This window comes from Cnephaeus nilssonii (assembly GCF_951640355.1).
Source record: "Cnephaeus nilssonii genome assembly, chromosome: 1".
Lineage (NCBI taxonomy): Eukaryota > Metazoa > Chordata > Mammalia > Chiroptera > Vespertilionidae > Cnephaeus > Cnephaeus nilssonii.
The window spans coordinates 95,453,737-95,575,632 of NC_137072.1; the positions used below are offsets into that span (position 1 = coordinate 95,453,737).

General features: G+C 44.6%; 1 protein-coding gene across 1 annotated transcript; it reads left to right on the plus strand.

The window, feature by feature from the left end:
• Positions 1–54,784: 54,784 nt before the first annotated feature.
• RELL1 (RELT like 1) lies at positions 54,785–121,608 on the plus strand. The gene is made up of 7 exons (XM_079763836.1): positions 54,785–54,986; positions 91,289–91,513; positions 93,273–93,344; positions 98,202–98,259; positions 100,563–100,799; positions 103,611–103,749; positions 119,624–121,608. The coding sequence occupies exons 1-6, from the start codon at positions 54,899–54,901 to the stop codon at positions 103,744–103,746; spliced, it is 816 nt and encodes a 271-aa protein (XP_079619962.1). The 5' UTR covers positions 54,785–54,898; the 3' UTR covers positions 103,747–103,749; positions 119,624–121,608.
• Positions 121,609–121,896: the final 288 nt, after the last annotated feature.

Here is a 121,896-nt window from a genome sequence, read left to right on the forward strand (position 1 = left end):
GTGGATGAGCAAGATGTGGGGAGCATGTCAGTTGACTGAGTCCCACGGATGGACCTTTTCTGTCTGGAGAGAGCAAGCCCAATGGCTCAGCCTTTGCCGGGTAGTGCTCTGTGGTCCCATGGAGTCCACGCTGTGATGGATACCCATCGCTATGGAGAATTACCTCGTGGATACTGGCAATGCCGTCCTCTTCTCAGTCTTTAGGGCTGTAAGCACTGCTATCCTTTTAAGAGGATATTTTTATATGAACATCTGGCACCTGAATTCCTTTTGGGGAGAGCGCTGACTTTATTGGGAAAAGACTATTTGGTGAATACTTGGAATGGGGGGAGCGATGTCTCAGTTACATTTATGTGAAAAAACTCCTCCTGATTACAAATGCTTTATGTGAGAGAAAGGGACAATTCCTTTGGGGGAGATGGCGAGATGAAGGAAAGAAAGGGAAGAGAAACAGAATGAGGGATAAGCAAGAGGGCAAAAGGTTGTATAATTTTCACCTTTTGGGCCCCCCAAAATATCACAGCAAAATCTTCTTTATCTATTAGGGACACAGTAGGCGGCAAGTAATAGAATACAAGACTCCTAGTGGCTTCGATAGAAGGGATTTTATTTAAAATCTGAGTTACATAGCTGTTGGCATGAATTTAACTGCTCAATGATGTCATCAGGGACCCAGGCACGTTCTATGTTTCCACTTTACTGTCCTTATTCTGTTGACCTTCGTGTTCATGCCTGCCACATTATGGTCTCCGGTTGGTGCTGTGGGCTCATATGTAAGTCCAAATTCAAGACAGGAAGCCCGGCCGGTGTGGCTCAGTGGTTGAACATCAATCTATGAACCAGGAGGTCAAGGTTTGATTCCCAGTCAGGGCATATGCCCGGGGTTGGGGGGGCGGGGGTTAGTCCCCAGAGGGGGTGTGCAGGAGGCGGCCAATCAGTGATTCTCTCTCATCATTGATGTTTCTATCTCTCTCTCCCTCTCCTTTCCTCTCTGAAATCAATAAAAATACATTAAAAAAAAAAAAAAGACAGGAAGAAGAGGGAAAAGCTACCAGTGATAGCCATGTTCTTTTAACAAAGTAAAATCCTTCCCAGAAACACTCCCAGCAAGTTTCTAATTATATCACGTGGCCTCCCTGAACTCCAGGAGGATATAATTAGCTTTTATATCCTCTTTAATAGAGGCAGGTAAGGGAGAAAGCACGGTGCCACGTCAGCCGGCCTCCACGACCCGCTACATCTCCTGAACTCGTAGGTGTTGATTGACTGTGTGAGCTAGTTTGGGAAATGAAAGAGGGTGATGCGTTTCATGTTGGGAACGGATCTGGCCTGAGTGCAAGCAGTCCATGGGAAAGTCAGAGGTCAGAGAGCAGGGGAGGCCAGGACATTGCAGCCTCCAGAATGAGCAGAAGTTGAGGCCAGGCTTTGGGCCTCCCCAGGCTGTGGATTTGAGGGGCGGGGCAATCACAACAATTTGATCTCATGGTTGATATCTGGGTGATGTTCACCTCTAGCTAGTCATCAATTCCTACTAATCTTCTTCTCCGTGGTCTTCAAATTTGCCACTTTTACACAGTCCCCTTGTCTCTCACTTCACTGCTAACACCTTCCGTGCCATTCCTGAAATGTCCATCGTCGCCTTGTTTCACTGCCTTCAGCTTTTTTCTTCTAGACCCGCCTCCTACAGTTTGCTGGCGTCTAGCTGCTGCCCCTTACCGAACAAGCTGCAAAATTGCTTTTAGGGAGAAATAGCAGAATGAATAAATGGCTAGAAAACAGAATGTCTTGGATGCTGATAGGAAATTAACAACAGAAGTGCTCATCCTAACCCTGGGGTTGAAATGTCCCCCTTTTGCCCCTGAGCGCTCCCTCCTCAAACACAGAAGTCCTTCGGCCTCAGGTCCGCAGTCCGGCTGTAGCAATGCGGAGGGCCTCTGATTCCAGGTACAAAGAAGGTCCACACTAATAATTTGTAGTGACAATTATTTGTAGAATTCGAAGAGATATGTTACCTTTCTCCGTAACAAGCAACGGAAATATTTTAAAACAAACTTTGAGCAATAACCATAAATAGAAAATGGGAGAACCCCTTTCACATCCTGCGTGGTTCAAGGTTCAGGTTCAGCATTCAGGTTCTGGAGGAGGCCGCACACAAATGAAAGAGACTAGAAAAGTATTAATTTGGGAATATTGGGGGCCAGGCGGGAGCCCACCTCTAGGGGGAGGACTACACCCCGCTCCGGCCTTGCTGTCCCTTTTATTAAGACTTTGGGATCCACCCATAGAGGCAGGCAATTCCAATAATAGCCAATCAGCAAGGATTTACATAAGATTGACAGGTGGAAGTTGCTTCAGCTATCATTGTCTCAATTAGACAGTGAGTGATTGGCTCTGGCCTTTCAGAGCTTCTAAGGTTCCTTATCCACATCTCTCTGCTAGTGAAAGCAATGGGCGGTTTCCGACTAGAAAATGTGTTTCAGCATGTTTGATTATCTTGGGAAAATGCTAAAAATATCTGGCTAAATGGAAGACATGGGCTCCAAAAGAGCACGTTTGATCTGAGTTTATTTTACACACACACACACACACACACACTGCATCATTTGGGTACCTTAGGCACCAAGTATAAAATGTAATCTCCAGTCAATTGTTTCATTCTCATGTTTAATCTACACAATAAGTCAATCTATTAATATGTATCAAGGTCACAGTTGCTTAAGATGAAAGCGTAACAAGAGTAGATACTGCCAGCAGGCAGGCCTACATTAGAAAGCCCCACCCTCCTCGCTGGGTTATTTTAAGATATTGTTGTTGTTTCTCCTTTTACTGTAGCCAAGCAGCTCTCAGGCTGCTCAGAAGCACAAGAAGCAGGTCAGGGGCTGGGCACAGAAAGCCACGCCGCCTGCACCTTAGGCGTGATTTGAGCACAGCTCTGGGAGCGTTTGCAAGTCATTTCACCTTGCTCCCTTACTCGCTAACTTGAGAATGAAAGCTTGAATCACTTGCTACTTTGCCACATCTACATTATGTATGTATGTATGTATGTATGTATGTATGTATTTATTTATTTATTTATTATCACCCTAGTGGCCCCATATTTTTACATTTTTAAAAAAGGTTCAAATGGATGTGATGTATATGAGGAAGTTGATAGTATTTATTTTTTTATAATGGGATTGTGAGAAAACTTTTACTTTATTCTCGTCTACAGTTTCTACAATGAAGCCATAGTCCTTTTCTAACCAGGAAAAGTTATTTAAAAATAATCAAACGGTAAAAGCTCATCAACAACGTTCCTTTCACATTTCTCCCCAAAAGTCTCAGCAGTTTGAAGGTAGACGTTGTTACAAAAGCTGACAGGTGGGTTCTGGACGCTGACCCCACCCTGCGTCAGCTCCAGAGCCCACAGATCTGCCGTCTTTCACTTCCCATGGTTAATTCCAATAGGGAGACAGGATTGGGGATAAGTCAATTCAGCCATGTTCGGGGACAAACCGATCAACCCACTACCCCACATGGGTTACAGCAGTGCTAGATTATAAACTCCCACACCACCTTTGCTCCGTGGATTATCAGTTCTGCGATTCCTTTATTGTGTACAGTCCTAGTATTTGCTAACCACGTGGTATGGTTTCTGTCACAGAGGTAAGAATTCCAAATTCTCCCATGTTTAGTAATGGATTCTTAAGAGAAGTACTTTGCACAATATGAGAATTTGGTTTAGATTTATCATGCTGAGAATCTCACAGGACAAATTAGTAATGCTGTCTTTTAAAAAATATGTAGAAACTCAGCCAGCTCAGCCACTCTGTGCTGTTCAGCTAGTATGCAAATGTGTTTTGCGTTCTCAGATTTTTTTTCAGAGTCCACTTCCCGGACCTTCCGGGTGCAGAGCCGGGATGCCCTTGCCCTGTGCTTGCAAAGCCCTTTCATCTTGGTGCATAGGCTCAGAAACTGCAGGCCATGTTTTTAAAAGGAGAGAGAAATATATTCAGGGCATCCTCCCAAACACACCTTCGCTGGGCTAAGTTTTATTTGAGGCTGAGAAGTCTGTTTGTCCAGCAGGAAATAATGAAGATCGATGGGCCACCTAGGGCCACTCTCTCCCCCGGAAATTGCTGTGGTTTTCAGCCCAGCCCCTTTCTGCTCTTGACCTGTGGCTCAGTTTAGACAGCTTTGAACGTCTAGAAGCAGCCACAAAAGGACCTATGCAGGAAGTTTGCAGAGTCCACTGAGAAAGGGGACAGAGTAAAAAGCAGGTCGTTTATTTTTGTATCCTTCTTTGCCTTTGCCTTTTTTCCCTGGCTCTTTCTCCCCAGGAGCAATTTTGTGGGGAGGAGGAAAAGCTCATCACCTTAAGATCCATCTAGATACGAAAGGGGGGAGGGATTGAGGTTACCACTGTTCCCTTTCAGAGGAAAATAGAAGCAAACTGGACGATTCAGGTATGGAAGGGATGGTAGACACTTGGAAGAGACCACAAAGCTGTAGAGTTGGTTTCAGTGTCTACATATCTGAGCGTCAGTGCAAGGTTTGGTTTGGTTTTCGTCCACCTGATGAATTGTCTGCCCTTCGTAAGTGAAATCCCATTTGCAGAGTGCAGACTTTTTCTCTGAGCTAGAGCTTGCTGCTCCATTTTCGTAAAAGCGTCCACCAAGGACAGAGCAGTTCTTGTGGACCCAGTAGATGATATAGGTAACATACTTTAGGAGGTTACAAGTGAAGGTCACGAAGGACCGCACATCCTGCCATGGCGCGAAACAACCCCCCTCCCATACCTGAATCCCTAACCAGGTATCTATGAGGCTTTCCTCCGTCATTAAGCTTCTGGGAATATACTTGAAGGGAAGGTGGAACAGAAGGTCTTCTCAGGGCAGCCTTTCCTTTTCTGGCAATGGTAATTGTTTAGTTTACTTTTTTTTTAAATTATGCTTTTTAAATTTATATTTTAGAGAGACAGGAAGGGAGAGGGTGAGAGAGAAACATTGATGTGAGAGAGAAACATTGATTAGCTGCCTCCTATACACACTCCATCAAGGATTGAGCCCACAACCTGGGCATTTTCGTTGACCAGGAATCGAACCAGCAATCCTTCAGTGCATGGGGCGATGCTAAACCAACTGAGCTGCACTGGCCAGGGCTAGTTCATTTTTAAAAATATATATATTTTATTGAGTTTAGAGAGGAAGGGAGAGGAAGAGAGAGATAGAAACATCAATGATGAGAGAGAATCATTGACTGGCTGTCTCCTGCACACCCCCTACTGGGGATCGAGCCCGCAACCCAGGCATGTGCCATTGGCTGGAATCAAACCTGGGACCCTTCAGTCCGCAGGCTGACGCTCTATCCATTGAGCCAAACCAGATAGGGCCATTCTTTAGAATTGTTGTATTCATTCAGGTTCATGGACAAATTTTTGTTGTTGTTATTCTCTCTCTCTTTTTTTCTTTTTCTTTTAATCTTTATTGTTGAAAGTATTACATAGGTCCTCCTCCCCCTCCCACCCCCCTTAACCCTTCCTAGACAAGACACATTTTAAATGGAATTCATAATTTTCTTTATAAACATTATATTTCACTATAATTCTTGCTTTTTGCCACTGAGACTAGAGAGTGATTTAAAATTGCTAGTGTGAGCCTGTGCTTTCCTGTTTTGGCAGAGCCCATCAACACTGCTGTCTACAGGCAGGATGGCAACCCAGATTGTTGAAACCCTGTTGGATGGGTCAGTGAACCTCCATCCTGGGCTGAGGCACTTCTGAAGGACACAACTGCAGGAAGCAATCAATTACAGTGCAGCCAACCACTCTATGCACATTTACCATTGAGCCCAGCATGGTGCTTGTCATTATGGGAGCAAAGAGGTGCTGGCATGCTGTGCGTATATACTCAGGGGAAGGAGGGGGAGGAATGAATATTTAATAAGTGCTCACCATTTTCTGGGTCTGGTGCCAGCCACTATAGACCTACACAAAGAGATAGAGGGCATGGCTGCTGCCCCCAGGAGCATGCAAGTGAATAGGAGGGTAAAATGCATACATACACACATACACACATACACACTCTGCACCTTATGTTCTTACATCCTATTGGAGCAAACAAAGCTCATCCTCACAACCTGATGAGACGGGTGCTATTGCCTCCATTGTACAGCCATGGAAAGGGAGGAAGAGAGGAAGGCAGATAAGCAGTACAGCTGGGATCCTCTGTGTTCACCTGACTCTATTTCCTTTTCATCCAGGGCATAGAGGCAGACTACACTTCCCAGACTTGCCCTTGTGTACCGTGCATGGTCTGGTAACTACCCTCCCACACAATCCATTCTTAGGTTTCTCCTTTTCTGGGAAGTTGAAAATGCCTTAGGGGTTGGTGGAGAGACAAGGTTGAAGGAGCCTGGGTCCTGAGTCATTGTTTGGAAGAGAGCCACCCAGGTGGGCTGCCTGACCAGGAGCATCCACATTGGCTTATTTCATGAGTGAAAGTCAACTTTTTGCGTCAAGCACTAACATGCTGGGACTACTTGTTATAGCAGTTAGCCTCCCCTGACTGGTACGGGTGGAGTTCTCACTGTCCATGGCCACAGAGCTCATCCTAATTGTGCTTCCTAATTGATGCTTAGATAAGTATCAGTAATCTATTTATTACTGTTACTTTTGAAAAATATATATTTTTATTTATTTCAGAGAGGAAGGGGTAAAGAGAGAGAAATAGAAACATCAATGATGAGAGAGAATCATTGGTCAGCTGCTTCCTGTATGGTCCCTACTGGGGATCGAGCCCATAGCCCCGAGCATGTGCCCTGACTGGGAATCAAACTTTTGATCTCCAGGTGCATGGGTCAATGCTCAAAAACTGAGCCACGCTGGCCAGGCTACTTTTGTTAGTTTTCCTTATTGTTTTAAGCAAAAAGCATAATATATGTCCTATGACTACTAGAACACAAAAGGTATAAGAAGGTATTTATTATATTGAGGGGTATTGAAAAGTATTCTTTTTACTACATACATCATTGAAGTTTTAGGACATGTCTACATAGATCTACTTGTAACAGAAAAGTAATTTAAAATTTCTCTTATTAAAAAAATTTCTCTTAGTTAAATGTCTTGAAATTAGTAAGCTCAAAATCTAATTGATTTCCCCTTACTAATCTAATATAATTAACTTAGGTAAACACTAGAGGCCTGATGCACGAAATTCGTGCAAGGTGCTTGGCCCTCGCAGCCCCGGCTTCATCCGGAAGGTCGTCCGGATGGTTGTTCTGCTATTCAGTCTAATTAGCATATCAGCTCTTTATTATATAGGATTGTCCTAGCTAAAGCCCAAGTATATTGAGAGGCTACCTGGTAAGAACCAGGCGATGAAGTTGCAGCTTATCAGTTGGCTGCTATGCTTTCCCGTTCACCTTTCTCCCTGTGAACAGTGGTGTTGGTACTTAGACTCTGTTTCCAGGAAACCGCTGTGTGAGTCCAGTGACCTTACTGTATGGCATTTTGTATTGCACGTGGAACTCAAAAAGAGTCAGTACTACAACTCAAGTTTATTTAATAAAATGACTTGATATTTAATACACAAGCATACTTTGGAAACTTAAAATACCATTTTTATTATTTCATGGGGTTTATTGATTGATTGAAATCTAGACAGACTAACTCAGACAAAGAATATTTATACTTCTGCAGGAATGAGTTGTTGAAAAAAAAGATGAGGTAGGAAAAAAATAATATAAACAGTGAATAGAACAGAAAAGCAATGCTTGTATTATGGTAATTTAGATATGAAATAAGGGTGATTGCATGCAAGAAATAAACATGAGGGAAATCAAATAAGGGATATATGAGCTGGAAAAAAATCAATACAGATAGACGCATTTTATAAATTATAGGCTTAAAAAAGAAAAAGGGAGACTAAAATAAAAAGTTCCCTCAAATTAAAGAGAGAAGAAATACTTTTAACTGGAGAATGTTAATAAGAAAAGAAGAAATATAAAGTGTACTAAATATTTAAGAAAAAGCCTGGCCAGTGTGGCTCAGTGGTTGAACATCAACCCAGGAACCAGGAGGTCACAGTTCGATTCCTAGTCAGGGCACATGCCCAGGTTGTGGGCTCAATCCCCAGTAGGGGGCTTGCTCCTAGGAGGCAGCTGATCAATGATTCTCTGTCATCATTGATGTTTCTAGCCCTCTCTCTTTCTCCCTTCCTCTCTCTTAAATCAATTATAATAATAATAAAAAACATGAAAAAAAAGAAAAAGAAGGAAATTCTGTCATTTGTGACAAAATAGATGAACCTGGAGAACATTATGCTAAGTGAAATAAATCAGATACAGAAAGACAAATACTGTATGGCCTCACTTATGTGGGGGGTGGGCAGGGAGAAAACACATGTCAAACTCATAGAAACAGAGAGTGAAAAGTGGTTGCCTGGGGCTGAGATGGAGGAAAATAGGGAGAGGCTGGTAAAAGGATACAAACTTTCAGTTATAAGATGAATAAGTTCTGAGGAACTGATGTACAACATGATGACTATAGTGATAACAATTTATTGTATAATTGAAATTTCCTAATAGAGTAGAACTTATATGTTCTCACCAAGAAAACAAAACGGTAAATATGTGAGGTGATGGATGTGTTAGTTAATTCAATGGATGGGATATTTTCACAATATATACATATATCAAATTATTTTGTTGTACACTTTAAATATTTTGACAAATGAATAGTGCAATTCTATTTGCCAAGTATACCTCAATAAAGCTGGGAGGGAAAAGAGGCCCTGGCTGGGTAACTCAGTTGGTTAGAGCATTGTCCCGCTGTGCCAAGGTCGTAGTTTGCATCTCGGGTCGGGGCACATACAAAAAGCAACTACTGAATGCATAAATAAGTGAAACAACAAATTTCTCTCTCTCTCTCTCTCTCTCTCTCTCTCTCTCTCTCTCTCTCTCTCTCTTCCTTCCTCTCACTCTTTAAAAATCAATTTTAAAAAATTAAAAATAAAAGAAGGAAAAGAAGCTTTCAAATCCAGTAACCCTAACTTCAAATTTCAGTTCCACTTTCAATGGGCTGTGACCTTGGACTGATTAATTAGTTTACCACTCGGAGTTCAAGTGTTCCTGACCGTTAAGTACAAACAAGACCTCATAAGATGCCTGCAAGGCTGTATTTCTCAAGCTTTTCCGGGCTATGGTACTCTTTCCCCAAAATCAGTTCTTTCTCCTTTCATGTAATTAAATGCTAGCTGGATATGTGACTGCTCAGTCACTCTATTTTCCAGCCTGAAAGCAGGTAAGTATGGTCATGTGACTAGGTCCTCACCAATAGAATACGAGTGAACACCAAATGGGCCACTCTAGGCTAAGGGCTAAGAGCCCCCTGCAGTGTGCCCCCTCTATGCCTCTACCCTGGCTAGAACCAGCGGAGGCCCAGCCTTGAGCACGTGGGTGAGACCAAGGCCGCAGGGCCCTGAATGAGTGTATGGAACAAAGCTTCTAACAGCCTTGACTCCTCACCTCACACTATTCCATGGGAAAACAATCCACTTCTATTGTCTTTACTCCCCTGGTTAATTGTTGTTCTTTTTTGTTACAACATCCTAGTCCTACCCTAGTGAATACAGCTCCATTCAGACAAACATGGAGGTCTCTCTCTTCCCCCTCACAGATTCCCTCTAACTCTGGTGGAAAACCACTGCAGATTCTGGATGTTTCCACCCGCCAGGAAAATGAAGTCAGGTTTTACTCTATTTGGAGTTCCAGAACAATTGGGTATTTTTACCAAATGTGAAGTGATATTATTCATTTTTTTCCATACAGCTTTCCCCTGGGGAAAACAATCTGATACCTTCCTAATACTTTAAACTACAATGTATTTGTAGGAAATTCGAGGTATGATAAGGCCAACACATCAGGAGTTGATAGCCATTGAAAAGAGAGTTCATTACTCACAGTTCCCAAGAGGAGAGGGCATGCCATGCCACGGGGGCGGGGCCACCAAGGTCGGTCAGCAGGCAGAGGGGGTGCGGGAACTGTGAGCAGAGTCTTTACTGTGGTTTCTGCAGGAGCAAATAAGTGGGGAGGAATAAGCCGTCTTAGGAATTAGCTAGTTTGAGGGATTTCATGGGACTCTGGGGAATAGGGGCTGTCTGTAGTTGTCTGGTACCTGGATTTGGGATGATTAGGCCAGGTGGATAGTGGTCCAGAGGATGAGAGAAGGAGGTGGTTGAGGTTGAAGAATGAGTAGGATTTTAGTAAAGAGAGATAAAGGCAGAGGGTCATGGCTCCAGAAATTAGGCTCCAGGAGACCATGTCTGGCTTGTCCATGACTGTTACCACCAGCACCCAGCATGGTCCCTGGTACACGATGGGCAGTCTGTAAATATTGGTGAAATGAAAATGAATTCTGCCTCTGAAAGGGGGGGGTAGATGCATGATTGTGGGACTCTAATAAGGCCAATTTGCATAATGAAGAAATGTGTTTGGAAAGGTAGGCCAGAGCCTTATGTTAATTTGAGTCCTCCAAGAAGCAGACACCAAGACTGAATTAAATGTGCAAGGATTTTATCAAGGGAAGCACCTGAGACAAATTGGAGAGGGATCCGGGAAAGGTAGGAGAGTCATCAGACCATGAGTAAAGGAGAGAGAAAAGCAGAAAAGCAGGGTTGGGAGAAGTACCCTAAAATGCCAGGCAGTCTATGAAAAGTCAGCAGGGAACTCTTGGGTCACAGTCGGCTGTCAGATGTTTGGGAAATTGGCCAACTGTCAGAACCAGGACTAGAACCCAAATCTCCTTTATTCTCAGGTCAGCACTCTTTTTTTTTTTTTTTTTTTTTTTACATGAGCAAATGGCTTTCCCAGAATTGAAGGATAATTTTTGTTCCACCTAATCTGAAATTAGAGCATAAAACTTCCTGGAAAATCATGTAAAAAGATAACCTGTTTGCCGTAGCTCACTAGGAACAGGTCCACGCTGGTATCTAGAAACCACCTGAAGGATGCCAGAGCCAAATTCCTGCCTTGTACTTGCAGCTCCCCTTCAGCAAGGAGAAGCCACTGGGTAAGGTCATTAATCAGATGAGCAACCTCCCTGAGTACAGTTTCCTCGTGGATAAAATGAGAAATTTGGACTCGATGTATGCAAAAGCCCACCCAACCCTATGTGTGAGGATTCAGGCCCTTCCTGTGAGCATCGTGGCTTCAGGAAAGGTACCCCTTCCTGTGAGCATCGTGGCTTCAGGAATGGAGGACAAGGAAACTGACTACTTCTGTGGGTGAGGGTGGGGTGGCGCCAGGGGTGGCTTCCTTTAGAGTTGTACTAAAGGTGTGATGAGAGCATTGCTTTTTGTTCAAATACTTGTCCTGTGCCCAGCTCCGTACTAGGCTTTGGGAATAAAATGACAAGTAAGACATGGTGCACTGGCCGGTGTGGCTCAGTTGGTTGAGCATTGTCCCATGCACTCAAAGTTTGCTGGTTGGATTCCTGGTCAGGGCACATGCCCAGGTTTGGATCCCCAGTAGGTGGCATGCAGGAAGCAGCCAATCGAGGCTTTGCTCTCGCATCGATGTGTCTCTCTCCTCCTCTTCCTTCCTCTCACTCTAAAAAACTCAATAAAAATATTTTTAAAAAAGGAGGAACTTATGGTTTAGTTAGAAGATTTGTTAAGCAGTAGGGTGGGATGGGGAAAGGAAGATGGCTTTGGGGGTGTCCTGTGGAATCTTGGGTAAACCACATAACTTCTGAATTGGTTTCTTCAAACGAAATACCTACTTCTCAGGGTTGTTGGGAAAATTAGAAATAGCATCGATAAGCTGACCTGAAGAGCTTCTGGAACAAAAGTGGTACTCACAGGGTGGCTGTCTGTCATTACTGATGTGACCGGGTGTACGATTATGAGTGGAAATGCCTCCAGGGTGTCCCTCCACACCCCACCCCACCCCTTTCCTGCTCTAGATGAGGAGACTGCTTTCTTGGGCTCCTTGCCAGTGGCTTCAGGTGTGAAACACTCTCTGAGGTGAAGCAAAAGATGGTGATGCAGGAATAAAAGTAGCTGATAAGAGGAGGTGAAAGACTTGGAGGAGAGGCTAAGTAGATCTAATAAGGGGGAATTCAGAGAGAGAGGAGATAAGAAGTGAAAGAAACTATGACTCTTGAGGCTTGGAAGAAGGAGGAATAGGAGGGTGGTGATGAGTGAGAGGCTCTGGAGCTATGGGGTAAGAATTGGGGAGAAGGGAGGAGGGGGTATACAAACGTAACTGGATATTTTGAATTGGACCCTCTCCCTCCTTTATTTTTGAGAGATAAGTTAAAGAATAAAGGTTTCCTTTTTGGGTGTCTTTGGCTGCCTGTGCGTCTATAATCATGACCTCATAGCCAGACTGAACCACAAGGGTTTGGCATGCTTAAGGCTCACATTACATCCACACATAACTGGAGTGCGTTGTGGTGACAGTGGTATTTACAAAGTGGTATGGGGCTCGAGGGAAGAGCGATTCTTTCTCATGAATGGGTCAGGGGGAATGAAACAGTTGATCTCTTTGAGGGCTGGCTTCGCATCGAATGAACGCTTACTGAATGAACGATCACAGTAAAATCACTTAAAGTCTTTGAGCCTCGACCTCCTCATCTATAAATGAAGAACAATTTTAAAAATACCCCCCTTAAAGGCTCCCCATAAGGATCAAATGAGATATTGAGTGTATACTATGAAGAAGTAGTTGAGAGTTTCGGTTGAGAGTGTGGGTTGTGAGGTTAGACATACGTGGGTTGAATCTTGGCTCAGTGAGTCCATAGACAAGCAATAGGATATTTGTGGGAACCAATGGCCAATACATGCAGATAAAAATAAAGGATACAGATGAACAAACAGATGAGGAGGCACATAGGGTGAGGTCCGGAAGGATCCTGAGCACAAGAGCTTCTGTCCCTGTGGAGTTGGGGTGCCCCACCCTCCCAGCACATAGATGTGGTTACCAACTCAGAAGCTCCCTGAATCCCATAGATTTTAATGGAGGCTCCATCCCACAGGCATGATTGATTTATTAACCCAGTCTCCAGCCTCTCTCCCCTCCCTGGAGGTTAGTGGGTGGAACTGAAAATTCTAAGCTTTTAATCATGGCTTGGTCTTTTTGATGACCATCCTGAAGCTATTGAGTCCACCAAAAATCACCTCATTAGACAAAAGAAAGGAAATTTAAAGAGATTTAGGAGCTCTGTGTAAGATATTCCCATCACATCCATTGCTCAAGAAATTACAAAGAATTTAGGAGCTCTGTGTCAAGAACCAGGGTCAAGCCCAGCCGGTTGGTTCAGTGGTTGAGCGTCGACCTATGAACCAGGGAGGTTACAGTACAATTCCCGGTCAGGGCACATGCCCAGGTTGCAGGCTTGATCCCCAGGAGGGGAGGTACAGAAGGCAGCCGGTCAATGATTCTCTCTCATCATTGATGTTTCTATCTCTTTCTCCCTCTCCTTTGTTCCCCCTGAAATCAATACAAAAATATATATATATTTAAAAAGAGCCAGAGTCAAACCCCTAATATTAGAACAAAAGATGCCTCTAGTAACCCCACCACTCCGGTGCTAAAAACTCCGTGTCAGGAACCAGGGCCAGAGGCTAAATATATATTTGTTATTAGGTCACAGGTGGGCACGGTGAGATCCAGAGAGCGGGGGCCGTTTACCAAGTCCATGCAGTAGGAGGTGACTGAGCTGTGGCTCCGGTCTGTGTCTTCTGACTCCACACCTGCCTGTGGCATTGAACCACAGTGCACTTCATTGTTGGTAGATTAAAATTCTAATTTCTTGCTACTTATTTTCAAAAGTAAAACAGAACATTTTCTTTCTTTCTCCCTTCCTTCCTTCCTTCCTCCCTCCCTCCCTCCCTCCCTCCCTCCCTCCCTCCCTCCCTCCCTTCCTCCCTCCCTCCCTTCCCTCCCTCCCTCCCTCCCTCCCTCCCTCCCTCCCTCCCTCCCTCCCTCCCTCCCTCCCTCCCTCCCTTCCTCCCTCCCTTCTTCCTTCCTTTCTTCCTTCCTTCTTTCTTTCCTTCCTTCCTTCCTTCCTTTCTTCCTTCCTTCCTCCCTCCCTCCCTCCCTCCCTCCCTCCCTCCCTCCCTCCCTCCCTCCCTTCCTCCCTTCCTTCCTTCCTTCCTTCCTTCCTTCCTTCCTTCCTTCCTTCCTTCCTTCCCACAACCATTTGCAAGGAGCCGCCCTGTTCCTGCCACATCCAGCGTAACAGGCGACACCAAGTTCTGCTCTTCCTGCCCAGAGGGGCTGGTGGGTGGTCCGCCCACAGCGCTGAGCTTGCTTGCTGTAGTTCGTTTCTGCTGTACAATGACAGGCGGTGCACCGGTGGCTGCCAGGCTGTCCCTCACCTATAGGACAATAGAAAAAAAGTGTCCTCTCTGGACAGATGCAACCTTGGCCATCAGAAGTCTCTTTGAGCCAATTAGAAAAAGGTACCCCTTCCTGTGCATAGGCATGTTCCATGCCAGGGCAGAAATGCTTGCATTTCAATCCCCGCCTGCCCCTGGACCTTGGCACCAGGGCAGGATGGGTGAGGTCATAGCATCTGGGTTTGGACCATAGGTCCACCACTTAACTGCTGTGTGACCTTAGGAAACTGACTTACCCTCTCTGTGACTTGGGTTCATTATCTACAAATTGGAAAAAATAACTATCCCCATTTCAAATGTTCTCATAAAGATGTAATAATTTATTTTTTAAATATATTTTTATTGATTTCAAAGAGGAAGGGAGAGGGAGAGAGAGATAGAAACATCAATGATGAGAGAGAATTATTGATCAGCTGCCTCCTGCACACCCATGGGGATTGAGCCCGCAACCCGAGCATGTGCCCTTGACTGGAATCGAACCCGGGACCCTTCAGTCTGAAGACCGACGCTCTATCCACTGAGCCGAACCAGCGAGGGCAAGATGCAATAATTTATCACACATACAAGTGAGAATGGTTCCTAGACATAGTATGAGTGTGAATTAGTGTTATTATTACTAGAGCTGGACACCCAGTCACCTGGAAGAAACAGGGTCCCTAGTTCTCTCTTTCTCTCCTTCTAATCCCAGGCCCTGGGGCCTCTTATTACCCCCACCCCTTCCCTCTGCCATTCTAGAAATACCTTCTCTGACACGTCACCCTCATTGATGCCCTGATGACACCAGAGAATCCATCTGGGCACCAAGTTTGCCTGCATGCGTGCTTCACACATATTTGATGAAGATCTTAATCTGTCTTGCTGAGTGTATTTGTTAAGATAAAAGCTAAGCTGTGAAAACAAAGAAACCTAACACTGTAGTGGTTTGAAGAAGATAGACGTTTACACTTGAGAATGACCACCAGTCACTGTTTTGGAAGAGATGAGTGGAATCTCCGCTCTCAGACTATCTTCCCACTACGGTAGCCTGTGCCATTTCTTGTTAAGTAGTCAGGAGCCAGGCACTTAATCATGCACAGGAAATGGGTAATGTTTAGACATAGTCTGGGCTCTAAGGAATCTAGAGCCCACAAACAGTTCTCGCTGGTATATCCCACCTGCTTTGGCTTCACGTTCCGCTTCATCGTAACAGTATATTCTTCCTAGAAACCCACCACTTCGATATTTTTCTTGCAGTGGTTCAATCAAAGTGCTTACACACACACACACACACACACACACACACACACACACACACACACACAGACTATCTTTATTCCGAGGCCTGCCTTGGTAGCTCTCTGCAACAGTTTTCTGAGTTGACAATAAATGCTCAGGCGGTAGGAGGTGGCAGTGAAGAGAATGTCAATAATTGTGATTGTTGATTGTTATTAGCTGTAAACGGAGCTGGCAAATGAGCTCATTATCTATAAAAAGTGGCACAAATGTTGATCGCGCACACAAAAAGTGTCATGTGCATAGAGAAAGCATAGACTTCACATTTGTAGAGAGTCTTTATTTTGCCATCTGTTCTTTCATTTTTCACTCAAAAATCTCTGACAATGAGCATTTCTGCTTGGGGTGGGGGGCTGGTGATGCTGTTGTGTTCTTCCCCCAGAGCACCTGGAGGTCAGAGCGCCTGCCCCGGTGCCTCCGCGGCTCCCCGGCAGCTGCATGATGCCGAGGTGGGCCCGTCTCCCGCTCTGCAACGTGTGACTTGGTGACCTTCTTCGGGCTGGAGCTGTTTGAGACACACTGTCCCAGAAAGAAAGAAAACAGAATAACACAGAATGCTGCATTATTCTAGACGTATGAGGAAATGCGTGTACTCTTTTTAAAAAATTTATTATTATTTTTTATATATTTCTTTATTGATTTCAGAGAGGAAGGGAGAGGGAGATAGAAACATCAAAGATGAGAGAGAATCATTGATCGGCTGCCTCTTGCATGCCCCCTACTGGGAATCGAGCCCGCAACCCAGGCACGTGCCCTTGGCTGGAATCGAACCTGGGACCCTTCAGTCCGCAGGCTGATGCTCTATCCACTGAGCCAAACCGTCTAGGGCTACGTGTGCTCTTTTGCACTTCACTCACGCATGCATTCATTTATTCAGTAAATGTTGATTGTCTACTTACTGTCTTACTTGGTGTATTTACCAGGATTAAGGGTAAGCAGCTATAACAAAGACAGGAAATGCAGTGGCTTAAGAAAGAAGCTTTTGCTCATCATGGTCACAGTCAGGTAGCCAGGTTGACAGGACAGTGAGGCTGCAGATGGTCACTCAGCGACCTTGTTGCACCTCCGTCCCCCAGACTCTGTCCCCACCATGTGTGTGGTTTGTGTATATAAATATTTAAAAGGCTGCCTCACTCACCCTTTCTACGAAAGGGGACCTGTTTTGACAGTGCTTATACCCCACTTTGACAAATTATAAACATGTTGAAATGAAGAGATGTCATAATAATGTTTATATAAAATTTGTTATTGCATGTAGTTTTTGGGGGGAAGAGTTTATAAAACAAAGGAAAACATGTTTATGCCTCCAAAGCAAGCAGTGTAAACTAGTTGTTTCATTGGACAGAAAGCCTATGGGGGCACTGGGGAGTATTGAAGCTTATATTCCTCGGGCTCTAACCTCCAATCTCCTAGCTCAGTGGTTGGCAAACTCATTAGTCAACAGAGCCAAATATCAACAGTACAGCGATTGAAATTTCTTTTGAGAGCCAAATTTTAAAAAATTGAACTATATAGGTAGGTACATTGTTATTAACTTAATTAGGGTCCTCTTAAGCTGGCCTTTGCTAAAAACTCAAGGGGCCAAAGAGCCGCATGTGGCTCTCGAGCCACAGTTTGCTGACCACTGTCCTAGTGGAAGGTTTTCACATAAAAGCCCAGCCTGCCTGACCCACATTGAACACTGAGCATCCATTTCATGCATCTCTTTGGAGAATGCTGAACTGGGTTTCATAGACTGTGGCATGCAGTTTGGAAGAGTTTCTGACCTCATCCTGTAGACAAGAGAAAGAAATCTTGCTAGCCAAGGTCACAAGGTCACTGATGCACCACTTGGGGGTCAGCAGTAGAGGAGGCAGGGAGAGACTGATCAGACTGGAGAAGTTGCGCATGCCTATCACCCACCCCAACTAACCCTCTCCCTGCTTGCCTTGTTGAAGTAAATAAATGTAAATGTGGCATTATCTCTCTCTCTCTCTCTCTCTCTCTCTCTCTCTCTCTCTCTCTCTCTGTGTGTGTGTGTGTGTGTGTGTGTGTGTGTGTGTGTGTGAGAGAGAGAGAGAGAGAGACCAGTCGTTTTTCTTTGATATTGTCTATTCTTCTACATCCCAAACTTCTGGGTTTTACCTTAGGAGGGGCATGCTTTTTCTAAATTAATAGAGTAAATCAGCCCACTTCTGAAGCTGAGTCAAGAGAAGTTTCAGCTTCCAGAAAGGGAAAAGAAATAGTCCAAGACAGTAATTTCTTCTAAAAGAAAAAATACGTGGATTATATGTATTCACCCTGCATTGATGAGAACATGATCACATGGCCATACCAAGCTGCAAAGGATGCTGGGAAATGTAGTCTAACTGGCAGCCCTAGGTTGGAGCTGAAACTTTATTACATGATTTGAGAACGTGAGAAAAGATTTTGGTGGAGCAGTTACTCACTATGGCGTGGAATTTTAGTGCGCCACCAAACTCCTTTCTCATTTTCCCCACTCTTTAGGGATATAGTTGTTTTAAAGTTTCCTTTAAGCACAGTGAGACGGTCTACTCAGAGCAGAATCTCCATGCTTCCCCCTCACCCAAAAGGGGAGGGTGCCCCACTACTTACAGAGCAAGTCCAATCCTGTCATTAATTCCTGTCTTCTATGGCGCACTGATTCATTGTTGCCAAGAATCAAACATCGTTGCTATGGGTTTCAAACATGCTGGTTGGCCGCAGGCTCAGCATATTCTAGCACATGTTGAAAATGAGCCCAACATTGAATGATTACAGCCATAATTTTAGCACACATATCACTCAGATCCCATTTGGTTTTCCAGACCTCTGTGTTAATCCAGGAAGGAGTTAATATCAAGGTAATAATGATGACGAACATGTATCATCGGTGCCAACTTTGATCGGGGATTGGGGATTTGTGCTCTACATACATTTTCTTTAATCTCTTAAACTGTGTTTCTAAGCAGTTTCTGGGATCACTTCCCCAAATTCTTTTCCTTACTCTGGAAGGCACCCAAACTATAATAGTCATCTTAGATTAATCATTATCTTTCCCTGGGGCTGGGGAGAGACCCGTATGACATATGAGTGCTCAACATCACAGACCTTCAGGGCTCCCATAGCTGGGAAAAGGGGAGTCCTTGTTGGGTGGGCAGCTAGCAGTGACCACCCAGGTGGCTTTAGCCAAGTCTGGTTTTCTATGTTCAGATTAACGAGTAGCTAGCTGTTCCCACACTCTTTCGTTGTTGTTGTTAATCCTCACCGGAGGTTATTTTCTCCATTGGTTTTTTAGAGAGAGTGGAAGGGAAGGGGAGAGACACATTGATTGGTTGCCTCCCGCACGTGCCCCACCAGGGCTTAGGGATTGAGCCTGCAATCCAGGCACGTGCCCTTGATGGAATTGAACCCAGGACCCTTCAGTCCACAGGCTGGTGCTCTATCCACTGAGCCAAACCGGCTAGGGTTGTTCCCATCCCCTTGAATACATCTTGCCTACATTTTACAGTTGTCTTAGAACATCGATGATGCTTCTGTTAGGCAGAGACTGGGTCTGCTTGTCTGAGAGGGAATCAAAAGGACTTGTTTGCTTTGGCTGTGTTTTGGGAAATAATGTTTTGCAGAAGTATTAAGACTAGAACTTGTGACAGCAAAGAGAATTAAATTAGTCCTGAAGATTTTTATAAAGTCATCAGAGTTTCTTTCCTCTTACCCAAGTAACAGGGAACATGGAGAAAGAAAAGAAAAGAAAATCTTAAAATCTCATCAAACTGAGGTTTCCCAGAAAGGTTTCTTGGCTAGTGATTTCAGAGTCAGGAATCAAGGGAGCAATGGGCCATCCAGAAAGCTTAGCTTGTAATGCTTTTCAAATAATGCTAACATACCTAAAACATTTTTGGGACTGCATTTAAGAAGGAGTATTATTAGAGCCGGTTTATTTCAGAAAATAAATATCACTGCACACAATCACGCGCTGCGTTTGACCAGAAGGGCATTCCTGCGTTTGCTTAATTACTTTATTTACTACTTGTGACTCTCAAGGATATTTAGCTATTCACACAAGTTAAATCCACCCTTAAGGGACAGAGATATGTGAGCAATGAGAATGCAAAGTAGGCTCTGACGGAGATCCTGAAAGGCAAACCCCCAAACCTGTTTTGTGCAAGGTCTGCTTTTGAAGAGGGCTCTTAAATACGTAAAAGACAGCACACTGGTTTTGAAAAGTCAATCACATCGCATTATGCTCGCACCTTATTATTTTTTCTTTTAAGTGTGGTGCTAGCAGAGGCAAGGCATCAAGGCCTTTGCCATAGGGAATCTGGTAACTCTAGCTGGTGTCTGGAAGGTGAGTCAGCTCTGGAGAGGAGCCTGGGAAAGACTTACTCCAGAAAAATAAGGTCAAGATTGAGAAAGAAATTGCCCATGGCTGTGGCCTGTACTCGGTGAACACGCCCAGGGGTCTTACAGAAGCAACTGAGAAAACGTGGCAGGAATGATGTCCACCTCTAACACTCCTAGACACCAAATCTCGAAGAGGCATTTTCTAGCACGGAGACATTAGGAATAGAGATATTTCCCCAAATGTTATGGAAGCCACTGAAAACATTCCCAAAAAATGTAAAGAAGAGGACAATGTGTACCCACCACCTTTATTCAACAACTGGTAACATTTTGACATTTTGCTATGTATGAGTGTGTGTTTGTATGTCTATACCTACATATATTGCCAAAAATAGCACACTTTAAAATTAAAAAAAAAAATTGTCCTTTTGAAGAGAACCTGCCGGCTGTCTTATAGAATGTCCCACAGCCTGGATTCACCTGCTTGCTGTCTCGTGGGGGCATTTACCTCGCTCTTTTCGCCCAGGTGTTTCCTGGCAGCTGGAAGGTAGGTCCAGAGCTGTGACAAGATCCAGGTGACACATCTTTAGCATGAATACCGGGTAGATGACCCTGTGGACTTCACACTGCATCTCACTACAGGTGACAACTAGGCTAGAATGTTAACCGCTAGAACTTTCCATTGAAATGCTATTTTTCTCCTCTACAATTAGGAACCACGAGGAGCTAACGTGGCACCCGGCGCTGGCCTGTCAGCAGCTATCTTTCACCAAATGGTCTAGTCCAGTGGTTGGCAAACTCATTAGTCAACAGAGCCACATATCAACAGTACAACGATTGAAATTTCTTTTGAGAGCCAAATTTTTTAAACTTAAACTTCTTCTAACGCCACTTCTTCAAAATAGACTCGCCCAAGGCCGTGGTATTTTGTGGAAGAGCCACACTCAAGGGGCCAAAGAGCCGCATGTGGCTCGCGAGCCGCAGTTTGCCGACCACGGGTTTAGTCCTGAAAGACAACAGCCTTAGCCATTCTGCCTGCTTGAGAGCAACTCGTGTCAGCTTCGTAGCGCCATCTCTAAAGAACCTTCACAGACTTTTTTCCCTTTTTTGTATTCCTTATAAATCCCAGGTTACAAGTGTTCACTTGGCTGTTCTTCAAAACCAGGGAGTTCTTGCTCAATGCTGGTAGAGAAGTTCCGCAAACACTTCCTGGGAGGGACAGCTGGAAACATCTGCCCCTGCACATCCCACTGGGTGGTGGGGGAGCCCGCTCGGCTCTGAAAACCTCCTTTTCTCCACCAGCACCCGGAGTTCGCAGAATGATTCACCATATAGGCAGGTTTCCAGCCAGCAAGCACGTCAGTGTGTTCAACCCTCATAACACATTCAGATCATCTGGGGAGCTTTAAACTACACCTGGTCGGTCTCGTCCAGACCATTTGGATCAGACACGATGAGGGTGAGGCCAAGCAGTATATTCTAGAAGCTTCCAGGGTGGGTCTCTTGGGCAACCCAAGTGGGACTCACTGAAAAAGTCACTTGGAAGAGGAAAAGGAATTGTAATGTCATCATTTTACATCAAGACACTGCAGTAAAGTCCTCACGAAATGTCAGCGACAGGTTCTTTGACATATAACGAAGGCAAGTTGACCATAGGCCAGTTGATACAAACAATGAAGTTTCTACAGTATTTCATCAACGTTGAATGAAATGAAGTTGAGCGCCTGCTCTAACTTTGCTGCACTTTAGCACCATCTGGGGAGAGTTTAAAACGAATGGCCAGGTTACAACCAATACCAATTAAATGGGAATGTCTGGGCATGGGAACCAGACACCAGAATTTTAAAAGATGCCAGGTGATTCCATTTTACAGTGAAGGTTTGGAACCACTGACTCTTCCAAAGAGGCAGCTGTGGTTTGTTTGAAAGAACATAGACGCGGGAATGAAGCAGTTCTGCTAGCTACCCCTGTAATCTCTTAGTCTAAATGTCCTTATTAGGAGAACAGGGCTAATCATGCCAGCCACAGTTTTGTTGTCTGGATTGAAGGAGAATACATGAGCTAGCACATAAAAGTAAGTAGCCATCATAACCCTTGTATTAGTCTTCTGTGGCTACTGTACCAAATTATCACAAATTTAGTGGCTTAAAACAACACAAGCTTATTACCTTATAGTTCTGGTAGCCAGAAGTCCCAAAGGGTCTCACTGAGCTAAAGGCAACATGTTGGTCATGCTGCATTCCTCTCTGGAGGCTCTAGAGGAGCACCTGTGTTCTTGCCCTTTCCAGCTTCTAGAGGCACCTGCATTCCATGGCTCATGTCCCTTTCATTCTTCAAGGCCAGCAATGGCCAGTATTCATCTCACATTGCATTACTCTGACTCTTCTACCTCTCTCTTCCACATTTAATGGCCCTGTGATTACACTGAGCCCATCCAGATAGCCCCAGATAATCTTATTGCAAACTAGAGGCCTGGTGCACAAAATTCATGCACTAGAGGGGGGCAGTGTCCCTCAGCCCGGCCTGCGCCCTCTTGCAGTCCAGGACCCCTTGCTCCTTATAACCTGCCTGCTCACTGCTCCTTACTGCTCAGCTCACTGCTCCTTAGCGCTGTCCCAGAGGCAGGAGAGGCTCCCGCCACTGCCGCTGTGCTCGCCAGCTGTGAGCCTGGCTTCTGGCTGAGTGGAGCTCCCCCTGTGGGAGTGCACTGACCACCAGGGGGCAGCTCCTGCGTTGAGCATCCCCCCCCTCCCCCCGTGGTCAGTGCACATCATAACAACTGGTCGTTCTAGTTGTTCTGCCGTAATGGTCGCTTAGGCTTTTATTATATAGATAGCTGCTTAGAATCTTCATTTTCCTTTGCCATGTAATGTAACATATTCACAGGTTCTGGGCATTAAAACGTGGATGTCTTTTGGAGGCTATTGTTTTGTCTACCACACCCTCAATAGCCTGTCCCTCTGACCAGGATACAAAATGTAATTGTAGGTTTATGTCAGTTTATATCCTATAAATACATGAGAATCTGTTGATGTTTTGTTAACATGATGCCAACTAAAGGATACCTATTGCAGGCCTGGATTCACTGTTTGTCCTACAAAGAGGTCCCTTCCCTGTTGAAGGGGCAGGCATGGGCACCCAAGTTTGTATCACATGGTCCCCGTGCACAGCCACAGCAGATGTGATCAGGCGTGGCCCCGTGACCTTATCAGCACCTCATTACAGTTTTTCTTAAGAAATCGAGGTAAGGGGCATAGTTCATTGTAATCAGTTGTTGCTGCACTTGGAGCCAAAAAGGAGTGTAGAATGAGAACTGGAATTGGCATTGTAGTAATTTAGTGTCGCATGCACATCTGAGTTGGAGGGGAGGAAGAGCCAGAGTGCATGAGAGGAAGATGGTCTGCAGAAGACTGAGCACATGCACAGAGAGGAACCGAGATGCAAGATTTTTCAGCTCCCAAAAGGGAAATGCTTCAGTTTTTAGAAAATTCCTGCTCCCATAGCTCTGGCTGTATTTTGGGAAATAATGTTTTCCAGAAGTATTAAGACTAGAACTTGTGACAACAAAGAAAATTAAATTAGTTCTAAAGATTTGTATAAAGTCATCAGAGTTTCCTCTTACCCATGTAACAGGGAAAATAGAGAAAGAAAAGAAAAGATAATCTTAAAACTAATGTTCCTGATCTTTCATGTTTTATCAGTAACAACATAGAAAACTCTATAGTGAGGGCAAGTACATCAGTTAGAAATATTTTTGTAAAAATTAGCAGCAGAACCAGTTTATGGCAGCTGAACTCAAAGGACATTTAATTTAATTAAATTTTTAAAATATATTTTTATTGATTTTACAGAGAGGAAGGTAGAGGGATAGAGAGTTAGAAACATCGATGAGAGAGAAATGTAGATCAGCTGCCTCCTGCATGCCCCCTACTGGGAAATCAAGCCTGCAACCAATGTATGTGCCCTTGACCAGAATTGAACCTGGGACCCTTCAATCCGTGGGCCAATCCACGGGCCAACACTCTATCCTCTGAGCCAAACCGGTTAGGGCAAGGACATTTAATTTCATTTAAGAAGAAGTCTGGTAACTCCAGGGTTTGTTCTGAGCCTTCACGATGGCATCAAGCACCCCTGCCCAAAGAAGGACATTCTCAGCTATTGGCTTCTCATTCTTGTTTCCCTTACTGCATGGTCACAAGATGGTGCTGCAGCATGAGCTAGTTTGGCTTCACATCACCTTCCCAAGGTAGAATGAAGGTGGAGGCAGTACATTAAAGTTTTATCCCTCTGAGGTCCTGTCATTTTATCTGAGATGCCAACTTCCCTCTATATCTCTCTGGCCGGAACAGGCTCACATGGCCACTTCTAACCCAACTCTACCAAAGGGGAATGGGCAATGTGGTTAGACCGAACACAATTGTTTGGCTGTGACTGGAATAGAGGCCTCCTTTCCTGAGATGAATAGATTTCCACTAGCTGATGTTTTGTTAGCCGGGAAGAAGTGGGGTGACTGGTTGTTAGGTAGACAACACATTGTCTGCAACGAGCAAGCAATGATATGGCTGAAAGGAGGAAGAAGAAGAGAAATAGGACGTAGGAAACCACATGGGTCTTTGTTTTGCAAGAAAGGAGATCAAGCTATGCCTGCTACAGCAGTTCTGGCTGAGGCTGATGGAACCACAACAGAAATGTATTTTTCCTGTATTCTGAAGGAATCTTCCAGATTCTGGGTTGAAGGCCTTACCTGGGATTCGCTCTCAGCTCTTTATCTTCAAATGTCACTTGAGAAATTCCTGTCAAGGCTAAATGGCAGTTAAAACCACAAGTTCTAAGCACTGAACAGATTTGGAGCTCTTCTTTCTCCCTCTCACCCACCCCAAGTAATTAGAGATAAACTCAAAGTTTCCCCAGTGACTACCTCCCACTTCAATGGTTTTGTTTAAACTTTGTGCTTGTTGTGTGTGTGTGTGTGTGTGTGTGTGTGTGTGTGTGTGTGTGTGATTGCAACTTTTCTGGTACCCTCTATTTTGGATCAAGTATATGCTTACTCTCTATTTTGGATAAAAAAGCATTGCTCATGGGAGTTATCTAGGCTTCTATGTCATCCCTTGAACCCAAGGAAATATAAAAAATAGTTTAGCATCACAGCACTTTGAGAGTTAATTCAAACCATCAAAGGGTCACATTGTCAAAGCAAGGCTCTAATCAACTTCAGTAGCTAAGTCAACAAATGCAAAGCACACATAACATTTATGACACATACTGAGCTCTATATAAAGTGTTCATTGTTGTCATAGATCTCAAAACTCTTGACATGAAGATCACACAATTTACACAAAGATAGGATGCCCAAGAGAGAGCGGTGGAGGGAAGGGAAGAGTAAGAGAACTAACATTTGTCGATCATCCTCCCTATCTATTCCAGGTGCAGGAAAGACAATGTGAATACATGTGTTATCACATGTAATCCTTGATCATCGAGGAAATTCAAAACCAGAAAGTTGGAGTGACTTGTGCAAGATAACAAATTAGTGAGCAGCAAATCTAACTCAGATCTGTCTCAACCGAGTCATGCTTTAAGAAAACATGCTTTTTAAAAATAGATTCATAGGGCAAAATATTTGGTATATGGATAAAAGCTTCAGCTGTTTATTAAAAAAAACAACCAATCTACTTAAACTGGATTGCTGTTGATGTCCCTAGGGGCAAATATGGTGTCGCTTTTTCTGGATAACTATTGTTGACTATTTACAGCCTTGGTGTTACAAAAGTAAAAATGTGATTACTGTCCTCAGAGAACTTACAGAGTCGCAGAGAAGCAGAAATGAACAAAAAAGATTAGAATTCACATGATGACTGCTACAATGGTCATATTCAAAAATAAAGGTAGATCATGGAAAAAGAAGTCCCTACCTGGAAGGGGATTAGAGAAAGAGGGTTGGATATAATTTTGGCACAAGACGTTGGCTTAAGGACAAATAAGAGTTTGCCAGGCAGATAGCCTGCAGGAGGGCATTCCAGGCAGAGGGCAGTCTGGGAAAAGGCAGGGAAGTTTAAGAGAGCTTTGGGAATTGCAAGTAGTTCAGTGTTGATGGCTTATGGCATTTAAGATAAGAGCGGCCGAAAATGAATTCCTAGGGGAATGCAAGTGCTTTCTTTCTTTCTTTCTTTCTTTCTTTCTTTCTTTCTTTCTTTCTTTCTTTCTTTCTTTCTTTCTTTCTTTCTTTCTTTCTTTCTTTCTTTCTTCTTTCTTTCTCCCTTCCTTCTTTCTTTCCTCCCTTCCTTCCTTTCCCTTTCTCTCTCTCTCTCTCTCTCTCTCTCTCTCTCTCTCTCTCTCTCTCTCTCTCTCTCTCTCTCTCTCTTCCTTTCTGATAAAAATACTAATTATGTAGCAATGTCATGTCAACCAAGAAGAGATGATATGAAAGCATAGAGATCCAAAAACAATTAACATCTTACATATTCATGCCTGCGAATGATTGGACCTAAATGTCCACCAATAGAGGATTGGTTACATAAATTTTGTATGCACATAAATGTGGGAAACCGCCCATTGTCTTCACTAGCAGAGAGGTGTGGACAAGGAACCCGGAAGGCTGGAGACCTTGAGCTCTGGCAAAGGTCAGAGCTATGCACCCACTGTTTAGTCGAGACAAAGGTAGCTGAAGCAACTTCCACCTTTTAGTCTTATGTAAATCCTTGCTGATAGGCTATCACCGAGCTGTTACTGGAATTGCCTGCCTAAGGGCTATGGGTGTATCCCAAACCTGAATAAAAGGGATGGCAAGGCCAGAGCAAAGTGGAGTCCTTCCTTGGGCTTTCGCCTGGCCCCCAATTTCCAAATCATTATTTCTTGTCTTGTCTCTTTCATTTGCGCGCGGCCTCCTCCAGAGCCCAAACCCGAACTCTGAACCTGAACCCTGAACCATGCGGGACGTGGGACACTTGCACATAAATGAACAATTGGGGGATATTAAAAAAGAATGAGGCAGATTTATAGTGTCCTAGACAAGGTTCTCTAGGAAAGAAAGCTAATAATTTACTTGGGAGGTACAAGCCAGGATGGTGAGGATGAGGCAAAAGAGAAGTGAGTCAAGGGCAGTGTGATGCGATGCAATGCAATGTGTTATGATGCTGACGAGATCAACAAATTGCAAAGAGATAGTGTTTCGCTAGGCAGACACGTTGCACCTCAGAGTAGTCCACAGAGGAGAAAACGGAGGGGGAAGTCAACTGCGTGGCCCTCCTATCTCTGCTTTGCAGTTGGTGGAGGTTCACACTTCCTGATTATGTCATCTGGCCTCACTTGCACACAGGAAGCTGTGACTGATGGCTTGCAGGGTGGTGTTCTATCTGGGACCCTGAGTGAAGGGGTAACCAGGTGCAGGGGAAGGACTGACCAGGAGGGACAGGACAAGTCGCTGAGGCAATGTAATAAAGCATATGAAGATTTTTATCTCAACACATATATTCTGTCAGGCTATCAAATCTGAAAACATTATTTTGTTATCATTTTTTTTTATCAATAAGCTATATTTAAAAAAATATATTCTTTATGTTTCTAGACTCGATGGCCACCTATATTTTGGTATAACAGAAGCTCCAAAATGTGCTCTAAATGAAAAAAAAAAAAAGGTCTAAAATAGCATATACAATATGCGGACATTGGGTAAAATAAATTTGTATGCTGTTTCTGCTTAGAGTTCCTCTAGAATCTGGAAGGAGACACAAGGAACCAATGGCATCACTTGTCTTTGGGAAGACCAGTTGGGTGGTTAGGGAATGAGTAAGAGGGAAAGTCACTTTTTGTGCATTTCTGAGTTGGCACCATGTCAAAGTATTATTAATGTAAAAAACATACAGCATCCTGAGAAAGCCAATATTAATATTAGGAAGATAACACTGGCAGTAGTAAAGAGGATGTTGAAGATCATTTAATTCAACAAATATATATGAGCTTCAGCATAGCACGGTACCCTGACATAATGTGGCAGACCTTTCCCCTACCTGGACAGAGTTTACAATATAAGAGAGGACAGCCCTAGCTGGTTTGGCTCAGTGGATAGCGCACCAGCCGGAGGACCGAAGAGTCCTGGGCTCGATTCTGGTCAACGGCACGTACCTCGGTTGCAGGCTCCTCCCCGGCCTGGGCCCAGGTCAGGGCTCATGCAGGAGGCAACCAATCCATGTGTTTTCCTCACATGGATATTTCTCTCTCTCTTTCCCTCTCTCTTCCACTCTCTAAAAAAATCAATGGAGAAATATTCTCGGGTGAGGATTTAAAAAAAAGAGAGAGAAAGGGCAATTAAGCAAGTGTTAGGGTAACCACGTGGGCTCTGGAGCCCTAACCAAGACAACCAATCCTTGCTCTGAGTACATAGTCCTTAATGCTAAAGAAGTTATTTTTGTGGCAAAACACTAACATAGCAGCCCTCAGTTTCTCATTTTGAAATTGTTGGTGCTGAGCTACAACAGAGGTGCACAGACTTTTTCTGCGAAGGGCAGACAGTAAACGTTTCAGGCTTTGCAGGCCAGCCGGTCTCTGTCACAACTCTGTTGTAGCTCAGATCAGCCATAGCCAGTCCCTAAGCAAACGAGCATGGCTGTGGTCCCAATAAAACTACTGGGCGTTTTGCAAGTCCATTGTAGGGCGCAAGAGAACTTTGACTGTCATATAATTTATATGTATCATAAAATATTATTCTTCCTTTGATTTTTCTCCAACCCCTTTAACTTGCAGCCTATACAGAAATAGGCCCTATTTCACCTGTAGGGCTGCGGTATGCTCACTCCAAAGTTAGAAGATTGGTCTCATGTTAAGATGCCAACTCTGTTCATGGAAAATCTCAACATCCCTCTGAACCGTAGCTGGCACTGTGAGCTAGTGCTGCAGGCCCACTAAAGCTTTCTGGTTCTGTTGCTGATCGCTTGATTTGCATTTCATTTGGTTTACCTTTGTGTTTCTTCTCTCGTCCTCTGCCACACGTACTCTTGCTGCATTGTGTGCTGTTTTGAAAGGGGGTCCTGCGCTGCAATAAAGGTCACAAGAGAAGATTTAATTCCTCTGCGGCTGGTGGTGAATTCATTTCTGGACATTAGAATGGGTTTTATGAGCCCCGTGCCGTATGCCATATGGAATACCATTTTGTGCTCCCTAGAGCTTCTGTTATTGCCATCTGTCGGCGACTTCCTGTGTGCTTTCTTTGGCACGGGGGGATTCAGCTATCAGAAAAGCTTCTATAAAGTAAGTTTTTAAAACCCAATTCTAACATCTGCCTCTGAAGTTAGACGTATAATTTCAAGGCTTCAACATTGGAAGCACATTAATAATGATCTCCATTGTGAAGCCACAGTTGAAAATTATAAGAGTGTATTGTAGTCCGTCACCCGGGCAACACCCAGATAGAAGCACTGCCAGTCCTGCAAAACCCTCCACCGAGTAAATCTCCAACATCTCCCACTTCGGGGGCTCTCACGTGTTAGTCAGAACCTTGGCATTCTGCCTGAGCTAGGCCTCCGTTCTCAAACACAGCCAGAATTTTCCATCTTCACAGTAGACATTGTATTTGTTCATTTTGCTTTTGTGTCCCCAGTATCTAATGCAACACCTAGCACTTAGTAGGAGGACAGTGAATCTGTGTTGACCTGAGCTGAGATGGTGAATTAACCCCAAGAGTCTGTAGGTCCTATCTGCAGGCAACGTCAATGAGAGGATTTTTACTCAGTGTGACTCTGGTGGTTGGTTGCAAAGAAAATGAATTGTTCTGTTGTCTTGGTGGCTGATTATGAATGTGCAGAAAATGCATATCTGTATTACAAAGATGAATGAGATACTCAAAATACAGCATTTTTAGATCTTCAGATAGAGGCATAGTATAGATCCAAGTTAGAAACTTGGGAAAGTTTTTATAAATTGTTATGACATTTCTCTTAATACTAATTATCAGTGAAGTAGGTGGTGAGCCAGATGTTTCACATCTGTGAAAAGTATCATCAGATAATTTAGGAATTTGATAGAAATTTTTGAATTTTACTTTTCACATATAGGAAATTCTGGGATCTAGAATCTATTTCTCTTACCCAGAGACAATATAAATTTAGCTAAAGTTGACAGAAGAAGTTGTTAAAACTGGCTGTTAATGGAGGATTGAAGGTGAATTATTTGGGATAAGAGTTAATAAATATCCTGAGTATGCTAAGGCTGTTCTAGTCCATTTTTGTCAACATACCCAGACACTCATTTGTCTGCTGTGAGTGTTAGTAAGACAAAATATAGAAGCAGTTTAGACTTATGCTTAGTAAGTAGTACAGTCACTAATCTAACCTATATTAGCTAAATTAACAAGAAAGAGGCAGCTGATTTTTCCCATTACAAACTTTAAATATATGCATATATGTGTTTGTTCAAAATGTTTGTCCATTTGCATAGAGGTGTTTAACAGGAGAAATTATTCTTTCCCTCATCACTTTAAAAAATATTTTTATTCATTTCAGAGAGGAAGGGAGAGGAAGATAGAAATATCAGTGATGAGAGAGAATCATTGATCAGCTGCCTCCTGCATGCCCTACACTGGGAATCGAGCCTGAAACCCAGGCATGTGCCCTGACTGGGAATTCAACTGTGACCTCCTGGTTCATAGGTTGATGCTCAACCATTGAGCAACACTGGCTGGGCTCCATCATCACTTTTTTGTGCTATGATGCAGTGTACAGGAGGGTAAATTTAGGGAGTAGAAAAGATTAAGTAATATATAGACTGAATCCAGGTAGGATTGTTCCCTGGTGTTTATATAAGACCTCTTCATGTGCTTTGGGCTTCCTTAGTGCATGGCAACCTCAGGTTAGTCAAACTCGTCACTGGTAGCTCAGAGCTGTTAGCAAAAGCTACTGTGACAGTTTCAAAACATGGCCCCAAATTTCAGATACTCCTATCAAAAAAATCTCTGATGAATCTTTGAAGAAAGGAATGTACGAATACCATAAAACCTCCAAAAATCTGCCATTTAGTACATGAGTAATGCAGTAGGAGGAGGTGTAATTGAATAAATTATTAGAATTTCTTGAGTTGGGCAATGTAAAACCTTGGGATTTAAAGATTTAGATCTGGGTCCCTAATTATCCTTGGCTCGTAGTGATGCTTGGGTACGTCTGTTCCAACCTCTTCCTGCCCCTTCCATCAGAAGTTTCCTGATCGGAAAGCCTTCTTGGCTACGGCTCTGACTCCTTCTCCGCCTTCAGTCCAGGCCGTCTGCTTTCTTCTGAGGCCACAATGATGGGAGGCCAGGAAACACGATGAGCTAGAGATTTGTGTGCAGTGCAAAGAATGATGATGTGAGTAGAAATTCCTATAACCTTTACTATAAGGTTAGCCCCAAGCAAGATTGTGTATATTTTTTCTTGAAACAAAAGGAGCTTGAAGACACTGAAGACTTTAAAAGTAGAGTGTTATCACTTTGCCTACGCACACTCCCATACCTTTATAAGGGTCCTTTAAGAAGAATGCCATTCACGCTATTATTTTTCTTCTTTCTGGCAGGCATCACTGGCATATACTGCTAGCTAGTTAACTGTGAAAGGGCATTTCTGTTGTGGTTTATTAAAAGATTCAATAGCTTCAAAGAGTTAAGGTATTTCCCTCTCTGTTTACTGAACTCAGTGTAAGGAGAGGACCCTGGGACAAGGTCACAGGCATTTGACACTGCTGCTTCCTGGTCACCTGGGCACTCCTGGGTAGGCCTGGCTCTTTTACAGGTGACTACTTATGGTTTAGTCAGGAGAATCAGGAAATTGATTGGGCGTGTCTGTGCAAACCATCACCACATCTGAGGACAACTCAGCCCCTCTGTAACCAGCATCTATGGTCAGAAGATAATTGGCAGTGATGTGCCTAGAATTCAATGGGAACCTTTTCCTTAGCTTTGCCTTTTTGTGTTCTCTTGGCACCCATTGATCTTGCCCTTGAGCTTGTTAAGCACCTGCACTTAGAGCCTTCTATTTTTACTTTGTAATTTATTCATGGCAATTATAATCAAGCTTCATAAAATCTCCTCCAATTTTGTAGGCTTTTGGACATGGTGTCTCTGTTTGAGGTTAGGTTTAGGAGCTTCACCCACATTCATTTTTTACTTCAGAAGTTGTTTTGGAATTTCTCTGGAAACCACACAGTGAGTCATAATGAAACCATTTTAGGACATCTCCCTAAATGGAACTCGATAGGGGAGCTAATGCATCCAAGGGGCACGACTGAGGAGCAAGGTTTGATTACTGTTCTATTAAGTATGGGGATTTGTTCTGCTGAGTGGACTATGCAGGCTGAGGACAAAAACGGAATTGCTGGGGGATTTTCAGAAGCTGCTTGTACTGGAGTGGGAATAGACGGTTAACAGGCAGTGAAAATAGAGAACAGAGACCTGGTTGGGAAGACACAGAAGAAAAAGTCTGGAGTAAGATCAGAGAGTTAATGGAGGAGTCTGATTAAGCTTAGTGGAAGGTATGATGTAATTTTTATATAATGCATTTCTTAGGAGACTTAAGGAAGAAAAAACACTATGAATACTTATATTAATTCATTTAATTTAACAAAGATGTTCTTTTGACAACCAGTGTATTATTTTGAGTATTATTCTCATAGGGGAAGTGGGGGCAATCAATCTTAATTTTTTGTTATATTTTCAGCTATCTTTGTGTGAGATATTATGGGCATGAGTTTTTGTTATCTTCTTTATATTTTTTTCCAAATCCAACATGTATTAATTTTGCAATGAGAAAAGTGATGCTACACTAAACATTCAACCTTTATTTTGACAGTTATATATTGTCTTATTTATAATACTTCTATAAGGTTCAATTACATCATAATAAGTGCCTAATATCTATTGACACAGCATCTTTCTTCTGAGGAGCTTCAATATCATCTATTAGGCTTTATAAGAGTCCTTGGCGATGAGATTTTTGCCCAGCACTGAGTGCTGTGTGGAACAGAAGATGGAAAGGCTGGCAGGTTTTCATCCTATTTGATAGACTGAAAAATGTGGCTCTGGGGATTGGCAGTGATTCATCCAGGGCTAAGCAGAGAGAACGAGAGCTGGGGCCAATGCCAAGAAGCCCAAGTTCTAGTTGACTAAGCAGATGGTTAGGCATGGTGTCCAGATGTCCACATCAGTGTAAAGTGATTGCTCAGCTCTGACTGGGTAGCTCAGTTGGTTAGAGTGTTGTCTCTATACACCAAGGCTGTGGGTTTGATCTCTGGTCAGGGCACATACAAGAGTCAACCAATGAATGCATAAATAAGTGGAACAACAAATAGATGTTTCTCTCTCCCCCTTCCTCTCCCTCTAAATCAATCAATCAATAAAAATGAAATCAATCAATAATTTTTTAAAGGGAAATTCTTTTTTTTTAAAAAGTGATTACTCAGAAACTGCCAGTAAACAAATATTGATACATTTGCAGTATAAGGTGTGACTTTTTACAGGGAAATGGTTGGAACTCTTTTCACAAGTGGAAAGAGTTGTTCAAAAGTATGTTTTTCTGGCTTCTAATATATGATTACATTTAATTATTGGAAAACCCACCAATTTATTTGTGATTAGCATAGGACAATCAAAGATCCCAATTGTATCTAGTTTATAATATATTATTAAATCAGTAACTCTAAAAGAGATATCTTATATTGAAATTTTTAAAGCTTCCTATGATCTTAATATTTAAAAAATAGCTATGCACTTGACTTCCATGTATGATATAACAAGGCAACTAGAGATTATTAATTTGAATCCTTGGCCATAATATTTTTACTTGATCACAGCATTTCTAGAAAATGAAATATATGTTATGATCATAGTGCATACAGATTTCAGTGGGAACCTGATTTTGTTCCTACCCTCAAATAATGCATTTTTTAGAGCACGTAAGAATATTCTTATTAATGTGCCCAGAATCAAGCATTTTGGAGGCTTTCCAAGTGCAATTTTGAATCATGTGTGTTTTTCTGATTCAAGTACAGTAAATTCAGTAGCTCAGCATTTCCCCATCATTATTGACTGTGTTCTAGCAGTGTGACCTTGCTCCCAAGAGCTTCCCATTAATAATTAATCTAGAGAGGGGTGAGATCGATGTAGGGTAAATGGATGGTCCTGTTCTACCAATTTTATGATATAGTTACAGACACTGGTACCAGGAGTTACTACACCACCAGAGGCACCAGAGGTCCCCTTGGTAACATTTTAAATACTTTTTAAAGAGCGTGCGTTCTTAGAATGGAGTATCAGGGAAAAGAGCTTGGGCACCTGGAGGCACTGAGACCTACTGAGCCTGTCTACCCCAGAGTAACTCTGCAAATCCACAGACAGCAACACAACCACTAATCAGGCATCATGGAAGCGTCACGATGTTGAGTTATCATCCTAATTATGTGCTCTCGTGGTTTGCACAAGGCTCATAGGGAAGGCTTTTCTCTGTCTACACGGCCTGAGCTGGGGCAGCTCAAATGTGGGCAGAAGCATTTGCTCCCAAGCTGGCTCACTCACATGGCTGGCAAGTTCATGTGGACGGTTTGTCTTGGTTGCCATCTATAAGGGCTTCTCTATATGGCTTATCTTTCCTCACAATATGGTGGTGGAGTTCCAACGGTGAATGTCCCAAGAGTGGGGGAAACCATATGGGTTTTTATGACCTAGCCTAGGAAGCCTCTTAGCATTGCTTCTGCCATATTGTATTAGTCAAATAGTCCCAAAGGGCCACTCAGGTTCAAGGGAGGGAGGGACATATACCTGGGGCGCAAACCTTGATGGGACAGTGGCAAGGTTCTGAATGAGCATAGGAGGTGGGAAATATCACAGACATTTCTGGAAAACGCAATCTGGCATGCTTTTTAATTTTTTTTAACCTGTTAATGGTAACTTAGCAGTTAATAAAAGTTTTTCAGTTCTTCATTTTAATGAAGTCCAACGTGTCAATCTTTTCTGTTATGCTAGTTCTTTGTGTGTGGTAGTTAAGAAAGTTTTGCCTATTTTAAAGTTACATGGTTGTACTTAATCCTCTTCACTATCATATAAGGCAGGTACTCATGATGTTATGGGCCTCGGTTTTTACACAAGAGAACATAAGCACAGAGAGTTAAACTCTTGCGCAAGGCCTGAGTCCAAAGTTCATGATTTTGTCTCTCACCCTGATATTCTTGGCACCCTCACACCTAGAGCGATTCCCTATTCCTGCTAAACCTATTCAGATCCGGCTGGTTATCCCGGGATCATCTCAGAGCTGACTCTTCCTCTGGAGGCCTGTTCTGCTTATCTGCATGGCCCTTCCACGCCTCGGGGACAAGCTGTCCCGGGAAGGCAAACGCTCTCAAGTTCCTGGATGATCCTGTAAGAAGTCATAAAGGAGAAGGCAGCTTCTTGGCTACATCAGACTGAAAGCAGGTGCAAACTCAAAGGGCTTTTGCCTTGTTCTGTATTTGTGCTGTTATTATTGTTGCTTGGTTTGGTTTAGGTGAACTGCATGGTTCTAGTCCTAATGGCCCTAAAAGTGGGTCCTATTTTGGGGATTGAACATAAATAGCTGTATAATCTCAAGCCTAACAGTGAACAGGTATGTAAGGTATGAGATGAGAATGCAGCTACCTGTTTCCTGTGCTCCGCCAGCTTGTTGTATCAGATGAGCCAATGGACAGAAGTCAGCTCTCGGAGCAGTGACCATCATGCTTCTTCACTCAGACTAGAAGCCGGAAATCCCTGCCTAGGGGCAAGCGTGGAGAACAAAGCCATTCACGTGCCAGAGCACGTTTTAGGGAAACTTTGCCATCCTAGTAATGTCTCCATACATAAACACCTGTATTCTAATTGCAGCTGTATTCCCAGGCGTCTGGAAGCCTGCCAACTTTTCGCAGTGGTTCATCTCCTGGCACGAACGTGACTCACTGGCAGAGGGAAGAGGCCACTCAGGACTGTGCTCGTTCATTCGGCAGTTTTCCTGTTCGTACTGGTAAAGGCGAGAGGTGAGGAGTGGGGTGATGCTTTACAAGATAATCATCCTTTGCCAATTCAGAACCATTTCAGTCCTGAATTAGTGATGGCCTGTGACAAAGCAAATAACTCCCTTCTTTTTGGTGTTGTTAATCCTCACCTGAGGATTTTTTTTTTCCATTAATTTTTTAGAGAGAAAGTGGAAGGGAGGGGGAGAGACAGGAGAGAGAAACATCAATATGAGAGAGACACATGGATTGGTAGCCTCCCACAGGTGCCCTAACCGGGTCAGGAGATCGAGCCTGCGACCAAGGTACATGCCCTTGACCGGACTCGAACCCAGGACACTTCAGTCCTCCTGCTGATGCTCTAACCACCACCAAGACAAACCAGCTAGGGCCATAAGTAAGCTGTCTCTTTCTTTTACTTGACTTTACTTAAAGTGACAGCATAATATAATTATTACATTTACTCTCTAGTTGCTAAATAGCAGTAAAAAAAACCCATCCTGACATCAAAAGAAAATGTAAGCTCTAATCTGAACCACATGGGAAAATGGCTCATATTTATTGAGTGCTAGCTATGTGCCAGGCAGTTTTCTAAGTGCCTCCCAGGGTTAACCCATTCAGTTCCCATGACTGCTCTGTGAGATACGATTATTTCCTGTATCCTACAGATATGGAAAATGAGGTGTGGAAATGGGGTTGGATGCCAGTCTGCTCTCAGAATCTTATGTTATACCACTTTTCTATACAACATAGAATTAAATGTTAACACTGATATTTAAAAATATCAACCTAGACACAGCTTACTTGTGGCTGATAGCCTGAAGCAGTTAAACAGGAAAACCCCTCTGGTTCTATAGCAGGGGAAGATGGTGCTTTGTAGTGCCCAAGTGGGTCTGAGAATCAATCACTTCTCAAAAGAGGGAGGAGCCAACTCCAAATCTTACCCAATCCCAGAGCTGCCCTCTCTTTCCCCTAAACCAGGATGGGTATAGTAACTTTGTTCTCGAGGCCACTCCAAGAGCAACTATAGTAAAATGACTGTGGGCAAAATGGTAACGGTGCAGGCCTGTCAGACAGAGTTCATCGGAGGAAAACAATCCTCCTTAGACCTTGTCAGAGAAGACGCTGCAACACGGAGACGGAGAGAAGTTCTACACACAACATTACAGGTGAGGCAGTGTGTTCCCACTCCAAGGCAAGCAAGCTGGTACCTGCGTGGCAAGGAACTCTTAAAGGGGTCAGCCAATGATGTAGCACCATGGTGTTTAAAGGGGAATGAAGGCAAGACTGCAACCACAAGCTGGTGAAATGTTCCTCTGAACATGGAAAACTTGGAATGAGCGTCAGAACTAGACAGTATGTTAGTTGTAGTGGATGCATATGTAGCTCCACTCCTATTTCCTTCCAGCACTTATTTCTTACCACTTTCAACCGTCAGAACTTGCAACTCCTTGTCTAAGCCCTAAGGGCTTTCTTGAGTATCCAGAGGTGCTGGAGAATTAACCATCACCATCACCAACACCCATCACCACTCCCACACACACAGTGCCCCAACCAGTGGCGGATGGGAGATGGCAGATAGGGAGCCCAACTCCCTCCTCTCTCAGCAGGAGACTCAGATATGCTCTCCATTGTCCCCAGAGTCTCCAGTGGGACTGAGCGCCGATAACACACAGTAGAAAGTTGCTTGGAAACACGTCATTTATTGACTTCCCGTCCCTATTTCCCCATCAGAGTTTCCTGGAATGAGCTCCTAATTAAACCAGTTGTCTCAGAGTCTGTGTCTAGTGGAAACCAGAAGAAGAAAAATTAAGATAACGCTGAATAAATCTAACAAAGTTGGACAAAACCTTTAGAAAGACATTATAAAAATTTATTGAAAAACATAAAATAAGGCCTAAATAAAGGTAGAGATATACCATGTTAATGGCAAGGAAAACGTAATATGTCTAGATTTCCCCAAATTTGATCTATTGGAAACTCCAAATTGCAATAGGTTTTTCATGAACCTTATCAACCTGACCCTAAAACTTAAATAAAGAAACAAATTGCCAAAACAACACCAAAACCCAAAGCCTCCAAATTGCCAGGAATAGTCAAGATACTTCCAAAGAAGAACAAAGTAGGGAAACTTGCTAAAATAGATATTAAAACTTATTATAAAACTACAGTTTTGAGAGCGTATTGCTGGCACAGGGATTGACAAGAGATCAGAAGAACAGAATAGAAAGCCCTTGTACAGTTAAACAAAGGTGAAAAGTGAGATGTGACCACTGTAGCAAGTCCGATCAGTGGGCAGAGGGGAATGCATCCCATAAATGATGCCAGGATATGGTGTTTTCCCATATGGAAAAAAAGTGAAAGTTGAATCTCCCTTTCATATCAGATGCAAAAATCCATTCCTGATAGTTCATACACAAAAATGTCACAAGCAAAACTTTGAAAATAGTAAAGAGAATATAAGAAGTATCCTAGTGATTTGAAATATGAAAAGATGTCTTAAAGGAAATATACAAAAGCATACACATATACCAAAACCACAAAATAATAATTAATTGATTCTAGTAATGAAAAGTAGCAAAAAGAAGGGTAGAAACTGGAAGACTATAAACAAAGGAACTCCTAACACACTAGTGATAAAAAGGGTATAATTCTTTTGGAAAGTAATTTACCTTTTTCTTATAAAGGGCTTTCCCAAATGTTTCGTTCTGTTATGTTAAGCACGTGGCCTTCCAGTGTGATTCCAGATGACGCTCTCTGAGCATGTGAGTGGAGTGTTACTTCCTGCTGATGGGGAAAAGCCGGTGATTAGGAAGGATTATTAGGGAGGATGAACGTAAGAAACAATGTGATTCAGACACAGGAGAGCTACAGTGCTCTACATGTTCCAATTACTCCCGGATGGAGGAGAGACTAGCCTTTTCAGAGGCCAGGATTACATTTAATTTTCAATCAATCAACTGATATCTACCAATTGATATCTGTGCTGGATGATTAGGGTGCAAAAACATATAAATACAGACCCCAGAGAATTGAAAACATATATCCACACAAAACTTACAAAAATGTTCATAGCTGCATTATTCATAATTGTTCAAAAATGGAAATAATCCAAGTGTACAGCAAATGAAGAATGGATAAATAATGAGTGGCATATGCATACAGTGTAATATCATACAGTCATAAAGCCAAATAAAGAACAGTGACATGCTACAACATGGGTGAACCTTGAAAACATTATACAACATGAAAGAAGTCAGACACATATGATTGCATTGATATGAACTGAATATCCAAAAGAGGCAAATCAAGAGAGACAGAGAGTAGATTAGTGGTTATCAGGGGCTGGCATAACCAGGGGTGATAGAAATGACCACTAATGGGTATGGGTTTCTTTTCGAGGTGATGATGTTCTGGAATTAGATATGGTGATGGTTGCACAATTTTTTGGATATAGCAAAAACGACTGAAATTTATACGTTATAAGGTAAATTTAATGTACACGAATTTGGACTAAAAGGAAAAATGAATCCATTCTGTTAGGCAGGATAATAGTCACTGGTGATTGTGGGGGCAAGTGACTGGAGGAGAGCGTGACAGAACTTTGGGGTGCTGATCATGTTCTGTTTCTTGACCTGGCTATTGGTTCCACAGCTCAGTTCACTTTGAGCTGGAACTGGGAATAGAAGTATGCATGTGTGTGGATATATATATATATATATATATATATATATATATATATATTGTTTATAATTGAATTGTCTTCCTCAAAAAGATATGTTCAAGCCCTGCTACATCAGCATGTGACGTTGTTTGGAAATACAGTCATTGCAGATGTAATTAGTTAAGATGAGGTCACACTCGAGTAGACTGAGAACTTGGTCCAATAGGGCTGGTGTTCTGGAAGAAGGGAAACAGACACCCAGGGAATCCAGCCATGTGAAGACGAAAGCAGAGGTTGGAGTTATGCTGCCACAGACCAAGGAAGGTCTGGGGCTCCCGGGAGCTGGAAGAGGCTAGGAAGAGCCCTTCCCTAGAGACTTCAGAGGGAACAGGGCCCTGCATCACCGTCATCTCCGTCTTCCGGCCTCCAGAACCATGAGCCAATCCAGTTCTGTTGGTACTTTGTTGCAGCAGCCCTAGCAACCCAAAATGTATATTATGAAAAAGTCCTTAGAATTAAAAAGAATAAAGCATATATGACTCATTCTTTATCAGATAGAAGTTACCGGAGATGCTGCAAGGAGGCAGCCCTTACTCTGGCTGCTGAGATCAGTGAAGGCTTCCCTGGGGCTGATGCTGGAGCCAAATTTTGAAGGCTCGGTAGAAGTTTGCCAGGTGCAAACAGAACAATTGTCACAAGACTGCCAGCTCCTGATAGGCAAAGCTAGTATTTTATTGAGGGAGACTGGTAGTGAACAAGTGAACAAGTAATAAATTACACACTTTAATAGTTACAATGCGGAGCTCGCTGAACTGATAGCATTCTCACTTCCTTGGACTGGTACGGACCAGGTCATAGATAGCACTCCTCTGCAGCCTGGTGCCTGGAGGTCACTGGTAGAGTGGACAGGCCACTGGGCAGAGAAGCATGATCGCCTTGTTTTCACCCCAATGGTGTGTGGCTTAGGCAAGCCTTCTCACTTCTCTGAATCTCACTTCCTACATCTGAAAAAAGATATGGCAGGAAAAGGGAGTACCTCTAAAATCCATCCTCATTCTAATTGGGTGACATATGTTGTTATATAAAGAGCCTATGTAATCGGGTTAAGTCAGTGGTCGGCAAACTCATTAGTCAACAGAGCCAAATATCAACAGTACAACGATTGAAATTTCTTTTGAGAGCCAAATTTTTTAAACTTAAACTTTTTCTAACGCCACTTCTTCAAAATAGACTCGCCCAGGCCATGGTATTTTGTGGAAGAGCCACACTCAAGGGGCCAAAGAGCTGCATGTGGCTTGTGAGCCGCAGTTTGCCGACCACAGGGTTAACTAAAGCAGAATCCATGGGATAGTAGTAAGTCAATGGTAATTACTAAAGTTTCACAGCAGTCTACATGGATTATTTTTTTTTATGGTGGTTAAATTGAGCTGTTACATTACAAAGAAAGGAAGCTACAGTCTGTGGTCTTATTTTTTTCAGATTGGAGAGTGTGGCAAACCACTCTGAATGAGAAGAGCATTTGGCTCTAGAGATAGCTCCGTTTTTGCATTTATCTCTTCTGTAGCCAAAGCTGTTTTCATTGCAGTCCTGTTCTTACTGGAATTGCTTTCATTGCTCGAGGATCTCTTAGGTTAAGGAAAGAGAGGTGAACGTTCAATGCCATCGTAGAGAAGAAAAACGGGAGGGCGGCTCTCATGGAATCAAAAGAACTGTGGACTTGGAGTCAGGGACCTGACTTCAAATCTCACTGCTCCCACTTCTTAGCTGTTTCTGAACCTCACTTTCCCCATCCATTGTAGGGATGAAAACCCGCTTCTCACGTGGTGATTGTGAAGATTAAATGCACTCAGGCATTCATCAAATAGTTGTGACGATTAAATGCATTCATGCATTCATCAAATATTTATGGAGCACCTACATTATATATAAGAGGCACTGCAGATAAGTGATGAAGAAGACAACACCCTCAATGAGTTTCTAGTGTAGAGGTGAAGATAGACTTGACTAGTAAGGAGAGCAATGAATGTTACTCACTTCCAACGTCATAGGGTTGGATGATGAGTAGAAGTCATCTTTAAATCAAAGGTACTAGGAGGCAGGATGAGTGTTCAGAGTGGGAAAAAATAAGATGATGCTGAGGTCCTTCCTCATTGGTGCTGGCTGACTCAACAGTGAAGGAGTTGGCGACAGGACTGAAGTAACTGAATTAGGTAAGAGCATGTTTCAGAGACAGTATTTTCCTGAAAATATATAACTTGGTAAAATTTCTCCCAAACAAACAAGAGCCAAAAATTGTATTTAATTTCTTTTTAGGTGTGAACTAACAACTAAAATTGAGCTGATTTCTGTGCATCTTTTTTCCAGAACATGGACTATTTAGCAATATTTGGGGTAATTTGTCTTTCAAATCTCTCTAGTGTTCTGAGTCATGTCATGTTTTATTGCATCTCAAGCTACTTCTGAAAATCTGGATGACATAATTGGTCTTTGTCAAACATTATTTCTTAAGCGTCTTTAGGTGCTTTGTGGCAATTAAAATCACCTCAACTTCTGTAAAGATACAGGTTGACTAGGTTGTTACCTGTTATTTGTCTATGACCACCCACTGCAGCCTGTTATTAAACTAAATAAGAGAAGGAGAGAGGTGCTGTAGCTTAAAAATTAGAGTTTCAAATGCTAGTGATTACAGAGAATGTGAATTTTGCACTTGAAGCAAAATTTAAAAGGTATTATTTGGTAAACTCCGGGTACAATAAATATGTTCTATTTTTCCCTATTGTTCTGTCTGATGTGGTCCTCACTAGCCATTGAAGTTCAATTTAAATTAATTAAAACAAAATATAATTTAACATTCATTTCCTCATAATCCTAGCCACATGTGTTCAATAGCCACATGTGATAGTGGCTACCTATTATACAGTACGGAAATGGAATATTCTTGTTATCACCAGAAGTTCTTCTGGATATCATTGCCTTAGACAGGCTAAGTGGGTAAGAAGAATTAAGAAGCATCCTGTATGAAATGGGTTTTTCTTTACTTCTGTCTTGAGAAGAACATGAGGAATTTTTAAAGTTACTTCTAGAAATATATCCTTAAAAACATAGGGATACAGCTAATGATTAATGAACAAGAATATTTCTAATGGCATTATTATAGGAATTAATGTAGAAGTCCACAGTAGGAGGTAATGGTTTATGGTTACTGACGTCATGTTTTGTTTTGTTTTTTATTTTTATTTATTTATTTTTTTAATTCTGACATCATGTTTTGAGAGACTATTTAATGACATGAGAATATGCTAATGATATTAGTTTTAAAAAATACACAAACCCTCTCAATACATTATGATACCCAAATGTATGCAACATGGTAACTTCTCGGCCATTAGCTAATGGTGCTTCTTATACTTTTCCATATTTGTTTTCAATGAGCATGAACTATTAAGTTGCTAGAGGAAAAAATATCTTTTAGAAGTACAAATATTTGAGGTTTGGAGCAGGTAGTGAATAAAATCTAAAGCACAAAACAAACTATAGATGAATTCCTATTTTTGTTTCAGTGAGTAATGGAAAAGTTGCTGACATTAAAAGCGTTTTGATAGCAATCTCCAGGTCTAGGATCTGTCTTCAGGCTGAGTTCATTCTTGTTACCCATCAGGGATCTAATAAGTGTGATTCAGATAACAAGTTTGTGGGCTGGCAGCACTGCAGAAGGTGATATTAAAGCAAATAGCAATGTGCCAGGCCATCTGTAGACCAGAAGAATAAAATGGTTTCAAACAGAGAAATCAAAGTGTCACAGCATAAAAAGCAACTTAGTCCAAAAGCTCGCCTTTATTAAACTAAAAATAATCAAGTCACTTAAAAAAATCATTTTCTTTACCTAATTTTGACGTTTTCAAGATTTACATCTTAACTTTTTTTACAGGTAATTTTGATACAATCAGCTTTAGCAAGCCCTTTCTCAATGCTCAGGCAGTTCTTAACTGTCCCTTCATAGATGATTCAGCCTTGTTGAAATCTTAGCAGCTTTATGATGGATCTCACACACTCCACATATTAGATATATTTATAACATACATACACATGTATATGATTTCTATAAAGACAAATGGAATATGTACAGTCTAAGTACTTTACTGCATGCTATTATAAATCAAACTATATATAATTTTGTTCAACCTTTCCTTTTCAATGACTGTACCACACATATGGACATTTTGGAGTTATTTAGAGAATGTAAACATGTAATCAGTTGCAAACATTATTGATGAGGTGACTTGTTTAAAGGTTAAATTCCTAGTGAAAATAAGAATACCTATTGGGAGAACCAACAGTCAGCTATTGAATCCCCTTTCATCTGGCTCTGACCAGTAGCACTGGCTTTTGAGTTAAGAGTGGGAAAAGGCATCATCTTAGGCTGGAGACACTTCTTGAGGACAGGAAGCGGAATGATTAGTAGAGAGTGAATCAAGCAATTTGCGAAGACCCTAAAAGCACATTTCCTCCATTTTGCAGTGTTCCTCCAAACCATGACGAGTGCAATTTCCTGCCGTGATCCTAAAAGTCACCTCACCTTGGCGCTGCATGTCTGCCTGCTCGGAGTATGCCATCATCCAGACAAAGGACCTTTCCCATCAATGCAGAGGCTGCCAAGTCACCTTCAGGTCATTGGATGATCGAATAATTTAAAGTTCTCATTTTAATCTCCTCGTGGAGATGTTTGTTCCATTTCACAATATTTTGCAACTAAACAACATTCCAATCCTCCACTCACCTACCATCACCACCTCCACCTTAGCTGCCAACTGCTTAAGAAGAGTCTAGGAACAGACTTCTCCAAGCAGCATTTTGCTCCTTCATGGCCATGACCAGATTGCTCATCACTTCTGACAGTCCTCAACTCTAAGAGAAGGAATGAAAAAACAAGCTGCACTGCATTTGCAAATGGCAATTTTGAGTATAAAGCTTTAATCAGTGGAACACAGGTGTCAGGAATATTAGAACTAATTTTTTTTTCTTTATGCTTCCAACTCAGAAATTATGATAAGATTTAGCAGAGAAAAGCATCATTATTCATCTCTTCGTGAGTTTCCTGGAACTTGGCATCATGATCTGGGCTTAGGTTGTCATTTAAATTCACATGGCTTATCACGGATCTGCTGAATTTATTCACATCACAAAGAAAGTCAGAGACACTATGGCAACACATTTTTATGGGGTGCTCGGTGGGTCCATGGCACTGGCTCAATACCAGGACTGCAATGACAGATAAAACCTGCCTCAGCATTTGTAACCTGATGCTGTTTTTCTTATAATTTGGGTGACACAATATGGGGACCGTCTTCTAATTTCTTAGAGAGAGAATGGGGAAAAAAGAGGGTCTGGTTAGTGCATCTATATCTTTGTTTTGGTCCCTGCATCGGTATTGATGATGACTGGACTCTTTGAAAGTATTGGATCCTTTTCCAAACACTGTGAGCCCTTGCTGGTCTAGACCCCAGCACTACGTTGGTGTTCAAAGGCAATAGCTTTCAATCCATGCTGACACACCCAGACGTTCTTTTCAGAGTAAGACCCATGGAGCTGGGTTTAAGAAGTTTTCAGTCTCATCTCTGTCCACTAACCCTCCAAGAACCATCGTAGAGGTTGAGTTACCTAGTTGTATTAGTTTCTTATTGCTGCTGTGACAAGTTACCTCAAATTTAGCAACTTACCCAGAACAAATTTAGTATCTTACAGTTTTGTATGGTAGAAATAGGAAGTGGGTCTCCCAGGGGTTAAATGGAAGCATGAACAAGGCTCCTTTTCTTCCTGGGGGCTCCAGGAGCAAATGTGATCCATTGCCCTTTCTAGTGTGTAGAGGCCTCCCACATTCTTTGGCTCCTGGCCTCATGCCCCTGTCTTCAAAGCCAGCAACATTGCACTTCTCTGTGTCTTTCTTCTCTCTGATTAGTCACATATGTCTCTGATTACTGTTATTGTTTGGCTGGCCTCTTCCACTTACAAGTCCTTCTGCCCTGGCCAGGTTGGCTCAGTTGGTTGGGCAGGATCCTGCACACCAAAGTGTTGCCAGTTCGATTCCTAGTTCATAGCACATGCTGGGTTGCCAGCTCGATCCTCAGGGACAGCAGATCGATGTTTTGCTCTCACATCAACGTTTCTCTCTCTTTCTCTCCCTCTCCCTTTCTCTCTAAAAATCAATAAAAATGGTCTGGAGGCAGCTCCCTTTTGCTGAGGGCAATTCCCAGAGAGCCCTGGGCTGAGGACCTTGAGGGCCATTCTTCCAGCAGCAGGGGGAAACAGGCATGCCCCTGGGTGACTCCTCACAGTGTCACTTCACTGATGACACCACCTTTCCAGGGCAGGCATCCTGTCTGCAGGGGCATGAACAGGGGGGAAGGAGGAGTTTGTAATATTGCAGATAACTGGACTTTTAATTCATGTCTAGAGTAGCTTTTACTACCTTGAAGGTAGCAGGAAAATCATGGGGCTTGCTCTATTTTTCATCCATGGGCAAGGAAAGAAATACCCCCACAGAAGGAATGTACAGAAACGTGTATCTAGATAACTATCTAGATAAGCTTGCTTACACCTCCCAAGCCTTGGTTATAACTGCAGCTGTTTCTAGAGCAGCAGCATCAGGGGAGATAATCTTTGCATAGGAACATTCCTCAGTGAGTGTGGTCATGCAAAGGCAGGCCCTGGCGCAGTGCTTCCACGTGTGTGTGTGTGTGTGTGTGTGTGCGCATGTGCTTATGTGCCATGGATCCCTTTGGCAGCCTGGCCTAGTTCTATGGAAGCTCTTCTCAGAGTGATATTTTCAAATACATAAAACAGAATACTATTGCAAGGAAAACCAATTATTAAAAAATTGTGATATGGTCATATCATACTGTGTTAGTATAGTTTCGGTAATATTATTATACTTAAAATCCTTTTATTCTTGAAATATTAATTGCATGTACTGTTATTATATGTAAGATCATTTTTCTTGAATAATTGGTGTTTATTGCATGTAACATTATCATATTTAAAACAGTTTTTCTTGAGATATTAAAAAAATTGTGATATGTGTGCCGCATCACACATTAAATGACAAGATTTTCAGTAAAAATCTCGTCATTTAATGTGTAATTTTAAGTTTCAAAGTAATTTCAAAATAATAATGGGCATAAATAATATTTTGAGTACCTGTATAACTATAATTAATATGAAAGTATCTTTGATTTTTATGGGTGTTGTTGGCATGGTGGTCTGTTGCCTACATTCATAGTTGAATGAAATGCTAAATTTCACTTCAAGATTACAGAAGATAAAGATGTAAGCACCCTAAACCTGTATCCATCCCCTAAGCTGCCTTCTTCATTTCTACCCCTGGGCTGCTAGGCACAGTTCAAGAGCTTCGTTCAATCGTGCAGATTGGCCCATCAAAAATTCATGGCTCAACCCCAGCTCTATCCTCGTGATGCACAGCTCTAGCCTCGTGATGGGCAGCTCTCCAGTTCCCTTTGGTCACTCTCAGAATCTCTGAGAATCAGCAAAAGTGCCCCTTCCTCCAGCTAGTTCGTTCTGATGTTATTGCACAATCTGGAGACCTCTGCCCTGAGGGTGAGGGAAACAGGATTGCCACAGTCCCAAGGGGAAGCATCCCTGGCTGCACACAGATTTGTGCCCAAATTGTTTTGATCTGTGAACCCTCCCTTCCCTGACTTTGGGTCCCCACTGCACATTGTATGCTTCCTCTGGCCCCATCCCCAGGGAAAGAGAAGCAGGGGTGGAGTCTGGTCAGCATGAATCAGGCTTCTGTGGGTGAGAGAAGAAATCTCAAGGGATGCTCAGAGAATGATGGACATAGGACACAGGCATATGTGTGCATGAGCAACAGTGAGAGTGCACGCGTATACTCTTCCAACTGTGCATGGCCTTGTGTGCAGTGTGGGTTTTTATGCAGCTAGAGGCTCTCCTCTGCTTTTCCAAGATTGAATCAAGAGGTTGGAATCTCTTGCCTTCACATCCTGGGATAAATTAATATGTGACGTCCTTGTGCAGTACACAACCCGGACACCTGTACTGATGACTCGGACCATGGTCTCTTCAACATTCTCGTATCATTCCCATCCCTTCCATTGTCAGGGGATGGCTTTGCCTCCATTAATGTGAACTTCCTCAACTTTCTATTTCCCACCTGCAAATATTTGTGCCTTTCTTCTGTCTTTGCCCACCAATTTCAGAGCATGAGCTATCTGCTTTTTCTGCAAAGCCAACACCTCCTATGCTCTTGATCCCATCAGGTTTCCTCTGGACTTTGCTGCATTAGTTATTCCCTCTTCAATCTTTGTTTCCAGTTATCCTATAACATCAATTCCATTCCATATAAGCCTTCTCTTGACTATGAAGGTCCCGTCTACTACTCTTGCTTCTCTCTCAGCGAGCTTCTGGGAAGAGAACTCTCTACAATCATTTTCATTTCTTCACCTGCTACACTCTGGCCTCCTCCTCTATCACTCCCTGTAATGTTCATTCACAAGGGTCCTCCATAGCCTTCATGTTGCCTGATTTGCTGGGTAGCTTTTCAGTCCTTATTTTACGGGACTACTCTGCACATTTGACATTGTTTCTGCAGGAAACTCTGACTCTGTGGGCTTCCATGATACCTTCCCATACAGAACCTATCAGCCCAACGACCCTGTCTGATGGGCAGCCCCATGTCCTGAGACACAGAAAACCTACCCACAGCCAATCTGTGGAGGTCATGCTGAGCAGGGCCTGGGTGGAAAGCTGCCATGGGGAGCCCTGGCCAAGACAAATAAGCAATAAATACACAGAAGATGGCACAGAGAGAGAGAGAGAGAGAGAGAGAGAGAGAGAGAGAGAGAGGGAGAGAAATGGGGAGAGGGAGATACAGAGACAGAGAGAAAGAGAGAGAAACAGACACAGAGACAGAGACAAAGAGGAAGAGAGACAGAGAAACAGGCTCAGAGATAGACAGAGAGAGATGGAGATAGAAAGACAGAGAAGAAGCATGTACTTGCTAAGAGGTAGGGGTGGGAATAATGTGTCAGCCCAGAGAGATGGATGGGGAAGCCTCACTTTCTGTATTTACTGTTTACTGTTCCCAGTTCTGAATTGTTTGAGGACTTGAGGCCTGGCCCTTTTCATATCCGTGAGAGCGCTTTACCCCTATAATAAATGTACTGTTTATTGAGCTAATGTTTAGGTTTCTGTTAATTATAATCCAAAGGAAGCTTGTCTAGGACAGACAACTGGAACTTTGTAATTTGTCCTCTTAAATGTACATTGTGGGTTTTATTGGGCCGGAACCACAAGATTCCACACTGTGATTCTCTTTTGCTCTTTCCTGAGAACAATTGTATCAATGTGCATACACCTGATTTTGAGGCCCTACCAGCAAATGCTCTGAGTTCCTTAAGCTAAATTTTCAGAAGAACATATGCTCATGAAACAAAACCCAACAGGGCGGTCCAGGAAACGAGGCCGAGGTGATGGACACCATCACTAACCTAAGGATCAAATTCCTCTGACGTCTACTGAACATGTCAGTGAAATTCAGACTGCTCTATTTGTAGCTTCCTGATGTATGAAGAGAAATAGCTAGTTGAATAATGAACATTTTTTTCTAACTATCCTTAAAACAATCTATGTTGGTGATAGAACCCTTTATTATACTTACGATAATTCATGGGCATGTGAAATGCTCAGTTCTCCGAAACTATTATGTTCAGCTATGACCCACAGTCATTGCCCACCCATTCTCTCCTTTCCCTCATGCATAATCATCACTGTGCAAATTCCTTCACTCTGTGCTCACACACTCCCTCACCTCTCCATTCATCCCTGTACTTCCTTTAGGCTCAGCTCAAATCTCACCTTTCCCATGAAGCCTTGCTCAGAGCCTCCAGTTGCAAGCCTTATAAACTTCTTGGAATTCCTTTAGTCCAGCGGTACTCAACTGGGATCAGTTTTGTCCCTCAGGGACATTTGGTAACGTCTGGAGATATTTTTGGTTGTCACAACTGGAGGGACAGTGCTGCTGGCATTTAGTTGGTAGAGGCCAAGGATGTTGCTAAAGATCCTACAACCCACAGAAGAGCCACCCAACAATGTCAATAATGTTAAGAAGCCCTACAGTCTAGCCTGACTTTGGCACCATCAACCTTATCATTTGGTTACTCACTACGGTGTGAACTCTAAGGGCTGGATGGGAACTTTAAGAAACCAGCCAGTTGCCCCCCTGAATTTCGTGGGTACGAAGACGGACTGAAGAGAAGCTGCTGAAAGGCACAGAGAGTACCATTGGCAGGGCTTTATTCCCTGACCCCTGGGCCTTTGACTAGTTCCATTTCATTCTGCTGTTGTTTTCTTTCTCCAGAAAGGTTGAAAAAGTTTCTGCAAGCAAGGGTAGGGTCTTTAGTTGAATGTGCAGTGACTCTCCCCTCCAACCTCCTACCCTCAGCCTAGTACTAAGAACACAGTACATACGTGTCAGGCCAAATAATATCATTTTATTCCCCTGCAAATGTATTTTCTTAAAGAACTGCAAGCTTTTCTCCTGGGTATAACCTCTCAAAAATAAAGATGACTACATGTAAATCACAGGAAAAAGAAATTCTACAGAGACCTTCTACGGAAGTGTTTTCAACATTAGAGTAAATAGCAGTTGACTGAGTCTTACACATTTAAATGATGGTGATGAAAATTACCACCTTAGCAGCACAGAGCAAAACAGGAAAGGTTTATACTAAGGGGAATAATTAACTAAATTCTTAGAGAGAACTGGAAAATAGCCCCCAAAGAAACAAACAAAAAAACCAACAAAGTACGGAACCTTATTCATCACCCATTCCCATAAATACATTTTTCTCCTTGGAGAAAAAAAATGCGTAAGCAATTGTTGACAGAATTCAAAAAGGCTAGGTTAAGCATGCAATGACAGAACAAGACTTTATATTGGAAAAGGAGGGCTGACTGACCAGTAGTCTCATTTTAGAGGCAGAACAGTATAAGCAGATGAAGTGAAGGCCTGGAGCAAACTGATCCTGGACTGGAGTCTTGGCAGTGCTGCGGAGCAGCTGTGTGACATGGTTTAAGTGCCTGAATCCCTCAAATCCTGGTCTCCAAATCCTGGTCTCCACAGCTTTGAAGTGAGGATCTGTAACAATACTTCCCAAACTATAAACTTGTGAGGATGTGATGAAGAAACACAGGAAAAGTGCTCACCACAGGATTAGGCTAAATCCACGCTGTCAGTAAATGACAGCTACTAGTATTGTTGCAATGATTTCTACCTACTATCCTTTACATTTATTTCTGAAATAATGGAAAGATCATTTAGTCTTGTGATGTCAATTTTTACTTCCTTAGAAGAAATAAGAGAACTCCTTCATAATACAGAAAATAACTTCCATGGAATAGGAATTGTTGGCCAATCTATACTAACAAAAGGGTAATATGCAAATTGGTCATGACGCCCTCACAGTAACAACCGAACAGCAGGCTGCGTGGGGCGACCAGGCTGGCTGGGGGGGTAGTGAGGGATGACCAAATGACTGGCCAGCATGCTGTGTGGGGCGACCAGGTTGGCAGAGGGGGTCAGTGAGGGGCAACCAGGCCAGTAGAGGGGGCAGTTGGGGGCGACCAGGTCAGCAGGGGGGGCAGTTGGGGGTGACCAGGCTGGTGGGGGGGCATTTAGGGGCAATCAGGCTGGCAGGCAGAGGGTTAGGCAGGGGGCAGTTAGGGGCAATCAGGCAGGCAGGCAGGTGAGCAGTTAGGAGCCAGCAGTCCTGGATTGTGAGAGGGATGTCTGACTGATGGTTTTGGCCCAATCCCTGGGATCGGGCCGAAACTGGCAGTCGGACATCCTCCCAGGGGTCCTGGATTGGAAAGGGTGCAGGCTGGGCTGAGGGGACCCCTTCCCCCCATGCACAAATTTCATGCACCAGGCCTCTAGTTTAAAATCCTATATAATAAAAGGCTAATATGCTAATCAACCGAACGGTGGAATGACCCATCGCTATGATGCACATTGACCACCAGGGGGCAGACACTCAATATAGGAACTGCCCCCTGGTAGTCAGTGCACTCCCACAGGGGGAACGCCACTCAGCCAGAAGCCGGGCTCATGGCTGGTGAGTGTAGCAGTGGTGGCGGGAGCCTCTCCCACCTCCAAGGTAGCACTAAGGATGCACTCCCCCCCTGGGGAGCGGGCCTAAGCCATCAGTCAGACATCCCCCGAGGGCTCTTGGACTGTGAAAGGGTGCAGGCCGAGCTGAGGGGACACACACACACACCCTGAGTGCACAAATTTTGTGTGCCGGGCCTCTAGTAAAACAATAAGCAAAAGCTTTTAGATATGCATATGTGGGGCTTTTAAATTGTGTAAACAAGTCTGTAGTTGCAAGTACAGACTTAATTTAAGCTTGAGCTCCTTAATTAATTAATTAATTAATTAATTAATTTATCCTTCCTTCCTTCCTTCCTTCCTTCCTTCCTTCCTTCCTTCCTTCTTTCCTTTCTATCTTTTCTTTCCTTCCTCAGTCGTTCCTTTCTCCCTCCCTTTAGCAAGATGTGCAAATGCAAGTATTTGGGGTTGTGTGACAGTATAAGATAACTATAGAGAGAGTGTCAAGCATCAAGTGTTACGGAAAAGTCTGAGAAGGGAAATTTCAGCAACTTGGTTTCCAGCCCTGGCTCTTACTAGGTATGAGATGTCAGGCAAGCCACTTAACTATGTCTCATCTGTAAAATAAGGGGCTTGGTGGATGATCACTGAGATTTCCTCCAGTTTTAAATACTGGATTGCATTTTTATTTTTGGAAAGTCACAGCAGACATCCAATTCCAATATGTTGTTAACAATGATTTTGTCTTAAAATTAAAAAAAAAATTGATTTCAGAGAGAGGAAGTGAGAAGGAGAGAGAGATAGAAACATCAACGATGAAAGAGAATCATCAGTTGGCTGCCTCCTGCACGCCTCCTACTGGGGATTGAGCCTGCAGCAACCCAGACATGTGCCCCGACTGGAATTAAACCTGGACCTCCTGGTTCATGGGTCCATGCTCAACCATTGAGCCCCACTGGCCAGGCTGATCTTGTCTTTTTAATAGAAAGTTCAGTCTCTGAGAAAAGAGTGAAATATCATTCAGTTTTAAAACGATATTTTACATTTGGAATAGATCTTTCGGTCGAAGCATTTTGCCCCTTTAGTTCCCAAGCCAGGGCTGGCTTTATGGGTGCAGTTGCACAGGACTCTACACTTAGAAGGGCTCCATGATTGATTTGATGCTCCACTACTGCCGTCTTGAAATTTTTCATGTTTGAACAAAAGGCCCTGTGTTTTGGTTTTACACTGGGCTCTGAAAATTATATAGCTGGTTCTGGCTACAACTTACAATTTACAGTGTAAATTCTAAGCACGGGACTCTCTCCTTTTTTGGTGAGAAGCCTACACTGACCTCTTTCCTCTGCAGCCATTCTCAGTTTTTATGTTGGTATAAAACTGCTTCACCAGCCAGGCTGCAGGATGTGAGGACAACTGTGCACAGAACACACAGTGCCTGCCTTTGACTTCAAAGGGCAGAGGCTCCATCACTCAGCCCAGCCATCTGCAGGGGTAGAGGCTCTGTCAGCGGCAATTCCCACGTTAGTGCAAATGTTTGCAAGGGTCTGGTAGACTGCATGGAGGACTCAGAGAGAAGATAAGAAGTCCTTTGAAAATTAAAGGCTGCCCGTCAGGCTAAGGAAGTGCTCCATTCTGTAAACACCCCCAGTCCCCACTCCATGGCCTTATTGATGTTCTTAGTATTTTCTCAAGGCCTGACCACCCTGCTTCAGAATTCTCTAAAGTGGAGTAAGAAGTAACTACTCAGAGAAAGGATCTGAGATCAGTGCTTGGGATGACGATTCAACTTGAAAAATCACTTCTGACCCCTTAGTGTGTGCTGTCAGTAAGCCAGGGGCTGAGGGCCCAGCAGGAAGCAAACATAATGAAGATGAGCTAATTCCAATTTGTCCCCGTGGCCTGGCCATCATGGGTTCACTCCCAGCCTGTGAAATGGGGATACTATCATAGAGCTGATATCTTCTATAATAATAAAAGTGTAATATGCTAATTAGACCGGATAGCCGAACGACCTCCTGGATGTCATTCCGGACATCCTTTTGGATAATCCGATGCAGCAGGGGCCGAGGCAGAGGCGGTTAGGGGCGATCAGGCAGGCAGGCGAGCGCTTAGGAGCCAGAGGTCACGGGTTGCGAGAGGAATGTCCGACTGCCAGTTTAGGCCTGATCCCACAGGGATCCCTTTAGGATCGGGCTTAAACCAGCAGTCGGACATCCCCCAAGGGGTCCCCAATTGCAAGAGGTTGCAGGCTGGGCGGAGGGACCCCCCCCCCCACCCCCGTGCATGGATTTCGTCCACCAGGCCTCTAGTGAGGGTATAAGGAGATAATAAGTGACTAAGCACTAGAAGAAATACTTTGTGGACGTATTTGCAAGGTGTAGTGTAGCACACAATTTTTTTAAAAGGCGATTTATTCCTGGAGGTATGTACCGGTCACCCCCCCCCCACCCCCTGCAATAGGAGTAGCTTAAATGGAAGCAGAGATAGGAAGAAATTTAAATGATTTGCCTTCTCTCAATTTTCAAACAGTGGAATTTGACATCCAGAGCAGCACCGAGGGGTATGCCAGCTGAATAGAGATGCCACCAGAGAAAAAAGATCGTGCCCACGCCAATGCTGGCAATGTCTGCATCCCGAGCTTCCCGACCCTCTGTTTTCCTTTTCCCACGCCCGCCTGGTGCCAGAGCCGGGAGGGTAAGCTGACTCAGCCCCTGCCCTGGGCTCCCGCGCAATCCTCGCAGTTGCGGTAAAACCCGGCTCGGTAAAGGAAGCGGGCGAGGCGAGAGGGGGCGGGGCCTGGACACTGTGGGCGGGGAAGAGGGGGCGGGGCCTTTCCGAATCGGGCCGTTGAAGCGGTGAGCACACGGAAAACAAGCAAGCGAGAGGCGGGGCCAGGCCGCGGTGGGCGGGCTCGGGGGCGGGGTCACGCGGTGGCCTCGCGCGGAGCAGGCGGAGCCCGCGGCCCGGCGCGGAGACGCAGGGCGGAGCCCAGGTGGGTGGGGCTGGAGGGGCGGGTCCAGGGCGGGGTTCGCCGCGCGCGGGGGCCGAGCTCCGCCAGTCCGCGCGCCCGCCGGCCACGGAGCTGCGCGGTCTGCCAGATCCCGGGACGCGGCGCCCCCGGGGAGAGGGCGAAGGGACGCGGCGATGGCTTCGCGGGGATTCCCGGATTTCGCCGTCCTCGCCGCTGCTGTCTTGGTGGCGGGCACCGTGAGCTCGCCGCTCGTGGCCCCGGGTGAGTTTCTCGCCGGGGTTGGGGCTCGCGGGAGGAGGCGAGGGGTCCAGACCGCAGCCCCGCTGCGCCCCGCGCGGCTCTAGTCCGGGCTCAGCCCCCGGGGCCGGCGCTGAACTTCGGGGTGGCCCGGGCGGCCGCGGCGCGTGGCGCTGGCTCGATCCCTCCCTTCCCGCCGGCGGGGCTCCCGCCTCCACTCCTCTCGCCGGCTCCTCTGAGGACCTGTTACCGCCGTCCCCACCTCTGAGCTGCCCCCGGTGTAGGGACCCGGCCTGGTCTTGCATTCCTCTGGGGCGCCTCCTCCAGGCAGGCACCCCGGAGCCCCGCTTGTCCTCCAAGGCTCCGCGAGCGGAAGATCGTGACACCGGAGACCGGGTGCGCTATCCCCGCCCCGCCTCCCCCGGCCTTTTATGGTTTAAAACCTTGGGCCGAGTTTCAATTTCTTCACTTTCCAAGTTCTAATTTATTTTAGTGGTTGATGCATTCTTGGTGACAGGTCGGGGATTTCAGATGTCTTCTCACCCGTCCTGTGGAAATCAAGGCTTGGAAAAAGGGAAGGCGCGTCCGTAAACTTAACAGTTTTTGTTTGCTTTTTCTTGAGAGGATCCCTGTCACCGCAAAAGGAACCTTCTGTGGTCAGAGCAGGAAGCCACCCTCGGAGCTGATAAAAGTGTGGTGGCCAGTGATGAGCTTAGAGCAGGAATGTTTTAATTGAAACCTAAGAGGATATGTAACTTGTCCTGTCTCAAACTCTTGTGTTTATGTAACTGTAGGCACCAGGGATTCCTCACCACCATTCATTCCCCTCCTTAATTGCCACCTCGCTGAGGGTTTTAAAAATAATAATAAACGGATACCTTCTGGGCCAATTGGGGTTACCACGACCTGGAATCTGACGTCAGCAGGCTCTTCTAAGCTTGAGCAGCTCCTCTCCAGGTCCCGGTAATAAGCATCTGGAAGCCTTCCAACGGGGACTTGTCTCCGCCATAAAAACACATACGCTGCTCCTCACCCCGGAGAAGATTGCAATGACAGCTTTTAAACTGGCTTGTCACTCCGGGCCTTGACTTTTTCATAGAAACCAGAACACGTTAGGAAGGAAGCAGCGTGGATCATCTATCTCCCGAGTCTTTATTAGCAGACCTGTGTTTCCTTCAGCCATCCTTCCCGGGGGGACATGGCAGCTAGTGACATGCATTATTGATTGGCTGGGAGATTTTGGTGTGTAGCCTGCGTTTCGTTGCTGAGACAGGTAGGTGCGTTACCAGGTTCAAATGGGACCCGAGGTTGTGTAGCCAGCCCTGAGAGAGACAGAGCCAGCTGCTCCAGAATTTGAAGAGTTTAACCTGGGAGTAGCATTCAGCACCTGATGCATGTAATCCTCCATCCACACGAGAAATCCACCCCCTGGAGGAAGTTTGTGTTTCCATGGATCTCTGAGCTGCACCCAGGAACGTAAGAAAAACTCTCCTCTAAATTGCACAGTCACCTTTTTGATGAAAGGGAACACTTCAGAAGCATGAGGTACCTAAAAAGGAAAGGGAACAGAGTACAGATTTGTCAGGGTGTCCTGAGGCCTGACCGGTCAATAGCTGGCCACCCGTTGGCATCTAAGACAGTGTTAGTGTTGGTTGGGAATGTTGGGAAGTAGGGAGAAAGAAGTGGGAAGTAATGTTGAGTACCTGCGACGTGCCAGGCTTCGAGTTGTGCACTTCATATGCATTTTTGCACTAATTGCTCATCATCCTAGGAAGTGGTAGTTTCCAGGGAGGCAACGGAGGCCCAGAGCAGTTAGACAATTGGCCCAGCGTCACGTAGCTAAGATATCAGTCAGCATTTAATCAGAGAAGCAGAATCACTAGGAGGTGAGTGTTCCTCTCTATGTATCTTTATCATTGATAATCTAGCCAGCTTAATTCCAAAGTTCATTCATTCTCTTTCCACTGTACCCACTGGTAGAGAGAAAATAGAGCAGGAATCTTGTTGAGATGGTAAGACAGGGAGTTTAGGACATTTTAAAATTGTAGGCATGGGCTTATCAGAAGGTGGGAAGCAGAGGAAAGGAGAACAGATAACTTCCCAGTGGGCAGTGGTAGTCTTTCACTTCCTGCCTAGTAGGTGAATCTCATTAGATTTCTGTCTTCTCAGTAGCAGCATTTGAAACTATATACCACAAGCAGCAGAAGGGACGATTTTCCACACCTTGGCTTATTTATGTCCTTCAGTTCTCTGGTTACTCAACCTTTAGGCTTATTTGTTTCTCTAGCAGACAGCGGGCACAGCCTCCTAGTAAGGAGAGAGTGGCGAAGGTCCAGGGGCTGGTGAGTGAGAAGTGCCCTCTCCCTGGCTCTGAGGGCTGCCATCCAGCCACCTCACTCCTCATTGAGATGCTGAAGATAAGCTTTATTAAATTCTGTTTCTCCTTTGGCCAGGTAGCTACCCAGATGGACATAGACATCAGTAGACAGAATATTTTGAAAAAGCACCCCTTGGAGTTTGGGCTTTCCAAGTCCAAATTTAATTGAAAGAGGAAATGAAAAGTTTGAGAAGTGCTTGTTATTCCCTCTCTTCTCCTGTTTTCACCCTGGCCCCCCAGATAAATCCATCAATCTATTTGGGAGTAATTGAATTTGAATGAGAGAGGTCAAAGCTCTAGGTCAGTGGTCGGCAAACTCATTAGTCAACAGAGCCAAATATCAACAGTACAACGATTGAAATTTCTTTGGAGAGCCAAATTTTTTAAACTTAAACTTCTTCTAACACCACTTCTTCAAAATAGACTCGCCCAGGCCGTGGTATTTTGTGGAAGAGCCACACTCAAAGGGCCAAAGAGCCGCATGTGGCTCTAGAGCCGCGGTTTGCTGACCACTGCTCTAGGTGATAGAAGCAAAAATTTTCATTGTTACCTCAAATGGGAAGTCCGCGTTACTTCAAATTGTTTGGCTTGGATATTGAAGTTTAATTATATATTGAGAAGTTATTTAAAACTTACAACCGTGATTTAAATTGTCATTCGTTAAAACTATTATGTTGAGTGGTTTCTAATTACTTTAGGGCACTTCGGCAGTTGGTAAAGATTTGATAGGCTGCTGAAAGCAGGTGGAATAAGGAGTGTGGTATGGCTACCAAAGACTAAAATTGGAGTATGGGGTTAATTCATTGTAGGCACTCTTTTTAGAGGAAGGAATGGCATGTTTATTATTTTTGTTTCATGACAGGTTCTGGTCTGTGTACTCAGGTTATTTAATTCTTAGAACACCCTGTCCTATACTAAATACTAGAATAATATTTTTAGATTTATTGATTTCAGAGAGAGAAACATCAGTTTGTTGTTTCACTTATTCATGCATTCATTGGTTGATCCTTTAAGTACTAGAATAATTTAAATATGCCTTTTTTATAGATGAAGAAATTTCGTCTCTGACAAGTTAGCTTAAAAATATCACTTAATAAAGTATATGATTGTCTAACCACTATTCTATACACCTGAAACTAATACACAATAATATTGAATGTAAACTGTACTTGAAAAGTAAAAAAAAAACGAAAAGAAAAAGTCATTCAATTATGCTAAGTGAAATAAGCCAGTCAGAGAAAGACAAATATCACATGATCTCGCTCATATGTGGAATCTAATGAACAAAATAAACTAACAAATAAAATAGACCCAGCGACATTGAATCATGCAACAGACTGACATATTTCAGAGGTAAGGGGTGGGGTTGGGGAGAGATTAACCAAAGAATATATGTGTATATATATCCTACAGACACTGACAATAGTGTGGTGAAGGCCTGGGGAAAGGGTGGAGGGGGTCAATGGGGGAAAAAAGGGGACATCTGTAATACTTTCAATAATAAAGATTTTTAAAAAAGAAAAGAAAAAGTCACTCAAATATATGTTGGGTTTTGACCTTGGTCAGATCTATTTGATTCTGAAGCCTGTTTTTATTATATTACTAAATCATTTTGTTTTTCTTTTCAAGTGAGAAATTTATTTTTATTCTAAGATATTTATAAAAGATTCACTAAGGGTAATGGCAGGATACAGTAGAAAGAGCATCAAGCTCTAAGTCAGAGACCTAGACTTGAAGTCAAAAGTCAAGAAGAGGCCCTACCACTTTCAGGAGTGTGGCTCTCTGCCTCCATTTTCTTTTCTTTTTTAAAAAAATTATATTTTATTGATTTTTTTACAGAGAGGAAGGAAGAGGGATAGAGAGCTAGAAACACTGATGAGAGAGGAAACATCGACCAGCTGCCTCCTGCACACCCCCCACCAGGGATGTGCCCACAACCAATGTACATGCCCTTGACCGGAATCGAACCCGGGACCTTTCAGTCCGCAGACCAACGCTCTATCCACTGAGCCAAACCGGTTTCGGCTGCCTCCATTTTCTTACCTGTGAAATGGACGTGTGCCAACTCCTATTTTTATCTGCCTTCTTGGTCGCCAGTAGGGATCAAATGAGCTATTGTCTCTGAAAGGTCTTAGCAAATGGCAAAGTGGCATATACCTTTTATCCTCTGTATCTTTTTTTCTGTGTTTCTTCCACAAACTGCCCATCAGGTTGGACTTATATTACAATGTCAATCAAACTATCTAATAAATGTATTCCACTCATACTGTAAGGCTTTCATTCTTTAAGTGGTGATGGTTTTGCAATGATGGATTCATTGGAAATATATAAAAGCCCAAAGTGACGCTTCAGATTCATGAGTTTGCTGCCACTGACTGGGAGCAAGTCTTCTTTCCCCACTTTCCCTCTGCTAAAATACAGTGCTCTGGGTATTTTGGGAAAGTTCCCCACAAGATTTAAAGTTTGGGGGAAAGGGGTCTCATTACTTCAAGGAACTGGCCACTGTTAGTCTATGTTACTCTGGTCTGTCTATATATTTTTACTTGGATAGGATCATAATGCAAATATAATTTTGTGTCCTACGTTTTTCACTTAATGTTTGTTATACATGAAGGTTCTCCATTTCCCTACATTTAAAAAATGGCTGCATCATAATCTATTATAAGGATTCACTGCATTTTACCTCATTGTGCCTCCATTTGAGGATATTTTACTTTATTTTTTTGTCAATCCTCACTCGAGGATATTTTTCCATTGATTTTTAGGGAGAGTGGAAAAGACAGAGAGAAACATCGATGTGAGAGAAACACATCGATTGGTTGCCTCCTGAACAAGCCCCGACCAGGGCCTGGGCCAGGGAAGAGCCTAAAACCAAGGTACGTACGTGCCCTTGACCAGAATCAAACCCAGACCCTTTGGTCTGCAGGCTGACACGCTATTCACTGAGCCAAACTGGCCAGGGCATTAGGCTATTTTAGTTGTTGCTAATTATTTTCAAACTAGAGTCCTGGTGCATGAAATTCATGCACTGGAGCGGGGAGTCCCTTAGCCCGGCCTGTGCCCTCTTGCAGTCGGGACCCCTTGCTCCTTACCGCTTGACGCACTGCTACTTAGTGCTGCTGCGGAGGCGGGAGCGGCGCTACCCCTGTGGGAGCGCACTGACCACCAGGGGGCAGCTCCTGCATTGAGCGTCTGCCCCATGGTGGTCAGTGTGCATCATAGCGGCCGGTCGTTCTGGTTGTTCCGCCTTAACGGTCGCTTAGGGTTTTATTATATAGATGAATTTTAAAACTCATTGTTTCAGTCATATTGATGACTTCCCAGGAAATGCATTACTGAAAAGGCATTTGGGGGGAGATGGGGTCCAAAGGTATTCATGTTTTTGAGGCCTTGATGACATCAATATCGGTGACCTGAACGTTGTCCCACTTTACATTCTCATAGCAATAGTCAAAGGACTCACTTTTCACACCATTGACATTTTCTCTGAAAAATGTATTTGCTAGCTTGTAAGGTGAGAATTGGTACCTTGATTGTTTGAATTTGTATGTTCTCGATTACTAGTATATTGACTATTTTTTCTAGTATTTGAGCCATTTGCATGTGTCTGTAATCTTTTATGGACAATTCTGAAATCTGAACATCTCTGAAAACCAAAAGGTTTTTTTTGAGGCTTTTGCATACCCGGTTGGTGGTAAACCCTAATCTGAACCAGTGTGAGATTCTATAGTATATATTTATCCCACTCAGTGTGAATACTGCTAAGTTTTGCTGCAGTTATGTTAGTGAGTTTGATTTCTGAGTGTTACATAATGTGTGCTAAATGCATTACAGTACTCTTTTGGAATCACAGTCAGACTTTCGAGGCACATCTGACCCCCAGGTTTTCAGATAAGGGATCATGGTCCTGCAGTTTCCTCTTTGACAGACTCATCTGTTCTTGTCTGGGCAACCAACTGTAAAACTGCTCAAAATAGTAAAATATCCTATGGAGAAAATAACTCCTCAAATGAGTGGTATGTCATGAAAAGAAGCATCATTTCGGTATTCTAGTGTGGAATTGACTAAGATAAAGCTATCTGGGGAAAGCAAGAGTTTTGTTTATTCTAGGTGGCTTTAGGGATGGGTGCCCATTATACTGGAGACTGATGGAGGAGTTGGGCCAATTTCTCCTCTGCCAGTTATTGACATACCTCTCTTTGTGAGGGAGAAAAGGAATAGAATCCACCCAAGGGACTTTTTGGGGAAGGCAGGGTGGGTAGAGGGTGGCAGATACTCAGGCAAACTGAGTTCCTGTGCCCAGTCATCTCACCTTGAGGATCCTTTTGCCAAACTAGCTGAACTCGGGGAACTGGTTTTCTGTTCCCCCGTTGAGATACCCCAAGGCCCCATCTTCTTGTCGTTGCTCATGCCAGGGTCCCAAACAGCTGAGCTCTCCCTGGCTCCCCTACCTTCATTTGGTTTGTACATCCTGGGGGTATGAGCACCAATAAAGTGCCTGTGGTACAGAGGGGAGAAAATCTTCAAACCATTTTTCTCATCTATAGCATGGAACAAATATGGCAGAGTTGCCTTGTGGATTGTTTTGAGATAAAATATGCATAGGTTACGGTCATATCACCCTGAACACGCCTGATCTTGTCTGATCTCGGAAGCTAAGCAGGGTCGGGCCTTGAGAGTACTTGGATGGGAGATAAAACATGTTTGGCATGAAGTGTTCAAAAAGTATATTATTATTTTGTTCTTAACTAAATTCTAACCTGCCACAGCTATCAGAGGGGACACAGTTCTGAACTGCCCCAGAGGTTTCTTTTCAGGTGCCCTCTCTCTTCTTGCTCTTGAGCCCTGGATGCTGAGGGTGGTGTGTAATGGGCTCCAGGGGAGGGTGAGGAATAGGGACCAGTGGGCCTGGCAGGGAATTCTCTTGGGATGCAGGGGATACATAGGACTGAGCCATTTAGCTACTAAAATTAGGCAAGCAAAGAGAGAAAGAAAAAAAGGAAAGAAACTGTTACCTTATGTGACATATTTTGGGGGGAAGAATTTTGGAAGATTCACCAATTGGTTTATTTCTAGCCAGCCCATCTATAGGTATAGCCATAAAATGTTGATAGTTTCCCCCTAAGATTGGATGTAATTATTGGCATGATTTTTTATTATCCAGATTTTGAACCTATGCTAATGAGTGACTTAGGGTGGTACAGCCTCATGATGGAGGTCTAAGCAGTGTTGTAGATCTGTGCCCTTTACCTGGGGGGTCTGGTGCCGTCTCCCTGTAGATAGTGTCAGAACTAATTACTTGGTGGTGCTGGAAAAAACACAAATTAGAATGAGCAGAATCCTGTGGCCCTAGGGCTGGATGGGACCTTGATAATCTCCCTAAAGCTGCTTATTTTTAAACTAGAGGCCCGGTGCACAAAATTCATGCATGGAGGCAGGTTGTCCCTCAGCCCAGCCTGCATCCTCTCCAATCTGGGACCCCTGGAGGGATGTCCGATGTCCCTCTCACAATCCAGGACTGCTGGCTCCCGACCGCTCGCCTGCCTGCCTGCCTGATTGCCCCTAACCGCTTCTGCCTGCCACCCTGATCACACCCTAACCACTCCCCTGCCAGCCTGATCGACGTCTAACTGCTCCCCTGCCGGCCCGATTGCCCCTAACTGCCCTCCCCTGCCGGCCTGGTCACCCCTAACTGCCCTCCCCTGCTGGCCTGGTCACCCTTAACTGCCTTCCCTTGCTGACCTGGTTACCCCTAACTGCCCTCCCCTGCTGGCCTGGTTGCCTGCTACTGCCCTCCCCTGCAGGCCTCATCCCCCCCAACTGCCCTCCCTTTCAGGCCTGATTGCCCACAACTGCCCTCCCCTGCCTGCCATCTTGTGGTGGCCATCTTGTGTCCACATGGGGGTGGCCATCTTGTGTGTTGGAGTGATGGTCAATTTGCATATTATGCTTTTATTAGATAGGATTTTATTTATTAAATTGATTGGGATGACATTGGTCAACATTCAGGCATGTGTTTCTATGTTACAAGATCTGTATATTGTACTGTGTGCCCACCACCAAAAGTCAAATCTCCTGTCACCTTATATTAGGACCCCCTTCTCTCCCAACCTGCTCCCCTCTGGCAACCACCACACTGCTGTTTGTGTTCATAAGGTTCAGTTTTATATCCCACATATGAGTGAAATCATAATGGTTCTTAGCTTTTTCTGAATGACTTACTAGTATTTCACTTAGGGTAATGTTCTCAAGGTCCATCCATGTTGCTATTTCATCCTTTCTCATGACTGAGTAGTGTTTAGTAGATGAGGAATCTGAGTTAGCAAAGCCAGGACTCTTCCCTTGTGTCAGAGCCGGCCGTCCACTGAAGCGGCCCAGCAATGCCGCTCCTGGCAAAGCTCCTGGGTCTACATCGGCCCTCGGTCCTCACACTCCAGGGCTTGGCGTCTCAGCTCTGGATCTGGGGTGAGCGGCTCTGATGAGAATAACTTTGGCTGACTAACTTCTGAGACGAATTGTGTTGTTTTCAGTTGTGTAATTTTGGAGTCAGAGGGGACTTGGTGGTCATCTTGTAATGAATTCCTCTCTTTGCAGACGGGGAAACTGAGCCTGAGAGGTTCAGTGGCCTGTGGAAGGCAGCGAGGGCCGTGGTTTGCCAGCAGAGGAGCAGACATTAGGTTTGGTGAGGGAGGGCCTGTGTGTGTGTGAGTTTTGGTCACGGTCCAAGACTCAGATCCAAGCACAGGACCCAGAACAGAGCAGACATTTAAAGACTGGAAGGAAGGAAGGAAGAAAGGAAGGAGGGAAGCCAGGGCTGGAATGCAGGTGTTTTTGCTGGCTGTGGCGAGAATGGCACCAGGTGCTAGGCCGGTGGGGTCAGACCGGGCCTTGGTTTAGCAACCTCGGTACTGGCTAGGAAAGAATTCAGAGCTGAGACTCAAGCTATAAGATCAAGTTTATTTAGAAGGTCACAGAGATGGAAGAAGTGAGTGGTAGAAGAATGGGCTTAGGAAACAAGTTACAGAGGTGAAAGAAGGGGCCTTTGTTGCTTAGGAGAAAGAAGGGTAAGGTAAGACGTCAGGATGAGAGCGGGGGAGGCAGGGGAGAGGAAAGGCATGGGTGTGCTCCTGAGAGGAAGAGCCGGCTGGGTCCTCCATCCTAAGGGCTTTTAAGGGTGGGGATTTCAGGGGAGGTCCCAGGGGAGGATCTCAATAGAATATTCATCGATTTTCCAGGTGTGTCTTTTCAGAGTCGTGGTCTCCACTGTTGGATTGGTCAGTGCCAGGGCAGGGGGTCCTGAGTCAATGCAGCAGGTCCTGAGTCAGCCATGGTATTGCTTGTCTGGTTTTGCTGCTTTTCTAGGCCTGGCCCTGAAACATCATTGAGGCCTAGAAGTAATTTGATGTGGGTCAGCACCTCATTGTCCTGGTGGCTTAATGCTTACGGCTTATTCTCTGGCTCCTTTGTTTGTACTCCCTCTAAAGGGGTCTGACCTTCATGACTAGCAACATGCCAGGGGAGGAAAGGTCAGGGGAGGGTCCAAACTGCACGACCACTATATGAAAGGTCAGGGGGTCCAAACCGCCGGACCAGAGATATGCTAGGGGAGGAAAGGTCACCCTGGGGGTGAGAGCCTTGTTTTTGAAGTTTTGCCCATTGCTGGGCACCCGGAGCTTTCTGCCCTGATGACCTTCTGTACCTGGCCCATCGTCCTCTGCTCATGCCTGTCTAACTGCCTACTACATCCTGACTCTGTCGAGGCTTTTTCTTTATAATAAAGCAAACAGGCTTTCCCACAAATCTTAGCTGTAGTCTCCGCTCCTGCTCACTTCCCGAATTGGTGGTCAGCCAGCCTAGAGGCCATGGAGATAAAAAGAAAGGACAATAAAAAGTAAGCAGGTACTGCTTTTATCAGGTGAGTATGGTGTGACGTTGATACGTTTGGAGTCAGTACAAAGGTTTTCAAAACCTGAATTCATTCATGAAGCTCTTTTCAAAGACAAACTAAATTCAGTTGTGTTTCTACAACCAGTACTTCAAATGTACCTATTAATTGTATATCTATCATATTTCATATTTTATACCTTCCCTTTATACCCTTGTTTCATGGGTTAAGTTTCTGATTTCTTTATTAATTCAGCAAATATTATTAAATTGCATAACTGCGTGTGTGTGTGTGTGTGTGTGTGTGTGCGCGCGCGCAAGGCCCTGGGGAAAAGAGATGTGAATGAAATAGACTCGGACTATGCTTTTATGGAGTTTTAACAGGTTATCAGGGAAGACAATTAAACAAGCAATCATGATAAAGTATCATTGGCACCTCCATAAGGAAACTATGGCCCAGAGCCAGAGTATCTAACCTGCGGCTGGGGGTGGGGTGAGAGTCCAGTAAAGGCTGAGCAAGACTTTCTGGAGGAAATGAAGTTTAAACTTGTAAAAATGTCAGTGGTAGCCAGGTGAAGGTCACTAGAGGTCACGGAAGAGAGGAGGTGAGAGCAAGCAAAGCTATAGCAGTGGTTCCTAAACTTGAGCGTGTATCCGAATGAACTAGAGGGCTGTCAAAGCCCAGGTGGCTGGGCCCCACCCCATTAGGTCTGGGAAGAGACTGGATAATTTTTCTCGCACTTTCCCAAGTGATGCTGCCTAAGGATCAAATGTGAGTGAGGGTGATCAGAGGTGGAAGAAATAGTGGGTTGTGTTTCTTTTAACCTGGAATCCCAACCCTCCTTGTGGGCTATGCATATCCTGTCCTCCATCCATCCTGCAAACTGAGATCAAGGGTAACACATCCAGCCCTAGCCGGTTTGGCTCAGTGGATAGCGCATCGGCCTGTGGACTGAAGGGTCCCGGGTTTGATTCTGGCTAAGGGCACATGCCTGGGTTGTGGGCTTGATCTCCAGTAGGGGGTGTGCAGGAGGCAACCGATCAATGGTTCTCTCTCATCATTGATGTTTCTATCTCACCCTCTCCCTTCCTCTCTGAAATAAAAATATATTTAAAAAAGAAAGAAAGGGTGATACTTCCAGGAAACCTTTCCTAGGTCATCGCACTGATGTTATCTCCTTGGAGTCCATGAGTACATGTTGCATCCATTCCATGTTATTTAATAGAAAATTATATGTGGTTGTTTCCACTGGGTTTGCTCTAACTAGAGCTCCTCGAGGCAGCGGCACATAGAAGACAAGCACAGATCAGATTTACGTCTTGCCACCTCAACAAGGACAGATTGCCATATTCTCTGTGTTGTAGAGATGAGGAAACCGAGACCGAGTAGCCAAGATGAAGAGAAGTGAAATGTCTCCCTCAAGTCACAGATGAGGGGAAGCCAAAGCTAGATGTATGTTCATGTTCACAAATGTTCTGTGTGTTATGTGCAATTGCATGTGCTCCGTGCTCAGCACTGCCGGTAAAAGGAAGGTTTTCTATTTATCTACTTATTTTACTTTTTTATTGTAGGTCCATCTACTTAAAGAGAATACCAAGGCATCTTATAAATTGAATGTAGGTTTTGTTTTTAGTAAAAAATGGGCAGTTACCCAAGGAATTCTTCCAGAATTGTTTATTTGCTCTTAGAATAAATATTTGAAGGAAGTAAGTCAATTTACAGGTCATTAGGTTTATGAATGATTTTTATAAAATTTTGGCATGAGGTAGATATTAAGAGAAAACCTATTTCAATTTCCTGAAAAGACACAAATAAGGCAGTTTGTGCTATTACTCTTCTTGACTGGCCAGGTGAGATTAGCCAAGTGAAGACTTATAAAGAAACTTGTATATGAAATGTTATGTAATAGATAAGGTTAAAAACAAACAAATTCTTTTCAATATCCATAACATGCCCAGCCTTTCTTCCTCATGCTTATACACAAACAGAAAGTGATTTTCTGAGACTCCTGTCAGGGGTGGAGCTTTGAAGAATTTACTGGGCTTTCTGTCTCACAATATAACTCTAACAACAATTTTCAAATGCTCTAACAGCTCTTCATAGCTGGAAGTCTCCAACACAATCATGTGAATTATTCACATTATAAAAAACAGCAGCCGGAATTTCCTGGCATTGGCGAAGTGGCAGATGGCTATTGAACAGGCATTCCTTCGCTTTTCTTTGCGTGTTTGTGCTATATGCTTTGTGTGGCCTGAATGTTTTTGCGCCTTCCTTAATTCCTTCCATCCTCCGCCCCCTCTATTAAAGGCAAAGCAACCACTGATAGCAAAAAAGAGGCCGTGGACATTGCTTAAAGCCAGGTGAGAGAGCCAAGAAGCTGGGTGTTGAAGGTAAAACTCATTTCCCATGCATGATTGCCAAGTTGGTGTCTTAATAGTCTTTGCAGATAAAACTAATAGATATTTCTTACACACCGTGTGTATGTGATTCATTTTAAAATGAGGGCCTTATTTGAGTCACTGTTGGGTGTTGTGTAGGTATGTAAAATGAAGAACAAACTTTGGCTTCTGTCCTACACAAACTTGGGTTGAGAAGGGAAGATAAACTATAAATACATTGTGGAATAAAGGAGAATGCGTTTGGTGTAACCCGAGAACTACAGACAAAGGTGCTGCGTGGGGTCACAGAGGAGACACTTTCCTTCTGAGAAGAGGGATGGAAAAGCCTTACTAGGCTAAAACTTGGCATTTTAAATGGACCTGGAAGGGAGTGTAGGGAAAGGGAACAGCCTGTGCAAAGGTGTGGAGGTAGGAAAGGTACGTCAGTGCCGCCCTGGTATCGACTGCAGAGCGGAGGTGGAGGCTAGGCTGGGAAGCTCCTGAAACTATGCACTTCACTGTAGGGGTCTGGGGGCTGAGGGTAGGGTGGGGTGGAGGGTGGAGGGCAGCAGAAGGGGTCCTCAGGCTTTGTGATGTGACGGGAAGAGCTCAGAATTTTTATGAGTTTATTTGAGCCATGGCTGCATAATTTCAGCAAGGCAGTTGAGGTACTGTTCCTATTTTTTTCCTGGGGGGGGGGGGAGGAGGAGGAGGAGAGAGGAGAGGAGATAAGATCTGTTTTTTATACACGTCAGAGTTTGAAGGATCAAACAAATAATATAACCCTTTGTAAATAATACAAGTATGACCTGTATAAATACATAGGTTTAATATAATACCTATAGTATGTTGATAGAAATAGTTTTTCCAAGTTTAAGAAGTGTTGAGAAATTGGAATCAGGAAGTAAGCATAGTTATAATCTTGATGGTGTGAAGGCCAACAAGTGTTCCATTAGTGGTAAAAGCAAGCTAATTGTGTATTTGTCTTACATTAGAGTAAACCCTCTGAAATTGTACAAATCACCTTGATTCCTGAATTCCGTGCTAAACATTTGTTTTTAGAAGGCTGTTGTGCATTTCCATCTCAGCCTTATTGCTGTTTAAGTTCTTTTCTCTCCTGGCGAGGAGGATGTCAGTGTAAGAAGCATAGAGAATTTTTATGAGTTTATTTGAGCCAAACTGAGGACTATGCCAGGGAACAAGATCTCAAATGCTCTTGTGGAATAACAGTTTTGCAGTTCCTTTTATGCATTTGAAATCAAGGAGGGGACACATGTCAATGTGGGAATTGGATTACAGGATGTTTAACAAGATTATGTACTCTTTTGAGGGTTAATACCCCCTTCGAGGGGTAGTACTTCTGGTATTTCAAAGGCACATTAACCTAGATGCACAAGAATGATGGACAGGTCTGGTCGGTGTTGCTCAGTGGTTGAGCATGGACCCATGAACCAGGAGGCCACAGTTCGATTCCCAGTCAGGGCACATGCCCAGGTTGCGGGCTCCATCCCCAGTGTGGGGCGTGCAGGAGACAGCCTATCAATGATTCTCTCTCCTCATTGATGTTTCTCTCTCTTTCTCCTTCTCCCTTCCTCTCTGAAATCAATAAAAATATATTTAAGAAAAAAATTTAAAAAAAAAATGACGAACAGGGCTGGCTTAAAACCTTTCAGTAAAAAAGTTATAGACATGGAGCATGACTACTCACCATGTCCTTCCCAGTTAGGAATTTATGATCAGATCACCCTAGAGCAGTGATGGGCAACCTTTTGAGCTTGGTGTGTCAAACTTCGCCAAAAAACTGAGCATAACTCGGGTAGTGTGTCACTTTGAGGAAAAAACTAACTCCAAGACTCTAGTCGCAAATGTTTCATCCTCAGGAGCAGCAAATGTTTCATCCTCAGCATGCGGCCGCGTGTCATCAGAAATGGCTACGCGGGTCAGTGCTAACATGCGTGTCATAGGTTCGCCATCACTGCCCTAGAGGTTACTTTTCATAGAATCCCTCTCTTTCTCATCCATAAGGGCAGTGTTGGTATAATAAATATATGTATTCGATCTTTGTCCTTACTTCCTGGAGCAGAACTCCTAAAACCCTTGGAATTTCCCGAATGATAGGAGTGTATCTACACTAATAAAAGAGAAAAATGCTAATTGACCGTACCTTCGCTATGCCCACAGCCAATCAGAGTGAGTATGCAAATTAACCCAACAAAGATGGCGGTTAATTTGCATACGCTGAGGGAGGGAGGAGTGAAGACTGAAGACAGCATAGAAGGAAGAGGGAGGGAGAGCAGAAAGCAAGGCAGCTGCCAGAGGGAAAGCGTGGCCACGGCGGCTGCAATGGCGGCGGCAGCGGTGGCGGCAGGCGGGGAGGGGCGGGCGGCAGCGGCAGCGGCGGCTGCAGTGGCCGCTTGCAGGAATCTTCCTGCAACGGGCCCCTAGTGTTATTTATAACTAGAGACCCAGTGCACGACATTCATGCACTCGTCGGGGGTGGGGTCCCTCAGCCCGGCCTGCGCCCTTTCGCAGTCTGGAGCACTGGGGGGATGATTAAGCCATCAGTCAGACATCCTTAGCGCTGCTGCTGCTGCTGCAGAGGCTCCCGCTGCGCTGGCCAGCTGTCAGCCCGGCTTCTGGCTGAGCGGCACTCCCCCTGTGGGAGCACATTGACCACCAGGGGGCAGCTCCTGCATTGAGCGTCTGTCCCCTGGTGGTCAGTGCGCATCATAGCGACTGGTTGTTCAGTCGATTTGCATATTACCCTTTTATTATATAGGATGAGCCCTTTTAGACCATAGCTGAGTTCATGCTAATGGTTGACTCTTGGTGGACCTTCAGGAAGCTTCAGGATGGAGCTGGTTGCTGGAGGAACCAACTACAGGATTAGAGGGTTAGAACTTGCAGCCCTTGACATTTGGGAAAGGGAGAGGGGCTGGAGATTAGGTTAATCACCAATGTCCAGTGACAGTCATGCCTATAATAATGACACTTTCATAAAAACTGAAACGAGGTGAAAGGAGTTCCTAGATTGGTGAGGAGGGTGCTGGGAGGGTGGTGTGTCTGGAGAGAGAACGGAAGCTTGGTGACCCGTCCCCTTACTTTGCCCTATAAGGCCTCTCCTTAATTGTATTTTTTTTATAATAAAGCAGCAGTCCTAAGTATAGCACTTTGCTGAGTTCTGTGAGTCATTACAGCGAAGTGTGGAACCTAAGGGAGATTGTGGGAAGCTCTGAATTTCTGTTGGTTAGCCTGGGACCCCGTTTGCAGCTGGCGTCTGAAGTAGGCTAGTCTTATGGCACTGAGCGCTTCAACCTGTGGGGTTTGTACAGGTAGGTAGTGTCAGAATTGAACTGAACTGTAGGACACCCAGTTGGTGATGGAGAATTGGTTGTTGGAAAAATGGAACAGTCAATTTTTATTGGGGAAAAAAACAACTCATAACATTAAAATGTGCCTGAAATAAGGTATTGGAAATTATGCATTGGTTTACTACTTAAAGACTCAAAGGCATTAAAAAAATATAGTGGGAAAGAAAAATTATCAAGTCAGTGCTTTGTTGTTTATGTATTTACATTGTGTTTTATAGTGTAATAAAGTAGAAATTATACTATTGTGTGGTTTTCTTTGACCCTTATCTTCTATGGTGTAGACCAAAGGTTTCATAGCATTGTCTCTGCCTCTAGTCAGTGGAAATATCTTGTATGTAAATATTACGGATTGCACTTATAGGTAGTCTCCTTTTTGAGGGGTTTCCGGTATTCTGGTTTACCTCTACAGCATTAATTTTACTATTAGGTTGACCTGTAATTTATAATCTTACCACTCAGAGATAACTAGTGTGGACATTTTGGCATCTTTTCCTCCAACAAAATAACTCAAACTACTGTTTCATATTTGTTTGTTCACTTAACATTTTTCATTAACAAGTGAGATCATTTCGGACAAAGGTAACTATATATGGCAAATCTGATTCTTTCATACAAATTATTTCTGTTGTTGTAAAAGTCAAAGGGAAGTTTAGGGTTTCCGAGAAGAAATGAACAATTCCAACAGTGTTAAATGTAAATTAGGATGGTCTTTTGATTTTGCTTTTTATAAAATCAGGATTTTATCTTATTTTTTGAAATTTGTAGTTGATGCAAAAAAAAAAAAAAAAAAGATAAATTGACTTGGAGAGAATATAACTTCAATACACCTTTCTTTCCCAACAATTGACTCACTAGGATAAACCATTCTGTCATTCTAGATTTATTTACTGAATTTCTACTCAAGACTCTAACTCAACTAGAGATGAGCTACAGGTAAATCCATTTCATGGAACTTTAGTGAATATCAAAACTGTTAATTCTCACAAGTTAGGGATAATAGAGCACAGAGTATGAGCTTTGCAGCCAGGCTGCCTGGATTAAAATCTCAGCTCTGCCACTTGCTGTGTGACCTGATGCAGGTTACTCATCTCTCTGTGCTTTAGTTTTCATATCTGTAAAATGGGGTTGCAAATAATAGTGCCTACCCAATAGGGTTATTGTAAGGGTTAAATGAGTTCATACCTGTAAAGTACTTTGGATAGTAACTACAATGTGCTCACCAACATGTGACGATTGTTAATAGTATTTTTCTTGCTACTGGTTTTTGAGAATTCTTACTGAGTTTAATGCTAGTTACTTTCACGTTTGTTTCTTCCCCTTAAAATCAAATTTTCTATGTCCAGGGTTTTCCTAATTCTGTTTAATCTTTCCTTTTCTTGCCTTTTCTGAAGTGATCTCTATTTTCTGTCCTAGTCCCTCTTTTGCTTTGCTCTTTATCTAACAGCATTAGCGGAGACTTCACATCAGAGGACTTCTCGTGACAGAACATTTACTCATCTTTGTTTTTCTGTCCCCATATTCCCAGAAGGCAGGCCACATGCCTGACTTCACCTGTGACTAACGGGAAAACCTCGTGTTTAGGACTTTTGCCGTGTTCTGTTTGATCGGTCTCCACTTCCTGTTCCTGGAAGAAAAAGAAACTGCGGGGCTGCTGACAGTGTGTGGGAGCTGCTGCCTGGTGTCCGAGGAGCATGTGTGACAGCTGCCCCCTCACCTCCAGGCTGACGTAGTTATCCGTCCCGACATTTACCACTGCCTCCTCCAGTCTGGCTCACGTGGCTCACCGTCCTTCCCTGCCTCTTGGTTGGGCATCAGCTGAGCTGTAAGCTTGGTGAGGATAGCCGTGTTTACAGTTGTTAGCACTGATAGCAATCATCATGGCAACGGTAGCTAACTTTTATTGAGCACTGACCGTGCTAGGCACTCAGGCAAACCTAAGTTCATCTCTCTTAAGACTCAGGAACAATTCCGTCCTTATCTTCATTTTAGAGATGAGGACACTGCGGCACAGGGTAGTTAACTGACTTGCCTGGGGTCTCACAGCTAGCAACCAAGTTGAATGAACATAGTGCAGCCAAGAGAAAGCTGGCTTCCGCTCTGGCCTCCTTTCTGGGGCACAGCTTTGCCTCAGAGATTGGGCCTTGATGGCAACAGACCTGGGTTCAAATGCTGGCCGTTCCCCAGATGAGCCATCTTGGCTTCAATACTCTGTTCTTTAATGTCTCCAGTAAAAAGTGCCAGGCACATAAATAAGCACTCAGTGCAAATTCGCTGCCATTAGCAGTTGGTGGTATAGTTTCATGTCTCAGAGGCCTTGGGTGTAGGCAGGGCAAACCCTTTCTGGCCAGTGCTGGGCCATCTTCCTCTTTGAAGGCCTTGCTGAGCCCCAACCAGCTCTTGTTATCCCTGTTGTTATCCCACGTGGTTGGCTTGTGTTTCTTCCTGCCTTGTGGACATTACTTGGCTGGACTCTGGCCCTGCAGGGGCAGGTTGTACCCAGAAACCAGGGACCTAGCTCCCTGAGGCTGAGTCCTCTGCGCCAGCTTTCTCTCTGTGATGCTCCAGGGGAGTCACTAAGGGAACCCCCTAAATCTGGTCTTGTTGTTTCTGACTGAAACAGGCCATCTGGGCCTGTTCTCTTCCCATTTGGTGGTTTTACTCTGGCACTTGCCGCTTAGCTTCCTCCCATAGTTTAAATAATTTCTAACCTACTCCCTGCTTGGCCTCGCTCGAGGAATGTGCATGAGGAGCTCAGTTAGGGATCACGACCCCGTGGAAAGAGGGCAGAGCGCTTGGTGAGGGTGTGTCAGCTTGGCTCCTTGAGCACTCCGCCGTTTGGAATGTGATGGTGTTCCCCAAAAATCCAGCAGAGGGCCAGTCCCCAAAGCTGGTCTTAGGAATGTGCTGCTATTTGTGGTCTTCTTATGAGTCTTTGCTAACTGGAACCTTCTGTTCATTTCGATGAGCACAGGGCTTCCTGGTATAGTTAGATCTTTCGGAAAGGGCTTTACCCAACAAGGTTGTAAAGCTATGGGATGTATCAGTTCTGCTTTCAAAAGAATTTGTGTTTTTAAAAACGGTTGGCATTTGGGGGTCTAAGTACATTGGACATTCTGTCCCACCAAATAGTACCTTAAAACTGCTTACTAAGTTACAGTGAGAGTGGGCACCTGATCAGTTACCAGGGGCCCTTCAGAAGGTTGGGATCTGCTTCTACAGGGTCCATTAGCAGATGTTTAAGGTGCTCCCACTGTGTTCCAGGAACTGTGATAGGGATTAGAGATACAAAGACACCTCTCCTTGGGGAAGCAGGCGAGTTGGACATAAATGAGGATTTCCCTGCGAAATCAGTGTTGCCCACAGAATGCCGGAGTGATGTGTGTTGTAGTGAGATGGGTGGGGAAGATGTCAGCGGCTCTGAGATTTGGTTCCGCCTGGCTTGTTTCTCTGTTCAGTGATGTCGTGTTAGGCCACTGATTTATTTGCAAAATAATATCTCATCCACCCTCTTGACTACTTCCTTGGGACTAGAGGTTTCAGACAAAACAATGACTGTCAAAATATCAAGTGGCATTTGGGTGGGAACTTTATATCTTTTACTAGAGGCCCGGTGCACAGATTTGTGCACTGGTGGGGTCCCTCGGCCTGGCCTGCAGGTATGGGGTCAAAACTGGCTCTCCGACATCCCCCAAGGGGTCCCGGATTGTGAGAGGGTGCAGGCCAGGCTAAAGGACCCCACTGGTGCACGATAGGGGCTGGGAAGGGACCGTGGGGGGGGCGCTCTAGGACATGTTCGGCCCATCTTGCCCAGTCCTGATCTGTCAGACCCCAGCAGCAAACTAACCTACCTGTCAGGGTGTCTGCTCCCTGGTGCTCAGAGCATGTCATAGCGACTGGTCAAACAGTCAAACAGTTGGAGAGACAATTAGCATATTAGGCTTTTATGTATATAGACTAGAGGCCCGGTGCATGAAATTCGTGCATGGAGGGGGGTTGTCCCTCAGCCCAGCCTGTACCCTCTCCAATCTGGGACCCCTCGAGGGATGTCCGACTGCCCACTGGGATCGGGCCTAAACGGGCAGTCGGACATCCCTCTCACAATCCAGGACTGTTGGCTCCCAACTGCTTGCCTGCCTGCCTTCCTGATTGCCCCTAACCACTTCTGCCTGCCAGCCTGATCACCCCCTAACCACTCCACTGCCAGCCTGTTTGCCCCCAACTTCCCTCCTCTGCCAGCCTGGTCACTCTTAACTGCCCTCTCCTGCAGGGTTGATGACCTCCAACTGCCCTCCCTTGCAGGCCTGGACCCTCTCAACTGCCCTCCCTTGCAGGCCTGGTCCTTCTCAACTGCCCTCCCTTGCAGGCCGGGTGCCTCCCAACTGCCCTCTCCTCCTGGCCATCTTGTGGTGGCCATCTTGTGTCCACATGGGGGCAGGATCTTTGACCACATGGGGGCAGCTATATTGTGTGTTGCAGTGATGATCAATCTGCATATTACTCTTTTATTAGATAGGATAGAGGCCTGGTACAGGGGTGGGGGCCAGCTGGTTTGCCCTGAAGGGTGTCCCTGATCAGGGTGGGGTTCCCTTGCGGTGTGGAGCAGCCTGAGCAAGGGGCCTGTGGTGGTTTGCAGGCCGGCCACACCCCCTGGCAACGCAAGCAGAGGCCCTGGTATCTGGAATTTATTTTCCTTCTACAATTGAAACTTTGTAGCCTGGAGTGGAGCCAAGCTTGGGGCTCCCTCCGCGGCCGGCAGCCATTTGTGTTGGGGTTATAATTGAAACTTTGTAGCCTTAAGAGGGTGGGCCCGGCCAGGGTGTGCGGAAAGCTTTGCTTCCCCTGTTGCCAGGAGCAACCCTGGCCTGCTCTCTCAAGCTCCATTCTGCTGCCATTTCTGTTTGAATTTGTTTACCTTTTATAATTGAAACTTTGTAGCTTGAGTGGAGGCTTAGGCCTGGCAAGGGCAGGCGGAAAGCTTGGCTTCCTCTGTTACCTAGGAAACCTTGCTCTCTGTGGCTGTAGCCATCTTAGTTGGGTTAATTTGCATACTCGCTCTGATCGGATGGTGGGCGTGGCTTGTGGGTGTGTCAGAGGTATGGTCAATTTGCATATTTGTCTATTATTAGGTAGGATGGTGTCTCTAGCTACTGAGTGTGATTGAAGATTTTCTTCCTTCTTCCTCTTCCTTTCCTTTTTCTTCCTTCCTTATGAAAGATTTTCAGATATCAAGTAATTAACATGTTTAGAACAAATTATGTTTGTGGCAAGTATTGAATTGCTTCCAAGTATAATAGTTTGTGAATAATAAAGTGCAAACACATATATGGACGGGATGCTTTTTTCATAGATAGAAAAATATCTTCCTTTACCTTCATAAAAGTTTTGGAAGGGTAAAATAGAGTTATTCTTTAGAGTGAGCTTTTGCTTTATGCAGTTAAGTTAATGGAAATTTTATGCTGCTGAGATTTAAAAAAAAAATCAAGTCAATACAAAGTTCATCTTGCTTTTAGCCGACTTTAATAATTTTTCATGCAGATGATTTTTACATTAAAAATGCATGCACATTCCAATGTTTATCATACATAATAGGGTCATATGTATGATTGAGGCAGATGAAGAGAGGCAGATTTTTTTGGTTTAACCTTTTGCACTCCGATGTCGAGTGTGACTCCACACGGTTAGCATTAGAATAAAGGAGTCGAGAAAAAAGCAAGCGAGTGCAAAGGGTTAAAGGCATTAGACTGTGTGGGCTTGGACCTGGGCTCCTGCCCAGCCTGGTGGTTAGTTGGTGATGATTTAACCCACCTGTTTACTGTGAGGCACGTGTCACTCACTAGGTAGAATTGAAGGCTGTCTCTGCTCTCACAGACACTGTGGCTGAGAGTGTGAGGCCTGGGGTCATGTTACCTGGGTTAGATCCTGTCCCACCTCACACATTGGGGCTTGTTATTGAACCTTGTGTGCATCACTTTCCTCATCTTTGGATGGGGGTAATGGCCGGAAGCCAATTCCAGCATGTCATAATTGCAAGAGTTTCATCGAAAGGTTGATGGAACTTGGGGACTCAACAAGGGCTGAGTCACATATGTTGTTACCTGTTGGGAATGGCTAAAGCCATTTCCCCAAACCTGAAAAGGATGCATTAAGATGATTGTTTGCTGCCAGACAGCTCAGGGCATCTTAATCTACATGTTATTGCCTCCTGTTGGTGAAACACCTGAACAGCCGGAGGTAATTCCCCATTCTGACAATGCTTCTGTACGAAACCCTACCCTTTGAAGTGTATATCTCCACCTTGCCTTAGGCCAATTTGTGTTAATAAAAAGCAAGGGGTCCTGAGACAAGGAGAACTTGGTTTTCTTCAGCCAGGCTCCTCTAACCCCCAATGCCTTTCAAAATTATCTTTAGTCTCTGGACTCTTATTTAATTCACCCACAGCCCTTCTCCACATTCCTGAACCCTTCTAGATGCCAAATCAAGACCACGGGTGTTAAATGTCGCCCAATGTCTGGCATTAGGTAGTGAGAAGACCTACCTTACTGATGTTGTAGAAATGAAATGAGACTGTAAAGAAGCATCTAGAACAGTGCCTGCTACACTGCAAATATCTGGTAAATGCTGCCTTACAATTGTTTTAATGTAGCAACTCATTCTTAATAACACACCACCTTTTGAAAAGAATTTGAAGTGAGCATTAGATTTCTGAAGTTCTGTTGCTTTATGGTCACTTCAAACAAATGACTTTTTATTTTATTTTAAAAATATATTTTTATTGATTTCAGAGAGGAAGGGAGAGAGCGAGAAAAAGAGATAGAAACATCAATGATGAGAGAGAATCATTGATGAGCTGCCTCCTGCACGCCCCCTACTGAGGATTGAGCCTGAAACCCAGGCATGTGCCCTGACTGGGAATTAGGTTGACGCTTAACCACTGAGCCATGCTGGCCAGGCCAAATGACTTTTAAAAAATCCCATTTTTCCTCTTGAATGGCCATCACTTATACTCTGCAAGGTGCAGAAAGGTCCACCAAGTCTCTCTCCACTCTGTCCTCCAGCCACCCAGGCCCTCCACTGGACACACAGTGCCATCAGTAAGTAAAGATTTTTTAAAACTCTCCAAATGGACAACACAAAAATAACAAGAGGAGGAGAGGCAAGGGAAGGGAAGGGGTAGGAGGACAGGAAAAGCGGATAGGGGGCATTCAGGGAGGTCCCGAGCTCTCCTGGTCCCTGCAGCCCCTGGCTGACACCCCTCTCTGAGGACCCGGTGATGTGTCTTCCTGTGTGGGGTCTGCCAGGGGCTCCTCCGCCTTCTCTGCCTTAGAGGCCCGGTTGGTGGCTTTCTGGCCTGTGTCCCAGGCAGATACTGGTGAGCTGACCGTGCTCTGGTCTGGGGTGAGGCCAGGTCAGATGAGCCTTCTGCTGTCTTCTGAATGGAAACCATTGTTTGAGGTGCTCTGGGAGGTTCAGGAAGAGCCCAGAAGTTGAGATCCTTGGCTTCTCACCACACGGGGATCCTAAAGTTAATCAGTCTCCTCCCAAGGAGCAGCTGTGGGGCTGTAGTAGTTGTCTATGTGCAATCCTTTGGTGCCCTTAGGGGAATTGTGTTTGGTCAGGGAGTTTTGTGGTCTTAAGAAATCACTTCAGTCTGGCCTGTGTGGCTCAATGGTTGAGTGTCGACCTATGAAGCAGGAGGTCACAGTTAGATTCCCAGTCAGGGCACATGCCCGGCTTTCGGGCTCCATTGGCAGGCCTTCATTGATTCCATCAGTGATTCTTTCTCATCATTGATGTTTCTATCTCTCTACTCCTCTCCCTTCCTCTCTGAAACCAATAAAAAATATAATCAATCAATCAATCAATAATTTCAAAGGGTGGACCTGAGACAGTTGCAGAGAATGCTAGGAACTTTCTCCGACTGCCAAGTTGTTTTCCCCGCTCTGGTTTAAATGAAAACCTGCAATGGTGACTATTTGCAGTTTCCATCATTATTGTTAAGTAGCTTTGTTTCCTTATGTTGACATCACCCTCGTTTCAGCCCTGTGTCCGGTAGCTCTCCGGGGTCCAGGAGTGGTTCCAGTTGTTCTCCAGTTTCCTGCCTGTCAAGAATGTTTGTTTCCTTTTTGTCCACCCAAATTCAATTTTTCTTTTGAAACCTAATCTGAAGTCCCTTTTTTTCCTGGATCACACTATTGACTTCCCTTCTCAACTCCCACGGAACACAGAGAGAAACCACAGCTTAAGCATGGCTTGTGCTTCAAACATGCCTTACTGAGTAATTGGGTTGGAAATTAAAATGCATTTTCCCATTAAAAATGATTACTAGGCTCCCACAAAGGGTACTTAAAAAGAATGATAAAATAATACTTTGTGAACATTTATTTCAGAAAAGTTGAAAGAATAATAAAATGGGCACTTGTATACTAGCCACTTAGATTCAACATTTTACCATATTTGAGTTCTCACCCTACTTGTCTGTCTGTCTACCTACCTACTTTTTCTGCTGAACTAGTTGAAATCAAGTTGCAGCATTTCCCCCTCTAGTGTGTATCTCGTAGGATTGACTTCCTGTACATAACCTCAATACCATTATTATCCCTAAGAAAATAAACACCTCTTTAATACTGTCTAATCCAGTCTCCTCAATTGTTCTCAAAATATCCTTTGTAGCTGTTTAAATTTTTTATAATTGTTTAAAATTTTCAATCAGGCTCCAATCAAGGTTTACTTGGTTGCATTAGTTCTAACAAAAGCTATTTGAATGCACATTTAGCTACTAGGTACGGTGGCGGGTGGGAAGGGGGGGGGGCGGGCGGGCGGGGAGAGGAAGGAACTGTCTTGGGCACAGGCATTATTTCGAAATCTTGGGGTGCTCCTGCTGCCCTGAGCTCTCCATTTTGGCACCCCCAAGGGTGCAGCTGAGCTTACACAGGTATTAGCAGAAACCTCAAACAGCTGCATTTTTCAAGGGGCATCTTAGCCAAATGCATCTGTCAGTCATGAGTTCATGGCCAGGCATGATTGATGTACGCGTGTTTTGCTGGGAAAGCTGTCTAGGCCTCCATCTGTTTCCAAAGTGGTCTTTCTACCCAGAATCAGAGTTCTGTGGTTCGGGATTGTGGTAGCATTTCAAGGACTTTGTCAAAATGAAGGTAACTGGCTGTGTGTATTGGGAGGGGTTTTGTGTCATGGGTGGGTCAACTCTGAGCAGGCAGGTCCCGTCTGGATGTCCCCTCCCTGCCTGGTCACAGCTGCGGAGTGGGGGAGGGTGGGGCTGTGGCAGCTGCTTATCTGGGAGGTGTTTGGAAGTCAGCCACTGCCTGAAGTTTTGTTTCACTACAACATTGAGCACTTATTTATATACTGACTTCCATTGTTTTCCCATTTGTGCTCTCCATACATTTTTAGCTTTGTGAATTTGTCTGGGAAAATGCTGTGTCTTAATAACTGGTGCGGTGGGGAATGATCTTAAAAGCTCTTTGACTTTGGTTATCTCTGCAGCCAAAAATAGGAATAATTTGGGGATAATTTTGTTTTGTAGAATTTGCTTTGCTTTCTCTTCTTTTTTAGTGTAGCTAATTGATTTCTCTTCTTTTGTTAGTGTAGCTAATTGATTTAAACTGTGTTTAACCAGTTAACTTAATAAAGGAGGTTGTTTTGCAGGAACTAGTTGATCTGGTTGTAAGCACCATCCTGAAATATGATCTGCCTGAGTTTTCAACCAGGTTCTTACCAGCTGTTAACCGTGTGACCTTGGGCAAATGATTTACTCTCCTGAACGTCTGTTTCCTGTTCTCTAAAATAATAGTACCCACCTCATAGTTGTGACCATCTGAAAGCATTGGGACTATAGCCTAAACCCTGAGGCATCTAAGCAAATATATTAAATGTTTATGCAGTAAACTCAGTGGCATAGAGGTTCTAAATAGTCTCACATTACATCAGGATAGGCTTTGCTACCAATGGATTTGTCAGATTTGTTTTGTTACCAGTCCAAAGACCATATATGCCCAATGCTTTGAAAATGCCAAAACTGAAAATGTCAGAGCCTGGAGTAGAAAAGGTTATTGATAGAGAAGGTGCCAAATGGAGAAGATGGGCACCTTAGTGGTTCCTCTAATCCACCTCAAGGAAGCACAGAGCTCAGGCTTCTTTTATGCCAAGGGAAGGGAAAATGGGAGGGGCTGGTTTTATAAAGACTCTGAAGCCCTAAGCAGAATTTCTCTAATGATTAAGATGTTTACAGCAGGAACCATTAGCCTGAAGGCCATGGGAACAACTCCAGCCCACACAAGGAGGAGTCAGAGAGACTGAGCATTTCGCTTTATTACAGTTTTATTAGGAAATGAGTTTATTTTTAGATAGTTTTGGATCTTGACTTGTGGACATGGAAGGGTGGGCTTATGCTTTTCTCTCCAGTAGCATCAACCCAGAGTGAATTGTGGATGGGGCTGTAGACAGTGGGGGAAATTTGGAATTTTGAGAACCACAGAGGACATCAGTACTAGCTCATAATTGTTCAGCTAACCAAATCAAGGCCCAGAGAGATAAAGTAACTTGTTCATGGAGATAGCAGGTGGCAAAGCTGGATAAGGAAAAATACATTCAGAGAAATGCATATCTAATGATGTTAGTCAGTAATCTAGACCAAAAATAGATTGCTCTTGGGTACTGTGATTTGAATGTTTACTAAAGAAAAAAAGTGGGGGGAAAAGTGTGTGTGTGTGTGTGTGTGTGTGTGTGTGTGTGTGTGTGTTGAAAAGTTCTTTCCGACTAAGCTTGGTGTGGGTTATCAACTTACTAACCAAGCCCCTTTCCCATCACAGAGTTGCCTGGTCACTCTGCTGGGAAACTCTAGCTTCTGGGAATGCAACCCCTTTCCTGATAAAAGGGAAAGAATAGCTATCAGAACCATCAAAATGCTCTTGACCTTGATTGGAACAGAGCTGCTTGGGAGAAGTCACAAGGTCTCCTTATCTGGAGTCTCTGGTATTACCATCGTCTTCCCCATTATTTTAGTAACCCTCAAGTGATGCCCACTGGCTTTGAGGAATGCCATTTCTGCACCATTTCATCTCAGCACCTCTTTTTACTGGCCCAAAGTCCATGTGCCCAAATGCTTCAAAAGGTCAATATTCAAAACATTAGTATTTGGAGTAAGAAAAGGTTTATTGATTGAGAAGGCTCCCAGTTGAGAAGATGGGGGCTTTAAGAGGTTCCTCAAATCTGCCTTTTGGGAGTGCAGAAGTCAGGCTTCTTTCATGTGAAGGGAAAGGAGAATGGGAGGGGCAAGAGGTGATTGAGGACCACAGACATGTGGGTACCAGTGGGATCCAAGGAAGAGTGTGCAATCTCTAAATCTCTTTGTTTCCGGCCCATTGACCCCTGTTGATCTGAGTTTGGTCTTGAGGCTCCTGAAAATGTTTGCTAAATAATCATTATTTTGTACATTTCCCCCTACCTCCTCAGGAGTGGTACCTTCTGGCAAGGGGCTGGCTATATTTCCAAAACCTCAAGCCTCAAGCAGAATTCCTCTAATGTTAGCTTAACTATAGCAGGAGCCACTTGCCTGAAAGCCACAGGAAAAATGCAGACTAGAATTACTGGGAAGACAGAATCAGACTAAGCATTTTTCACCCGTTACACTGCCAAGCATGTCAAACTCATTTATTTAAACAAGGAATGCGCCCCCCCACCCCCCCGCCCCGGCCTTGAGTTTGACATGCTTGCAGTGCCATTGGAGTCAGTTGTAAATACAAGTATTACTTGGAAACAAGCTAGAAAACGGCTTTTGATTGGGGGTGGGAGGGAGATGACTTTTAGCTATTCCTTATACTTTTTCCTCAGTTCCTTGCAGTCTTCAGTCTTTTTTATTTCACGTCTTCTTTTCTGACCTTCTCCATGGGTTCTTGGCAAAACATGCGACGCATACATAGTGAGTCCTCAAAACACACTAAAGCTAGTGTAGGTAATTAAATAAGCCTGTCTGGGCCAAGGAAAACCCCATGGGTTTTGATAAATGCTGTCTTTGTTGGACACTTTTGTCCTTGCAATGTTGTGGAAGGGAATCACATGCAGAGGCTACCGGAGATGAGGTGTGGGGCTTCTTTTTGGAGAGGCTGAAGGGACCCAGGTGAGCTGTGGTTTGGGAGTTGGAAGGGAGGTCAGAGATGGCGGACAAAGAGTAAAGTTTTGCAATTCATCTCATAAACTGCTTTGGAGTCTGGTGTTAGGCATTTTCAGAACATACTCTACTTCTAACTGTTCTAATTGGAACCCATTGTTTTGAAGTTTGGGGATCATTTAAGTGTTAAAGGGAAAGGAGGATATGAGAGCAAATGAGTATTCAATATTTTAACAGAAAAGTAGCTAAATGTTGAAATGTTATTGGGGAAAAAATTTGAAATATACCTTAAACAGACATTTGTAGTTGGATGGTGCTCTGTTACAAGCCCTGCTTTACATACTGTTAAACAAAAACCCTCCTGGCTGAAAGTTATTCTGAAAGAAAGGTTTATTGAGCCAGAAAAACGGCCAGGCCCTGGGACATAGAGCACCAGCAGCCGGGCTAGATGGAGGACAGACATGTCCACCATCTTGGGGTTGATGGGCCTCTTTGGGGGAAGAAAGATGCAGGTTGTTTTGGAAGAATTTACATTAGCTATAGATTGGGGGTGAGAGGTAGGGGGGAGTAGCTATAGATTGGGGGTGAGAGGTAGGGGGAGTAGCTATAGATTGGGGCTGAGAGGTAGAGGGAGAGGTGAAGCAGAGAAAGTTCTGTGATAGGTGACTAAGTCCCTAAGGAAGAAGTATTTGATGCTCCTGGATCAGTTGTGGGCAACATCTGGAAAGTTCACGCCTAAGCAAGAGTGATGGCATCTGGTGCTTTGTGTGTTTTAGATAAGAGCTGACATAGCTGCCTGAAGGTTTATTCAAAGGTTCGACATGCATTCAGGAATGTGACCAGTCTTTTGTTGGTTTGAGCCTATGGCTCTGTTAATTGATGAGCTTCCCTTGACTTCCTCCCACCCTCCTGCTGTAGTTGAATTTAGGACATCTCAGAATTTTTCTCTTGCCACCATGCAGACACGCAGGCTTTGAGAAGGAAGAGGAAGCAGGGTACCGGCAGGCAGGACCCAGGCTGCCTGGTTTGAATCCAGGCACTGCTCCCGAGTGTGTCCTTGGGAAGCTTGCTTTACCTTTCTGTGCCTCCTAGTCCATCGGTAACGTGGGAATCATAGCACTGTGTCAGAGGTTTATGGTGAAGATTCAGTGCTTTGCATAGTGCTGGCTCATGAATGCTCCATACATGTGGTAGTTGTTGTTAATAGTAACAAGAGTAATAAACTCTGCACCAAACTTCCCTCCCTTCTGGAACCTTCCCCCACAAACTCTTCCTTTCCTTACTCTGCCTCAGCCTGCTTTTGTCTGCTCCTGACTGCTTAGTCCTTTATTGTCCTGGGCTTTCCAGTCCCCATGGCTCTCCCTGCATGGGTCAGCCCAGTTGGAGATTTGGGGTGCACAGTTCAGCTGTGCCCCAGAGCCTTTGAACAGTTTTTTTCACTGGCCTCTCCTATTCCTTCAATTTCTCTGGGTAGCCTCACTGAATCCACAAGCCCTCTTCTGCCCTGACTGCTCTAGTTCGCAACAGACACCATCTTTTTTTTTTTCTCTCTCTCGTGCCTCTCTGTGACTGCTTAGATCTTTAAAAAAATAAATAAATAAAATAAAGACCATCTCTTATTATATGTTAAGAGAAAATAGAGGGTATTGGGCACCTGCTCCCTCAACTTCCTTATGCCCACTCACAGGACTCTAACTCATCACCCTGCTTCTGGAACAAGTGTCTTTTTTTTCCTATTCAAATGTTTAATCCATCTCCTTCATGTGGAAATCATCCCTTCTGGCTTCTTCTAGTTATCACTCCCTATTCCCTCTCACTCTCCCATTTGCTCTTTCTGCATATGAGTGGCCAGATTATTATGATCTCTGAACGCATAATAATCTGGCCACTCAGTGTGTGTGTGTGTGTGTATGTATGTATGTATGTATGTGTGTGTGTGTGTGTGTGTGTAGAAGAGGCCCGGTGCATGAATTCGTGCATGGGTGGGGTCCAGCCAGCCTGGCCAGGGGGAGGGGACATGGGTGGTTGGCCAGCCTGCCTGCTGGTCGAACTCCTGGTTGAGGGGACAATTTGCATATTAGCCTTTTATTATATAGCATATACACTGAGTGGCCAGATTATTAAGCATTTAGGGATCATAATAATCTGGCCACTCAGTGTAAATACTTGGGTTCAGCCACTTAAAAACAACCACAACAACAAAGCTCCAAATCAAAATGCCTTCTCCTCCTCTACCCCTCTTGCTCATACTTGGCTCCTAGAAAGAGTGAACTGAGTCCAGTCTCTATTTGTCCACCCAGGGAATCCCGCCTTACTTTAAATCTATTGAAAAACTGCTCCCTCCAAGGCCACAAGGATCTCCCGTGCATTGTTTTTCCTTCCTACTTTATTTTTAAAATGCATTTATTCATTTTATGTATGTATGTATGTATGTATTTATGTTAGGATTTTAAAGTTTATTTCAAAGAAATGACAAACAGGGAGTAAAATACAGCAAGGAGAAACTTAAAAATAAATTCTAAGTTGCTTCCTAAATTAGAAACTAAAGGTTTCCCACGTGTTCTTAGAAACATCTATGTGGCCTCATTTGTCTTAGTTCTACATTCTCTGTCTATAAAGATACTTCTTAGGTTCTTTTTCTTTTCGTGTGGTGAGAACATTAACATGAGATTTACCCTCTTCACAGATGTTGAAGTGTACACACAGTGCTGTTAACTACAGACAATGTTGACAGCAGGTCTCTAGAACATACTCCGCTTGCATAACTGACACTTTATACCCACAGGAACAAAAACTTCCCACTTCCCCGCTCCCCCGGACCTGGCAACCAGTGTTCTATCCTCTGCTTCTAAAAGTTTAACTATTTTAGTATCTCGTGTAAGCGGAATCAGGCAGTCTGTGTCCTGTGACTGGTGTACTTCACTCAGCATACTGTTCTCCAGGCTCATCCTGTTGTCACTTGTGACAGGACTTCTTTCTTTTTGAAGGCTGACTAGGATTCGATGGTAGGTGTACACCCCATTTTCTTTAGCCACTTATTAACCGATGGGCATTTAAGTTGTTTCCATGGTGTGGCTATAATGCTGCAATGAAGTACAAATATCTCTTCAAGATCCTGATTTCAGTTCTTTTGGATAAATACCCAGACACGGGACTGTTAGATCCTATGGTAGTTCTATTTTTAATTTTTGAGGAACCTCCATACTTTTTTTCCATAGCAGCTACACCATTTTACATTCCCTTCTTATTTTAGTTCTCTCTTGCAGCATTTGACCTCGCCGACTTCCCATTCCTTCTGGAAACTCCTTCCTTTGTGCCCTAGGGTGGCACCTGGCTTCTCTTCCTCTGCTTCCTCATGGAGTAGATCTAATTGCTCAATAGATATTTCCATCTCAATGTCCCCCTGTTCGCCTCTATCTCTACACGCTCAAAACTGAGCTCGTGATCCTGTCCTCTCCATGCCAAGTATATTAGTTTGCTAGGGCTGTAACAAAGTACCACAAAGTGGGTGGCTTAAAATAGAGAAACGTATTGTCTCGGTTCTGGAGGCTAGAAATCCAAGATGAAGGCTGGCAGAGTCGCTTCCTTCTGAGGGCTGTGAGGAGGCATCTGTTTCATGCCTCTCTCCTGGCTTCTGGTGGTCTGCTGGCAATCTTTGGCATATTTTGGCTTGTAGAAGCATCACCCCAATTTCTGCCTTTTTTGTTCACATGGTGTTTTTCCTGTGTGAATGTCTGTCTACACATTTCTCCAGTCATATGGAATTAGGGTCCACTGTAATGACCTCATTGAACTTACCATTGTAAAGATCTTATCTCCTAATGAGGTCACATTTCAAGATGCTTGGTGTTAGGACTTCAACTTATGAATTGGGAGGGAGGCAAAATTCAATCCATATCACCAAGTGAACTTTTTTTCAGATATTTCTAATCTCAATGAATTAAACCAGAGTCCACCATGTTGCTCAAGCAGAAATGTGGGCATCATCTGTGTCATGTCACTTGCTCGTATATTAACTAGGGTTCAGAGCTCACAAAAATTGGAGGCAAAATTTTGGAATAGGAACTATAGCATCCAATAGGTTTACAGAGAGGTCTGTGACTCCCAACTGGCTGACAACCTCTGCTCTATATCTTTTTTTTAAAAAGCATTGACCACCTTGGTACAAAAGTAATGTGTATGTACAAATTTTGGAAAATTACAGAAAAGCATAGAAATAAAATTTAAAATTATCCTATTATCCACCTACCCAGAATCATTTTTTTTGTATGTTTTATGCATTTATGCATTTTTTTTTTTACTAGTTGGGTCATACTGTATGTAAGATTTTTGAATCTAACTTATAAAATTCAACATTGGATCATAAGTGTTTTCCCATAAATAGTTTTAAATGATGCATTTCATTACATTAAATGATAGACTATGATTGACTTCAATATTTTCTTACTATCCCATTGTCAAACATACAGATGCTGCCAATTTTTGACTTTTATAAATAACTATAGACCCAGTGCATGAAATTCGTGCATGGGTGGGGTCCCTAGGCCTGGCCGGCAATCAGGACCGATCAGGGCCTTCCTTCCTGTCAGCTGCCGGCTGCTGGCTGGGGTCTGCCGGACAGCGGGGTGGGAGTAGGGGGAGGGGGGAAGGGACCGAGGGAGGTTGGCTGTTGGAGTGCACTGCCCACCAGGGGGCAGCTCCTGCATTGAGCATCTGGCCCCTGGTGGTCAGTGCATGTCATAGCGACTGGTCGTTCTGGTTGTTCCAGCATTCCGGTCTCTTAGGCTTTTATATATGTAGATGCTGCAACACCTTTGCTATTAATTTGGACTCAAATAATTTATTCATAATTCGGATACGCTTCAGCTGGAGGTGAAGGAGAAAGGTAGACACAGTGTCTTTAAGCAAATTATTAGTGTAAATTGAAGGAAAGCTAAACTTATCTATGTTAACAAATGATTTAGGCATTATCTGTGAATAGTTACTTAGGATTTAAAATTTATTCTTCATTGAATTGCTAAGGTAGATCACAATAGATTCTCCAGTCAACATTTTCCTTTTTAGTGATTCTTGATAGTCTATAATGAATGGAACTTTTGGAATGATGGAAGTATTCTCTTTATCTGATCCATCCAATATGCTAGCCAGTTAGCCACATGTGAACACTTGAAATGTGGTAATGGCAACCAAGGAACTGAATTTTTAATTTTATCTAATTTTAATTGACTTAAATTTAAATAGCTATTTGTGGCTGTGGTAACCATATTGGATACTGCTGTTTCTGTCAAGACAATGACTAAACACTTCTATAGTGTTTTATCTCTTCTTAGACACTTATACATGCTTTACTTATTAATATATTTAATCCTCACAATGACTCTAGTAGTCTTCCAGTTACTAGTGCTGTAGAACGAATTATCCCCAAGCTTAGTGATTTAAGACAATAGCAATCATTTATTTTGCTTAGGAATCTACAATTTGGGCAGAGTTCATCAGAAACAGCTCATCTTTTCTCCATAGAGCAGCAACTGGGGCTGTAGGATCTACTTCTAAGATGACTCAGTTACATGATTGGTAAATTGCTGACTATTACTGGTTTCTCTCCTCAGGGCAGCTTGGGCTTCCTAACAGCATGGTGGAAGCAAGTGCCCCAGGAGACAGGACTTGGAAGCTGACAAAGGATCACTTCCAACATACTCTATTGGTTAGGCAAAGCACAGAGTATGTTGGGGCCGAGTTTTGAAATCATCAGGTACAGTCATTTTGACTCTATTTTTCAGATAAGGAAACTGACAGCAGTTACTTAAATAACTTGCCCAATGTAACAAGCCTAGTAAGTGGCCAAGCTGTTATTTATTCCAGGCAGTCTTGACTTTGTAACCTTAGTGCCTATATTGCATCGCTCTATAATTCATGTTTCACTCATTTAGATCTATGTCTTCTCCAATTTTTTCATGGTAGAATAATTGTCAGATTGTGACTGATACATGTTCATAAGTCACAAACACTGTAAATATGTAGTATTTGCAAGGGTTTGCTAGATGTCAAATTAACGATGAAGACACATTTTCAACCACCTCATTCAGAAGGCACTGCTTGGCTCCAATTTTCAACTCCTCTGCTTCCATCCCTGTTTCCTACTGCTCCCCAAAGAGAATGTATCACCTCCAGACTGAAGCAGTATGATTCTGAGTAACACCCTCTCAGTCTTAGCATGCTGCCTGCTTCACCCACGCCTAGTGTATGGGATGTATTAGTAAAAAGGAATCAATAAATAAAACTTACGTAGAATTATAAAAGGAGTTAAAGAAATATGTTTCTTGTTTTTTTCTGAACTTGAGGCTTGAGGCCAAACCCTCATTTAGGTGATATATTTGCATATGTTTAGTGTGTGTATTCACCCATTCATTCATTTATTAATCATTTTGATTCTTGGAAGAAAAATCAGAAAATAAATAGGTTGAAAAATACAGGTTAGAAAATATACAGGTTACCCGAAATTCTAGAGGTTGCCTCTAATGAGTGTAGCTTTTTACTAACTTAATAAACCAGCAATTTTCATGTTCAAGTTCAAAGATAATGGATATTTCCATGTGAAAAGAGAGGTGGCTTTGTTCTTTGCCCCCTGGTTTGCAAATTGGGCTCCTGTTTGGTACTGTTTGCTGCAGTGATGAAATGTATCTGTCCCCTGTGTAATCATTACAACACAGGTTCTTTTTTCACCAACATACTCTTGAGAGAGCTTGAAATTAAATGTATCCAGCTTTCCAATTTCTGGGTTTCTTAAGCAACATGTATGGATCTTTTTGATGTAGCAAACCTCACTTTTTCACTTCATATTCGGAGTATTCCAAATGGTGAGACTTCATTTCTGTCAAAGCTCACATTTTTCTTTAGTCCCCATCCTACCTGAACCCCTTTCTTTGATAATGCTCTTGCATTTTGTGTCTGAGAACTGGCACTTTGCTGGTTTTCTATATAGTCCGTTCTTCCTCTGTTATTTTAATTGGCCATTTCTTAGGTTACTTACTTTTCTATGTAGGAGCTTAACTGGCATCCCGCCAGCCTGCCCAGACATCCAGCTGCCCCTGATGTGAGTCCATGTTATACTTTGACACATCTAGAAGCATATTTCTCCTTTTTCTCCAAAAGATGTTCCCTTCCCAGCTGCCCTATTGTTGAAGTCATAAAATAGGGTCTCACTGTCATGTTTTTCTTCTGAAAATGGCATGTCTTCCATGGCATTTCTCCGAATCTGCCATGATCTGCCCGTGTGTTGACTTGTTTGATGGCTGTTTCCGATGCTGCCCTGCAAGCTCCAAGGTGGCACTGGCTAAGCTACGTTGTGTATCACTTTCTATATCCAGCTCCCAGCAGGGAGCTTGTCACAGAAAGGGCATCCGGAAATGTTCATTTGGATCAGTGAATGAATAAACAAATGCATATGCTTTCACTTTTATCCTTGGACCCCTGGGCCAACATCTTAATGCCATCCTGGGTTCTCTCCCTTTTCATACTGTACCAGTACATCTGTCAGTTGACTAAATCCTAGGAAGCTCCTTGAGACAAGGTTCTTTGTTCTGCTTGCCCAGTGATATGTCACAGGTGCCTCGAATGGTGGCACGTGGTGAGCATTTCCTATGTTGCAGAAGTGGTTCTAAATGTCCCACATGTATTAATTTACTTCATCTTCATAACAGGCGTACAAGGGTGGTAGGGACTATTAGTGTGCCCATTTCACAGTGAAGCCGAGGCATCGTTTTTGCATCGATCAGGGTCACACAGCTGCTAAGAGGTGGGCCTGAACGTGAACCCGCATCTCCTGAGTCGGAGGCAGTAACACCACCCAGTGATTGTGTGTGTGCTCTGTGCTGGCACTTCACTCACTGGGCTCTTATCCCAGCTGTGTGGGTGCTCTTATAGGTGAAGAAGCCGAGGACGGCTTGGAGAGGCCTTAGAAACATTATCCATGGTGGGACCCAGTTTATGCGTAGCCGGGACAGGATGGCACTGCGTTAGCCCAAACCGGGGCCCTCGCCTGTGTGCCTGAACTGCCAGACCCACCGGAGTCTCTGCACGGCCCCTGGCTTTGGGCACAGACTCGGATTTAATGTGAACATCTCCCAAGGTCGTGGCGTTGTCCTTGCTCCCTGCCGACGTCTAACGCAGCCCTGCGTGTTTCCTCCTACAGACAGCGGCGGCAGCCGCACACTGCACTCCAAAGCAGAGACGACCCCGTCGCCCACTGACAGTGCTGGGAATGGACACCCAGAATACATTGCGTATGTGCTTGTGCCCGTGTTCTTCATCATGGGGCTCTTTGGCGTCCTCATCTGCCACCTGCTTAAGAAGAAAGGCTATCGTTGTACTACGGAAGCTGAGCAAGATGTGGAGGAGGAAAAGGTTGAAAAGATAGGTGAGTGCTCTGGATTCACACACACACACACACACACACACACACACACACACATCCCATCCCTGTGAGGCAAGCTGGTGCATGCTAACCGCAGGTGGTGTAGTAAGTGTCAGTGTAGATGTCACCATAATAATACCTACCGTTTTAAACCTGGCTTCCATTTATTAAATACTTGCCAGGTAATTACTCTTATTTGCCTTGTGGTTTAGGCAAGTTACATATGCTTTGAAACTCTGCTGTGTATAATTTAACTGAAATTTAATTAAAATTTTATTTCATTTATATGAGTATAGTAATCTCTACCTCATAGGATTATTGTGAAAGATGATGTGATGTGTGACACAGATGGCCACTCTAAATATTAACTCTCTCTACTATTATTGAATGAGATTCTAATTAAAATAATGGGAAAATTCAGTAGATCTCACCATTTGGGGGGCATTACTTTGGCTAGGAGAGCTCTGTGTTAAATCTATGAGATTGGAGGTTATGGTGTTTAAATTAATGATTGTGTGAATAGTGCAGTATAAGAATGGCAAACTAGTGCCTTAGCATTAACTTTAGGGCAACTCCCCTTTTCCTCTTAACAAGGAGTTGTTGGGTGGCATTTAGAAACACCTAAGAGGTGTTTACTCCATGGATGTTCTTTCTAGCCATCCGTTAGGGACACTTCCTAACTTGAGTCTCGGGGAGTTGTAGATAACTGTCCATATCCCTGTCAGCTTCTCAAAGGGCAGTTTTTGCAGAAGGTGACATTTGCAGTAAGTAGGTCACCCTTCAAGCCAGCCCAAGGGTGGAGTGGGGGGAGCTTCCTCATTCCTTGCCAGCTTGCCGGCCTGTTGGTTTTTCCCACCCCCACTGACCTTTGAGGCAGAGAAAGAACGCGGCTGTAGGATGAGTCATGAGCAAGCTTATGAGCAAATCAAAGCTGGGTGTTTGTCAACAGACAGCGGCGCCTCCCACGCCTCTCCTTCCTAGACGCTCTGCAGGTGGGCTTAGCAGTCAGCATTTGCGCTGGCCAAGCAGACGCGCGCGTCCTCACCGAGGAAGCGTCTGCGCTGGAGAAGGCACTTCTCCCGGTTCGTGCTCTGTGAACTGCGATGGAGTGTTTCAACCCTCCTCTTCCTTCTTGTTTATTGAGACAGATTATACAGACCAGTTTCAGAGTAGAGGTTTGATTTTTTTTTTTTCAAAGACTATCACATATACAGTCTCCCAGAGTAAACTGATTTTTGTGGGCAAATAGCCATAGCCAATATTAAGATCATCTGGAAGTGTATTTAAAAGAAAGGAGAGTCTTATAAACATGGATGAATATTTTATTACCCAATTAAAAAAACAAATTAAAACCCTACAGTTCCACTGCAATTAAAATAACCCAAGAATAATTTTTTTTTCTTTCAATTAGCTTTTTTCCATTTCCCCTAAGGGTTTAACAAAATGTTGAGAGAGAAATAATAGTGGTATGGGCTGATATCAACGCATGAAGTGGTTGTCTTGGAAAGTGAGTGGGTGTTTGGACTTGAGACTGATGGACAGCTGGGACACTCTTCACGTCCCATGGAACCAGGGAGTCGCTGCGCGCGCTGCCTCAGGCAGCCGGGGGCCGAAGGGAGGGAGCCTGGGTTCTCGGCACTGTGGGTGACGGGCTGAGCTTCTGAAGACTGTTCAGTGAGGTCTCGGGCTCTAAGACCGAATGTCTCATCCACTTGATGCAGGTGACCAATGCTAACATCGTTCCCTCCCCTTTCTCTTTCAGAGTTGAATGACAGTATGAATGAAAATAGTGACACCGTGGGGCGAATTGTCCACTACATCATGAAGAATGAAGGTATGTTTTAGTGTCCCGGAGCAATTCAGTATTCCCATGTTTTAAGAACCTGCTTGGAAGAGTTGGGATTTGTATGGACTCTCCTGTCGATTTTCTGAAATTATCAGCACCTTTTACCTGAGCTCAGCTTCCAGCATTGTCCAATCATGAACGGTTCAAATAAGTGAGCTTTCTAAGAGCCAGTTGGCCTGAGGGCTGCCGAGTCAGGCCTGGAGGTGGCGGCTTACCTTCACATCCTGGCCTCACCTCTCAATTTGGGAAAAGCCTCATTACCTCCGTTCCCCTCTGTAATAACAACACTTACCTGGTAGCACTGTTGTGACATACCGCACATTAAGTACGTAGTATAATAAGCACTCAAATATTATCTACTCCTTCTTGTGCTTTATGTGAAATACACATAACGAAAAATTTACCATTATATCCACGTTAAAGTGCCTAATTCATTGGCATTAGGTACATTCACAGTGTTGTACAACCATCACCACTCTCTAGTTCTAGAACTTCTTCACCTCAGAATGAAGCTCTGTGCCCGTTAAACAGTTACTCCTCCCCTGCTCCCCCCAACCCCCCAAGCTGGCCACTGCTACTCTGCTTTCTGTCTCTATGCAGTCTGTTCTGTGATCCATTCTTAAATGTACAAACTTTTAAAATGTTTAACCTTTATGGATTTAAGCATTTCCCCCCTCTGAAATGTATTCTAAACCACCATCTTCTTTCATGGAGGGTTAATTTAATGGGATCAGATACTTTGGGGTCATCACCATAGGATGATTCCGTGCACTCGGCGACTTTTGAGGTTTGTGCAACTCCTTGCCCACATACCCAGTAGCTGCAGATCCCCATACTTTAGATTCCCACGAGGACTGAAAAGAAAACGTTCTCCGTGGGCACTGTCTCTGCCCGTCAGTGCTGACTCACGCGGTGTGCACTGATGCAGCTGAGCCATTTGTCCGGGAGTGAAATGCCTCTGTGTGGCCCAGTGAATGCCTGCTCTTCTGCCCCAGCCTTTCCCTGGGGAACCTCCACCTCCACATCTTCTCTGTCAGCAGGAGCTGCTGCCCGGCCCAGGCTGTTGGTCAATGCTTTTGACTGAGAGAAACAGCCATTCCGTAGGATTCAGCATAATTTTCATTGTTCTTTACAGAGTGTGCTTCGTGTATTTGGTATAGATCTAGGTGCTTTATGTGTATAATTTCATTTAATCCTCAAAATATCTCTAAAGTTAGCATCATACCCATTTTCTAGATGAAGAAGTGAAGGCTCCAGGTAGCTGAGTTCACGTAGTGAGTGAGCAGCCTAGTCCTACCTGGGTCTCTCTTGATGTAGCTTTCAGTTTCTGTGAAACCAGATAACCAGACTTAGTAGAATGGCCTTTACAAGAACAGAAAAGACCAGAACACTTGGATGTTGAGCTGTCTTCCAGAGATCTTCCTTCAGGGAACAGTATTTGGCGATGCTGTTCTTGACACTCAGTGGTGCCTGTTTCCTTCACATAGAAAAGTGGTTTGTAATTTGCACAAGAAATACACAGACAGGTTCTGGGCATTGAAGCTTCTGCTGTCACAGAAGTGCCCGGTGAGGTGTGGACAGCCCTTCATTGCTCCCGTGCCTGTGGCTTTGGGGAGCTTGGAGGCCTCTGGGCCTGGGCTTCTGAGAGCGGAAGCAGCTCCTAAATCAGTGAGGACCGGACGAGGCGCTGAATCAGTTGAAGTCAGTCGCCTGTGGGAACTGCCAGGGGCTGAAGTTCTTGTGTGTGACTTCATAGCGCGCCCTGAATGTTGGCTGCATGCCAGGCCTGTTCTAAGGGCTTTCCAGGGACTAGTAACTCTGTGATTCAGGTACTTCCTTGCCATTTTACAGGCGAAAGACTGAGGCTCCTAGTGCTTAACTAACTTGCTGGGAAGTGGCAGAACTGGGGTTGGAACTCTAGCTTCTGACTCCAGAGTCTATACTTAACCACTCGCTGTTGCTGCCTCCTTCATGGTTGCAGTAACAGCAAGTGGTTTACATAGCGGTGGTAAACTTCCTTCTTTCACAGGGGTAGTTGGTAAAACCCTAGAAACATTAAAGCATTGAATTCACAGAACTGCCCAATGAGATAGGCCCATTTTGCAGATGAGGTAGCTGAGAGTCAGAGGGTAAGAAACTTGCCCAAGGGCCCACAACCTGGGTGGCAGGCTTGCCTGCAGGGGGCGCTTCTTTTGAGTACAGCAGCCAGGAGCACCTGGGCCCCTGGAGCAGGCGTTCTGTATCATTTCCTTACCTCCCACACTCAAGGGCAAATTGGTCTGTCCTTTTGGTTTTTAATTATGTCCCCTCCTTTGGAGAATAGCCTTTTTGTTTCAGCTACGCTAATTCCCAGTAGGTATGTCAGGTAATACCCAAGCCTCTGTTTTCTGTCTGATTCTTTTTTTAAAAAAATATGTCTTTATTGATTTTTTTTTTTTTAAGAGAGAGAGGAAGGGATAGGGATAGAGAGATGGAAACATAGAACATCATCCATCGGCTGCCTCCTGCACACCCCCTGCTGGGGATCAAGCCCAAAACCCGGGCATGTGCCCTGATTTGGAATCGAACCGGCGACCTCTTGGTTCCTGGGTCAACACTCAACCGCTGAGCCACACTGGCCGGACTCTATCTGATTCTTCACCCTCCTCCCTTGTCAATGCCTTCATCTGTCTGTCTGTGATGTGGCCAGTGACCTGTGAGAATGGGTGGGGATTCTGGTCCTTTGTGTAACACTGGCCCTCCTTGGCCACATCTGATCTCCCAGGACATCCCTCTCCTGCCGTGGCCCCTCCAGCTTCCAGCCTGTGCCCAAACCACAGCCGGGTGGTTAGTTCCATACTCTGGTCTCTTACCAGTTATGAGCTAGCTTTTTTCAGTTTGCCTTTGAGACTTAAATCCTCTATAGAACAAGTTCATTTTTATTTTCCTTTGTCTCTGTCATTAAGAGATTCTGAACTTACTATCAGTTTACACCTCTCTGTTGGTGTTACATTTATAATTCTTTTTCATTGTAAGCACACCGTAGCCTAACCTTTAACATTGAAAAAAAAGGGGAGTACAATTAAGTGCAATTCATCCAGTACCATTTTCCACATTTATTTAGGTTTACTTTGCCTATATTTACATATTTTAAGCCATTTGCAATCATGATGTATGATGAGTCTTCTGCTTTGCATTTTTAATTTGGCTAACGGGGTAGTATTTCCCCTGTGCTCATGGTGACAGTCTTGTTTATGGCTTACACATATCATGGCTTGAATGTTGCAAATCAGGTTACTGTAGATAAGTATCTCTTGAAGGATGCATTTCTCAGCTGACCTGAGCACTGATTATTTTCCTCCTAATCTCAAGTCTTGGATTAGCTGGAGTGTTACCTTTAAGTTTTCTTTCAAGTGAGGCTGAATGGAGGAGTGTTTGCGAGGTCATTGGGGTGTTTTTCATTATGGAGTTTGCAAAGTACCTGCCACTCCATAGCTGAGCTCCTCTTGCAGGCCCTTTCATGGTCTGATAGAATAACAACGAAGAGTACTGTGACTATTCTCCAGGGGCCCCTGGTCATTCACACGAGGCAGAGGGACCCCTTTGTGAAATTCTTACCGCAATTTATATTATGGCAAAAAGGATTCCTTTACAAACTCCTGTAGGTCTCTGAAACTTGCTGTAATGGTTATGCAAACCTGTCAACTATTGAACTATTACTAATCATTGGGGTAGAGACCTGGACGAGTAGGAAGACCATCAGGTGAAACAGAGTCAGGTAGACCAGTGTGTGTCCAGGCCTGTTTGCTGTGCCCGTGTGACTCTGGCCAGCTAGTTATAGGCTTTAGGCCTCAGTCTCTGTATTTGTAAAATGGGGTGATAATTGTATCTATTGTTAGGGTTGTCGGGAGAGTCAAACATGGTGAGGTCTGTAAAGCTTTTGACCAGGGACTGGCATATACCAGGTACTCTCATTTTGCTGATGGCAATAGTAGTTCTTACTTAGGAAATTTGCCTTGATTGTAAGGGAAAAAGCTGAAGCGAGTAGTGGTGGGAGAGGAAATGACCTTTTTTCTTCCTTCCTCCCTCCCTCCCTTCCTTCTCCTTACCTGAGGATGATATATTCTCTCCCTCTCCCTCTCCCTCTCCCTCTCCCTCTCCCTCTCCCTCTCCCTCTCCCTCTCCCTCTCCCTCTCCCTCTCCCTCTCCCTCTCCCTCTCCCTCTCCCTCTCCCTCTCCCTGAAAAGCAATGGAAAAATATAACAGGAGTGTAATTTAACTTAGTCCATGCTAGGTAACTTGTATGTGTGACCAACACCAAGTTTTGGCCTGTGTGGTTAAGGATGCAGAGGCAAGCCAAATGACCCACCTGGAAAATTCTATTACACGTGGGGTTTTACGTGGGATACACTTGAAACGACATGGCATCCAGGGTTGAGAGGTTATTATTTGGGCACATAGAAGTCATAGCACACAGGCCTCCTACGACATACATGTTCTTACATACTCAGCAGTGAGCTGGATGCGGTGGAGCATGCCCGCGTTCCCTCCGGTTTGAGAGGAGGAGGCAGTGTCTTCTGTGTCTCTCTGTGGTGATGTGTAGGGAACAGCTCTCTGTTGGTGCTGCTTCCTCCGTGTCGATTCTCCATCACTCATCCTAAGTTCCCGCCTGGTGAAAGCTATTGGCAGGCGGTGCCCTGTCCTGGGGTTCCTTGGGAAAGTCCCTCCCTTCTCCGGGGCCCCAGGGCCTCATCTGTGAACTGAATGAGCTCAGTCAGGTGTTATTCCAGCAGCTTTGCTGATGTGGTAATTCTGTGATTACCCTCTTTCTCCTGCTCTCCTAATTCTGTACATTTATTCCCCTAGCAAATGCTGATGTGCTGAAGGCCATGGTAGCAGACAACACCATCTGTGACCCTGAGAGGTGAGTGCCCTCCCAGGTCTGGGACGTTTTCTCCAGCGTGTGCCGGAGCAGGTCTCCCAGCCGCGCACTGTTGACACTGGGCCAGAGAGCTATTTGCTGTGAGGAAGGTCCTGTGCCTTGGGGTGTTGGACAGCATTCTTGGCCTCCGCTCACTGGATGCCAGTGTCCCCCTCCCTCCAGAATGTCTGGGCACATTGTCTGTGTCCCTGGAGGCAGAGGCACCCAGGGAGAGCTGCTGTGGTAGAGAATGGTGGTGGGGGGAAGTGGCAGCCTTGGGTGGGGGTGGGGGCCTGGGTAGGGTCTCACCTCCAGGACTTACTGAGCATCTTCTTGGGAAGTTACCTGACCACTCCGAGGTCAAGTTCCATCTCCTATACGATGGGGATAACCACTGCACCCACTTCATTGGGTTATTATAAGGAATACGAAATACCTCAGGCACTGAAAGACTTCCCTGAGTCCTTCCTAATTAATCACAGGACTGTATTTCTGTGTAATTTCTATATAATTTGTCATTCTCCAATAAGGAGCATTCATCGAGTGCCTGCTGTGTGCTGGGTACTGTGCTGGTGTTAGGACCCGGTTAGCACATGGGATCTTTGCCTCTGTTATCTGTGCGCATCACACGGGCTTTATACACAGCAGGTACTTGATAAATGTTTGTTGAATGGATGTTATTAATTTAACATTGTTTTGCCCCAGAAAGCTGGTGCTGCGTGTTTTTGTGTTTTTTTTTTAACCATATAAAGAGCATCCCTGAAGAGCACCAGGAAGCTATTGGTCGTCTGTGATATTTGAGAGTATCTTTTCAACCAAGGGCCACACTTGTTCTAAATGTGCAAGCTGGCTGTTTTAGCAGCATAAAGGCTGGGTTGTGCAGTCGCAGACTTCCAGGTGCCTTGGGGCTCTGACACAGCCTGAGGTGTCAGGCTCTGCGGTGACGGATCGCCTCACCTGTATCCACTTACACCAGGTCAGAGGGCTGATTCCCTGTCAGGCTGGCCTGTCCTGTTTTAATTCCTCCTTTTCTAGTGGACCAGAGCCCTGCCATTTGCCTTTTGAAAGGAGCCAATCCCCGGCCTGCATACTTCTGCTTTTTTTTTTTTTTTTTTAATTTTAGGGAGGAAGGGAGAGGGAGAGAGAGAGAGAAACATCAATGATGAGAGAGAATCATTGATCGCAACCTGGGCATTTGCCCTTGACCGGAATCGAAACCGGGACCCTTCAGTCTACAGGCCTACGCTCTATCCACTGAGCCAAACCAGCTAGGGCAATACCTCTGCTTTTTAATATTTTGGGTGATCTCCCTGTTTCTGAAGCACTATGGGGGTGATTAAGATCATGGTTTCTAGAATTAGACTTCCTAGATTTGGACCTCAGATCCATTACTTATAGCTGTGTGACCTTGGGTAATTTATTAAGCTTCGCTGAGCCTCAAAAATTTTTAATGAGGAAATTGATACCTACTTCATAAGGTCTGATGAGTTAAATATATATCAAATGCTTAGGTTACTATGTTAACTATTTTTATTACTATTATCAACTCCAGCATTTCTTTGGAACATCACTTTTGATATCTCAACCTAAAAGCTTTCTTTTTCTTCCTCCAAGGATTCTAATATTTTTCTTAGAGAGACGGTAAGGGAGGGAGAGAAAGAGAGAAACATCTTTGTGAGAGAAAAATCGATTGCCTCTTTCCTGTGTGTCCCAACCAGGGACCGAAGCCACAACCTAGTTATATGTCCCAACTGGGAATTGAACCTGCGACTCTTCGGTGTATGGGACGATGCTTCTATCAACTAAACCACACTAGCCAGGGATAAAAGTTTCTTTTTTTGATGCAATAGTCAATTGGGTCAAATATTCTATCTTAAGTCATTAGGTAATTTGATTGGAATTTAAATTTATCAATCCTCCAGGGCATCTCTTTGCTTAGAAATCTAGGCAGGCACTTTGCTCTGTGTGAGAAATTAGTATGATCACATGAGAATGGAGATCAGTTGTTTAGAATGAAATCTAATACTTCAAAGACAAACAGTGCATCATCGTTGGAAGCAGTGTTTAATTCCATTCTTGAAGTGATAAATCACATTATTGCTATTTAAAATGAGCTGTCATTGCATAGTCCTAAGAGGAATTTGCTCCCTGAGACTAGTACATAAAGCTCATTTGTTTAATAGGAAGAGGCATTATTTTCTTTTGATTCAAACCTGCTTCTTACGTAGCAGGGGGAGAGATTGCCTTAGCTGGTGTTTCTTTTAAGTAACCGTTTCTACCTTTTTTTTTTTTCCTTCCCATCTTAGCCCCGTGACCCCCAGCACCCCGGGGAGCCCGCCCGTGAGCCCCGGGCCCTTGTCACCAGGAGGCACGCCAGGGAAGCACATCTGTGGTCACCACCTGCACACAGTGGGCGGCGCTGTCGAGAGAGATGTGTGCAATCGGTGTCGACACAAGAGGTGGCACTTCATAAAACCGACCAGCAAGTCCAAAGAAGGCCGCCCGAGGCGCCAAGGGGAGGTCACCGTCCTCTCGGTGGGCAGGTAAGATTCCTGTGGATGCTCTGGGTGTGTGTAACGTGGTTGCTGTGCTGTGCGGATCTGGACTGAACTGTTCTCCTTAGCCTGGATCAAGTCACGTCTCTGGACTTTTTAGGAGTTTTCAGGTCTGAGTTCTATATTTTTCCAACAGCAGAGGAATCCTAAGAGGTGGCTATTGCTAGATCAGATGTCAGCTGTATTAATTGAGGTAAAAAATTAATTACTTGCTGTATTAGGGTTCTTCAGAGAAGCAAAACCAATAAGATAGATATAAATAGAAATAAGTAGAGATTTGTTATAGGAATTGGCTCATGTGATTATAGAGGCCGAGAAATCCCTTGATCTGCTGGCTGGGACCTGGAGACCCAGGAAAGCTGGTGGTGTAGTTCAGTCCAAATCCAAAGGCCCGAGGACCAGGGCAGCCGATGGAGTAAGGCCCGATCCCAGCCTGAAGGCCTGGGGACCAGTAGGCTGATGTCGAGGGCAGGAGAGACACCTGGCCCAGCTCCAGCAAAAAGCAAATTCAGCCTTCCGCTGCCTTCGTGTTGTATTCAAGCCCCTCAAGGGATCGGTCGATGCCCACCCACACTGGGGAGGGTGATCCTTCCTCGGACGGCAGATGCAACTGCTAATCTGTTCGGAAACACCCTCCCAGACACACCAGAAATAACGGTTTTACTCGGTCAAGTTGTCACATAAAGTTGACACACACTTGTTGTAATAAAAAAGAGAGAACCCATGGGCATGGAAAACTGTGGTGATTGCAGGGTGGAGGTGGGAAGGTGGAGGGGGAAGAGGGTGAGAGGTGATAAATGGTGATGGGAGGAAAAAAGCCCAATCCGAACTACTTGCAAAATAGAAGTTTATATTTCCTGTGTGGAGATGGAAAGGTCAGTGGGTGGCTCTTCAAGCAGTCACCCAGAGCCCCCGCTTCTCCATCGGCGCTCTGCCAGGCTTGCTAGCAGAAGGAGGAAGTACCGGAGGACCGCTCCTAAGAGGTGCCGGTGAGATGGGCCTGGGGATGGCACATTTCCTGCCACTCGCATTCCACTGTCTGGAGCTCAGTCACGCGGCCACACCTCACGGCCAGGCCAGGAGTCCACACGTCAGCTCCATGTGCATTCCTGAGACTGTTTTCTTTGAGCTCACCTCACCCGAGCCCTAAAGTACCATTTACTGTGACTCATATGTGATGTGGAGATCTTGCAGTTCAAGTAACGAACCAGTTTGACTATGTGTAGAGCATTTTCGCAGTGTCTGCTATTACGGTTTTGAGTCTCATGCGGGAACTTCGCTGCTGCCGCATCGGTTAAGAGCGTGTGTGCTGGACCAGGCCCTGTGGGCACCGAGCAGTTGTCAGTAGGGCATACAGGACCCTTCTTTCCCTACTGACAGACTGGGAAGAGTAGCCTGGACGCATTGTATCTCCCTCGTTTGAGTCTTGGCACCACAACTTAAAAACTCTTGCTTCTCTCTGTGCCTCATTTCCCCCTTAATAAACTGGGAGTGACAGTAACACTCACCTCATTGGGTTGCTGTGAGACTAAATAGGATGATTCATGTAAAAGTTTTAGGCCAGTTTTTGGCACTTACAATGCACTCAAGAAATGTTGGCTGTTATTATTGTTTGTTTAATTTGATTCAGTTTCATCATGTGTTGCACCAGCAATGAGGGGCAGACTGCCGGGCTGTCTGCCGCTTCCAGCAAAACAGTGCAGCCCATGACCACGCTGCTTTATTAAGAAGCAGAGTCATGGGAATTTATGAATGTGGGATGCGACGAGCACCTGTAGCTTGTTTGGACAAAGTGAATGTTGTTTGCTTTAAAGGAAAATCTGCTGAAATTTTCAACTCCGATTCAATTAAATGCCCCCAGTGCAACTCTCCTTCTGGGCTGCAGAATGCTAGGACCGTCAGCGTGGTTTACTTAGCGTGTTACAGTGCGAGAGAACAGAGTTCTGGTGACACCTCCCCTCCCCCGTCCTCCGTCTCTGCCTCAGCCTCCTCCTCCTGATGGTGGGTGATCTCATTTTGGACAAAGAAGAATTTATTTGAGATACTTTTAAGGGAACTTAAGGTCAGAAATAGAAGTTATTATGAGAAAGACCGTAGGGATTTCATGATGATAGGCTAGAAATGGAAAAACAGTCAAATTGAGCAAATTTCTTTAACTTCTCTCTTAATCTTAATGAAAAATCTCTTCTTTAATTTTCTTAAATTTTTCTATAATCCTTAATGAAAATTAATCCAAATTTGCTTAAAAAAAAAAGAGACAAAAACTAGGCACAAAAACCCTACTACCAACTGATACTGATAAAATACATAGTTGGGGCTTCTATGGCTGTGTGTGTGTGTGTGTGTGTGTGTGTGTGTGTGTGTGTGTGTGTGTAGAGAGAGAGAGAGAGCTGACCGTCTGACAAATGTGTCTTTGACTAAGGCAGTTTCTGAGTGAACATTTTGGTTACGTCATTACATTAGTCTAATTTGCAAACCGGTTATGTTTTTCGTCATCCAGATGTTAAAGCCCATGTTGTCGTTAGAAATAGCAACTCAGAGGCTGTGTAATATTTGGGTACCGCATCTGTAATGCATTTTTCATGCTCCATGAAGTACCCAGCATCGTCTGTGATGTGCTGAGTGAAACTGAACCGGGAAGTTGGGTAGGGACAGGGGGATTTACTGTTGATTAAGGTGTCTTCTGTTGCTGTCCTAACTTTTGGCTGAGTTCATTTGGGATCCTCTAGGTGGGTGGTTTTTGATTCACTCGTCATTCTTGTTTCCTGGAAGAGCAAACATATCCTCTTTGCCCCTCAGGTTTAGAGTTACGAAGGTGGAACACAAATCCAATCAGAAGGAGCGGAGAAGTTTGATGTCGGTCAGTGGGGCTGAGAGTGTCAATGGGGAGGTGCCTGTGACCCCTCAGAAGAGAGAACGGAGAGGCACAGAGTAGCAGGTGAGTCGTAGTTGTGTGTGTGTGTTTGTGTTTTTATTGATATAAATAATCCTATCTAACAAAAGAGTAATATGCAAATTGACCATCACTCCAACACACAAGATGGCCGCCCCCATGTGGTCAAAGATGACAGCCCCCATGTGGACACAAGATGGCTGGCAGAGGAGGGAAGTTGGGGGCGACCAGGCTGGCAAGGGAGGGCAGTTAGGGGTGACTGGGCTAGCAGGGGAGGGCAGTTGGGAGGGACAAGGCCTGCAGGGAGGGCAGTTGGGGGTGACCAGTCTGGCAGGGGAGGGCAGTTGGGGGTGACCAGTCTGGCAGGGGAGAGCAGTTAGGGGCAATCGTGCTGGCAGGGGAGCAGTTAGGCGTTGATCAGGTTGGCAGGGGAATGGTTAGTTGGTGATCAGGCTGGCAGGCAGAAGCGGTTAGGGGCAATCAGGCAGACAGGCAGGCAAGTGGTTGGGAGCCAGCAGTCCTGGATTGTGAGAGGGATGTCCGACTGCCCCTTTAGGCCCAATCCCACTGGGTGCAGGCTGAGCTGAGGGACAACCCCCTCCTGTGCACGAATTTCGTACACCGGGCCTCTAGTGTAATAAATAAGTAAATAGAAGAGACAAATTTTCCTTACAGAATTCCAGTAGTATATGTAGATACTCCTCTCTATAGAAGGTGAAGCGTAATTGCCTAGGGGATGGGCTAGGTTCAGTGATATGCTTCCTGAAAATGGAGCAGGGAAAGGGAAAAATATTAACTTTATTATTTTATTTGCTATTTTCACTATATTTTCATTTATACTGATACAAAAACATACAGGTAGAGATGGAGAGTGATCATTTGGTAGTCATGGAGATGAGGACATTTTATTTACAAATCTTCCCCCATCTCAACCATCTCACTGATGGCCAATCAGGGTTGCCATTGCTGACTGGTTCTGGTTAGAATGTTGGGATGTCATCGGTCTCTTGTGCTGGAGGCTCCATGGTGACCGGGCCGTCCCTGAGTGGCTGGTCCATGGAGGGCTGAGGTCCTCTGTAGAGCTGGGCTCTGGGGCCGTCTTTGGGAAGCTGGGTGAGGAGGCGGTGGAGCTGCTGCCCAATGGCCAGAGTCCACGCCTCCCTGTCCCTATCCTCCCGTGGGAGATATTGGTGTGTCCACCTGTAGGTGAGTGTAGTTTTGGTGGCATTGGGGGTGGGCGGTGCTTGGTGGGGATGGGGTACTGGGAGCCTCTCTGGGGGAGAATAGGAATGACTTGGCAGGGAAATGAGAATGCTTTCCTGCAACTGGTCGGACTGGAGAGCACTGAATGTGATTACTCGTGTGGCCTGAGCTTCCTATAATGAGGCCACAAACTTGGGTGCCTCCTGGAGCTTGGCCTACATGATAAAGAGGCAATGTGGAGTGGTGGGGATTGTGGCAAACCAGAAATCACATAAGCCATTTATCGGTTTGCATTACCAGAAGTCACTTAATGTTGCTAGATCTTATGCAAAAAAAAAAAAAAAAAAGTGAAGTATAGGCTTTTTAATTGTGAAATCACCACAGGTTTTTAAACATTAGCAGCATATTAAAATTTCTTTTAAAAAACCATGCAGGCCAAATGAAATGTAACCTTGTCATCATGTCCAGGTAAACCATGATTTGTAAAAGGCTAGAGCAAGCTTCTTCCATTTATCGAATTGGAACCCAGTTTTCTTCAATGTGCCGCCATTCTAAAATACTCCCAGTAGGGATATTACTCTTTCCACCAAATATTTCAAAGCAAAAGTAAAAGCTTCTTGTTTGGCCATTTTAATTTTGGAAGATACAGTATTACTTTAAAAAAAAAGAAGCCCATGAGAATTTGATATTGGCTTAGCTTTTATCTTACCACTTTCTTTCTGTTCTAGCTTGAATAGCATTCATCCTTTTCATGTTTCTTATATGTAAAAGGGACTCTGGAGTGATCGTGGCCCAGAGCTCTGATGTGAGCCCGGACATGAAGGCAAAAGGAGGGGAGGGCGGGGAGTGGGGCAGTGGACTGCTGGGGTCTCTGAAGGCCCTGGGAAATAGCAAGGTGGGACCTGAGCCCCGGGTCAGGCGGCCAGGCTCAAATCCCAGTTTGCCACTCACCAGCACCGGGACCCGGGCAAGGTGCTTTGGCTTTTAAAGAATAATTAATTAGTTTATTGATTGATTGATTTTAGAGAGAGAGAAAGAGCGGTATCGATTTATTGTTCCACTTGTTCATGTAGTCACTGGTTGTTTCTTGTATATGTCCTGAGCGGGTGTCGAACCCGTGACCTTGGCATACTGGGGCGACGTTCTAACCTGCTGAGCTACCCTGCCAGGGTTTGGTTCTTTGGCTTTTCATGCCTCACTTTCTTCACTGGAAAAGGGAAATGGTGTTACCTGCTCTGAGAGTGGCAGTGAGAGTTCCGTGAAATAACTTGAGGCCCAGCGCCCGGCTCATTAAATCTCAGTCAGTGCTGCTGGTTAGTATTTGTTCCTGCACTTCTGGTCGGTGTGCCTGAATTGGGGGAAGAAGTGGCTTTTGATAATCTCCCAGGTCCGAGGGGTTGGGCATGGCCTGGGAGTACTTTAAAAGAATGCACTCCTGAATTCTGTAGGCATAGGCTTTCTAGTGCTAGAAATTAAAACTTTCACTCTCACATCGATGTTTCTCTCCCTCTACCTTCTTTTCCCTCTAAAATCAATAAAAACATATTTGGAAAAAAATTAGGGTGTGCCATATTGGGCAGTGCAGGCAGAACATGCCCATCGTTGCAGACAGTTTTATTGGACAGACAGCAGACGGTAGCTGGCACCTAAGATGTTGGGATTGGAATCTAAGTGACTCCGGTAAAGTAGAGAAGCATTCTGATTAGTCGTGGGGCCCATCTGGCCGGGAAGAGAAGCGTCTGACCATGCAAGTCTAGGTGCGGAAGGCCCAGCCAGCTTAGCTGTGAAGTGAGCTTGGGTTTAGTGCGTCTGCAAATGACATTGTGTGGAGAGACGGAGCAGACCATGCGGAAGAAGGCACTGCTCGCCTTCAGGCAGGAAGTGCGAGGCTCAGCCTGATGAGAGCCTTGTCAGTGTGCCCTGGCCTGCTGCCTGGAGAGAGGACCTGGAGCTTTAGGGAGATTAAAAGAATTAGGATTGGCCAAAACCGGTTTGGCTCAATGGATAGAGCATCAGCCTGTGGACTGAAAGGTCCCAGGTTCGATTCCGATCAAGGGCATGTACCTTGGTTGCGGGCACATCCCCAGTAGGGGGTGTGCAGGAGGCAGCTGATCGATGTTTCTCTCTCATCGATGTTTCTAACTCTCTATTCTTCTCCTTTCCTCTCTGTAAAAAAATCAATAAAATATATTTTAAAAAAAAGAATTAGGATTGCTCAGCTGGTTTTCTTAGTCCAGCAATAGGAATTTGACTATACCTGACTATAGGAATTTGATCTAATCATCTGACATCCTGGCCACATTTAACTGGTTTAAATGTGTGACGTTCCCTGCAAAGCACATAACCATCCACCAGGATTTTGTGAGAGAGCATTGAATCTGATCAGAAGACAGATGCTCACATCCTCGCTTCCCTACTAGGAAACTGTACTTGACTGCCCTGTTCCCTGCTCCCTTGATGTGAATAGGATACAACATTTACTGATTAAGGCAAGTGCCAGGAGAGTGTCTGGCCTGCAGTTGACTCTCAGTAGACCTTAGTCATATTGTGTTGCACCGTCCACATCAGCACAGGGATGATTCAAGAAGGGAATGCGATGCGTTTTCCTAGCCCTCAACTGATAATTCATTTTGAAATTAACATTAAAAATTTTGTTATGGAAGTTTTCACACAAACTCAAAAGTAGAGAGAATACTATGAATGCTCATGATTCATGGAATCAGAGTTCCCAGCAAGCATGTGGGGAGTTTAGAGTCCAACCCAGGCAGCCTGGCCTGGACCCCTACACTTCCCGGCTCAGCTGGGGCTGGGACCTGGTGAGTGACCGGTCTGAGGACCCAGCAGAGAGTGGACGCGGAACAAGGAGGGAGGGGAATATTCACTGACCTTTACAAAAAATGTATGTGTTCATTCAAAGTTTTCTTGCTGGTTTTTATATTTCTCACCCCCAGAAAGAGTGTTTAGCATATTTAACGACTTCATTTTCCAAGAGGGGAGATCCTGAAACTTTTCCTCCTGGGCCCGAATCTCTGGCTCTGGACTGAATTGAAAGGTTTGCCCTAAACTATGACTACAGTAGGGCAGGAGTATTACGTGTTTTTTGTGCAGTCTAATACAGTGTTTAGAGTTTTTCTTTTTCCTGAAAAATGTTTTTGTTTAAATTTGGATTTTTGGCCAAATCATTTTACTGTTGTGCCTGTTTTAGTGTAGAATTGATTCAGATATTCAAAATATGTCTATTCATTGGTTAGGTTTCTTTCTTTCTTTCTTTTTTAAATTAGGTGGCTGGTACTAGAAACCAGACTTATTATTCTAAACAGAACGTTATCAAGACTGGGGCAGGATTTCTCTCTCTTTCCTTCTCTTTTTAAAAAACAAAATCAGTTGATTCTTTCCGCCCGGTCTCCCTGGCCTGTGCAGCAGAGATCTGACTTGCTCCTGCCTGGTTTATTTTGGCAATGCGGTTAGAGTGGTTTCTTTTTTCCACAGAAAATGTGTTTTGATTTCTTCTTAGAAGAATACACTTTTGTTCTTCAAAGTTGCATAAATTGAATTGCTTTCAGGCTGCAGACGCCACTGCCTTGCCTTCATTATCACTGGTCTCCACTTCTTGAGAGCTTGTTTGGAGGTTCTAGCAGGGGAGCGCAGCTACTCATATACCCTTGACCGAAGACGGGTCCTCTCCTCTGGGGGGAAGGTCGTCCTCTTCGACCGAGCGAGCGCGCAGCTTCGGGAGGGACGCACATGGATCGGTGAGGGAGGAGGGGGACACCCGCCTAGCCAGCCAGATCAGCCGAATCAACCCTGGCGATCAATGGGGTGACAGATGTCGCAGCCAGATCACCCTCACATCCAATGGTCTCCACTTCTTAACGGTGACACTGTCGTGCCCTGGCTGGGTGGCTCCGATGGTTGAGTGTTGTCCCATGGTATCAAATCGTCGCAGGTTCGATTCTCCCTCAGGGCACATACCTAAGTTGCCTGTTCGAACCCCTGTAAGGGCGAGTACAGTAGGCAACCAATTGATGTTTCCCTCTCTCTTTTTCTTCCTTCCTTTCTTAAAATAATAAAAATAAAAACATATCCTTGGGTGAGGATTTAAAAACAACAACATTTAGACATATAAGCATGTGTTGAAATTGACTTTATAGAAAAAAATACTATTGTAAGCATTCTGTATTGCACATTTCTGAAGTGTATACTCTTTTTCCCATTTTATGGTAGGATCTTATTGCAGACATTGATTTTGAAAATTTAGATAGTATTTTTTTTTATCAAAAAGTTATAATAGTAGACATCTCTTTATTTAAAATCATATTGAAATTTTTCTAATTTAAATTATTTTAATGATTAAAAGCTGAGTTTTAAGCTTCTTAGGTTTAGACATTTTTGCTGAGACATTTTTGTTGTTATTATTTTAAATCATTTTTTAATTTTTAATTACTGTTGACATACATTATTATTTTAGTTTCAGGTACACCCCATGATCAGATATCATATAACTTAGTGATCACCCCAATAAATCCCGCACCCTGCCTAGTTATTACATTATTGACTATATTCCTTAAGTTGTACTTTACATTCCCATAATTATTTTGCAACAACCAATTTGCACTTCTTTATCCATGCTTAGATTTAATTTTAACTGCTACTAACTACCAATGGTTTTAAACAGATTAACCTCTCCAAGCCTCAGGTTCTTCATTTTTAAAATGAGTTTGTTGTTGGACTTAAATGTCATAATGTATGTGGAGAGTTCTTAAATCAGTCCTTAGCATTAGTATTTACTAAATATTCACTATTACCAATACTTTTCATCCCATTCTTGGTGCCTTAGTTATTAACCGCTTCCTCAAGCATCAGCAGTAGGTTCTGTGAATCTCTCTTTTTTTCTTTTTTTTTTTTCTTTTTCTTATGAACATTAGAGCAACTGGACTCTTACGACATCTCAGAATAGAAATTTGGCAAGTCCGTTAGGATTTGGACCACTGTCTTGCTTGTGTTAAGAGGGCCTTAGAAATAACCATCCCTCTCTTCCTGGAGGTGGAATGAGAATTAGTTACAAGACAATGGAAAAGTTTGGCTGACTTACGTTTCTGCCATCTTAAAGATCAGAGGGTGGTCCTGAGGACTGGGCCGCTCTGCACCTGGGCGGCTCTGCACCTGGGCCTCTCTGCACCTGGGCTGCTCTGCACCTGGGCTGCACCTGGGCTGCTCTGCACCTGGGCTGCACCTGGGCGGCTCTGCACCTGGGCTGCTCTGCACCTGGGCTGCACCTGGGCGGCTCTGCACCTGGGCTGCACCTGGGCGGCTCTGCACCTGGGCTGCACCTGGGTGGCTCTGCACCTGGGCGGCTCTGCACCTGGGCCGCTCCGTACCTGGGCGGCTCTGCACCTGGGCCACTCCGTACCTGGGTGGCTCTGCACCTGGGCCACTCCGTACCTGGGTGGCTCTGCACCTGGGCCACTCCGTACCTGGGCCGCTCTGCACCTGGGCCGCTCTGCACCTGGGCCACTCCGTACCTGGGCCGCTCTGCACCTGGGCCGCTCTGCACCTGGGCCACTCCGTACCTGGGCCGCTCTGCACCTGGGCCACTCCGTACCTGGGCCGCTCTGCACCTGGGCCGCTCTGCACCTGGGCCACTCCGTACCTGGGCGGCTCTGCACCTGGGCCGCTCTGCACCTGGGCCACTCCGTACCTGGGCGGCTCTGCACCTGGGCCGCTCTGCACCTGGGCCACTCCGTACCTGGGTGGCTCTGCACCTGGGCGGCTCTGCACCTGGGCCGCTCCGTACCTGGGTGGCTCTGCACCTGGGCCACTCCGTACCTGGGCGGCTCTGCACCTGGGCTGCTCCGTACCTGGGTGGCTCTGCACCTGGGCTGCTCCGTACCTGGGTGGCTCTGCACCTGGGCCACTCTGCTGCGGCTCCCTCCGCGCATGAGCATGCTGGTCAATCACAAGGTCAGCTCTCCTGACCTTTGGTGCCTTTACTTTCTCCTCTAACAGGGAGGGAAAGGCAAGCTTTCTCCCTTTGGGAGAGTGGTGGAGGGACCCGTGGAGCCTCCCCAAAGCTGTGTTGCTTTATTTGCTGTCGGGCTTCTTTGGTTAACTTCCCAGGGAAGGAGAGGATGGTGAGAAATCTCAGATACCGCTAATATGTTAATATTCTTCTCCATCGCATATAACTTTTTCATGGTAAAATACATATTTTTTAAAAAGCAAAAGGATCTCAGGTTTAATGGAAGCCACTTCATTCAATTCAGTGGTCTTCAAGGGGACAATGATATATAAATTTATAAAAAGAAGCTGCACCCTAATGAGTGATGGGTGATAATCTCTCCACGTTACACATGAGGAATGCGCTCAGAGGGATTCACTTTTCCCAGATCCCTAGGTTAGGCAGTGAGAGGGCTTGGATGGGGAGAAATCCATACTTTGGAGCCAACATGCTCAGGGACTTTGAAGTTCAGGGGAACTTTGCTTTCTCCAACAAGTGGGGAAGCTTCTTGCTCAGCTTAGCCCGGTTGGTTACGTTAGTGACCATTCTGGCAGTATCATCCGTCACCGGGCAGGGCCTCCTCTGGGCTCCTGTGGGGACCTCCTGATGGTGTGTGGCTGTTCAAGCTGTGCCTGGACCAGGTCCATTTGTGCACGGGTCTCTTTTCTTACAGGGAGACTAAGATCATAGACATGAGATCTCAAAGGAGCTACGATTGCTGGTTCAGGGCAATTCAGGCATAATTATACCTATTAAAAGTATTTATTGAGCCCTAACTGGTTTGGCTCAGTGGCTCGAGCGTCGGCCTGTGGACTGAAGGGTCCCAGGTTCGATTCCGGTCAAGGGCATGTACCTTGGTTGTGGGCACATCCCCAGTAGGGAGTGTGCAAGAGGCAGCTGATCAATGTTTCTCTCTCATCGATGTTTCTAACTCTATCCCTCTCCCTTCCTCCCTGTAAAAAGATCAATAAAATATATTTTAAAAAAAGTATTTATTGAGTCCCTACTATGTGCCAGGCACTGTGCCTGGCCTTAGGGATGCGGCATTGTGGAAGACAGACAGACAGGGGCCATGTTCTCAGGGAGTTTCTGTCCCGGTATTAATAGTAGAATTTTCTCCCTATTCCTTGGCTCCCTCGTTTTAGAGTAGGGAGGCCCTAGGAGGTTATGTATGTTGTTCAAGGTCATGCTGATCATTAATTCCAGAGCCTGGACTGGGCCTTCCTGATGGGTTAGTCCCTTCACCGCCTCCAAAGTGTTGGATGTTGAACATGCACACAGTAATTAAAAGTCTTAAGAAATGTAAGTCTTCACCCATTCTCCACCCCGTTCCCTCAGCACACGTCACTCCCGGCCCCTTTCCAAGAGGGGCCTGCGGAGGCCGGCGTCCTCGGTACCTCCCGGGGTTACTCTGAGCACACACACATGCTTGTACAGCATGTCTGTGTGGATGCACTTCCCCTTTGGTTGGAGCTGATGGCCGTTGAGTTTGTACTCTCCCCCATTGCTTGAGTTATGAAGAGGGAATGCTGGGTGCATTTGGAAAGCTCTGTGGCCTGTTTGTTCCTTGTTGTTGGGAATAGCTCCAAAACACTTAATGCAGTTTTGGGTGGACCAAAAACATACTTTGCTGTCATCGCTCGGATATTCTCAGTTATCCTCCCACAGCCTTCTTCTGTGCACAGAAGAGACTAAAACGTATTTGTCAGCATCCCAGCACGGAGACAGCAGGGGAACCAGAGCCTTTTGTTTTGTTTGAGTTGCCACCAAAGCCAGCCATCTTCTCCACACCCCTCCCCGGCGGCGGCTGCAGGCCCTCCCTGTTGTTGACCAGAGGTTGACCCCCTGATTCCTGAGGGAAAAGGGAGCTTTCCTCTCCTCCCTCAGGGGCCCTGTCATCTGACCAGAACTTAAGAAAGAGGGGCCGTGGCCTCTGCCCTTTTCACCGTAGGAGCTGCAGAGCTGGACGCTCACGGAGACTGCGGGACCGAGAGGCGGACCTGAGGGGCTCCGGGGAGGCAGAGAATGAAGTGCTCTCGGGGACAGTTTTGCCCAGGACGAGAAAGAAGAGGGAATTAATAGCTATAAACAGGGTCTTTATTTTTTTATTTTATTTTTATTTTTTTAAGGTTTCTACAAACTCTTTTTTTTTAAATTTCTTTATTGATTAAGGTATCACATATTTGTCCTCATCCCCCCATTCCCATCCCACACCTCTCCGCACGCATGCCCCACCCCCCTGTTGTCCTTAACCACTGGTTAGTTAGGCTCATATGCATGCACACAAGTCCTTTGGTTGATCTCTCCCCTATATCCCCACCCTCCCCTCCCCTCCCTCTGAGGCCCGACAGTCTGATCCATGCCTCCTTGTTTCTGGGTCTGTTCTTGTTCATCTGTCTATGTTGTTCATCATTTCCCCTAGATGAGTGAGATCCTGTGCTACTAGAAATATCTTTATTTTTATTAATTTGTAACTTGAGGCTTTGGTCTTTGCTCACATGAAGTAGTTTAACTAAAGAGCAGCACCTGCTTTCTCCAGTTTGCCATGCTTGCTGTAGTGCCTCCATGGGACAGGCTCTCTGTGCCCCAGTCCCGGCCTGTCACTTTTCAGCTGTGTAATCTCGGACAATAACTTAGCCTCTCGTGCCTCAGCTTCTCCATCTGAAAAGTGGGACGATGAGAATATCGCCCACCTCTTAGGGGCGCTGTGCCTTGGCACTCAGTGCTAAGTAGGCAAATGCTAGATGTTACTACTGCATTATATCAAGCCCTACTTATCCTTAGCAAATAACCGTATAAAAGTTTTAAAAAATATTTCTTAATTTTTCTGCGACTCAGAGAGGCCAGGTTGGACATAACCTACAAGGTGTAGGCTATTCATTTGATGCTCACATAGAGGCTCTGACGGCCGGTCAGTGGAACTCAGGCTCACAAGCCAATGTCTAACTTGTTTGCGTTTTTCATTAGCAAGACCTGGTACTATTCAGAATAATAAGTTTTTCTAGCTGTATCTACGTAGAGAGAGACACATCGATTGATTGCCTCCCGCATGCGCCCCGCCTGGGGCCTGGGATTGAACCTGCAACCCAGGAATGTGTCCTTGACCGGGAATGAAGGGCATTAAATCATAGTTGTGTTGAGACTAATACTGCAGAACTGCATTTGAATATTTCCCAGGCGAACCCTTGTTTTTCCAGATACAGCACCATTTTTCATGTGAATTACGTTTTACTGGGAATAAAGTGCTCTGACTCTCACTGTCGCAGGGCGGGTAGATCACGGTGTTCACTTACTGTCACTTGGGCAACCCATTTTTGCTAAATATATGAACACATTTAAGTTGCTGTGAGGATCTGACTCAGTAAAGAGCAACCTTCAGGCTTCCTAGTGAGATCCAAATCTCACGTCGGAGACGCAAAGCTACACGAGGGCAGCATCTCACGGGCATTACTCAGTGAAGAAGGCAGTATAATTTGCAGGAATATACATTTTATCCCTATGCTGCTTTCCTTTTTTATCCTTAATCCTCTCCCAAAGATGCATTTTTATTGATTTTAGAGAGGAAGGGAGAGGGAGAGGGAAACATTGACCCGTTGACTCCCATGTGCACCCCAACCGGGGGTAGAATCCGCAGCCTGGCTATGTGCCCTGACTGGGAATGGAACCTGTGACCTTTCAGCGCACGGGACGATACTCCAACACACGGAGCCCCACGGCCGGGCAGCCCTGTACTGCTTTAAAAAGCTGTTTCCAGGAAGAATACCTATAAACACTTTAATTTTTCCTGGATTGACCCACATATATAAAAAGGTGCTAACTATTGATACTTAAAAAAACTCAAGTTTTAATTGTTAAACTCCTTACTGAAGTGGGGCTGTGATGTGATTTATAATAAGAATATGTATTTGGTCTTCATACCCAGTTCTGGCACAGAGCTAAGGAAAACCTTGACATTTCTAAGTGGTGAAGGCCAAAGCAGTCTTTTGTTGTGTTACTGAGGTCACTTTGTAAAGCCCCTAGGTAACCATGTGACTGGAGGGTTGGAATTTTCCCGTGTGTCCCCCCTCCACCTCCAGTCTCTCTCTCTCTCTCACACACACACACACACACACACACACACACACACACATACACACACACACACACTCAACGTTGGAATTAAGTGCAGAACCCTTACAATACACAGAAGACGCAATGTTCATTAACCATGAAAAATGCCCAACCTTATTAATAATCAAATAAATACAAACTGAAATGAAACCACCATTTGCTTTTCTGTTGGGGAAGATGAACGTTAACACTAGCATTGTGATATAACCGATTCTGCAACCTGCAGAATCTACAGTTTTTAATGTTTGAGTCAGTTCTAAAGTATGTGCTACTGATCATTCTGAGAGTGCTGACTTAAAGAGACTGTGCGGATTAGCTGAGGTTAGCATGGATCTGTTGTGCTTTCTAAATAAATGTGGAGCCTGGCCGGTGTGGTTCAGTGGTTGAGCAACAACCTATGAACCAGGAGGTCAGACTACATAGGAATGAATATACATTTATAAAATTTACCACAGAGTTTAGAGCAGAGCAAGAGTGAAAGGACTGTAGACACCCACTCGGTGCCTTCTGGTGTCTCCTGTTGACCTACACCCGGCAGAGTGACAGCCCGTGCAGGCAGCACTGCTGGGAGATCCCCCGTCACGTGGTTAGTGCTTTCCACGCGTGGCGGCCAGCACGTAACCGGAGTGCTGGCCAGAGCCTGGCACTGAGTTTGATCTTGAAGGTTACAGGTTACCGGTGGGAGATCACATACCTGTAGCTCTAGGACTTGAGCGTGAATATTACCGCTGCAGTTTTAGCTGTTTCTATAAATAACTTCCCCATTTATTTTATTTAAAAGTGTTCTAGAAAATTCTTCAGCCAGCTGAGTGGTTCTGTAGGCTTTAACTCTTCACTCTGTACAGGTGCACTTTTGAACGGGGTGCCTGGTGGGGTGCAGCTTTCCAGCATCATTTACCTGTTGCTGTGGAGCTGGCGGTTCCAGGTCCCGCGTTTCCTTCCTGTTGCCCCACAGGCCGGAGTGGAGAGGTGAGGGCACCAGCAGATCTCAGGGTGTCGGTGGTGCCCGGTGTGGCCGCCCGGTGCGGGGTGACTGTAACATTAGTGTTGTGTGGCCTCAGGCGTGCTGTGAACCGTGAGCCTCAGTTTCCTCCTAGGAGAATGGCAGCGTCGTTGACTCTGGCAATCATTGGGCAGATTGTCCCTGAGTCCCGGGGCTTAGCGCAGAGAGCAGCTGCCAATGCCAGCTCCTGTGCTTACTGACCAGGGGTCCTTTCTTTCCTTCCACCTGCCCTTCGAGGGCTCAGTCCTTACGTTTGTCGTTTTTAAAGGGACCAGATCCTTTTTTCTAGAGAATCCTTTTTAGCAAGGGAAATATATGTCTTAATCACAAAGATACAGAAGTTCCCTCCCCATTATCTGAAGTTTTATTTGTAAAGTGAGAGTCTGTCTCATTAGCATGATGAAATCTCATGCGACCTGCTCTGTTCTGCCCCGGACGTGAATCATCCCTCTGCCCAGCGTGTACCGCACCCGCCCGTTAGTCACTCGGCAGTCACCTCCGCTACCAGAGGGTCTGTCACGGTATCACAGAGCCTGAGTTCAGGTAAACCTTACTCCTCTTACTGTGCCTAATTTCCAGATGAACTTTATCATGGGGATGCGCATAGGGGAAAAAAACAGTAGATGTACATAGGGCTCAGGACTCTCTGTGGTTTCAGGCACCCACTGAGGGTCCTGGAACGTATTGCTCTGTGGCTTTGGTGCAATCATGGCTTTATCTTTATAATTAGACTTGTGTAGCAAGCAATCCGCTTTAAAGAAAAAAAGTGACCTCTTTATTCTTTCCAGATCAGTCTTCAACTTTTTTTAAAGAAAATAAAAAATATATATACATATTTTTTATTGATTTCAGAGAGAGACAGAGAGGGAGAGAAAGATAGAAACATCAATGATGAGAGAGAATCATCGAGTGGCTGCCTCCTGCACGCCCCCTACTGGGGATGGAGCCTGCAGCCTGGGCATGGGCCCTGACTGGAATCAACCCTGACCTGGTTCATAAGTTGACGCTCAACCACTGAGCCACACCTTCTGGGCCAGATCATTCTTTGAGGTTCTACATTTCTGCCCATCAGTCTTCATGGGGGAAATGGCCACACTTGGGATTTATGCATTGTCTTTTCAATATAAGGAAGCTGTGCTTAATTGCTTCCAGCTTGAGCATTCACTCATATGAGACTGTTATCACCAAAAGAAAGAGAGGTCGGGCTTGTTAAATATGGGGGGTCCCCTGGTGATGGGAAATGTGTATCATGGTGGGTGGGCGATTGTCCTCCCTCCTGTACACGGCTGCCGGCCTCCCCCGCCTTTACGTCAGCCTCGCCATGGTTCCTGAGTGCTCTGGGACCCTGTGGAGGGCACCTTTAAACATGGGTGTGCTGAGGTAAAGAAATAGCGTCTTAAAGCCCGTGTTTGTTTATTAATATGGATATATTCACAACTGTAGGGTGAAACAAGAAGGAATTTCACAACGTGGACCTGCATGTGACACAGCCCTGGAGTGAGGCCGCAGCGGGAACTTTATAAGCCACAGAGCACGCGGTGTCTTCTTCCCGCGGGGTGTCATCCTGGTCAGAAAGGGATTTAGCTGGAAATTGAGAGCTGCTGTGCTGGTCACGTGCTGCCTGATAACACGTGTGTGTTTGCAGAGAGCTCAGTGCTGAGCAGCTTGTAATAGAGCTTTTAAAACGGTTAACTGCCCCCTCCCTCGTTTTTTGCTTAGTTCCTGGTATGAGTAGTGAGGACGTTGAGCAGCAATTTGTATTTTTCCCTTCTCTCAAAGACACTGTGTACAGTGCAAGTTTAACCCGTCACAGAAGGCAGCGTGATGATGGCCATGATCCAGAGAACTCACCCTTGGGCATGTGCGGACTGCTTGGCTCTGTGTTAAGCATTATACATCTATCATCTGTGTCAGACCCCGTTGCTCCAGTCCCACAGCTCGTCATGGGGTCTGGCTTTAGACCCATGTTCCTAGCCCAGCCCTCCGTCTTGCTCACCCACCCCCTTAAAGATGGTCAAATCTGTGCAAAGAACTAGAAATGGGAAGTTCTCCTACTTTGGAATGAAAACTCTTGCTGTGATGAAACATTACATTCTAGGCCTGACATCCCTCACCCTTGACCTTGTTTTCCTTGATGCAAAAAAGTCTAGGTCTAAGAGGGCAGATGATAAAAGGAGACATAAAAATAGTTGACTACCAATGGCCCAGTTTGAAGTTTGACTGGGGAAATTCTCTTTTTTCTTTTAGGACCAATTTTGTATTTTCCACCTCTGGCCATTCTACCTTTTTCCTTGCTAGCCTCTTCCACATTAATCAACTCTCCATTGAAAGTATTCCCAGACTTGACTTGGTTCAGTTTTAAGGTTCAGATCTGTAGTGTAGCTGTGCTAGGTTGCAGCAGTGCAGGGCAGGGAATGACATTTCATTTATAATTAATAACTCAGCTCATGCTGAAAGCGACAATGTCTGTTTCCTTTTTAGCTAAGGGGATAAAGGGTCCTTTATCCAAACTATTTAGCTTAAACTCAGTATCTTTGTCTCTTTCTCTCTCTCCTTTCCTCCCTTCTTTTCCCTCTCCCCCCTCTCTCATAACCACTATGAGTATTATAAATTGCAGAGTGACAGAAAAGGATAATATGGATAATAATAGACTATATTTTGAAGAGTGAATTAGAAAATAAGTATACAGTAATACTTAAGACATCTCTATCAACTTTTTGGGTTTTCTCCAAATTTTATAAGTTGGTTTCATCTCTGTTTTTGTTTGACATTTAGAGGCAGACACACCTTTGGCCGCAGGAGAATGTTTTGTTCCTTAACCTGGTGCAGGTTGGCCTGGGGGTGTGTATGTTCCAGCGCACACAGGTAGCTCTAGAATTAGTCCTGTCCCGGGTTATCCTGTCTTCAACACAGGAAAGTAAAAGGTGCACAAATGTCTGTTAGATGAGACACTTGTAAGAAAAACGAGACAACTTTGGAAAATAGAAAACTGTTTTACCAGTTTACTAGGGACTGCATTTGTAATGTAAATGTAGACACACGGACCAGTTGTTAGAAGGACTTAATACAATACAGAGCCCTCGAGGTGCAGGGAAGACCTCTGGTTGAGCCGATTCATCATTGTGTTCTTTCTTGCCAGCCATCCCAGCCAAGCTGCCTGGGTGCTCAAGAGGGACTCAGAGGTAACTGTGGTGAGGCCTGGGAAAGACACCTCGCCTGACATCCAAGGCTCCCTGCGCTGAGCACGATCACATGACAGAAGTGGCCCAGGAGTTAAAGAGCCGGGTCCCAGGAAGTGGCACCTGGCTCAGGGAGAAGGCTCACCTTAGAACTCACGCTAGACCAGACCGATACCCTTCGTCCACTGTGGCTCTCAAGTTCCGCTCTCCCTTCATTTAGAAACCCTTATAGTGAGGTCCCTTTGAACTGGCGGTGCTTACCTTTCTGCAGACAGAATTCTAGAAGAAATGTGTAGTCGGGAGGAATGCCGTGGGAAGGGACGAGGGTGGGTTACAGTTTCTCTGTGTTTAAATCTTCAGGCAGGTTAGTCTGTGAGACTACGCTTACCTTCTACAAAGCCTTACCTTTCTTGATTTCTCTTTTAGGAATGACTTTATTTGAAGAGTTCTAAGAGACTGAAAACTTACGCGATATGAAGTTGTGCCGAAGGAATGTTTTTTATCTTTTGTACGATTTCTATCGCGGAGTCTGCAGGCATATGGAAGAAAGCCAAAAAGGGAATATTGTTGCTCTGCTGAAGACGGGATTCAGTTGGCTTTGAAACAAGTTTCATGAGAAAATTATCACATTTCCAGGGAAGAAAAGAGCTCATTTTTTTATCTCCCCAACTGCCTCCAGCCACCACCCCGTAGTGTACACACCACAGTTTTTTCCAGGATGATCACTCTGTACGTGGAAGAATGCGTATACAGTCTGAGCTGATGCTCTGTGTGTGTGTGTGTGCGCTCATTGTGTGTGTGCGCGCATGTGCACACATGTACTTCTGTTCGCCCAACCCTTACTTCCTATTTTACTACTGGTTGTAAGAAGATTCTCTTACAGTGTAACTGTTACAGCGGATAAAGACTCTGGTAGTGAAAGAAGATAATCTAGTTTGGCCCTGAGAAACGGATCCCCAAGAGGCCCTGGAGTCGGATGGGAACTGGATGGCGGACTCTGGATGCTGAGACCGACAATTCAGCGTTGACTCCTGCTGCATCATGCCACTCTCTTAGGTCACTTATAAAATATTGGGAAGTTGTGTGTTTGTTTTTATTTTAACTTGAGCTAAACAGTTCTTATTTAGTTTATTCAATAAAGGGGAAAGTGGTTTAAAGTCACAAAAACAAAAAAATTCTTGTTTTGACAACCCAAGTCAAAATAAAACGAAAAATCTCCGCTTCTCATGCCAGACAGGCCGCCTTCCCCGGCCCGATTTCCTTAGTGCATCGCTGTTTTCCATCTTGTAGCTAATGCCCGTTATTTCAGAGTCTTGGTGGTTTTCCCCCCTTGGGCTTGAAAACCCCCCTTTTTCCTTTGCCTTGGGGTTTATGAAACACCTGGAAGAGCTCGGAGGCAGTGATAGTACATTTACGGTGGGTCTGGGCCAAGGCTGGGCGGGTCCACGTACAGGGAGCGCTCCCAGAGCCCGTGCTGCTTGCTCTGTTTCAGAGGGAGAAGCACATTTCTCTCTTGACCCCCAGGAGGTGATTTCCATTCAAATGTATTTAAAGTATTTACTGTAAATATACTCATTCCATTCTGCTTCTGGCAGCAGACTAAAGTTTCTAACCTGTTAAATGAATGGTAGGTTCAATTCCATGTGACTTTTTACTGACAACTAATTAAAAGGCATACGCGTGTACATACGTCGACACAGTGGACGAGAGGAAGCCAGTGTGGAGTAAATTTCACTGAGGTCCAAAAAGTAGCAATATAGGAATCTGGGGGATGTGAATTAGTGTAAATGATAAATGTGCGATCTAGACCAATAGTTTTAGCTTTAGAAAAAAAAAAGCATTTTTTGTTTGTTTAAAGAATACTCTGTCAGAATGGGGAGGGATAATATGTAAGATATTCTTCAGCTTTAATTATTTTTTTAACTTTATTCAGGTCAGAGCACTTTTTGTAATAGCAATACAACAGGCAAGAGAATACTCAAAAATATTTAAGATGATTGTATTTATACCAACAGGACATTTTAAATATTTTCTGATACTTGAGCAGTTTTTGTCTGTCTGCAAAATATGCCAAAAGTTAAGCATTCAATATTTTCAACACAGAAGCTTTTTACTGGTTTCTATGATCTCATAAGGACTCGTAAGTGTTCCCAAAGCGACCGATGTTTACAGGCCTGTGCTGTCCTCCGCCGTGCGGGGCGGGGTCCGCACAGACTGACCACGCACAACACTACGATGGGCTGGCTGACTGCCGGTGAGTGAGTGGGCTGGCTGCCACCTCGATGTAAAAATCTGTAAAGGAAAATTTTCACCCTTTTGAGTGTCACGTGTATTTTTAACTGTCTGGTTTGTACTTTTACGACTTTTGTACTACCAAAGCAGAGTTAAAAATAAAAATGTTAGATACAGTGTGCTGTTTTTGAGCGATCCGATTGTTGGTGCCTTGAGTACAATGCGGGCGTGTACTGTATGGAGCTTAATATGACAGTGCCTAATTTCTTACGTCTCATTTGGCTGGCTGTCCTCATTGGATTTACCGCTCCATGGGAACACCATTCCTCACCCCCGCCATAATGATTTTCTAAATTTGGAGATAGCCCTGGCCGGTGAGCAGTGGCTAAAGCATTGGCCCGCTCACTGAAGGGCCGCGGGTTCAATTCCCGGTCAAGGGCACATACCTGGGATGCAGGTTCGATCCC

Coding starts and splice junctions, on each gene's coding strand:
- RELL1 (XM_079763836.1), top strand. CDS start 54,899: ATGGCTTCGCGGGGATTCCCGGATTTCGCCGTCCTCGCCGCTGCTGTC. Junction 93,345..98,201: donor CTACATCATGAAGAATGAAG/GTATGTTTTAGT, acceptor TTATTCCCCTAG/CAAATGCTGATGTGCTGAAG. Junction 98,260..100,562: donor ACCATCTGTGACCCTGAGAG/GTGAGTGCCCTC, acceptor TTCCCATCTTAG/CCCCGTGACCCCCAGCACCC.